This window comes from Motacilla alba, chromosome 5 (genome assembly GCF_015832195.1).
Source record: "Motacilla alba alba isolate MOTALB_02 chromosome 5, Motacilla_alba_V1.0_pri, whole genome shotgun sequence".
NCBI classification, from domain to species: domain Eukaryota; kingdom Metazoa; phylum Chordata; class Aves; order Passeriformes; family Motacillidae; genus Motacilla; species Motacilla alba.
Window position 1 is genome coordinate 21,262,429 of NC_052020.1, and position 121,896 is coordinate 21,384,324.

A 121,896-nucleotide genomic window follows, 5' to 3' on the forward strand; every position below is an offset into this window, starting at 1 on the left:
ATTTACTAGTTTTTGGTTAGGGGAATTCACAGTCTTAATGTTATTCCTGTTTTGTGTGAAGATTTTCTCAAAAGATACCCAAGAGTGTGAGCTGAAAAGCAAGTTCTCACTGATTTCTGTGGAGGCAAGGCCAGATCTCCTGTGAGAATAATGATCCCTCAAGCATGTTAATCTGCTCCATAGTACCTAGACCCAATCCATAAAATCATTACTGTCTTGTCCTGCTTGAAGAGGTGCCTCTTCAAGCACAGGATAATGTTGATAAAACTTTGTTTGACTGAAATTTAGCTTGGAGTGTACACACTCTGAATGATGCTGCTGGGTAGGATTAGAGCTTTCTGTTCCTCCTGTCCTCCATTCCCTAGGTTTTCCTTTGTACCATCTCTGTGGTGTGCCATTGTGTTCATAGAGCAGTGAGCTGAAAATGGCCTGGCGTCTTCGGAGTCTGCAAATTCTTACCACAGAAATAACAGGTAATAGTTATGCCTCTGCATGTCCTGGGGCAACTGAATCCAGGGGATTTATTCATAGAGGAAAAAAGGTAGTACATTGCCTAGCCGTGTAAAGAGTTTTGTGTTGTACTGACAGCACATTAAAATAATAAGAGGTTGTCTGTTCAAAATTGGAATTCATTATAAGCATCTTCTTTCCATCCAGTAGTGTGGGCCTAGATGTTGAGCTGCCTCTCAGCCTGCTGCAGGTAAGAGACAGCAATCCTCATGCCCTTGGCCTCATGCTTAGAACCATCATTTTATGGCCAGCTCTTCTGACCAGGCTCTGCCAGATTCTAGCAGCGTCTTAACTCTGCTACTGCATATTATTTTCTCACTGGGTGAGTGCAAGAGTGCTGTAGTTCCCCAATCCTAGGCTACTAGCGTCCAAGGTTAGGCTGAGAACAAATGATCGGCTGTAGGCTCAGCATTTGCAAAAGCACAACCTGGGCTTCTTAGGTAGCAAGTAATTTTGGCTGTGAGTGGCTCATCTTGGCAGAAGGAATGGCAGTCATTGGAGGCTGGTGACATTTTGCCTGCCACTATCTACAGATGCTCACTTGTTACGAGTACATGTAGCACTTGTCTCATGCTTTGTAGCAATCAGCCCTTTTCTTGGATTTAGGAGAAATGGTCTGAAAAGGGACAAAGGTTCATGGTGTGGGAGCAGCAGTTTAAGAAGTAGTTTTGATGCCTGCCCAAACAGCCGTTAAAGACAATAGAAGTGCCAATTCAGAGCTGGCAGAATATTTCAAGTGCTTTGAGTGCACAAAACTGTGATGAAATTGACAATCAGATGATGCCCCAATCATCTTTTCTCATTTGAAAAAACTTAAATCCACAATCATTTTCAAGAAGATAAAGCTGGCCTAAGGAAAAAAAGGTTTTGTTTGAGGGCTTGAGTGGTGTACTGAACAAGTCAAAACATATTTTAAAGCAATGGTTCATAGCCAGTGCTTGTATTAGAAATTTCCAGGGGAAAATGAAGCATATCAGGAAGGTGGAAAGCATTAAAATCATAGACAGGACTTTAAACCTCTGTCAAGAAAATAAAGCAAATTTCTAAAGAGTGTCATACCTGACATAATTCCATCCTTTCATGAAAACTAGCCCCTAAATAATTTTGGTTACCACAGTCTCCAGAAATGCATGAGAAAAAAAGAAAGAAAGAATTTTAATTATCAAAATAAAATTATGCTTTCTAATCAGTCTACAAAGATTTCAGACCCAAATATTTTTATACTATCACTTTAGTGTTTCTAAAACACCTCATAATTTGACTTGATTATCCTGAAAGACTATTTCTTCAGACAGCCTCCTCACACAAAGGCCTTCTAAAACTATTCCTATTCTTCTGTTGACTGTGGCAAGGTATTGCTGAAACTGCTGCCTTCTCCATTGAGCTTGTCCGGTTGTCACTGTAGGGCCCTGTCCAGTGAATGGCAAAGGAATAGATGCCCCTACACATCCTTTGTCTACGTTCCTACAGGCACAGCTGTGGATGGAGCACACAGCAGGGATAGGCAGGCTCTCACTTGATTTAATACAGTATTTTTATGGGCAGAAAAATATTCTCATGTAAAAATGCCTTTGGCAGAACCTCACCCTGCAATGCCAGTCCTCTTTTCCATCCCCTCTCAAACAGCTGTGGTGCTTGCTTAGTGTTACCATAATGCCAAAAATGTTTGTTCATATCAGAGAGATTTTAGGGATATAAGCAAGTGTGCATGTGTTCATGTAATGATTTTGAAATATCTTCCCACTGCCTGTGGAAAGGGACCCAGAAGAAAAGATCCAGAATGTCTGCAACAAGTGGTGAATTACTCAACTTTAGGGAAAACTAAGTGCCAGAAATTCTCTTCTTCAACGCTCCACAGACCTCTCTTTCCCACCCTGTGTCATAAAAATATGCTTAAAGGATCACACTGAAATTTTGCAGGATAGTAGGTGCTCATTTTACAGATTTAATAAATTAAAAGGAAGATCCAATGGACTGTGGGTCTGCTAATGTCAGATGTGAATTGCTGCAAATACACATGATAGATTTGGGCTGGTCTGTGATCATTGTTTTCCCAGAACACAGGCCAAGAACTCAAGTTAAATGGCCAACCATGGCAGTAGTGAAATAAGAGTTTGTAAAAATCAGTAGAGATTGAGCTGAACTCAATAAAATACATTTTATGGCTTCAAGCAATAGCCCAGGTTAGAAAAAAAGAAAGGTCTGCATTTATTCAACAAAGGACTTGTAGTTGTATTATTGCTAGTGGATTTGGAGAAAATAAGCAGCACAGAACTTCCTGAGTCTCTGGTTGTCCACTGTTAAACTGGGTTCTTAGTCATATAAGTCAAGGTGAAGTATTAATGACCTTGATCCAAGGAAGTACTCAATCACATTCCTAACTTTGGTTTTAGAACTAGTCACATTGGAATCTATTGTACCGATCCAATACTTAAAGGTACACGTAAGTCTAAGTATTTTCCTGCCTAAATCTTTCAAATGAGGAGCTAATATTTATAAACAGGAGACAAGATTAATTAAAGCATAAAGTGATTCAGACCAGGCAAAAATGGAGACCAATAAGTGCAATTGCAAAATGTTTTTAATTATGAGAGGAAGTACAGAGGCACTAAAGTAATGCAACTCAAAAGTCTAGATACAAACACTAGACATTGCACATGAACTGTGATACTGACTAACAATGAAGCCAAAGGACAGCTTTCCCCAAAAGCTTGGACACAGTGTTGCCACTGAGGAAATTAATTTAATTAGATTAATAAGAGTCCCCTTGAAAACATGACTACTCACATATACACAAATGCAATTATTTTGTGTTTTACTGACAGGGGAAATTTGTGTGTGAAATTAGCAAGGAGAAGAACCATTGCAAAACAAACAAATAACATGGGAAAGAGCTAACTGCACAGTCAATGCAGCAAAGATCCTGTGTTCTGTCTATGACTCCAGGAATGAAATAGAAAAGTTAAGAGCTCACACCGTGAGCTCCCAGCAGTGTGACTGTTTATGTGCAACAAAAGGACTAAATAAATACAAGGAAATGGGAAGAAAAAAGTTCCATCAGCAGTTTTTAACCATACATTTTTTAAAGAAATAACGTCTCATGGAGCTTTAGCTCCACTTACTGGCTGCAAAGTCCTCATATATACTCAAAGGACAGCTCCCAAATAATTTTTACTGCCTTCAGTCAGATCTCCATTTTCTTCCATCTGAGCTCCCCTGACTGACCTTGGTGCAGCTTAAATCTGAGACGCAGCAGTCTGAAGAAGTCGGTAAACTCTGCATTCATCACATTCCTGGTGCTCTGAACTCCCCTAGGCTGCCCAGCTGCTTCCGAGTGGGTCCGCTCCTGGCAAGGCTAAAAGGGATACCGGGATCTGGAACACGGCAGAGGCATGGCAGAGTGAATGTAATTGTGATTCTTGAAGGAGAGAGATCATGTACAAGCCTTTGTAGAGTTGCAAGATATGAGTATTTATCTGCATGAAGCTGTGGTCCTACCACCTCACTGCCAATATCTTTTTAAACCTACTACAAAGGGCGTCTGCTTCATATCACAGAGCCATGGAGACTGCTATGCTTATCTGGTTTGGCTCTTCCTCGGCATCACAACTGGATTTGCAGATTGAGTTACTTTAATCCTCCTCAGTCTTATCACAGAGTGCCTGTGGAGCGTGTGAGCACATACACTTAGGAAGAACAAGAAATGCCAAACATAAGATGAGCTGCAGCGTCCAAATGAGGGTATGGAAATAGCTGGAATTCACTGAGTTACCCATGCACTAAGGCAAATGGTGGACGCTGCAGGAACAGGTACAACAGCACCTATAGATAGCTGATCAGAGAAGCGCAGGGCACCCTGAACTTATACCAGCAATATTCAGGGGATCTCAGCAGTTACTCATTCAGGCATGGGGAAGCACACATGATCCATATAGTTATAGAGGACCTCACTAGCAGAAGGAAGAAAAATTCCTTCCAGACTAGGGAGAACAAGACATGCTGTGAGTGGTCCATTTAAGGGCATTGCATTACCCTAATTAAATCCAAACAGCAAATGTCAAAAATTCATTACAGAGACAGAAAGCAATCAAAGGTGGACTCAGAAAGCCATGAGACAACTGTCTGCCAAAAATACATTAATGCTACCCTTAATATCAAATCATCATCAAGAAGGGAAACAATGTTCTCAGCCAATTCCCTGTTCTTCAGTACTGTAGATTTTGGACATATGAATAGCTTCACAACTGCCAATGTTCACAAACTTTTTGACCATCAGCAGGGTGAAGCAACTGGGGGTTTCCTTACATATTTCCTAGCCATGCCCCAATTCTTCTGGGAAGAATCTCAGGAGTGTGAATTAACCACCTGCTGTTCTTGCTCACAATCATGTACTTCACGCAAGTGCCTAATGCCTTGTCACAATGGACAGATTGCAGTGGTATGTGCAGGCAGTGGGTAAGGCAGAAGCACAGGCGGTAGAAAACACTGTTTATGTGATCACTCTGAGTCTGCAGGGAGTCAAGGCTACCCCTTGACCTGCTCATTTGAGACATAAAACATTGCAGCACAACTATACTAGCAAAGCAGTCATCTTTAGGTCAGAGTTAACTGAACCCAACATGACCCTACTTCAGCTTATTTTTCTAGTGTGGAAAAGCCCAAAGGCATAATGCAAAGTAACACACATTAAGAGGGACTACCTTGGAAAGGTTACCTCTTCATTTAATCATACATTTCATTTACTGCTCAATTAACATACCTCACGCATTTTCATCCCTCTATTACAGCTGCAGTATCTTTAGACCCAGACCTGTACAGCTCAGCTCTCTGCGAGGCATTTACTCTTATCTACTCAGATAGGTAAATAATTTTCTTTAGTACAGGCTGTCAGCATCTATCCTTTCAAAGGAGATGATAATTTATGTGGTATTTTATGTATGCCAGGTATGTACCACAGCAAAAGCACCCTTTTTTGTCTCTTAGCTCCCTACCTGCACTAGGGTTGAAGATCTGCCGGGCTGTGTGCAGGTTCAGGACCCAAGATGACAGCACAGATCCTCATCTCTACAGTCTCCTGCTCATCAGGGTCTTTGGTTTCTATACACCAGGCAGCACCTAACTTATCATGTCCATGAGTAAGAACGGCAATATAGCAGTTTAGAAATTCAGAAGAAATGATCAGGAACATCATAAGCAGACTGTGTCTCTAATAGATCATATTTTCTCTGAGCACAGGGTGAAAGATTTTGTTCATTCCTACAACAGCTTTCCATCATGACTGTATTACACCATAAATCAGAGACACTCAGAGTCAAAGAGCTCCCTAGGCACTTCAGTCTAGCCCAGATACAGAGTCAATTGCCTACATCTTGTACAGTGCTTATTCCTAAGCTGATCACACTGCTTTCAGGACAAAACCCAGCATCTCCAGGCAGAGTTACTGCCCTACCTATGTGTAGAAACCTCTTAGTGGGCATGCAGAGACCTCAGTCCCATGCGCCAGTGTCATGTAGATGAGATTTCTGTTGCTAAAGATCTCCATGAAAAGCATTTGTAAGGCAAGTGAGTCACAGCTTTTGTGCAAAGTGAACTCTGTAAACATAGACTGGCTTTAGTGAGGCTCTCTTTTGCCTCTCCAGATGATGCCCACCCAACACTTCACATTCTTTACTAGTTCATACACAGAACAACTGGTGCCTTCACTGTTTGTCACTGTAAGTGCCTGAATCTTAAAAGCAGTGCTGCAGAAAAGATGAACTGGTTTTGAAACACAAATTCTGTGTGTCCGTCCTTTTGGGACTCGACTTTCCATATCTACATATCTTCCACATCTGTCTACTGTTGTAACTAGGCATCCCCAAAGGGGTAATAATTAGCATTGACTTTATGCTTTTCAGAAGGCTGAATCAATCACTTTATTATACTATATTTACTAGAAACTTATCGCTCTAACAGGTAGTCACTATACAGTTGGACTTAATTGGTCCTTGAATCTAAACACTATCACCACTGGCTAATTAAGAAACTACCCTTTGGTAAACAAATCTCTATAACACATTCCACATGTTCACAACAACAGATGTAGCAAGTGAATATAAGAATTGTTTATCATTCTTCTCGCTGATCTTCCCGCAGCCTTCCCCAGGATGATGCCTGGGAAAGTTGTGCATTCTCTCTGTGGCCAGAGATCTGCTGCCAGTCTTCCACATCTAAGAAACCACATATTAGGCAATGAATGTACACTGGTGTAAAGCTACTTTGCACAAGCAACTCCAATGTTCAGTTGACTCAGCTGATAAAGTTGAGATGTTCCTGGTTTTGTGAATGGGAGAGCAAGTTTAAGATCCCCTGCCTCCATACATGGAGTTCAAGGTCTTATGTCCTTTTCCAGTATGGGGCAGAGAGGATTTGTGCTGCTACCTCCATGGGGAAAATCAATCACAACAAAAGCCAGGAGAAAAAAAAAGAGTAATAAGAGCTCTTTTAATTGAAATACATTCTGATAAAAAACAAGGAGAAAAACCTTTGGAACTGGAGAAGAGATTGCTTGCCCAGAAATGTTTACCCATTTAATATAAAGCCTGAAGAAGGAAATACAATAATCTACAATATTATCACAAACTGCTGAATTATCTAAAATATACATTAAAAAGCCACCCTGCCACATGAAAAAAATATCATTAGTTTTCTGATCTTTAGACCAGCCAATTCCTTCCAGGCATATCTAATATTAAAGCATACCATACCTTCTTTCAGCTAAAATGCCTCTGTACAAAATTTTAAAAATGGAAAAAAAAAAAAAAAAAAACCAAAACCAACCCACAAAAAAAACATACCCAGGTCTTTTATTAATCATGAAAGCTGAATACTACAACTGAAATTTTTTATATTCCCATACTTCTGAAATGGAATACTTACACAGAAAAAGAACAACTTCAATAAATTGTCTGTCAGTTTTAAGGTAGAATGGGATTTTTGGTTTTGCTTTTTTCCTCTTCCTTCTTTATACATCCATTCTGGTGTTTCAGATAAAGTTAACAGTCATGAAAGAGAACTAGACAGAGAACCCTCAGGAGTAAATGGATACCTATATCCATTTATCACTAGGTGAAAATGAGTGAAATAGATTTAAGGATACACAGTTCACAACTTCTGTGTAATTATTTAGAGTGGGTTTCTTCTTGTTTGGAAATTGAACTCAATGTCTCTTTGCTTAAGTCCTACAAAGAGTATCCAAAGGGAGGAGCTGTATTAAAAGAGTATTAAAAGAAACCTTGAGCTGACCAAGTGTACAGTTGTTCATTCCAAGTAGTGAGCCTTGTCTAAGACCAAATGATCCATTCAATTTTTGGCAAATTCAGATGAGATTGGTAAAGACTAGAGGATTAAAAATCAATTTAATACTTAATTGTAGATTTGAAAATAATTCTTACTAGGTCCTGAGTCTGACATGTTTGAAAGACAGTGGGGGCATAGGAGATTGACTGTCAAAGATCAAAATCCATTTCTACTTGCTGAGCATGGAAAATAGTGGCAGCAGTATTGGAATATCTCCTCAAGAACAGGTAAAGATCAAAAGATCTTGGAAAAAGACCTACATTTCATCTTTTGTCCAAAAGATGCATTCTCCTGCAGTGAAGGGGATAGATTTTTGATTCTACCTTCTTTCCATGGGATTAATTGCCTGTTCCCCTACTCCAGCATCATAGACAGCACCACTGCTTTCCCAGCACACCCACTTCTTCAATGAAACAAGGTTCCTTACACAAATACAAGGGTGGAAAAATACCTTAGTATAAATTTGGGGTCACTGTTCCATGAAGATTGATCAAAGACGTAATGATTCGAAAGGATGCTGGATTTGTTTTTATTATTGCTACTGTAGAAAAGAAAGTGGGACGTAGAGAAAATAACCAAGAATAGGGAAAGAAATCTGGGCATGTATCTTCACTATTCCTTTAAAAAAGGTCTTTAAAAACTCTAAGTGTATAGATAATTTAAACTTCTGAAAAATTAAATGCCAGGATAAGTGCTGTTATACACTGGCCCATTTTAAGCTCTAAGCACCTGTAAATATCTCTTTGTCTAGGATGTTTAACTAACACAATATTTAGGCACCTAAGAAGTCTATAAATCACAAGTGCATAAAATAATCCCAGAACATGGATGCCAGATGGCCCATGTTATGAACTGACTGAAACTTTAGATCAAATTTGCAAACATACTGTATCCTTGGAGTTGTCCTCCGCAGCATGACATCAGGTGGTATTCATTAAAACTGGTGATGCAGTCAAAGTAAAGGGAATAATGCAGAGGTGATTCAAAAGGAGGTTTCAAATAGCTCAGAAGTTGGCAGCAAGCACGAAGGGACCATCCTCATATCCCGCCTGACAATGCACTTTGCAGCAATCTTGTCACAGCCATGCCGCAGCACCAGGAGTGCTGTCAACTACATGTGAAAGCTCTTTTCTTTCTCACTTCTTAGTCATACCTAGGAGTTACTGTAGCTCTCCCTCCTCCAGGCTGAGATCTGACAGCCAAAGTAGGGCTATTGAATGAATCTCACTTTTCTCTCTGCATAAGTCTCAGGAGTTCTTCTGCCATCACAATGGGACTTGAGTGGTACCTAAAGCTAGAGGTGGCTCTCTGCAAGAGAATAAATTTCACTCTTTGATACTGTATACTTTTAAAGTGACTGATTTTGCCATTCATTCAAGAAACCTGTTACAGAATTATTAACATTGGAAATATTCATGTTGGTATAAATGACATGTGAATGGAAATGTGGGTATATAAAAGCACCAGAAAAAGAATGTCAGAGCAAGTGCCAAAGTACAGATGAGCATTAATTGCCCCAGAATGCTGTATCTGTGATTTCATGCAAATGACCAAAGAAAGGAAGAAAAAACTTGAACATAAGGAGAAGGTGGAACAGTGCTGGAGCCATAAATTACTCAGATAAGGAAAAAGTGAAATTCACAAATTTTATCTAAAACATATATGGGGACAAGAAAAATATAAGGAAATGGGTACAAATACCTGGAACTCTACATAGAGGCATGTGCATTTCTCACATTCCTTATTTTTAACTACAATAAGTTACTACTGCAGAGAGATTCCAGAATGAGTCTGTATATCTTTCCTCCCTTTTTCATAATGAGTCATTTTCTTCATCTCTTTATTATCTGATCTCATTCTAGCTTACTGGCATAGTTTCTTTCTGGGATGTCAAACAGAAAGAGTAATATTTCCAGAGATCCTTCTGTGCACACCCTCTTCAAAAACGACCTTTTGATCCACTTGCATAATTGCTTTTTTTTTGTGTGTCTTATAACAAGTACATAAGCAGTTTGCAGCATACAGAGCAGACTTTGCTGGTTGTAGCAGGACACTCTGCCCTGGAATGGGGTCAAACAACTCAGACAATACCCTATTTGCAAGGCTATCAGTGGTGGACTGACAGGGAGTGTCATGCTGGGTTTAGTGTGGAATTCTACTAAAACCAATCTAATGCATCAACTCCCAGTAAACCAATAGTTTGTTGTTTATTGTATAGTGAAACAAAGATTTGGCAGATAAACTGCCCGGCTGACTTGGAGACAAACTGTCACCAAAACTGCAGGATAAACAAAATCCCTATGACTGGCAGTCATATCACTTTACACCATAAAAGTCCAATGCTCTTTTATATTATAGTTTCTTCTGACATACTCCTTCCTGAAGAGTGTGTATGAAGTTTTCTCCTTTAAAGTGAGATCAGCCCTTCAAGGATACTCCTCAAGCTAAGTGAAAAAGATCTGCACACGAGCATTGGTATAGTGAGGTACATCAATCTCTGCTTAATAATTGTTTCTTTTTGATAGCTTTAATATTATTGCTTTGATATAGTGCATTATACTATACTATACACTACAAGTAGTTCTAGCTTTTATACTGTGCAGTAATTAATTTGGATCATAAAGCATATTGTATGGCCTCCGGAGTGATGGGCATTTCTTCACTAGGAGTACTTCAATGCCTGAGACAGATCTAGGGCCACTACAACTCTTTGCAGCATTGCTGGAACAGCAGTAGCAGGAGACTTTGCCTTCTGTTCTGGGAGCATTTATGGATCCATCCCCAGCCCTGCCACAACTCATTGTGAGCTTTTAGGTGAGATGTTGACACAATCATAGCATGGAGTAGACACCCGTCCTGAGAATTGACTCTGATAACCAGACTGCACTGCCTGCAATAACCTTGCCAGAGTAAAATGTACAATGTACAACTTCTACCTGAGGCAAGTTTGGAATAACTACTGCTGGTCCAAGAAGAGCGAGTCTTTCTTCCATACACACAGCAGAACATATGGCCCAAATTCAAGTTACAGCTGAGTGAAAGACAAAGAACTACACACAATAGGTGGGCGATGCAGAATAGCTAGCAGGGACAGTTTGTTATCATGACTCTTGTGACACTAGTAGCAACAAACAGGTCATCCTCACTTCAGCCTCATCTTGCTGGAGATGACACAAAGTTTAAAATTTTTTATATAGGCTTTAGTCAGGGGTTCTGTCCGCCTTTGCCCAGGGCTAAAGGAATTGAAGTTTCTTTGTTTCACCACTCGAGGCCTGATGAGCTTAACATCTCATCAGGCTGAGAGTAGCACAGAAGATGCACAAAAGATAACAACCATTAACAAACATCCACTCCAAACATCACCCCAGCATGGAGACACCTGGGAAATATAAATAAGAGAATGAAGAATGAGAACCTAATCAATATTGAAGGTGAAAGAGTCAACAATTAATAGGAAACCAAGTACTATGACCTGAGTAACGTGTTCAATGAACATTGAACCAATTAATTTCTCTGGTTTTGACTGAATAGGATTGTGAAAAATCTAGTAAAGACCATGTGTGATGGAATTACTTTCTCTGCACAACCCCAGCAATGCATAAGATGAAGTGATTTCTATTGCACATCCTGGCCAAAACATCCTAGCCAGAATAAAGTAATATCTTGATTCTCTACCACTAAAAAATGTTGTCGGAGAGTTTTTGTTTTTCGGCAGTTTTGGTGACAATGTTGTCAACAGACAAAACTGCCAGCAGCCAAGAATGTGGAGGCATGAAAAACACTCTGTCCCCTACTTTGTGTGGCAAGTGGCTGAGCTGCAGGAGGCAGTGAGAGAGCTGCTTAGCATCTCAGGAAGGCTGAGAAGGAACTGGACAGCTGGTTCCAAGCACAGACTGCAGTGGACTCACAGTCCACCTCCAAAAACTCCTTCACGGGCATACACAGAAGGGAGGGTAGCCAGTAATGCCCAAGAATGGAAGCTTGCAACAGCAAGGACCTGCAGGAGGGAAAGACTTCCCCTGAAGCCCAAGGTACCTTTGCAGAATCGTTTGATGGCTGTGCAGATGGAGGAGGAAAGACCCATCACATCAGAAGAGACTGGAGCTGAGTAAGGCAGCATGATCTTCTCTCCATGTAACAACCAGCACAACTAAGAAAAGGCAATGGGTGGAAGAAGTAGGCCACGGTCCTCTGAGACCTATGAAGGCACCCATTTGCTAACCTGACACACTCTCTAGAAATGTGTGATGCGGAGGCTCCTGTCACGGTTGTCACTGATAAACTACTGAGCCTTGTACAGTCCAGTCCATTACCCACTGCTTTTGCTTCCTGTGGGTGCCAGTGATACAGCCAGGAACAGTCTGAGGTGTGTCAAGGATTACAGAGCTCTGAGAGTGATGGTAAGGGACTCTGGAGCACAGGCAGTTTTTTCATCAATCCTGCCAATCAAAGGTTTGCAAGGGTCAGTCAGGTCTGGAAATTCAACAAAGGGTTACAGGACTGATGCAACAGCCTACTGAGATGTTTGCCTACTGAGACCATGGGAATTGCTCTGGGAAACCTGGTCTACTGAGGGGACTGATGGGGTCCACCTGTCACACAAAGGGAAAAGCATCTTGCCAAGATGGTGTAGAGGGCTTTTAAAGAGTTGATGTGAGACAGGAATCTCAATTAATCTCTCTCCTACCAGCCTGAAGAGGGTAAACACATCAGTGGTAGAGCACCTGAAGAGCAGCACTGGGCCATTTCACTACGTGCATCTACTGCAGTTTATCATGCTTGAACACCATGGTGTTTTCTCCTTTTTGTTCTGCCCCAGACTAAGCCAATACAGAGACAGGATGTTCCTGGATAGCAGCAGGGGCCACAGAAGCAGATGGGAACAGGCCTGTTCCCTGCTAATCCTGGTACACTCTTCTCAACTATATTTCCTGTGCTTTGCCTTGTGCTATGAAAGTTCCTGCAGAAAAGGGAGAGAGGATTGCTTGTAACATAAGCATAGCATGTGAGTTGTGACTTCTGTCTTTATTTCTAGTCCAGGTCTTTGAGTTATAGAATATATGTTGATTCCCAAGGCAAGAAGATATTCCTCAACTGCTTCAACAGTCATACTTTTAAAAAATTAATCTTCTCTTTCCTCTGCCAGCTCACAAAACCATTCTTTATTTTGATTATTGTATATTATTCTTATTATTGTTCAAATCAAGCCAGCAGATTTACTGGCACCATAAATTGGAAGACTGACAGAGAGACTCACACAGTGTATTTTCTTATGTCCTGCCACGCCTGGGCTAGACTGCATCCTCCCAGAAGTAAGAGCTGTCTTCCTTGCTTTTGTCAGGACTTTTTCAATACAAGATTATACAGAGTTATACACACCACCCCAGTGAAGCAGCTCTCATGAGAGAAGTCCATACTGAGTACCATGGTATGCTTTCTGCAGAATTGTCCAGCCAGTGCTGTTTCCACATTTCTGCAGATTTTTGTTGACCATAACAGAATGGTAAATCTATCAGAACTCTTCTCATTTCTTATGCACTAGGAACACGGTCATTGTGCAGCCTAAGCTCCCTCTTTTTCATACACTTGAAGACAGCCCCTTCAACTTTATTCCAAGAAATGCAGCAGAAGGGAGAACACCAGATGAATTGCCAAATGGAGAGGAATTCAACTATGCCAAGTGCTAATTGGAGTTTACTCACAGACACATACACCCATATCACAAACTGTCTTGCTGCAATATTTTTCTACAAGACCTAAAAGTGGTGCAAGGTGCATTATTGTGTATCTCTTCATGGATCACAAGTTTCCTATATACTACAACGTGCCCAGCTGTTCCTGAAGCACCTTGGCACATCCCAGCCTGTCTGCTGTGTCAGCAGTGCAAGTGTTAATTCATCAGACACAATAAAGCTTCATAAAAATAGTATCCCACCAACTAAGATTTATTCCTTGGGAGACAGATAACACTTTTCTTATTGTTTTGACTAAACTTCTCTGAGTTCTCTGGAAGTGCTGACGATTTTGTACACCACACCCTAGCACCAGCCATTCACATGTAGTGAACATCCCTGTGTCCTGCAAATGAAGAGCATTTGCAGGTCTGTAAGTGTATTAGAAATAGCTGGGCTTTCAAAGCTGGCCTTGTTCGAATACATAGTCCATCTTGTAATTGACTGTCAGCTTGATTTACAATGGCAGTTGTGATGTGCTTGGAGATTTCAATCCAAAAGGCTCTCTGAAATAAATGAGGACAAAAGTCAATCCAGTGAGGCAGCTCGATCTGTTAATATCATCAAAGAACAAGGAGTGGTTTAGGCAACACAGCAAGCCAAAACAAAATGCACTCAAGACAGAAGCAGCCCAGACAAAGGCAGTTCATAAAACAAATCACAACTCCTGTAAAAATTATAGAAGCAGATAGAAGAACTGAGGTCAGCAAGGGGAAATTTTAAAAAATCATTCTATTCAGAAGAAAAGCAAGGGACAAGCAAGAATATTTAGGTTCTGAAGGTTTTGACGCATCAGATGCTTTATATGATTTGTTGAAAAAAGCTTCATAAGAATCTAAATTATATGTTGTGGGCCAGAATTTGTGGCATTATGAATCTTCCAGTCACTTTGCTTCAGAAATATCATACTTGATTATTATATTTTTTTTAATCCTGAAACTCTGGTTAAGCATTAGGAAGACAAGTAAAGGGAAGAAAATAATGATAGAGACCTCCATGTTCCTGGGTTGCTCTCTGGAACAACAGACCTTAGCTTCAAACCCCAGGCTCTGAACACCTTGGATTTTGCAGATATTGCCTCTCTGTTTTTAAAGTGAATAGAGACACTCCAGATAAACTGAGGTTAATCAGAATTGAGGGGACTGAGGGAAAATCTATTTTTCACCTGTGGCAAGAGCTTTTCAACAGGTGGACAATGTTAACACCTTGTTTTCCAGCCACAATTTTATTAAGTTTTATTCCTGTGTTTTGGCTAAATTTCTTTGTTTAGGCTGACACACCTGTGATTTTCACTGAACTAGAATCAGAAATAAATTGTTCAGATAGAATAAACAACAATGAAAAGCAAAGCAAAGCTGACTTCAAAATGTATCATGTATTTCATACAGAAACTTATATATTAAAATAGAGCAGTTTTTGAAGGAGACACAACAAATTAAAATATGATTTATGATCTTGATTCTTCACGTAGACCCAACTGACTGATTTGGATAAATTATTACTTTGCCACTGGGATCCTTCCATCTCTTACTTCTGATTTCTGTGCTTTGCTGTTAGCAAACAATTTGTTAGTCAGACAATTAGCCACATCAGCAAGCAGCTGCCTGGTAACAATACTTTATGCATGCCAGTATTGAACTTGACATTGCAAACCACAAGTGCTGTGGTCTGTCCTTAGGTGTATCAATCCACTGGTCAGGCAGATTAACCCCTTTGTAATTGAAGACTGCTCAGACAGGCTTTTGGTTCAAAACCAAAAGCTTCTCCCAAGTGAACTACAGATAAGTCTCAAGTTATTAGCAATGTAACAAAGTCACCTCTGTCCTATTACTGCAGAAGAACAAGGACTTTTGAATGTTTGGTTGCAGTCAGCAAGAGGACCATGTACCTATGGCAAACATCCAGACCAAGGTCCTACTCCTAGTGCTCCAATTTCTTTCTTCCCTTTTATAGCACTCTTCTTCACTCCTTGAGAAGGTTTAATTATTTCTGGATTTCACACCATTTTTTTTCTCTCGGGAAATTATATCCATACTGTTTTCAGTGATAATATTTACAGAAACTTTCTCCTTTTTTCAGCTAAAAAGGAGTATATTTTTTTAAAATATAATTCTGTTCCAAATTCTGTTGAAAAATATTTTACATTGGAAAAGCTGAGGAAAACACAAACCAATATGTAAGTGAAAATATGTGTTTCAAATAAACCAACAAAAGGACAGATGGTGCTTTTCATCAACCTTAATCCTCCTTCCAATACTTCATCTTCTTGATCTCACCATTGGAAACTCTCTTACCTTTCCATTCACACGCATCTTCTAAATTCAACTTGATACCTCTTCCCTGTTTCCCTACTACTGTCAGAGTGGCTTTCAATCCTGTACAAAGCATGTTCTATCTTTAAGTCTCTTTTACAGTTACTTCACATATAACATATAGCTTCCCTTTCACACAAAATCAGATCGATTAAGCAGACATTTTCTTATGATTCCCTTGACTTAATCTGGTGAATTTTGTCTCTGGATATTATCACTAACCTGGAAAATAACCTACAGGAGCTCACTAAAATTGTGCTTTTTTGCCTTTCTCTCAGAAGAGAATGTAGGACAACAATATTAATTAAAATACAGATATATCCCAAAATCTCAATTCCCTACAAGTATTGTGTTCACAAAATTCCATCCATTCACATTCCCCAGAATGTGGATTTATATTTTGGCTGTCAGAGGGCTGTAGCCCTCTTGGGATTGTTGGCTTAAGACTCTGTCTGGAGAAAAAGAGAAGTGCTGCAGCTGTATAATTCCCCTGAAATAAATCACTTAGCACATTTTAATATGTGGATGGCTTTATTAAAGTCATTTAATTAGGGCCAGAAATGTTGAAGTTCAAGATCTCCAGAGAGTTTAAAAATAAACTGAAAATTGATATGGGATTTGACAAGGGCAGTTGTCAGGGCACTATTAAAGAAAGGGACAATGCAAAAAAGATTTAAATATGGCATTTTGGTATTATAGAGAACCAATGGAAATAAGGTATGAAGAAAAAGAATAAGAAAGAAGATGTGGCTGAAACAGAAGATTCACAAAATATTGGAAGTCTTTGAAAACAACCTGCAATGAGCATACAGTAAATATTGTATCATTGGTGTGTTGTGATCAAGGAATTGACTTAAACTAGATTAAAACATAAAGAAGCAAGTGCTTCCTCCAAAGTAGCTGTTCATTGAAATGACAAAAAAATCAATTGAGAAAGGATAAAACATTGAACAGTTGGGAGTTCCCTGGAAGATGAGATGCAGCAAGAGAAAGTCTCTCTGGGAAAGCTTTCTTTCCAGATTTCTGAAGAGTCACTGCTTTTCAACACATAACTCTGCTCCACAGGAAACTTCACTCCTCAGGACTGTCAGACCCACAGTCTGGGTAGCAAATGCAGTTGCTTGGAAAGTAAGTTTCACTCTGGTACCAAAAGAAGAAGCAGCAGTTGTTTCTACTTTGTCTGTGCTCTGTTCGAAGATGCAAAGACAATTTCTTAGACTGAGAAAAGATCCTGTGAAACAGTGAAGTATTTCAAAGGATACCAATTGAATACAATGTAGGAAGGAAGGGATGACCAAAGCCAGCTTTCCTTAGAGTACTGGAAGTCTTTGAAATAAACTTGGAAAAGATATTCACCAAGTTCAATAACATTTGTATGCTGAGATCTGTATAGACAAAATAATCCTTTGAGTTCTACATCTTCTTTGGATCCATCTGTTTCTTGACTACTACTTCCAAATTCTACTTTGAGTCTGGGATTTTACATGCTGAAAGAAAGATGAAAAGAGAGGTACAAACTAATGCATACTCTCAGTACAAAGTTCCTGTGAACATAAAGGAGGGAAGACTGAGGGCTGGAGATTTCCTAAGTATTCAGGAAAAAATCCAAAATTATGTCACTGGCATCAGAACTCCTATTCAGTTTTTGCTGCTGTAACTGAGAGCCGAATACAACTTCATTTAGCTCTGGCCAAAATTCTTTCATTATAAATGTGTGTGCCTGTTTTTTGTGGCCTAACAACTTCAGAGAGAGACTCTACCTGCTCTATGGGATTCCTGTCCTTGAGATGGAAAACTAAAAATAATCTGAGGCTTCTGAAGCATCAACATTCATATGCTATCCTGCTACAGGAGTCATTGTTCTCTAGCTGAGGTCAGACTCCTTCTTTTCACAAATAAATGTGAGCCAGCATCCTGTTTTCTCACCTTCTGCTCAATCTTCCCTCTGTTAATCTGTGTAAAGTACAGTAGAAAATCCAAAATGAGAGCGCAATGCTAGAAACATACTGAAAAAGCAAAGTTCTCCTGTGGAGGCTTGGAAAGTGAGCACCAGGAAACTGAGCAAGTAATAAATGTTACAATGTTCTGTCTCTAACATCTGAAGAAACACAGCCACAATGCACTGGATTCCTCACTGCAGAGCCTAATTGTCTCTTAAATGCCTGTGAGAATTTGCAGTTGCACAGCGGTTGAATGTCCTGTAGCACAGCCCTTCCTTGGTCAGTGTGTGCATGCTGTTCTGGCACCCCATTGCCTACCAGGAGAGCATTCCTGTAATATTTGGGAGCTGCACACCTTGAGCATCCTCGGGATGAAGCTGTTGGAGAGAGCAGGGGAAAGACACTTGTATCTGCCACTCAGAAACAATATACCTCGTGTGAGCTTGATTTCAGACCTATCATATAATTTCTTTTTTTCCTAGCTGAAAACATTCTTATTCTTCTTACAAAAGAGAGTGGAATTTATTCAGCTCTTGTGAAAATCCATTTACTCATGTTAGAGATAAATTTGCCCCTCAGGACTCTAAAGAAAGCAGTCAAAGTATTCTGGAATGCAAAGAATCACTCCTGCTCCTAAAATCCATCCTGAGGCATAATGTATTCTCACCCACGTAATGAGCAAGCTCTACTGGCTGGTACTGAGTAGGAAGCAGAACAATATCTCTGCAGCTTCTCCCTTTCACTTTTTTCCAGTCACCATCCCACCTGACTGTATGGGAGCTGCCTGTCAAGTGCTGCTCAGCCCTTATCAGACATGGAATGGAGGAAGACACTCTCCTGTTTTTTTCCTCCCCATGCTTCTCTTGCCTGAACAACACCAGACTCAAGCTTACCACCAGACTGTAAAACTGCAAAGGTTCTCTTGGCTGGCAGAGTCTGTGGAAACATAACATCAATCGTAATGGCCTCCTATTGGCAGTGTCTGGGATCATCCCTACTTGCCTGCAAGCATTTATTGAGCTCAGTAAAACCACTCTGACATTTATGTGTTGTTTGCAAAAGGAAAGGAGTGGCTAAAGACTTACGTTGGAGGTTGAGTCTTCATTTTATCAGGAACTATTTGAAGAATGCTATTTGAAGAGTCAAACTAGATTTAGTGAGACAGTTCAGGAGGGATCAATGGAGCTTTATTTCATATATTCCTAACATGAGAGCCAGGACTCCTTTGCCTGAAATTGCTGTCAAGCTGCTTTTCAGTAGAAATGTGGGGTTTATGCAGCTTGCCACCCTCTTCTCTCCTTAAAATCCCTTATCTGACATATCAAAATTTCAGCCTTTGAGGATGCATTATTTGATTTTTACATAGCAACCTCTTTGATTCATCAGGATGCTCAGGCAAGCCTGATAGTTACACAAAAGCCCAAAGCAACAGTATGAAGTGAACTCAAAAGCCAGGGTTTTCTTTGACATATCAATAAAATCTACAAAATTTCCAGGGAGAAATTCCCATCTTTATCTACCTCCCAAACATCCCAGGCAATGGCAGCCTTTATCAAGTTGTCAATACCAAGAACAGCACCCTGTCATTTTGGACCATCACTGCAGAGTAGCGCAATCAGGTCAGCAGACAAGAGCATCTGGTTCCACCACAGCAGGAACAGCTCAGGTTTAGTAGCTTTTCTTTGCCCAAAACAAGGAATAGGAGACAAACTGGGTCATCACAGATAAATAAAATTTTCTTTATCCTTCCTCCCCAAAGTCTCAGAGTGCAGAAACTGAGATCTAAGAGCCTCTCCTCTGGCTCACTATCTCTGAAAATAACAGCTGGGTTTTTATCAAGGAGCTGTAAAAATCCTTTAACTAACATGAGGCTTAAAATATTAACTCATTGCTGAGACCAGACTGGGAGTCTCCTGATTCAGCAGTACTCACTCAATGTGTCTGAAAATGCTTATAAATTTAATCACTAAGAGCCTGTGTGGATGACAGATGGAGATAGACAAAGTGGTGATGACAGGGGTGGAGGGTTGAGTATTTCCTTTCTTTATTTGTTGCTTAGTCAAAAAAATGGCAGCCAAATAACACTCTCCAAACTCCCCTATCTCTGCAAGTTAAGGGCAGCTACAGGATGTAACAACGGTATGTAACTCAAGGCTCAGCTGGTATTTTTCATGTGGAATGAGGAATGCAAATATAATTGGAAAGCTTGGTGGCTGCACAATGCTTATTTCTTATTTCTCTGATTGCACCTGAGTGTTAATTGTGAAATTTTGCACTTAAAAAAACATGTATATATGTTATATTTAAAAAAAAAAAAAACATCACCTGGCTACAGAACTTTTGAATAGAAAGCAATGAATCTTTAGTACCCACCTGTAGGAGTATTTCAAGTAGTCCTTTTAACTAGCGATTATTTTTAGCCATTTTTTCCAATAATTTTATTTTTGTACCAGAACAAGAATCTTGGAATCCAAAGTCCCTTAAACAAAGAATAACTGTAGCACATGAAGCAGCAACACAATCTCTCTATGTTTCATTAATATTGCCAGCCTCTTTCTCTTGTAGCCAAAGAAGAAGCAAAGCAGCCTACATCTTTTTTTGGGCTATATATATATATATCTTCATCCAGGCCTTTTGGTGTGGAACTAGAAATGCCAAGTTTGTTCCTAGGTTACCATTCTTTAAAGCACCAGTTTTAATCCATGGTCCAGCTTTGCTGGTCTGTTGTCTATATCCTCTTTATTCTCTGTATCCAAAACACTTGCAGTAGGGGCCCAAAATAGCTCCATAAGCTTCTTCCTATTCTTCTTTGTTGTTACATTCTTCCAGCTTCTCCCTCTGTATCTACACATTTATTATTATTGACCCTGTCATGATCTACATTTCATTCACCATGAACACATCCATCACACAGTTATGGCGATTGTGTCTCTTCATAACCAACAGCTGCATCTCACCCCAGCAATGTCTGCATTTTGCAATCTGTGCCTATGAAAATTCAGTAGTAATGGACCATAGTAAAAATTCTGTGGCTGCCCATAGTGGTCCTCATTTTCTGTCTTTCAACTGGTTTTCTGCTCCTGAAGAAATTCTTTTCTTTGCCAAGTTGAAAGCTAAAACTTTGCTGGTTTTTACAGTGTTTTTTTGCTTAGCTCAGAAATGGCTTGTTGTTATTGTCCAGACGGGAGCCCCAGGTGGGATCCAGGCCTGAGACATCAGCTGTTTAAACAAGCTGAACGGCTGTCATTAATCTCTGCTTCTGAAGCTCATAACAGGAAAATGGAGCAAGCAGGGAATTGGTTCTCAATAAAAGAAGCGTCCTTCAGCCTTGCACAGTTTCATGTCCAGCCACCAGTCAATATATATTGTTCCCATAGATCACAGCAGCGGCAGGTGAGAAATTGCTTGGACTAGAGGCTTGTGTAGAGTGGACATGTGAGGATTTCCCATGCACACTACAGACAAATCAATCTTCTAGAATGACTTGAAAGAAGGATCAAGAAAAGGCAAGAAATGATACCAAGGATGTTTGGGAACAGATCCTTTGTGGGGAATATTTAAGACAGGAAAAAAGACTGGTTCTTGTCAAAAGGGTTTTCTTGTACTTCAAAGATCAATACAAACATGTTAGAGGTATGTCTTTGCAAAAATACTGATAGCTGAGAGCTAAATGCAGTATCACCTGCCTGCACACCAGGTTTTAACTTGCTTTAAGTACCAAAAGAAAGCCTAAAAAAAGCCAGAGGCACTTTTTGAGTGCCCCTACAAGGTCATGTAGTGATAGGGCAAGGGGGGGATGGCTTTAAACTAAAAGAGAGCAGGTTTAGATTGGTTCTAAGGAAGAAATTGTTTACTGTGAGGCTGATGAGACATTGGAACAGGTTGCCCAGAGCAGCTGCAAATGCCCTATCCCTCAAAGTGTTAAAAGGCAGGCTGGATAGGGCCCTGATAAACTTGGTCTAGTAGAAGGTGTCCCTTACTATGTCCAGGAGGTTGGAACTAGGTAATCTTTAAGATCCCATTCCAATTCAAACCTTTCTGTAGTTCTATGTTTCTAATGCCTCATTCTCAGTATCTACATCAAAAATCTGCAGCTTCACAATGGTGTTTCCTATTAAAGGCTTTAGCTACAAGAAAATCAGGTTTTTTTCAGAAACAGTAAAACATCAGAAATATTTAAGTGCTGTGGTGTTCAAACCCTGTGTAAAGGCTACATGGTCTATCATAATCTTCTCTTTTCCCTGCTGGACAGTAGGGCATGCACTTGACTGGGCATCTCTGAAGGAATGCTTTATTGAGCCCAGCAGCTGCCTCTTCTGTTCAGAACAGAGGGTACCTGAAAGTGGGCCACAATGGAGAATAGAAGGGTTTTAATGGCTTGGACTTTGCTCAGTATGTAATAGAGCCCAAATGTTTTCAGATGCCAGGCAGGTTAGAGCAAGAGGCATTTCAATTCCCAAAAGGCAGAAAACACTTCTGGTTATATTACCAAGACAAATAGGGCAGTGAAATCAGTTTTGAGAGACAAAAATGGGTCCCAAAAGATTGACTGAGTAAATTTTCAGTACAATTCAATTCATATGCTTCTCTGATACTTTCTATTTTTTCCTCATAAGCAGGTGGTAGGCAGTGCAGAATGTGGCAAGCTCTTTTATATGATTGATGGTTTAAACTTTTCAATTAAAAGCATGTTTGCAGGTTTGAGGAAATCTTTGGGATGAAGGAGAAGGAAGAGCTCTGTGTGAAGAAGAAAGCCTTATTTTCTCTGCCTATTAGCATCTCCATTCCTGTTTAAATTAACTCATTTTTTGACCAAGGGGACAAGACCCCACAGCACATTGTTTTAGGTGGAGGTGTGACATTCAGCTCCTCTCCAGAACAGTGTCCACAGCACCATGCCAAGGACATGGGGAAATGGAGCGTAAACTGGAAGTTTTGCCATTGTTGAGTTGTTCTTGGTCCTTTCTGTCACCCCTCTCATCATTCTCTAAGGGTCTGCCTAGGGAGGAAGAAACTCAGGGAAGCTGTGTGTCACTACAGGTCTGAGCATTTTTAAAAAGTGTAAAAAAATTTCTGCTCTGGAACATTATCATCCAATTCCCCTTTCCTCTTTGAGAACACTGGAAATGCCACCACTGGTATACCTCCTCTTTCAAGCTGAGGAATGCCTTGCTTTGGTTTGGCAGTTTGGGAATCACAATCCCCCCCACTGTGTCCCTGCTGACTCCAGGGCTGTGCACGGACTGAGTAGATGCTGATGGGCTGCTTCTGTGTGCTCCTACACACTGGCTTATTTTACAGACTTTCTAATAAACACGGAGACCAGACACCTTGGATTGCTCTGCTGCCTGGCTCCTGACAGATGTTCTGAAAAAGACATTTCACCTTTTTTTTTTTGCTGAATTAAAATTATACAGTGAGGATGATATGCAATGACTATTCAGATTCCCCATGATTCTTGAGATAATTAAACTTTCTTATTCTTAAAAGTGGTAGTCTGTAACGTACCCTTAGCACATGTTTTTTTGTGGGATTTAGTGTCCTTGATACTCAGACATTTATTTTGCCGTCTAAGAAATAAGATTTTGATTGATTCATCTTATAAAAGACATTTTATTATGGTCACAATTGCTGAGAGTCATAACAAACAAGTTTTTTTCTTTTGTTTTCACTAATTTATTGCAAATTACATGACGGAGCACCCTATCAAATGGTTGATACCTTCACTGCCTAAACAGTTATAGGATAAAAAATGCCTCTTGTCTGCTAGCAGAGAGAAAAGCAGATTTTTGTAGCCATGTTGCCATTAGCTGTATTTTGAGCTGGGAGTTCACTGACAGTTATTTGTAAGGTACTGAAACAACATTGTAAACTGGCTTGGCTCCAGCTGTACTTGGAAGAAGTACATGAGCAGTATACATCATTCAAACCCACCACATTTCAGAGATGTGCTTTTGTTGTAGATTTGGGATACAGAGTGACTATAAGGCTTCCAGACTACAGGTGTTACTTCAGTTAGTTGTCATGTTCTGTTAATCTAAGGGATGTTGCTACAAAACAACCTCTCACTAGCTATACCTGAGTAATCATCTGGAGGTGCATCACTTTCCCTTGATTACAGATATCTTTATACCTTATCCCCAGTGAAGTGCTTGACTTAAACATCTCAGACTAGTTGGAATGAAGCCAGTCTGTGTGTCCCCCCTGAAAGCCATAGAAATTTATGTAACCATGATGTCAGAAATATAAGGACGGTGAGATTTTTAGCACAATTGCTAAAAGCAGGCAGTGTGCATCAGGCTGGATCCACAATTTGTGGATGCTGAAAATATTCCCATTGGAATAAGCATTGTAGCCAGGTGGCATGGCCTGCCTGTGTCAACTGTAAATATCTATAAAGAGCAAACTGGGTGAGAAATCCTTTGCATGGGCTTCTGTGGTACTTGGAGCAGGAAGGTGTTTTAATCAATAGAAGCTAACAGGGAGTATAAGACACATTATTCTACCATGTCCACTAACTCCCAGCCCCTTGCAGCCCCTTCTCAGACAGGTTTCTTTTTACCACAGACTGTGTTGTGGGATAACAAGCCTGGCCTTTCCCCCTTCTACTGTCTACACTGACTTAGGTCTGTAATGTATATGCCCAAGCCTTACCTGAGTTTCCCTCTATGGCAGCAAAGATTAACCCCAAGATGTGCAGCAAGGATGTTACATTAAATTATTTTGACAGAGCTAGGATTATGTTCCCAGAGAGAGTCAGAAGAAAGCAAGAAGACAGCATGAGAAGTACATTGATAAGGCAGCCAAGACTGGAGTCCAGAGAAGAGTCTTTTGAGGTGAAAAGTCAGTGGGCTTAGAGCATTATAGAAGAGGCAGACCTGGTACCAGCTGCAACACTATGCCTTGCATCCTGCAAGACTCGGAAAGCCCCTGTCATTTGAATGTCTATGGCTGTTGAAGATAAGCCAGGCATAAGCGATGGTAATTAGCATCTGCCTATCTTTTGTGTGCAGTAACTCAGTTCCAGTGCCATGGTACAAACACCTGAAAACATTGCTGTTTAAGAATGACTAAATCAACTTTTATCTGAATTTCCATATGTTTCTCATAAATATTCATGTATTTATTTTTATAACCCACTTATTGCTCCTTCAAAGCAGGGATTTAAGCACCTGAGCAACATAAACTGCCAACAAAAAGGGGACAGGCTCTGACCCTCTGAAGGTATAGGCTAATGCCTCAAAAACTCACTCTACATGAAGGTCTACATCAACTCAGAAATGTGCTGTATGGAACAGGGGGCTTTCATGATCTTCACTTTTTGTAATGGTTTTTAGCCAGAAAACCATTCTTTCTGTGTATTGTCCTAGTGTAAACTATGAAACTGTATCTTACTTTGTTTAAATATAAGCAAGTCTTAGAGGAGTGTAGTAAAGCAGCAAGTGTAAAAGTTCTACCTATGCATGGCTTGAGCTCTACCTGCATAAATTCATTAAATCTTCTCCAGAAAAGGGGATGTGGGACAGATATTTGGGGTTTTGTTCAAATAACCTCACTAAGGAGACAATCTTTACTGCAGCCTGTGAAATTATTAGCTGCTTACAAAACTCATCATAACTTCAAGCACAGCATTTTAGCCATGACTTTGACTGTTCACTTGTAAAATCTATGTTAAGCCTTCAGTGCCTTGATAATCCAGTTTCTTTGTCCTTCTCTGGATGGATGAGGGTGTGAAACTAAGGGACTATAAATATTTTTCATCTATTCCTAAAGTTAGAATTCCAGTTCATAGCATTGCTACTAAAATAATTACTTATTAGATTTGTCATTAGTTGTAGTTATTTTTAATGCATTAGCATAGAGGCTGTAAGAACTAAGGAAACAGAAACATTGGAAGCTACTTCTCACACATCAGTGAAATAATAAAACACTAAGAACTCGAAGTGGAACATGATCTTAAAAGAACAAAATTGCATTTGGAAAATTTATTTATGTATCAAAACTAATTATTGCAAGTTCCACCTCAGTAGTACTTGAGGATTTCATTACAAAATCTAATTGGACTTATATGTGCTGTATATTTTTTTTTATCTTTTAATAGGTAGCAGAGATCAAAGTAAAGAGAATGAAAGACAAACTTGGTATTTGTTTCATAAACTCATCTTCTGACTTCATTTGTATTTGCATGGTTCCTTGGAGCTGCTCATAGCAGAGGCTTGTATTAGCATGCCAAAAGAGAATCTGCTCCTGTTTTTTCAGTTCAGTGCTTCAGAGATTCGTCAAAGTCATTCAGCCAGTCAGATCTTAATTACCAAAGGATGCTACTTCAAGTCAGTCCTGTGTATCCAGCCTCTCCTTATGCCTTTCTAGAAGAGGTTTGGAAGAAAAGGCAATGGCTGTTGTGCCATTTTAGTCCACTTTCCACGGTGTAGCCTCAAGCCTTATTTTCCCAAGGACGAGTGATTCCTTGTAATAGCTCATCTGAATTAAATTTGTGGGGCTGGACGATAGCCCTTTTAAACTTCACCCAACCTGGTAACATGAACATTTTTGGTTGATTCTGTCTAAAATACAGCAAAACTGAATCAACTCCTTCAGAGCTCATGGATGTAAGGATGAGAATAACTGAATTCGGTCTGCACTGCCCAATGTTGTCTTGTGCATTGACCCCCACTAATGCCAACCTGGCTGGCACCAAATCCAGAAGCAGTATAGCTGTTCTGTCATAATGGCGTAAGTTAAAAATGAAACATATACAAAAATTAAATGCCACTTTTTAGAGTACCAGCCAACAGTTACTGGAGCTGAAATACTGTAAATGATGGTAAGCAAAATATCTCTTGAACCGAGGGGGAGACCTTCTGGAGTCAGAGATGAAGAAAGGACCTTAACACACTTGAGAGGTGGGCTGAGGCAAATGTCATAAAGTTGAACAAAGCAAAGTGCAAGGAACTACACCTGGATAGCAGTAATCCCAGAAACATCTACAGGCTGAGTGGAGAAGTGCTTGAGAGCAGCCCTGCAAAGCACTGTGGGGCAATGGTTGATGAAAAATCCACCATGAGCCACACTCATAGCCCGGAAAGCCAAACCAATCCTGGGCTGCATCCAAAGGAGCATGATCAGCAGGTTGAAGGAGGGGATTGTCCCCCTACCACGCTCTTGTGAGACTCCATGTGGAGTGCTGCATCCAGTTCTAATGTCCCCAGCATAACAAGGAAATGGAACTTTTGGAGCAATTCCAGAGGACACCATGAAGTTGGTAAGAGGGCTGGAGCACCTCCCCTATGAAGACAGCCTGAGAAAGTTGGAGCTACTCAGCCTGGAAAAGGTTGTGTGGAAACCTCATAGCAACCTTGCAGTATCTGAAGGGAGCCTACAGGAAAGCTAAGGAGGGACTATTCATCAGGAAGTCTAGTGCTAGGACAAAGAGTAATGGGTACAAATTGAAAGAGGGGAAATTAGGCTAGATGTTAGGATGAAATTCTTACTGTGAGACTGATTAGACACTGAAACTAGTTACCCAAGTAGGTTGTGGATGCCTCAATCCTGGCAGAGTTCAAAGCCAGGTTGGATAAGGCCTTGAGCAACCTGGTCTGGCAGGAGATGTCCCTGCTCATGGTGGCAGGGGTGAATATAGATGATCATTAAGGTCCCTTCCAACCCTTAACATTCTATGATTCTAAGTGGATTCTTCCAGTCCAGTGAAAAAATGGGTCTCTTAAATGTTAAATATTTAAGCTAGCAAGTTTAAGCTAGTAAGTTAGGAGGCAGAATGAGCAAGAGCTGCCAAAGAGACTGTAGAGTTCATTTTGTACTTACCACTCACATGTTCTTGACATTCTTTCAAGAATACAACATGATTTGTTATATTTTGCCAAAGACTAGCTTTGTTCTTTCTTTTGTTACATTTTTATTTTACATGCAAATTCAATATTTATGAGAGATGTATTGCCTATCAAAGTTTCCATTGGGAGGTATTTAATCTTCCCAATTTTTTGTGTGTTTGAGCTGTGTGGGTTATGTCTGTAATACATTCCAGTCCTGGCCACCCATCCTGGGAGAACAGTTTTGTGTGTCAGAAGTGTACTCCCTCCCAGTGTCTTCACTTGAAACTGTGAAAGTTGCCAGTCCAACCTTCTGGTTCTCCAGCAAGAAAAAGGAAGATTTTTTCCTAAATTTGAAAATACAAATAACTGACAAAACTGAACGCACACCACAGACAAAAGAGGAGAGGGTAGAGGAACGCTGCTTTCAAAGGCTCTTGACCTCCTTGCTGTGTACCTTGCCCTGTCATTTTCCAGTGCTGCACTTTGCCAGGTAGAAAACGGGAACCACAACCTTCACACAGAGATTTCCGCAGGGCAGAACGCCAAACTGTCATTGCTCAGTTGTTTTTGGAACCTTCAGAGAAAGTGACTCAGGAAAGATAAAATGTGATGCTGACCCAAATGACACCATGATTTGCTCTCTGTGATGGTCCTGGAATGTCTCCTCCACTAAAAAAACATCCTGTTTCCCATGGTATTCGGACATAAAGTGAGTATCAAGGAGGATTCTTTTCAGAAAGCTGCTTTATTTCTTTTTCTTCAGATAATTCTAACTCTCACCCTCTCCTTGAGCTGGCCCAAGGGCTTCAGTAGTAGATCCTTCCCTTTCTTTTCCAGATATTAATTAAATAGCTCAATCCTCAATGCATTTATTATAATAAAAGAGCTATGCAGCACAAAGCAATCTAATTTTCCCTACCTCACAGAGGCCAAAAAATGCCCACTTTGGGGCCTTAATAAAGTAAAAGAGCTGCAGTTATTTAGAGCCAAGCTGAAGATTCACGTGTTGGAGTGGGTCATGGGTGCTTTATTATATGCTTGTCATTACAAAACAAAATGCTTATTCTGTAATGAGTTCCAGGGTGACAGAAAGCAGAAAGAGGCTCTTGTAGGAGCAGCCAACATCTCACAGAAAGTATGTGCAGCCCTGCCTCTGAATTATTATCTTCTCACAGCTAAACAGCTGCAAAACTGGGTGTGGCCCATGACACAGATGGGCTGCAGAGCAGCACATTTCTTCCTGAATCTACCAGTAGTGCACTCTACCAGGTCATATAAATAGACAGATGGGAGGAAAGGCTCCAGCTTCTTTGGCTAGTGTGCCCTAGTGACAATGCTGGGAAGTAAGTCTTGCTCTTCTTACCTGATATTTTTTATGTCTGAAAAAATGAAGATTTTTGAGATATGATCATCTTCACTCAGCATTAGAGTTCTGATGAAGAAGCTTGTCTGAAATGCCTCACCTGCAGTGTACATTACAGGATACTGGGAAATCCAACCACAATATACAAACCCATAGGAAATCAGAGTTCATTAATTCATTTGGTCTCAGAACTACATGTTTATATATGATGGTAATTCTCTTGCAAAGAAGCCTTTCATTGCATGAAAGTTCTCCTGCATTCATAATCCTCTGCCTGGAACATCCTAATCCTTTGTTTGCACAGGCATGTCTATACTTCGAAGTGTTAAATAATTGAAAAAAGTTCACACACCAACAGTACAAGAATGGCTTTGGAGTTTTGGTATATCAGAATATACGTGGGAGGGGGTGATCTCCCCCTACTTAGGTAATCATTTTACATCTGTGTAAAATGAACTTCAAGCGTTTCCAGTCTGGTTCAGATGAGTTCTGACATCCTTTATGGGTTAGTTTAAATGACAGCATAAGCAGCAAGACAAGAGAAAACCAAGCACTGTGATTTGGACATGCTAACTCAAAATGGATAAAGCAATAATAAAAAAGATTAGCATTGTGGCTTTCATGCCAGCAACCCTAATATCATTTACGTCGTCTACAGGAAAATAGGGACATAGGATTGGCAGAGTCTTCCTGGGTCATTGAGTCTGGTCCTCTGCTATCACAGGCAACAATATCATCTAATCCCTTTCATAACTCCTGTGACTTGCCAATAAAACACAGGAAACACATGGGAGAACACTGCTGGTGTTCAGAAGAGCACAGAAAAACCCACAGCCTGTTTACAATTAAAAATGTGATTGAAGTTATATAGGCTTTTAATAGGGATGAATCAAAAAGTTTGGGTTAGTTCAGCTCTACTCCAACATTTTCTGGTGTGCATGTGGGAAAGGGTCATATATGAATATCTCATTCAAGAGATTCACATACCTCTTTCATATATAAAGAGGTACTTTGAGATCTGAGTTTTGATTTGAGCACCAGCATCATCAAGAAGTGTCCATGGATCTCGAATAATCATGAATGGTTCAAAATTCCCCTTTATCTATCACTTAACATATATTCAAGATGACATTTGAGTGGGTTGCCTGTTGACTCCAGGAACAGCTAAATAAATCCAGAAGAGAGAACAGCCCAACCTAATTCCTCTTTTGCATGGGATATCAGAGTCACTCATCTATGACATAGAGAGTTCTGAGAAAACAACTAGTGTTTCCAAGAAACTTGTCTCTGTTCCATTTGTGATTCAGACATTTAATTTTGTCTTGCTCCTTGGTAAGTTTCATATAAACAATCAATTGCTAGTTGAGTTGGCTGCCCAAAGAGACAAATTCAATGGCAAGAGAAAGGGAGTAGTTGGAATGCCTCACTGGGACCAATAAGGCTAATGAGGAAACAGTTCATATTGTAAACTTCTAAAGAGTGCATGTCCACAAGGTTAACCTTTTGCTGTTTCCATGACAGTGGCTGATATTTCTGTCTGTATCTTAATAGGGGAATCATAGGTCTGTCTTTCAGAGCTCTTCATGCTGCTGACTGTATTATTAGCCAAACTATAAGCAGTAAATAATCAAGGAATTTAAACCCGTGCCAGAAGAAAAAGTCCAGACCGTCTCTTCAGCTAAAGAGAAACAGGCTGTTCCCTGCTTGTCCCCTACAGGAGACAGTTCTCAGTGCTGCATCAAACAAAGCAGGAAGGAATATATGGCTGCAGAGGATCTTCTTACCAAGTTTGTTCAGTTTGGACTAAAAAATAGATGGTTTGGACAATACTAGGTCAAACTGAGAAGGTGTTTCAGTGGTCTCCTGTTGTCACAAATTCAGAATGGAAAGAGGAGTGAGTTCGTAAGGGAGAAAGTTTAGCCAGTCCACAAACTGCCACAAACTCTGCTGACCCTAATTATCTTCACTAGTCACTGTTTCACACCATTTTAGAAAATACAAATTGAGGCCAAGCCTATGCCTCTTCCAAACTGTCGTGAGATTATATGATGTCTGCAACATCATCCTAGAGTGAATTTGTTTTTCACTCTTACTATATATTATACTCAGCATAGTTTATGTAAGACTGTATAGTATTCCGTAGTATGTGTAAGATTGTATTGCAACTGCAGATTTCCATCATGAAAGGATATAGTTATACTAGATAACCCTTAGCTTGGGATTGTCTAAATTATGCAGAGATGAAAGAGGCACTGAATCAAGGCGTTGGTCCTCATTCTAAATATATCCCAGATGAGATGTTGGGAGAGAGGAAAATGGCTATTTTATAGAGTTGAGGGACAATTTGTCAGAGAATATGTACAAGAAGATGTACATAATAAACACCTCTGGCTTCAGAGCCTGGGAAAAGAGAGAACCACAGAGAGAATTTCTGTGGTTTAACCACAGTGAGAATTCAGTGGTTTAACCACAGCTAGCAACCAAGCCCCACACACCTGCTCACTCACTGCCCACCATGAGATGGGGGACAGAATCAGAAGGGTAAAAGTGAGAAAACCCATGGATTGAGATAAAGACAGTTTAAAAGGTAAAGCAAGAGCCATGCACGTAAGCAGAAAACAGCAAGGAATTCATTCACTGCTTCCCATGGGCAGGCAGGTGTTCAGCCATCCCTAGGAGAGCAGGGTGCCATCATACCCTGGTTACTTGGGTAAAAAAACACCATCAGTCTGAACATCCCTCTCCTTCCTTCATCTTCTTTCCCCAGGTTTGTAAGCTGAGTATGTTGCCATAAGGTATGGAATGTCCCTTTGGTCACTAGGGGTCAGGTGTGCTGTCTGTTCCCAGCCAACTCCTTGTGCACTCCCAGCTTCCCCACTGGTAGGGAGGAGCAAAGGCCTTGAGCACTGCTCAGAAGAGCACTGTTGATAACTCCCCCTTATCAACAGTCTTCCCAACACAATCCCAAAACACAACCACATGCTAGCTTTAGTTCTAAAACGTTAAAAGTACTTTCTTAGAAGTTTTTTTTTTATTGCAAGGTTCTTTTGTTCTCACTGCTACTATTAGAAATTAAGACATCCCCTTGTCTTCACTGAAGTGTATTCAGCACATACCCCAAAAAAAGTACTTTCACTCCCTGACAAACATGATATGCATATTCTCTTGCTTAGGTGCATATTTTAATTAGTTCTTTCTCTTTGAAAAAGCAGGAAAACTCAGCTAGGTACAGTATTCATAACAGTGTGACAAAATCTTCACACTTTCAGCACAGCTTATGCAACTAGTATGAGTGTCCTAGAACTTCCATGTCTTGACAGAAAACCCCTGAAAATACCAGATGCTGCTGGCCTTCACTTTGATAAAGGAATTTTTAGACTCCTCTTTCCAGTAGGTGCTGTGCTGAATTCTCCTGACCATTACAAATACCATCAGTCTCTGCTGCCAAAACAGAAAATGAAGGTGAGGAAATAAGTGCTGTGGACCTGAGGCAGCACTGCTCATCCCAGGGTCTGTTCTGAGCAGGTGATGAGCTGAGAGGCACTGGTCTGAGGAGTTCCTGTGGTCCCAGGGATATACAGGCAGATGTGAAAGAGCATCTCTAGCATAGGGCTTGAAATGCTAGAGAGAGGCAGGTAACCTACCCAGCACATACAAAGGAACACAGGGATGGGCCACTCTATATACTGGGAAAAATAACATGGATGGCAGGGCTGGTATTTCCTGAGATCAGAGGAAGAAAATGATAATTTCTAACAAGAGCAAAAACAAGAAACAAAAGAAAGGGAGAATGGACAGAAAAAATTAGATAAGGCGAGGAGGGGATCTAAAGAAGGTCCAGGCCAATGTAAGCAAACCAAAGCAGAAAGAAAAAGACCAGGGACACTCACCCTTATGCAAAAAACAAGGAAAAATGGTTGATGCTATCACATGTTGGAGGGTAGGGAGAATAAATTAATCAAGAGCAAAAGAAACAGTAGATAATTATTGGGTATTTCATGCCTCTCTTCCAGTAGTTAGCAACTGCAGCAGCAAATAACTTTCTGTTCTTCCTCTGTTAGGAAAGAGAAACACTGCCAAAATGCACTCAGGTAGTGAAGGGTCCCCAGTGCATTTCCTGCAAACTAGCACTCTCTATCCATGTAAAAACACCTCCCACATCAGTGCTACCAAAGATACATTGAGTTGCTCCTGAGGGAATGAGAGGTCACTTTGGTCTCTGGCCATTCAGTTATCCACTTCCCTGCTCAGTGCTCTCCTATATGAACTGGGGGATAGTAATAGGTAGGAACTGAGGAGAGAAAATACCTGTTCTTTCCCCAGCTTTGAGCCTGTGCAGCAACACTCAGCTCTCCACATGATGCATAAACACAGCAGGCTGGTGGTTGTCTCAAGTCTACCTCCTGCTGGGCAGAGTTCATTTCTATCTGAAGTACAAGAGCAGAGAGACTATGGAAATGTCACCAAATTACAGCAAGGTATTCACAAGGGAAAAGAAGACATGCTAGCCAGCAAGTGTTTTCAAGGCATGTTAACACATCCAGTTTATCTCACATGCCAGCTCTCCCCCACCTCATTCCCATTCCCACTGAATAGATATTAATTGAAAATTATGTTTTCAATGTGAAGGCTTTTTCTAATTTGGTCTTGTTTAAAAGCATTTAGGGATCTTATTGTTTGTTGCATTTCAAAGTGATTTGCATGAACTCCCCAGGGAAGCCAACAAAGGGCACTACCAACATTTTGCTGGCAGACAGCAAGGGTTTCTACTCAGCATAGAATATTCATGTGCTCCAAGAAACACAGATTCGTGAGGTAGAGGAGACAGCTGAAGAGCTCCAGTGCAAAATATCTAGGAAACTGTTGTAATATCTATTCCTGTTCAGCATTTTTAGCAATCATGGTAGACGCAGAGCTCAATTGAAAATATAAATAATTTTAAAATATTTTTCATGGGAAAGGTAGAATTGCCTATGCAATATAAACATGCTCAAAAAGATACTTTCCAGGCTTTAAGTCTCATGTATACATCACACTGTGCACTCTAAAATCTCATCATTGAATTCTGTAGACTCCCGCACATTTATGCCAAATGAGTATACAAAGTGTAAAACATTTTGTATTTACCCAACAAAATATGTAATCATTCACTCAGGCATGCACTACACACATGCCTATGTATCTGACACATGCATGATGCCAGACATTGTGCATATGCACATATTTATGCATATCAGTGTCTTTGCAGATCATTCAAAGCACAGGAACTGCACCTTACAACACATCTGCAGGACCTGCACCTTACAACACAACCTGCAGGACCTGCACACAGCCAGACTTGCCAGTAAAGTTAAGATTACTTATATCTGTGTGCATTAACAAAACGTGTGTTTACGACAAATTCCAATTTGTATGTATGCAATACATGTCTGTCCATCCATTTATTTAACGAAGTATGGTATCGAGGAGAAAAAAAATTCACATTAACAGTGAAGTCTTCTAAAGAGACTTTGTTATACAGAAAGCCCAGTTCCTACTATTACAAGTTTTCAGATCAGTGTAAGACCTGGTCTGCATGTGAAAGCTTAGTTGGCACAGCTAGGTTAAGAACATAAAAAACAACCCCATTAATTGACATCCCCATGACAACAGTCTTAGAGTCTTTGAGCTATGCCAGAAAAAAACCTTTTTGGCAGTCTAATTTCTCTAGTTCAAGAAATAGGAGAAGGAAAAAGAATATTTTGCTTCTTGTTTCAGAGTAATTAGAGATTCAACTTGCCATCAATTTCTTTCCATTACAACAAAGACCTGCATCGACTTAGGATGATTTTTCACATTAGAGTGGCTCAAAGTGCCAGAGGAGTACTATTTCATTCTAATCTAGTCAAGTTCCAAGTCAAAAAGAATCGTCTGTTTAGAGATCCTATTTCAACTATGACTTGGACCACAGTAAGTGCTGCAGACTGTGGTTTCCATAGCCATGTTTACACAGCTTGCTAAAGCCCACAGTGTGTCATCCAGGTGGCACAGACCATTATTAAGTGCTACTTGAGCACATATTCCAAGTATTCCAGGTATTTAATCCACACTGCTGGGATTTTTCTGAAGAATGTCTGGATAACATTGCCAGAACCAACTGAAAACAAATCTCAGTCCTCAAAATTCTTCTGTCTCTTTTGTCACCATCTAGCTCCTTCTGTGTAGCCACTGTCATTTTCATACTCTTATCAGCCAGCACAGTGCTCCATGCCATTGCAAATGCCACTGCAAATACACAGAAGCTGTAGGAAAATTTTCACAGCTTGCTGCCATGTGGCTTTAGCACTTCCAATCTGTCACTGTGCTGCAGAGCAGCTCTCACGTGTTTTCAGAAACACTGGCAACAGCTGTCTCACCAGCAGCAGCCTCAGGAGCAGAGGAAGGTACAGGATGTCAAGCTGCTCAGTGTGGGAGCTGGGTCAGCATCCATGGCTGAATTCATCAAGCAAGAGGCAAGCGGTGGGGAATTTCATAGAGTCATAGAATGGGTTGGGTGACCTTGAAGATCATCCAGTTCCAACCCCCCTGCCATGGGCAGGGACACCTTTAAGCAGATCAGGTTGCTCAGAGCCCCATCCAACTTGGCCTTGAACACCTCCATGGATGGGAGATCAACATCCCTGAGCAACCTGTTCCAGTACCTGACCACCCTCACAGTTATGGATTTTTTCCTAATATCTAATCTAAACTTACATTCTTTCAATTTGAACTCTGTTCACACTTGTCCTGTCATTACACACTCTTGTAAACTCTTGTCCCACCTTTCCTGTAAGTTCCCTTCCAGTACTCTAAGGCTGCAATTTTATCACCCCAAAGCCTTTTCCTTTCCATGCTGAACAATCACAGCTCTCTTAGTCTTCCCTCACAAGAGACAAAATTCTGACCAACTTGGTCACTCTCCTCTGGACTCACTCCAATGGGTCAATGTTGTTCCTGTGTTGAGGACCCCAGAGTTCCAGGTAAGGTCTCACCAGAGCAGAGCAGAGGAGCAGAATCCCCTCCCTCTCCCTGTTGACCACACTGCTTTGGATGCAGCCCAGCATACATTTGACTTTCTGGGCTGCAGGTGCGTAAGGGTGGGTCATGTCCACCTTCCAATCCCCTAGCACCCCCAAGGCCTTCTCAGCAGGGCTGCTCTCGATCTGGTCATCCTCCAGCCTGTATTGATACTGTGGATTGTCCCAGTCTCGGTGCAGCACCTTGCACTTGGTCTTATTAAACCTCATGATATTCCCTTGAGCCCGCATCTCAAGTTTGTCCAGCTCCCTTTGGATGGCATCCTGCCCTTCATGTGTGTCAACTGCACCACTCGGCTTGATGTCATCTGCTGAGGGTGCTCTTGATCCCATCTTCTATGTTGTGAATTAAGATAATAAATAACACTCATCCTAACACAGACCCCTGAGGAACACCACCCATCACTGATGCCCATTGGGACTCTGAGCCATTGACCACTATCCTCTGGAGGCAATCATCCGTCCAACAGTCCACCCATCAAATCCATCACTCTCCAGTTTAAAGAGAAGGATGTTGTGGGGGATCGTGAACTGGCAGCATGAAAATGCAAAAGCTTAGAGGCAAAATTCAGAGATAAAACCTGTTCTGAGTGAGCCCAGAGAAGCAATAGACACATTGAAATGTCCCAGGAGGCAGGAATCATGGTATGGCAAGTCAATGATGACCATCATAGCAGAGAGGCACAATGCATCCAAACTTCAGCCCGTATAAAAGCAACATCCCAATCGCTTTATGTCTTTTCAATGAAGGATCGAGTACTCGTTCTCTCTTCTATTAATTTGTCCTAGCCAGCATTGTACACATTGTAGAACTTTTCAACAAAAGTAGCATAAACTCAGTATAAACCAGTTATGTGTCTCTCTTTCACAGATGCTCTTTGAGCTAAACAATTTGTGGATGCTATGTCTGCTTTTAAGTCTTCTTGCCAAATAACATATTTCACAGTCCCATTTTCTTACTCTTTAAGATGTTTTGTCTCTAATATTGGTGTATGAATGTTCCACACAAACAAGACAATCAAAGATTCTGAAGAGGGCTGGGTTTTCAATCTTTAGCCAGCCTTGCCCATGTGGAAAGACATGCATTTTGGTCTGCAAACGAGAGCGCCGATTGAGCGCAGTTAATGTGCACGGCACACACTTTGTGGGGGTTGTGGGAGCTTCTGGATTGTAGAAGAGAGGAGCATTACTAACACATTCACAAACTATTTCAAAGGATGTTCTACATTTCCTACACACTGTGGCAGGGTAAGCAGTAAGAGGGGTTACAAGCAGCCTGTGTACAAAGGCAGCAACCTGGGGAAAAAAATACAGGGAGAAAGAAAAAACCGGCTCTGTCTCCCTAATCCCTTTTTCGGCTGAATTTGGAGATGTGACTTGGAACAGACTAGGCGTTTTTCCAGACGGCCATGCGGCGCAGCTCCGGGCGCTGCAGGGAAACCGCGCCGCGAGAGCCGGCGCCTCCCTGCGGCCGGGAGCGGCTCCCGCCGGGACGCGCTCGGCTGCTCCGCGGGGGCCGAGCGCCGCCTGCTGGCACCGCCTGGGAGCGCGTCCGGGCAGCAGCCGCAGGGACTGCCGCTCCTACGGGAAAAACTTCTCGCCTTGCCAGGGAGAAATTTTGCAAGAAAACCCTATCGCACTAGAAGGAATTCGTGGGAAATCTGCGCTTGTCTGAAGACAGCACCTAGGTGCTTATAGCCACGCAGGATACCTTTAGTGTGTGCCAATAAAAGGCTTTACATCTGCAAACATAGTCATGCAATCATTGTATTCCCCTGTGATATCTGGACAGCTCTCTTTTCTGGAAAGCTGTCCACAGATTTTTAAGATGGATGGAGGGTAATTGCTGTACTTCTTCACATGTAAAACCTCTGTTAGTGACTCAAGCCCATTTCTAAAAAGTGAGATTAGAAGAATTCAGGAGCAATTGCTCATCCAGCATAAGCCAACAAATGGACTCTATTTCAGTCACTTTATAATTCACAAAAACCTTCCAGGTTTGGTTCATAGGATTAGACCACTGTTCCAGTGTGAAGTTTTCATTAAGCATGTCTTCTCCTTCTGTCAGAAGTCCTTTTTGCCCCATCTATGGTTTTGTCTGAGGCTGGTCCTCCACCAAAACCCAGAGAACCTGTGGGATAGGAATAATAATTTTTTTCCTCCAAGGAAAACAGAAAACTTCAATAATTTCACAAGTAAATTATTTTTCCTCTGGAGAACCTGCAGTGATTTCAGAGTATTTGATTTATGGGCAGTGCACAGGAATGGGAGTCAAATGTATAATGACAGCACTTTATTACCAAATTTACCACAGGGTTATCACCACATGCTTGGGTTTGCAGAGATTGAGAAGAAAAAAAGAGAGAAAAGTCCTGACTGATGGCCAGATTAACCCTGTTTCGTGAAACTATGAGACTTACACTGCAAAGTCTAAAAAGCTGTGTTGTTCTCAAATGTGCATTTCAAGCTTCTGAGTTCCTAAAAATGCCTTTTCAAAAATATCACAACTTTAATAAAGAGATCCATTACTAACTTTGAAAAATAATTTCAAACAATTTCTTTAAAATGTGTAACACTGTCAGCTCTTCATTTATTTTCCTTTCATATAAAAGCTAAAGACTAACGGTGATTAATTTTACAGAGGTTCATTACAAAAAATGTTATATATATTTCATAAATAGGTAAAAAAACTAAAGACTAGGAAATGGAAATTGTTGTCAGGAGAGAAAAAAATGAAACGAATGATGTAAAGAAACAAGGAAGCAATTGAGGAAATAAAATTCCAGGATCAAAGGATGGAAATAGAACAAACCTCAGAGAAAAGAATTTTTAATGTGGCTCTGAACACCCCTTCTTATTTTGTGTGTTCTCTGTTAGAAAGACAATGAGAACAGCTGAATGTATCACCTCTACAGAAGATAGAAAAGTGCAATTTCAAGGCCTATAATAGATGTTATAAAAATGTGATTAAAATAGTTACTTGCAACAAAATACATAATGCTATCATAGTATTTTGAAGTTGCTTACCATCCCACCCTACTAGCTAATCTCCCTGCCATGCAGCCAAAGTCCCTTGGAGTTCACGTCCCATCACTCTCCAGTGTCTGAAGCACCCCTTCTGCTCGGCTGTAGAATGCAAAACCAGTCTTTTCCAGAAGGTACACTGTCCCTCTCACAACCAGTTTCATTCATGCTTACTTCTTTTTTTCTCCACAGCTGTCACACATACAACAATCCATAAATGCAACATATTTATCCATGCTTGCTATGGAATGTAATCACAGTTTGATAGAGCGTTCTTGACCCCAAAAAAAGCAAGAAAATGAGATAACAAGGCAGCTCCATCTATATAAACACTTCAGCAGGGGAGAGTAAAAGGCAGTTTAATGAGATGTTCATCTTGCCTCCTTTGTGGCCTAGTTGTAAGTTTGCCATGGTAGTGCTGATAAAGATGATTATACTGAATTTTAAAATCTGCATTCAGACGCAATGCTGCCTGGAAACTGCTGGAGGACAAGAGATTGACGTCTCTTAATATCCGCCAGGCTGCCTGAGGAAGCTCTTCCTTCCTAGAAGATGAGAGGTTCTCTTAAGCATGCAGCTCTTTTGTTACATTAAAAATATTTCTTCTCTCATGTTACATTTTGTTCCCACTACTAAGATTACCCAGCATATTCTTTTTAGATTACTTTGGGTAAATGTGATGGCCACAAGCACACAGAGGGGCAGGATGTGGTTAGAGCTCCCTGGGATCTGGCAGCAGCCACAAGCTTCCACACTCTCAGACCCCATCAGAGTGCGCAGGAATGACATGAATCCACTGGTGGAGGAATGCCCAGGTAAAGGCTCTGCGTCTCAATTCAAGGAAGGGGAGAAAGGTGACTGATGCCTCCAACAGCATCCTTCATGCTGCTGAGGATATTCAAGAAAGGTCCAGTGCTTTATGTAGCTCAGCCTCAGATTCACATAAGGGGAATCCTCTTTCATTTTAAGTGCCTGTGAAATTTGCAGGAGGCTAAATCACATTGATATACTGATATATATCAATATATCATATTGATATATTGATATATAAGAGAAGACACTGCTACAGTCTTAAAACCTTTGCCACAATTTCTATTTGGCGACTGGAGCCTAATGAACACATGCTGCCTTCATTGGCATGAGTTGCAGATACTTCAGTTTCTGGAATTAGGGAGCATCTTCCTCTGCAGGAAGAGATGCAAGTCTCCAAATGACAGGAAAGTGGTCTCCTTCTCGTACTGGGAGCTCAGCGTGCAACAGGCACTTCCCGAGCATCTTCCAATGTACTTGTGTAGGACAGACAAAAAGGGATACGGAAACGAGGCGCTGGGGAAAAGCATCAATCAAGGGAAGGAGAAGGAGTGCGGACAAAGCCCAAGGGGGAGGTAGGGGGGAACAAAAAAACTGCAAGAGGTGAAGGCCATGGCGCATCTGTGAGCAGAAGGCCCTGCTACGAGCCTGCGGCGGGGCGGATAACGCAGGGCTCGGTGAGCAGCCGCTTAGGCCGGGCCTCCGGGAACGCGGCCCGACGGGCGCTCCCTTGTCCCGCTCCCGGTCCCGGTCCCGATTCCGCCCCGCTCCGCCTTTGGCGCCCGCGCGTCCCGGCCCTGCAGTGCCACCGCCCACCGCCAGGGGGCGGCGCGCAGGCGGCGGCGCGCGGCCGCTCCGGGACTGCCGCCTCGCTGGTGCTGACGACGCGGCCCGAGCGGGAGCGGCGGCCGGAGCGGCGGCGGCGGCGTCAGTGGCGGCGTTCGGTGTTTCGGCGGCTCTGCCCCTTCCTCGCCGCGCCATGCCCACCGTGGAGGAGCTCTACCGCAACTACGGCATCCTGGCGGACGCCACGGAGACGGCGGGCCAGGTGCGGTGTGGCTGCGGCCTGCAAGGCCTCGCTAGGCCTCGGGCTTGCGTAGCGCCACGGCCGGGAGTTCCGGGCCGAGGGGGGGCGGGCGGGGCAGGGTGCCGTCAGAGGGGCTCCTCGCCTCGCCGCACAGCCGGCCAGCCCCCGGGGCTGTGCTCGGGGTGGGTTTCCTGAGGCCGGCGGCGGCGCAGGGCGAGTAGGAATGAGCAGCGCGCCCGCGGATCTGCAAGGACCGCAGTTGCTTCCGTCGCTTTCGCAGCATCCGCGTCGTGTCGGCAGCTCTCCTTTAAATGCGGCGTCTCCGATATTAACCGGTTCTTGGCTAGAGTCAGACTGTTTTTTGCAAGGGGGCGGAGAGTTTCGCCTGGCGAATTCGGGCCTTGACGTCTTTGACGCCGCAGTTGCAGATCCAGCGCACTGGCGGGTCTGGAGGGCGTCTGGCAGGCTGTGTTGCTAAAAGGCTTGCTGAGGGAAGGTGAAGTCTCTTACGGTTTGAAAGCTGCCCGTGGCCCTTTTTTTTCTTCTCTGAGACAAGAAAGTAAGGTCGACCCTCAAGACTGAAAAGTAGTTTTTCTGCGAAATTTTGGCAAGATCTGTTAACACCATTACTGAATTACTCAAGAAAGGAGGATGACTTAGAATATTACCAATAGAAAATATTATGATTAGTTACAACTAGTTTTGGAATTGCATTAGTCCCTCGTTTTCCCAAATGGCCCCCTGAAAAAGCAGAAGATACTTTTTTTTTCCCTTTTGGGGGTAATATTAATAAGTAGGAAAGTAGTTTTGCCATATCTGTATCTAACTGTGGATTTAAAACTAAATGAGAACACTGCTATACAATTTCATTTAAAAAGTTCTTTAAGAGAACAAATATTTTGGTGATGGATTGGGGACAGGAGAGTGTTGAAGGTTATTTTTTGTTTTAATTCAGGTCCGTTCACTTTGCTTGTGTGGTTATGCCCTAGTGAAACAAAGCATCCTTGCATACAGTCCAACAAAACCATCACCTCAGAGCCAAAATCAAAGTGCAAATAAAATGTAGGGAACTGCAGGGAGAGGTGCAGTAAAACATGCTGTTACCTTGCCACTTCAGAAATGCACAGTTCATCTCACTTTGATTCTTGTGAGTAGCTTTTGTGAGGAAGGAATGGCCGTCTTAGGTAGAGCAAATTCCAGCATGGTTATGAAATGCAGCCTGTGACAGGGTAGGTGTGTAAGAACCTCTGAGGGTAAGTATAGAATGGGGATTCCTAAAACACTCTCCCAGCTTTGCCCCTCTCCAGCTTTTGGGTTCTCAGAGCCAGAGGAAGTGTCTCTGTGACAAGCATAACTTGTGAGGTTATTCTTCAGTGAACTTTTCTGATGCTCTGTTGAACTGAGTGTGCTTCTGGCATATAAAGTTTCTGTGCTAAAACATTTCATTGTTTTGTTAACCTTTGTGGTGGAGTTACCTCTGTGAATTTGTCCTTTCGTAATCTTGCCTGGTGGCTCCAATTTCTGCGTTCTGAGAAGCCTTGAGTAATTGTTCCTTGTTCATCAGTTTTATCCCGCTTAGTGCTGTATTATCTCTTAACAACATCATGAACGTGATCTCTTACTGCAAAACGTCACGGTCACCCTGTTTCAAACAAAGAAACACTGAGCATGGGCATGGGGACTGCCAGAAGTTGTGGCATCAGGAGAAGTACTGAGCTTGTAAAAGTGTTTCAGTTGAGAAAGGGGCTCAGGTATGAGGTGTCCACAAGTGGAATGAAGGTGAGAAGTTGAAAAAACTATTAGGAAGCTGGCTGAAAATAAAGAGGAAGACAAACATTTCTTCATAATGCATTGTGAAACTTGGCACAGGGCACTGCAGGGCATGAATTGATTCAAGAACTAACCTAGAGAAGTTAATGGATGATTGGTCGATTAACAGTAATTGAAAACAAAGGTCTGGACACTATCTCCAGCTTAGGACATTCCTCTGTTACAGATGGGAAGGGAATGCACGAGACAGAGGGATCACACTGCTTCTGTAGTTGCCTGTGGTTTTTCTAGAGCACTCCATGCTGCCACGTACAGATGAAACAAACTCCTGCCTGAAGTGTATTTTGCCTACATGGTCGGAGTAATTAGCATACAGGAACACAAATGCAGGGAGCACAGGCTGCTCTGTCCCATTGCTGCACGAATGCTTTTTCATATGTATTAAGTTTTATGTTATGTGTTCTACAACAATACTTGTTCTTAACATGCAGCTTGATATCCCGTGTCTGTACTGATGTGTGTTCTCATTGCTACTTTGTGCTGGCTCATTCCTGCCTTTGCTGCTGAGTGCACTGCACTGGCCCAACTACAGAGGGAGCTGGGTGGTGATGCGGTTCAGCTGAAAGGCAACTGATTCTTTCACTTCTTTATGTTTCATGCAGATCTGTATCCCACTCAAGATTCTGGCAACACAGCTATCAACAAGCTGTAGGGAGTGCTTCAGGAGCATGGGCACTAAATTTTAAAATGCAGCTTGCTTTAGAGGGCATTAATGCAGTGTACTGCTTTGTAAATTAGTATCTGTATTTGCTATGGGACAACTTTCACGTGGAGTAATGGTGATGAAATATGTGGCTCTGGGAAATTTAATGTAAATAAAGCAAAGAAAGTGTCCTGTGCTGTCAGGATTGCTGTTCAAAAGTAGAATAAGCTGTTTTAAGCATTCTTTTTCCCAACCGCAAGGAAAATTAACCTTAGAAGGTCCTGATTTCTACTCGTCTCCTAATAATGCTGACTTCTCTTTCACAAACACACAGCTAACCACAACAAAGACTTCAATTAATTTAAAGTTTCAGTCCTGCAGGCACAGAATCAGAAGGACCTGTGTGATTCTAGTTAGAGCAGCTAGAGAAAATTTTACTGTTGTTGAAGTGTTTATTCCTGTATTTGGAATATATATTTCTGTATTTAAAACTGGAGATTTCTGGGATTTTTTTAAAATCTAGTTTCCCTTAACAGTTTTTCCAATTATTGTATTTCATCCCAGATTAGCTACCTGAATAGATAAGAGATTCCAGGTGGAGTTAACTACCTGAATAGATGCCAAAGATACTTTAGCACCATATATGCTAATAAGAACTTGTGATCCACTACAGTGGCACAATTACTGGGAAAGGTAATCTCTACTTCGAAGACACAAAGTGGAGAATCCATGAGCATACAAAAGACAGAAACTCCTTGAAAAATTCGCCAAGTTCAGTGGCAGGGATCATAAAATTTCTTGCACTAGTCTAATCACAGTGTGCAAGAGGTGTTACCCTTAGGCCCGGCAGCTGGAGCGGTACACGCTTGAACAGACAGGAGCCAGAGCAGTAAAAGCCAGGCAACAGAGGCAAATATTATCAAATTGGCATGGTTATATCAGTCTGAGAGAAAAATATATTCCTTTGCAAGAAGCTTGTATAATATGGTTTACTTAAATAGTTTCAGTGAATGGGAGAAAAAAGCCCTTCCCTGTCTTGAGAATAAGCCAGAATTTTTCCATTTATGTATTCTGATTTTGTTTTTTAGCATAAGGATGCTTACCAGGTGATCTTGGATGGTGTGAAAGGAGGTGCCAAGGAGAAGAGACTTGCAGCCCAGTTCATTCCGAAGTTCTTCAAGCATTTTCCTGAGCTAGCTGACTCAGCTATCAATGCCCAGTTGGACCTCTGCGAGGATGAAGATGTTTCTGTAAGAATGAGAACCTTGTAGCAAGTTGATACTTGGAATTTATATTTTGCTATTTTTTTCTCTTTTTGTTTAATGGGCTGTGTCTTTTGGAAGGGCAGGCTTGGTCTTTTGGAAAACATAAATTTAATTGTATTCTTGCATTTAATTCATTGTGTGATGGTTTGGGAAGATGCATTAGTTTTCATTTATCTTTTTTAGCTCCCACCACTGATCAAAGGAAGCTCTGTAGAAAGAAACTTACAGTTTATTTGAATAGCATTTACATGGCTTCCTATCAAAAGGCACTTTGTGGTAATTGATTCTGATAAATACTGCTGGGAGACAGAATCTTGTTTGCAACTGAGAACGATGGGGATGTGATTCTGACTGTTGTGCCTCTTGAGAGGCTTCATGCTGCTTCTGTGGTGCTGGTAGAAGCTGTACCTTTGAAGCATCTCTGTTTATCAGGTCTTAAGGGATTTGGTCAGATCATTCAAGGATTTTTTTCAGTGCTGGGAACAAACCCTAGAGTTTATCCCTTCCATATGCACAAATGTAGAACTGTCCTTCTGTCAGCAAATAAAACTCCTTAATAACACACATTCCAGCCTTTATTTTGTTGATCATATGAATGATTTTGTGAACAAAAGTGCTGTTTAAATTTGATTTTTCTCCAGTGCTGCCTAGCTCTAAGAAAAGTATATTATTTTCTTCATGAATATGTCACAATAGGGGGATTTGGGGTGTTATGAAATTCCTGAAATTTTAATTTTTTTTTTAATTTCCATGTTATTGACAATTTCAATAGATCCGGCGACAAGCAATCAAGGAATTGCCTCAGTTTGCCACTGGAGATAATCTTCCTCGAGTAGCAGACATACTGACCCAGCTTCTGCAGTCAGGTAGGATTCACATGCTGGCTGATCTTGTGGCACACCTAAGAGTACATACAATTTTGCTCCTGTAGAACATTTTTCATTGATTCATAATTTATCCCAGTGCTGTTCATGTCTTTCTTGTGTTTTCTCCTGCTTTATATTTGCTGTATAGTTAGGCTGAAAGGGCATTAATTATTCTAATCAAAAGCAAAAATCTTTCTTTTAGATAGAACAATTTTTTTTCATTCAAGTTCTCTGAAAGCATCTGTAGAAAAGGTCATGATGGGGGAAACCTTCCAGTTATAGCTGCAGTAAATTGCTTTCTGAAAAAGAGTTACTGAATTTCTGACCCCGTTTCTAGAACCTGAAAAGGCCTGATGGCATTTTGTTCCATACAGTTGCATTTTGGGTGCAAAATAAATATTTTGAGGGTAAATTCAGAATTTAATATACATTTAATCTCAGTAAGTTATAAAGTACTAAATATTAGGTGTTCAAACTTCTGTTAAAACTGCATGGTTAAGACTCTGGGCTTCTCAAGAAGATAGGTTTTGGTTTGGGTTTTTTGATGTTTCTTCATTTAGTTTAAGAGATAAATAGTTCCTGCAACACAGAAATACTGTAGATTAATAAAGAGTTTAAAAATAAATAACTATGTATTTTACATTAATTAAGTGAAAGTTAGCTTCTTTATTAAAATAACTAAATATAGAGATTAATAAGTTCCCTTCAAGTTTTCAGTCCTATCAAGTTTTAAGGTTTAGTTTTGGCAGGGAGACTAAAGTGACAAATAGCTTTTTATTTTTGCTTCCAGCTTCCTTAATCATGACTTTGAACTTCCTCAGTCTAATAGTTTTTAAAAATACAGGTTATGTTGTTTATAGGTAAATGCTGAGGACAGAATACTTCTTGTGCAGGATTAGCCATTTTGGTTTTCTGCTCTTACCTTTGCATTTCGAGTGTATGTATGTGAATATTTTTTCTCTCTCCAGATGATTCTGCAGAATTCAATTTGGTGAACAACGCCTTGCTCAGTATATTTAAGATGGATGCTAAAGGTAAAGGGCACGTTTTCCTATACATGGCTTTTATTAATACTTTCCAGTCTGTAGAGGGATGAGAACAGGACTCAATTTTGTATCATCTTAGTACAGTGCAAAAGTGAGACACACACTAATTGTTTGTGTCTGCAAACAGTACTGAACTTATTAACTGTGGATCTGAATTATGCAGATTAATAAAAGAGTGTGAATTTTTATGTCAAGGTATATGAAAATTGTAATTTTTTTTAAAAAGTTAGTATAGCAGTTATTTTTAAATGTATCATGGAATACTAAAAGAGGGAACTTCTTCCTTCTATGTAAATGGTCCAGGTCATAAATTCTAAAATAATTTGCATTACCCAATTTATTCTCCATTCAGGGACTTTGGGAGGTTTATTCAGTCAGATTCTTCAGGGAGAGGATATTGTGAGAGAGAGAGCCATTAAGTTCCTTTCTACAAAACTGAAAACCTTACCAGAGGAAGTGATGACGAAGGAGGTGGAGGAGTTCATATTGACTGAATCAAAGAAGGTGAGCGTCTGATTTCAGTTCAAACTCAAGTATTGTTCAACCATCCCTTGTCATTGGTGTTGCTTTGGAGGTCTTTTTGAGCATTTTACAAATGTGATCTTGTACTTACCTATTCTGATACACTCCAAAGTTTGCAGCATTTTTTGGTGGCAATGTTAAAATCATGGCTCTTCTAATTTTGTAAGAGTGACTTTGATTAGAATTGGACCCAATCATTTACATTGGAAAGAGTCTTTGAGAGATTGTTCAGCTCAGTGAATCATGCTCAGCTGAATTCTGATCAGACTTCCTGGTGCTTTTTCCAGTTGGGTTTTGAAAACCTTCTATGAAGGAGAGTTCCTATACTCTCTGGGCAACCAGCTTCAAGATTCAGTTGTCCTCAAGAGGTGTTTTTTTTTTCCCTCTATCCATTTGAAACCTCCAATTTTAGTTCTGTGATGTTGTTTCATTCTGATCATGTCCACCTCATCAAAGAACCTGGCTGTTATGGGCACTGTCTTGCTCTGAAGTGTTGGAAGATAAGTTAGTTTGCTCCACCCACATACAGCTCTCTTCCTTTAGGCTGGAAAAGCCTGATTGCTTTAGGTTCTCCTCGTAGCTCATGTGCTCTAGACACAAATCACTTTGTTGATTTACCTTCCTAAAGCTTATCAAGCACTTCCTCATACAGGAGAGCCCAACACTAGGTGCAGTATTCCAGATTTGGTCAGATGAGGGCCCAGCCAAGGAACTGTCAGTCCTCTGTCCCTTTGTTTCCCTTAGTCTGTGCTGTTGTCCTTAGCCCAGAACACTGCTTGTCAGCCAGGGCATGTTGCTGTCACTTGTGTTTAGCCTCCTGTCACCCAGAACCCTCAGTCTTCTCAGCAGAGCAGTTCCCCAGCCAGTCCCCTACATCTACTGATGCAGGGAAGTTGCTTCATCCCAGGTGCAGGATTTGGCATTTGTCTTTGTAGAATCTTTGGAGATTTCCATGCATTCCCTAAGCTGAGAAAGATGCAAAAAGTTTTAAAACAACTAGTAATGAGTAGATACTTGTTTAATATTTATTCTGCCTGAAGCATTTATTTTTGTTAGATAGGAGTTTGTTCTCAACAAAAGTTTGTTTTAGAGTTAAAAAAACTGTTTCTTATGCACAACTTGATGACAGTTGCTTTGATTTGTAGGTGCATTCAATTATACTGAATGTTTTCATGTGTTCCTTCAAACTTGTGTTTTTAGATAACTAAATGCTAAATTTAAATGATAAATATTTGCATACTTTACCTTTTCAAATCCAGTAGGTTTGACTTGGAGGCTTGCAAATTGCCACCACAAAAATATGTTTTCTGGTTTTCTGTTAAGGTTCTGGAAGATGTGACCGGCGAGGAATTTGTTCTGTTCATGAAAATATTGTCTGGATTAAAAAGCTTACAGACAGTCAGTGGGAGGCAACAACTGGTGGAGCTGGTAGCTGAACAGGCTGACCTGGAACAAACGTTCAATCCATCAGATACGGACTGCGTGGACAGACTTCTGCAGTGCACTCGGCAGGCAGTGCCATTGTTCTCAGTATGTATTTGTTTGCTTTGCATGAGGACTGTTGAGGAAACTTAATGATGAGCTTGGCTTTAGTGTTCCCAATGATTATGTTTGAAAGACCACAAATCAGTACTTCACCTCTAGACTCTAATGTATCCAAATGTTGGAAAACATCCTTAAAGCCTCCAAACACAAAGATACCTTGTGTTTTTCTCTTCTCTTTTCAAATTTAAGCTGTTACAGTGAATTATGACAAGATTCTCACATCATTTTGTATTAATTTGATTATTTCAAGTCTAGTGCCAGGCAGTCGTGGAGCTTTAAGGCCTGTTCTTGGGTTGCAAGCAATCTTTTCAGCTGCTGTTGTGGTCATCCTCTGAATTTAGGCTACCTGCAAAGGAGTTCTGTGTCTTAGGAATAAGAGGGAAGTTTCATAAAGCTTTAAGGTACAGCTGTGAGACAGGCATTTATAAGGGTGGAGGGATGATGGGAGAAAAACATTTAGCCCCTTCAGACTGCAGACTAACATGAATAAAGTGTGATGGTTTTTTTGTGGGATTGTTTTGTTTTGTTTTGTTTTTTTCAGAAAAATGTTCATTCCACAAAATTTGTTACTTATTTCTGTGAGCATGTTCTGCCAAACCTCAGCTCTTTGACTACTCTAGTGGAGGGTCTTGATATCCAATTAGAGGTAAGCCAAAGCTAAAATGTTTCCAAATAGTGAAAAATAACCATCCTAGATAAAGACAGCTATTTGAAAAATAACAAGCTCTTTCCTCAAGTAGTTTTCATTTCTTGGCTTGTAGGAAAAGTAGCTGCACTAGAAAAAACATTTGCTCTATTGAGGCATGACTGAGCATTGCCTTTTAAAGCGTGTGTCATCTGTCCCAAGCTTTTGAAGCAAGGTAGAATAAGTAGATCAGTGTAATCATTTTTATATTACTCTCAACTTTTTTTTTAAGCACATAGCATTTACTGAAATGATGGTTGCATAGTTTGGGCTAATTTAGCCTCCTAAGGGAGTGGCTTAATGTCTGTAATTTTGTTTACATTAATCAGTGCTACAGCTTCAGTTAGATCTCTGTGGCTCTCACTTGAAGGTGAGCTGTGCTGCAGATGTGGGAGATTAAGTTTTGTTTACTTGTTGACTAATGCTTGTTGGGATTAGACACGCAAACCTGTGTTTCTCTTTACAGACAGGAAAAACAAATTAGGCATGTTCTTCCTTGAACTGCTTCCTACTGTTTTGGGAGGGGTTTAGTTGTAATAGCTGGCCTCTACTGTGACAGCCATCACTGTGATGTGGTAATTGATTTTAGGTTGAATGTTAAGCTTGTGTACTTTCAGTTAACACACAAACTACTTTATGTGTAGGTTTTGAAGCTTCTTGCTGAAATGAGTTCATTTTGTGGTGATATGGAAAAGCTTGAATCAAATTTGAAGAAGCTGTTTGATAAATTGCTGGTAAGACTAATTCAGTTTTTATTCATGTAAAACACTAAGAAATTAAGTTTTCATCAAAACAAGTTATTTTTATGTATTCATCTCTTAATCCTTTTTCTGAAGTGGCTATTTCAGAGATAGTCCTGTCCACTGGTAGAAGGTTGAACATAATTTAAAGCCTTTGTAGATAGAGAGCTGTTACCTGAATAATGTTTTTATTTCAGTAAACTCGTGTGTGTTTTTTCTTTTTAAATTTCATAGTCATGAGAGACTCGTGTTGATGTCATTAAACACTGTATCTGCACTGACAATTCTAGGCAAATTCAGCACTATTTCAGAAGCATTGGTGCAGTACATTATTGCTTCCTGTGGTAGTTGTGCCACCATAGTATTTCTTCTGAGTCAAGTCACAGAAGTGTAGGTAAACCAACTGCACCAGGACTTTATTCAGTATTTCATCCATTAGTATAGAGATAGCGGATACTTCTGAAATTGTCAGCACAGATGAACCATCCAATTCAAACACTGTGAAAGAGCAGTCACTCAGCATAAATGTGTCTCATGCATTTGTTTTCCTTTCTGTTCTTCAGGAGTATATGCCCCTCCCACCAGAGGAAGCAGAAAATGGAGAAAATGCTGGCAATGAAGAGCCCAAGTTGCAGTTCAGTTATGTGGAGTGTTTATTGTATAGCTTCCATCAGCTAGGTCGCAAACTTCCAGACTTCCTCACAGCCAAGCTGAATGCAGAGAAATTGAAAGACTTCAAAATCAGGTAATGATTTAGAGGCAAGTGTTAATGTTCTGTTACAAGGTGTTTGTTAAAAAATGTGAGTGGAGTTCTGCGGGGCTCAGTACTGGGGCCCGTGCTATTCAACATCTTTATCAGTTACCTGAATGAGGAGATTGGCTGCATCCTGAGTAAGTTTGTGGGCAACACCAAGTTGAGTGGGAGTGTTGATCAGCTGAAAGGTAGGAAGGCTCTGCAGAGGGTTTTGGACAGGCTGAATCAATGGGCTGAGGACAACTGCATGAGATTTAATAAAGTGGAGTGCTGGGTCCTGCAGCTGGGTCACAACAGCCCCATGTAGCACTGCAGCCTTGGCCTGGAGTGGCTTGAGAGCTGATCAGCAGAAAGGAGCTTGCAGGTGCTGGTTGAAAGCCAGCTGGGTATGAGCCAGCAGTGTTCCCAGGTGGCTGAGAAGGCCAATGACACCCAGACCTGTATTAAGAGTAACGTAGCCAGCAGGAGCAGGACAGTGATTGTCCCCCTGTACTTGACACTAGTGATGCCTCACCTTGGATGCAATATCCAGTTTCGGGACCATCGCTTCAAAAAGGACATTGAGGTGCTGGAGTGTGTCCAGAGAAGGGCAGTGGAGCTGGGGAAGGGTCTGGAGCACAAGTCTCATGAGGAGTGGCTGAGGGAGTAGGGGCTGTTTAGTCTGGAGAAAAGGAGGCTCATGGGGGACCTCATTGCCCTCTACAGCTGCCTGACTGGAGGTTGTAGTGAGGTAGGAGTCAGTCTCTTCTGCCATGTCTCAACTGAAAGGATGAGGAAATGGCCTTATGTTGCACCAGGAAAGGGTCAGATTAGATACTAGAGAAAAAAAAATTACTGGAAGAGTGGTTGGGCACTGGAATAAGTTGCCCTGGGAGGTAGTGGAATCACTGTCTCAGGAAGTGTTCAAGAGGCATCTGGATGTGGCACTTGGGGGTATGGTTTAGGTGTGACAGTTGAGTTAGCTGATCCTGTAGGTCTCTTCTAACCTTTATAATTCTCTGACTCTACAAAAGTGTGAATTATTGTCTGGATACTAAAGAAGCACAAATCAGATTGATGGAAAACTTACTTTGAACATTTTTTGTAAAGGGGAAGAAACAAGATTACAACTTCCCTTTGCTTATGCTTTTATTTCTATAGGACTATGTAAATTTTACTAAAGGATTGCTTTTAAATGTTTTAGGCTACAGTATTTTGCTCGAGGGTTGCAGGTGTATATTCGACAGCTTCGTCTGGCACTTCAAGGAAAAACAGGAGAAGCTTTGAAAACAGAGGAGGTAAGAATTGTTCAGGAATTCTGATTTTTCTAATTGAGCTTATTGGAAGAACCATTGGCACATACTAATTGGCTGCAGTAAGTTTTAAGTATGCAAATAGATTAAGGGAATGCTAGTGCTAACATTATTGCAAGTGCATGTTACCTTGTGCTGTATTTTGCAAGCGAAGATGATCTAGTTTCGACTTTTAGCTGCTTGCTGCAGCCACGTGTGTTTGTTTTAATTGTGCTCTGTGCTTTGTTTTGAAGGGGAGATTTTCATATGTTGAGCAAAAAAAAAAACCACAGTGGGAACTACACTGGAATATTAAAAGCAACTAGTTAGTGTGAAACTACAAGAATCTTAAAAGCAGCTGTGATAAAAACTTAGAAGTGTACACACCTTTCACTATCACTGTTATTATAGCAATTCACTAGGAAGAGCAGTGAGTTTAATGTTAAGGCTTTGTGTAATGAGGTTGGCATAAAGCTACTAGATGCTCATTGGTGTCTGTTTTTTTTTAACAGAACAAGATTAAAGTGGTTGCTTTGAAAATAACCAATAACATTAATGTTTTAATCAAGGTAAGTCCTCCCATTATGAAGGACTAAATTCCCAGTGCAGAGTAACCTATGCAGAAGAAAGGAACAGATTTGAGCCAAGTTGTTTTATGTTATTGTGTGTTGTGTTAGTTGGTGGCAGCAACTCAGAGTTGGTGCTGCTTTACTTTTTCTGAAGAGAAGGGGATCAGTCTTGCTGATCGTGCTAGCAGCTTAGCTTTTGCTGCTAATTTTCTTGGGATAGGGTGTGGACACACTTTCTTACAGCACTAGTTGTCCCTAGGAAAAGACCACCTTGCTTCTTTAGAGGTCTCTGGATTTTCTTGTCATTTCCCTTTCCTGCAATGTCAGTGAGGAATACGGAATAGTTCAAAGAGGTGCAAGGAGATATAAAGGAGGGAGGAGGCAAAGCAAGCTTCTGTACAGAACCTGTGTCTCCAAAACGCCTGGAAGAGATGGGCTGCTAGAAAGAGACTTTCATCTGGGCCCATGAAACCATTCTGATTTCTTCTAACAGCTTTTCCTCTCTTTCTTCACTCTCACTTCCCACAATAAACCAAAAACTTGGCCCACCATATTGAGAAGCCTGTCTTGTACCATGAGGAGGATATCAGATGTCTTCCAGCAGGAGCCACTGTAGTTCATTGTAAGATGCTTGATGTGCACAGGGAAGGAGAGAAAGCCTGGGCTTTCTTGGTAGATGCCCCATTCCTTGGAACATTCAAGGCTGGTTTAGATGGGGGTCTGAGCAGCCTGATCTAGTGGAATAAGTCCCTGCTTATTGCAGGTCATTGAAGTAGATGGTATTTAAACATCCCTTCCAACCCAAACTAGTCTATGATTCTGTATTTAGAATACAGAATCAGTGTAAGACACTATTCTGCTAAGAAATCCTACTTGAATTTCCTAGTAAAGGCAGCCAGATAAGGCAATGTTCTACTGCCTTCTCTCTCTGCCATGGTATTAAAGGGTTCAAAATTATTGGAAAGTAATGGTTATTCTGGAGTCTAGTAAGTAAGTAGCTACAATTCTGAAGTGCAATCAACATAAATTTAACTGTAGAATAAATGTCCAATTCTGCATCCATAGGATCTGTTCCACATTCCTCCTTCTTACAAAAGTACAGTTACATTGTCCTGGAAACCAGTACAGAAGGCAGATGCAAGGTAAGAGTTCTTCACACAGTAAAACAGTGGGGTTTATTTTGTAAACAGTAAAAACTAATCTTCCAAGCTGTGTCTGTACAATGCAGACAGCATGTGAGCTAAAAGTTTCACATCAAAAATAACACCCATCCTGTGGCTGTGGAGAGATGCCTTTAAGTCTTGCTTTAGGGATACCAAAGACAATCACTGGAAGCTCTTCTGAGATACTATTATTCAGAGCATTGTCATTGAGTGCTGCTGGCTTCCAGTGGTTAATCTTTGTGGCTGTGCTACTTTACTGTACTTGTCACCATAGGGGTGTAATGATATGTTTTTGTTTTCTTCTGTCAGTCAAAAAAGAGCAAGTGAAGATACAACCTCAAGTTCACCCCCAAAGAAAGCTTCAGCAGGACCAAAAAGGGATGCCAGGCAAATATACAATCCTCCCAGTGGGAAATACAGCAGTAACCTGGGTAGTTTTTCTTACGGTAAGTTAGGCAGCTTGGAAAAACTTTGTCTAGTGACAGTTGTGTTTTGGGGTGGAGTAAATAATCACATTCATGGAAGATCAAATTGTACTTCTCACAAAATTTTGTTTGTGCTGGTCTCTTCCTAGCTGTTGATGTATTGCAGCTTTTGAATGTTACGAGCCTATGACTTACGTCATTTGCAAGTTAGTTTTAGTAGTGTTTTAATACCTAGAGTTAGTAATTGAACGGTTGTGTTCTCTGTTATGACACACAGGGCACCAGTTTCCCATTGAACAGGCCAGTAGCAGCAAATGGCAGAGCTGGGTCACCTGACATATAACTGGACCTGTGCTGCATTCCTATTACAGCCACTGCTGATGTTGCAGACCTGATCCAGAAGTTCTGGGAATTGCCAGGTTCACTGTACATGCACACAGTTATATCCTCGTGCTCCCGGTCACACTGAATCTGCCTTTCTGCGAGTCATATTTTTGGGTGAAGCACAAGAGCAGTTGCAGACTGAATGAGTAGGACCAGCAATGGCAGCAGCCCATTCCTTTCGTTCCTGTAGGCCCATTGGTGCTATCTCTGCCAAATAAATAGTCTGCTATGACAAATTGTCACCCACACCCACGGGCTGAAAAACTGTTATAAAGCTTTGGCAGATGTATAAAGCAAAGAGAAGAGATAACACCATGTGAAAATTTCTTATTCTAGACTTCAGGTGACACACCTGTGTCTTTTAAGATAAGCTTGTAATCTGGCAGGTCTAAAGATTGGGAAGCATTCAACCAGAAATGTTTTATTGCTTGCTACTGTTTATTGTTAGTGAGATGCTTTAGCCTCATCAGTGAGCTCCTGATTTCTATAGCCTTTAAAACCAACATGCAGTTCTCTCCGTAGATTAATATAAACTGTATTTTAAGACTATACTTGAAGAGAAATCATGAAAGGGGAATGAGGGTTTGGTACACCTTCAAATAATCCAAAGAAACTATATAAACTTATTAAGGTTTGTGTTATTGGGGATTTTTTTGCTGTGATCAGATATGTTCTTAACAAAGAGAAAGGAAAACCTTTCTACAGTATTCAAATAGTTTGTGTGGTATCCATCTCTAGCTAGGATTTATAACTGAATGACGATACCAGTCCCAGAAAAAAGAATTAATATGCTGGTGATAATGTTAAGGATAAGAAAGGACAGATGGAAAGACAAAGTTCTGGTTTTCCATAGTTTTATAAAATCACTAGTAGCAAGTCAGACTGACACCTCAAGGTTAATATTGTGTTATTGAACAGGAGGAAGAGCTAGGCAGCCAGTTTTCAATTCTGTGGTGATGGATTGGCCCAAATACAGTCCTAAATTACAGGGACAGTTATGTATCACAGTATTAGTATGCAGAAAGGCTGCACTTAATTTGGATAGGCTCGTTCTCCTGACCTCCTTTTAAAATTAGTGGGGTGCATTTTCCATCAGAAAATAACTCAGCAATCTCATGGTCCCTAAGGAGGCATAGCCTCAGAGACTGAAGTTACCCTTCAATACCTCCATATCCTGCTATTCACTTTGGATCTGTTTACAGCATAAAACCTTCCTGAAAAGTTTTCACTCTTATTTCAGAGCAAAGAGGTGGTTTCCGAGGTGGACGAGGAAGAGGCTGGGGAGGACGTGGCAATCGCAGCCGAGGAAGAATCTACTGAGAAGATTGCTAAATCTTCCATGGCCCTGAAGGGCTAAAGTGAAAGTGCTACTCAGCAAGTTTGCTTGGAGCATTGTTTTCTTCAAGGACTGCCTTCCATTGAGACTGACTTAAATGTTCTTTATACCTTTGTATGTATGATCTACTTTTCTAACGGACTACAACTTGTCCATAGTGAAACTACAACTGTATTTTTGGATGCTTACAGTCAGCAGTTTTGGGTTCTTACTTTTGAAGTGTCTTCAAGATTCAAAATTGGAAAAGAGCATAGATGTTTCATCAAAAGCTGCATCTTGACAGTTTGTATATTAACCTAAAAGCTACTGCATAACTGAAATATATAATTGAGTTTATGTATTAAGTAATGGACAGGAAAGGCATGACAACAGAGATATGTGTTAGATAAGCTTAGCAGCTGAAGTAATCCTTTCCTCATCTGTAACCATATTTTGCAATATGTGGAGAAGAGTACCATTGTTAAATTTGCTTTGATTTACTTTCTTTAATTGAATTGAATTAAATACTTGCTTGTTTTTTAAAGTTTGCAACATGGCTGGAAATCTGTTCTGCTTGTAGCATGAAGCAGTCTTCTTACTTAGAGATGTGGAGAATGTGACTTTTTTGGTTTGCACATCTTACTCTTCTCTGTGCATTGTAATACAAAAGTGATGTTTTGAAAATTAATTTGTAATGTTTAATATGAATATGTGCATATAGTCATGCCGTGAAATCTCAGTAAATGAATAGCATAAAAAGCCAAAACAATAAATGATTAATTATTTCAGGAATGGGTAAAGACTGATGCAGTGATTAAGCTTCATAGACTGGAGCTAGACCATAGGTGTTTCTGGCTCTTTTCTGTTTTATGCAGATTTCTGGATTAGTTGGCACTTGAGGGTGGGCTGGTTGGTTGGTTTTTCTTGTTTTGTGATTTTTGTGTGTGTGTGTTTTGGTTCTTTTTTTTAACCAATAGTTGCATTTAAAAATATATAAATAAAATTGTATTTTGGGTAACATTGAAAAATTCCAGCTACGTAGTTCAATTGAGGTGGAAAAGTTAACAATTCCATGCTATTTTTTTCCATTCCAACTTGAGATTTTTATTTACTGATGTGCACCCAGAAAATACAATGTAAGAGCACAATGCTTTTTTTTTTATTCTCACCACTCAAAATTTTAACTTCTCAGGTCATTCAACATTGTAAAGGAATTAGTATATAGTAAAAAGAAGTCAAAACAGGAAAAGAATTCTAATTAAGTGTTCCAGAGCATGTTGATGTAAAATACCTTAGGCTTTAGAAGAGTGAATAATACTTCTTATTCTCCTTTTTTTTGCCCAGCGATATCCACAGAAGGTGATGTCTCCCCACCCTATTTCCATTTGTATTTGCTTGTGAATCTCATTCAGGTGTTTTCATTAACACTCTTTGATATTTATCACTACAATCAGAAGGCCAGAATACCATAATTATGTCAAAGTTAGAAACATTGTTGAGGATTCTAAATTCAAAGTCTGTTTTTGCTTAACTCTGGAACAGTAGGTAGGAAACTTTGGACATTCCAGGACACGGGAGCTGACTTTGTATTTCTCATTACATGCCAGCTGCTAAACTCTGATTTGGCATTAAAACTATGAAACTTGGCTAAAAGCTTTGAAGTAATTTGTGAGGTCAAAATGTCACTCTGAAAATAGGCACTAGATATGTAATAAGCTTCTATTAGGAGGGAAAAAAAGGAAAAAGAAAGGACATTTTGCACTTGCGGCTATAATTGGTATTTTGAGGGGTGTTAATAATGTAATCCCAAAGCCTAAACATAGCTTGTATTTCGACTAGTAACTAGGTACTAGCAGCTTCTTTTCTCACTGAATTTTGGGTGAGTTTTCTTTGTGTGACTCCTGTATTTCAGAGGTGATGTGCAAAGCTCTTGTGGCCTCAGAAGTAGTTAGATTATTTTCCCCAGTTTCCTATCTAATTTTAACATAGCGAGTTCTTGTGGAAACACCTATTTACCATCTTGTTGAATTGTAAATGTTCCCTTACAGCTTTGGAATAAATTCATTTTGTAATTTTGTTTGGCTCATTGTTTCACAGTTACTCTGCAGTATTGTGTCACCTTAGTAAAAGAAGTTCTGTGGTACCTTTTTGTTGTAGTTCAGTTACTCCTTAAGTTGCTGTAGATGCAGAAAGCTGTTTGCCACTAAGGAATGGATAATAAGATTGCATTAACTGTTTCAAGTTAATGCAATTCACTTAATTCAAGTTTTAAGTAATTCAACTTTCAGATGCAGAATTTTGAGGTGGAATTTAAACATTTGGCAAAAGCTGCATGTTTTCACCAAATTTCCAAATAAGATGTAAAGGAGTCAGTCATTGTCTTACTCAAACTCCTCGATGTTGACAGTGTGATACAGTTTTTAGTACTTATGAGAGGAAAGCTAATGTCTACAAACAGTTTGATGGATGAAGGTGTGGGTGTTAAGGTCTTTGAAATGGGTCCCAATGTCTCTCCTAACTTTGGGCAGCAGGTTTGTTGCAGAGCCTGGACAGCTTGGCTCTGAAACAGACAAGGGTCTGTACAGGCCTGAGTTTCTGAACTTTGGTGTAAAATGGTAGGTTCAAGGGAGGAATATGTGGAAGGCGGTTCAGGAAGGCTGTACCTTCCTGATACCTCAGCCAGTGGGGAAAGGAAGAGGGCAACATGCAGCCAGTTTAGGATAAAAGGAGGCTGTGCCCTCCAAAACCCCTCAAGAGAAAACTCCACTGCTGTGTGCCTCAGTGGACTCTCCTTTTACTGGAATAAAGTTGCAGGATTCCTGTTTCCTTTATGGACATACACCTCAGGCATTTGTGGATTTTCCTGACATTTATAATAGAGCAAGAGCCACTTGGAAGGACAGCCTAGGGTTTTTTTGTGGCATCTAATACACCTGATTTGAAAATTCTGGCAGCAGCAAGGAACTATTATTATACTTGCGTGGTATTTTCTCTGGGCTGATGGAAATCAAATCTGTTGAACCACTGACACACCATTTTGTAACCTTGTTCTTGTTTCTACTTAATGAGTTTGAGTTGCAAACAAATGTTGCTGTTTAATAGGGAAGTTTGATGTTCCTAAGAAGCTGGACTGCAGAAAGATCTAACAGAAGAAAATTTGAACGTGGGAGCTTTTAGATTTCTCTCGGTATTGGGGAAACGGCTCCCACTGCTGGGTTGGTATTTACTGTCAACTAGAACAGGAAAAGAGAAGTTCAGGTTTTGCTGTGTAACTGAAAAGCATGAGAAGGGATGTGGCCCTCAGAGCTCCCTTCACCCAGCTCCTGGGAAGGCTGGCATTAACTCTGAGTGCATGGCTGCAGGTACGGCTTGGTTTGCGCTGGGCACAAAGTCGTTCCCTCGACCCGTCGTGACAAATGTTCCAGTGCCCCGGCAAAAATCACCTCTTTTAAACTGAAACTCAGCGTGTCGCCGCACGGCGCTTGTTGGCATTTAACGCCGGCCTTGTGCTCGGGACGGCAGCTCGGCCGTCACCGGCGGCTGCCAGGGCTGCGGGAAGGCGCCGTTGGCCGGACCCGGCTCCCCGCGCGGGGCAGTCGGTGCGCGGTGCTGTAACGGTGCTCCAGGGCCGCGGCCCCGCTGCTATGCCGCCTCTCAGCCCGGGGCTGCTGCAAGATTGGGGCCGCTGCAGGCTTGAGAGCGCTCCGGCCTGGGGCTCCCGGCAGCGCCTCGGGCACCGAGCCGGACCCGCCCCGCCCCCTGGCGCGGCCGCACCGGGCCGAGCGCGCGGCACCGCCCGCTCCCAAAATGGCGGCGGCGGCCGTTCCGCTTCCGGGGGGTGCGAGCAGGCCGGGATTGGGGAAGATGGCGGCGACTGGAGCGTCCGGGCGGGGCGGGCTGGGGCGGGTGTGGGTCTTCTCCGGCTGGGCCCTGGGCCTGTGCTCGCTGCTGGCCTCGGGGACGCGGCCCGCCGCTGCCACCACCCACTGGGTGGTCACCGAGGACGGGAAGATCCAGCAGCAGGTGAGCGGCCCGAGGGACGCGGGGCGCTGCTCACCCGGCTGCGGAGGCACGGAGAGCCCCTGTCCGCGCCGTCACTCGCCCGTAGCCCTGGGCTGCCCCGAGCTGTGCGGCGCGGGGCACGGGGCTGCTCGGCCCGCTGCGAAGCGCTGCCTGTTCCCGCAGCCGCTGCAGCAGCCGGGCGCCGGTGCCGGTCGCTCCCGCGGCCCCGACTCGGGGGTCTCCCGCAGCGAGCTGGCGTCGCTTATGAAACGTGGCTTGAATCCGCCGGAGCCCCGGGGCGAGGCAGCGCGGAGGGGCGGTCGGTGGGTTGGGGTGAGCCGAGGATGGATTTCGGCTGGAACTCCGGGGCAGCGGCGGTTCCTGCCTAGGGGCCGCTCCCGGGGAGCCTCCGGCACGAGGCCGGGTCCCGCTCTGGCAGCGAAAGCAGCGGGACCGCGGCCCCGGCTCGCAACCGGGACCCGAGCGGGCCGGCCCCGGGCACCCCCGGGCTCCTGGCCGGGGGAGGAGATGTCCGTGAGTTCGCGATTTTTCACATCCAGCCGCACCCGACCCGGCCGCTTTTCCTTCCTGCTGGAAGTAAGAAAGAGAAGAGGTGGCGTGTGTGCTCGGTGCAGGAGCACACGCACGCCCTGTGGGTTAAGTCAAAATGAATTATTTTAGTGGGCTGTGCCTCATGTTCACTAAGCGGCTTGAAAGAGTCGATCTGTATCTCATATTTAGGCTTTTTCTTAGTTGCTTGCCCTCCTCTTTGTTGTAAAGGGAGCAGTACTAGAAATTTACTTTTGTGTCAGATCTGGCTGTTTTCCTCTGGAGTGGAAGAGTTGGTCGCTGTAGCAAGCAATGTGGCCTTCCCCCTGTACAAAAGAGTGGAGACATGAGTGTTCATTATCAGCTTTCATTTCTGAGGATTTTTAGTCGTGTTTTCCTGTCAAAATGCATTGAGGTCCTCAGACAGCTGGAGCAGATTTTACTCTGCAGAAAACCCCTGCTGTCTTTATGGTTCTCGGGCGCTTTGGCTGTCTGGGTGGATCCAGGCACTCTAACACCCTCATTAATAATAAAATAATGAATGACACCACTTCCAGTGCTATCTCATCTCTTTTCCCCACTTAATATGGTGGGGAAGTGGTGCAACTATATGATAATGGTCTGGAAGCATCTGTGCGTGTATAATGAGTGTATATTATAAAATTTGGGCCAAGTGTTGATTTTGATTATTGCAAGAAAAGCAGCTGTGACTTGGAAAAAATCCAATTAGATAAAAAGGCTTGAAAATCTTATTAGCTAAGTTAATTACTTATTTTAAGGAATGGCTTTTCATGATGTCAACTAACTGATGGTATAGGTAGAAGCTTCCACTGTACCATTGCTATGCATTAGTATTTTCTATTACAGTTCCAAATGCTTTGTAAGCAAGGGTATTTGCATGTTCCCTCTGTCATGTCCTCAAAGCCTGTAGGTGAGGTGAGAAAACAGTATCTGTGGAATAACTTCTCTTACTTGTACGGTCAAAATTAATTCACCCTTTTCCAGCAAGGAAATTCCAATTATACGTTCTTACTTGGACTATGAGAAGCCGGATTCTTCGGTACATGGAACGTAGTGCTGCGAATTGTCCCGTAAGCCTTTTGTAATTAGGTGCATTTTGGCATCTGTTACTGTCATGTCCCTGGCTCTCCTGAAAATTGTATTTAAATTTGTGGTTATTGCTATTGCGAGCTCTGCATAACACCTCTGAATTTGATTTTTTCCACTTACTTGTGTTTTGGGGAATCACTGGACAAGTTTTTAGTGAACTTCAATGCTGTTTTAAGTGCCAAAATGTAGCAGTAGTTCGGTAGTTAGCAGCAAAAGTGACAGTCTCCACCTGTCCAGCAACAGGCAGGAATTGTTGTTGTCCCACTCTTGATTGCACAGGTGCAGTCACACCTTGAGTGCTGCATGCAGTTTTGGGTGCCTCAGGATGAGGACATAGCGCTGTTAGACTGGGTGCCCTGCCAGAGGAGAGCAGGCAGGTGGATGGAAGCTCTCAAGGGTAAGAGTTACCAGAAGCAGCTGAGGTCTCTCAGCTCATTCAGCCTAGTTCAGAGGAGACCTCATCCAAGCCTGCAGCTTCCTCAAGCAAGGCAGTGGAGGGGCAGGTGCTGATCTCCTCTCTCTGGTGACTGGTGAGAGGATATGAGGAAATGGAATGAAGCTGTGCCAGAGCAAGTTCAGTCTGGACATTAGGAAAAGGTTCTTCCCAGAGAGGGTGGTCAGTCACTGGAACAGGCTCCCCAGGGAAGTGGTTACAGCACCAAATGTGTCCGAGTTCAAGCAGCATCTCAGCAGCACTTGAAGGACTCATAAGGGATTTATCAGTTAATTGGTACCACAATATTCCAAAACATTTAACCTCTCCTCCTAATACCAACAACTTATTAACAAGACAAAAGCCTCCAACTTAACTGCAGAGCATTCTTTAGCTTTATTTTTTCAGAATATTCTTCACTGAGTTGTTAGGCATCATGAGAACTCCTAGGTCCATTCCAACCTGAGATACTCTGTGATTCATTGGCAGTGCAAACCTCTGCATGTGATGTGCTCCAGGGCCCTCACCACCCCAGCTGGGCTTTGCTGGCCCTCAAAGTGAGGGCAGAGAGCTGAAGCAGGCACCTTCACGTGGGTGCCTGGTGGAGGGGCGTGACACACCCCTTGCCCAGTGGGCTCCAGCCTTGCTGCTGCAGCCCAGGGTGCAGTTGGCTGCCCTGGGGCTCACAGCTGCCTCACCACCAGCTTTCTCCCCACCAGAGCCCAAATGCCATTTCTGGAAAGTTGTTTTTCGTTCAGCCCCAGCCTTTCCTGCTGCATGTGGCTATTTCATCCCATGGGCTTGTGGCTGAGGTTGATGACTTCATGAGATAGGTCCCTGTCAGCCCATTCTCCACCAGCTTGTCTTGCTGCAGCCCTGCAGTGGCCATGCTTCCCCACATTTGCAGAGGACACCAAGCTTGTGGTTCTTTTTTATCGCTGTCAGTAGTAAAGAGTTGTGTTAGTAACGATTGGTATTGATCCCTGAGGGACGTTGCTGGTGGTCAGCCGTTGTTGGACCTTGGACTGCTCATTGCAATGCTTCCAACACAGCAGTCTCTGACTGGAAGTGCCTGCTGGTAGCAATGATATTAATCAGCGTTTGTATGATTTAATTTTGGAAATATTAGCATTCTTGAAGTCTGAAACACATCTTCAAAGATTACCAGCTTTTTAGAGAGGCACTGGCGTGATCTTCACTTGGACTACTTCAGTTTATCTGAATGAAGCCTGTATAATTAACAGATAGGCAAAACATAATTGATACTAAGACCCAGACATCGCCACTGCTAAATGAGCCACTATCAGTGGAAATGCAGATGAGCACCAGTGACAAGTGACTTCCTTGTAGCTTTGAGTTTGCCTCTGTGAGCTTTGTTTTCCTGGTTACCGAAGTGTAGAACCTGTGGATGAGGAGCTGACAGCAGGAGTCACGGATCCTGACCTAAATACAAAATATAGTTGCTGGAATGTGTTTGAGGGAAGAAAGGTGAGATTATTGTACATTATTGACCTAAAATCTCTCTTAGCTGTTTCTCCTTACAGTGCAGCAAGGGTGCAAGCATTTAATACGAGACTATATTCAAGCATTCAAGTGAGATTGACTTTTCTGTGACCACAGGTGTACCCTGACTCAGCCTTGATTTTCTAGCGGTATGAAAACCTGGCAGCAGTGGCAAAATTAACACAGACTGAGCAATTTTCCATATATCATCAAGATCTCCTCTAGTAAACAGGAGTACTTGCTAAGTAGGCACTGTTCAACTTTCTAGTGAGCATTTCTAAATGATAAAACAAATTACCAGCAGTGCATATTATATTTCAGAGTCTCAGCTGTCAAGAAAAAAGCCATCAAGCTATATCTGTTGCTATAGTAGCTGGTTTTCAGATCAAAGACATCATTCTCTGGATCAGTGCATGTTCTTCTTTTAGTCTGAGTCTACCTTCAAATGTGTGCTCTTGCAAAGCCAGAGACTGACTGATCGTCTCTCTTTAATGAGATTATATCTGCTCAGTGCACATGTTTATAAGCCATTTCACAACTCACAGTATAAAGTTCAGGCTAATGTATAACTGATTTTTGACAGTGCTTGTCTGCCAGTAGGGAAGCTAGTTACTCTACAGAAATACTAGTGTACTTCCAGAGAAGAGAGAAGCTCAGTGGAAAGAGAGGATAGACAATTGTCAGGTTAAATGCAATGCAGTGTACAGTCATTCATGGCTTTAATGGTGGGGACCAGCTGCTGCCTTGGCTCAGAGACCTGACATACAAGAGCAGAGGTAGGGTTTTTCTAGAGATGCCTTGATGGAGGTGGTTAAAACTGAGCGAGCTAGTGGGACTCAAAGGGCTGCCTTTGAGTGTGCGCTGCTGTAAGCTCTGAAGAAGTTAGAATAATTAAACAAAGCACAGAAACTTCCCAGGCAGATGATCCAAAGCAGGATTGGGAAAGTGCTGTCAGGAGTAAAGAGCCCCTGGCAAGAAATCTGAGTTGGCAAAAAGTTGTTTTAGTTTTAATGTGTTGTCATGTGTTTTGAATTTCGTGAGAGATGATCTGGAGAGTCAAAGAGCAATGCTGGCTAAATTATTTGGAACTAAGACAACCAGCTGCTCAGTGAATGTGACATCTGAATTTCCTGCAGTGCTGTAGTGTGCGTCACTCTGGCTTAGTCCAGTGGAGAGGAGAGACAGTACTTACCAGTTGTTCATTTGGTTGCAGATTTGAGTGCAAGTGCACCTCAAGCAGCAGCAAGGCAAGTTGATTCATGGATGGCTTTAGAGTTAGTTAATGCATTACTCTGTCTGGCATCTGAGTGCATGTGTATGCTAACAGGCTGAGATGAGAGCAGTGGTCCATATGGTCAAGAATACAGGAAAAGCAGCCATCCAAACCCAAGGAAAGCTGAGATTCTAGTGCAGCCAAATAGAAAGCTATTTGCTGCTTACAAAAGCATCTTCTGAGATGCATTAAGTAGTCGCTCAGTCCTATCTTGAAAAAGACAGGTGAATGTTTGCTTTGCTCTTATTCTAGTTTGCTTGGTTGTATGAACTCCTACTTGACTGAATTTCTTATCCTTCCAAGTCTATTGTGTGCTAAACAACAACAAACAAACAAAAAATAACAACCAAAAACAACAACAAAAGCAAGGAAACAAAATACCTACACATGCATACATGAAAAAGTTATTCATTTTTACTGAAGTGTGTCAGGTGGAGCTATGCCGTCCCTAAAACAGTTATCAGTTCCTCCTTACGAGGGTGTGCCAAGACACCTGGGGTGCTTGGTTTGAATGTTCTGTAGTTTATTAGATGTTATCCTATCCCTAGGATGAGCTGTAGCAGAATTGTTCTGAGGCATAGGTAAGGTTTTCTTTAGGAAAAGGAAAACTTGTTCTGGTTTAGAACTTCTCTCTTGATCACCAGAGGACCACAGGCCTTCATGGGCTATGAAAAAAATAGTAATTTTAAAAAAATCTTTAATTTTTTCTGCCTTTACATAAAGTGTATAAGAAGTTTTTTAACCTGAATGTTTTGTGAATGGCTAAGTTGCTTAATGTCCTTGTCCCAGGCAGGCATTTAGAACTGCGCTTCACCAGCACTGCCTGCTCCCAGGGGAGCACAGCCTATGTATGTCTGTGTCACTCAGGACTAGATCCGAATTTATAAAAATTTATAAAAATAGTCTTTGTGGTAGCCTGTATGTAGCATCAGAAATGCAAATGTTTCATTCAGTGGAGCCATGGTAGAGAAGTAGCTTCCACTGCTCTCAACTCAGTGACTGAGATTTGCATCTGAGATGGACAAGCTAAGAGGCAGATCCCAAGGGCTGCTGAGCTGCAGCTGTGGGTGGCTGTGCCCCTCACAGCTGCCACAGTCCAGCAGGTAATCTTATGCCAGGTTTTGACTGCTGACAGAAAAGCTTTAGTGCAGAAATATCTGGACATGATAATACACTCCTAGGCAGTTCAGGCTGTAAGTCCAGCATGCTGTAGCAGTGGCTCTGACCATGTGTAGGCATGTCCTGCTCATTCCTCAGCTCCTGGTTTTCATATAGCCTTTGTCCTCTGGACTCAGTGTTCCCAGGTCCTGTTTTTTTCTCTTAGGATCCTCACACTTTGATTTCCTGTTTTCTGTCCCCTTCAAAATAAGGGTTGGACAATCTGAAAAGATGATACGAGTCAACTGTTTCAAACTGGCTGTTCTGTGGTGAGAGTTATTCTTGGTGCCTGGAATGCCTTCCCTGTATTGTGAGCTTCAGAGCTGAAGAGTAGCCTTGGAATTGGCTCAGGCATATGTTTGCTTGAAGATCCCATCAATGCCCAAAAGAGCAAAGTCAGCAAGACTCTGAAATCCACTGTTATTACATGTACCTGTCTGCTTTAAAAATACGCTGCTGGATGAAGTAATTTCCTTCAAAGTTTAACAGAAAAAATTAATGGGTTTTCTGTTGTTCATTTGCTGAAGAAGTTACTGCTCAAGGTTAATCTTTTTTAGATATCTTGTAAGTCTAATAATTAGTCTTCCTGTCTGTATTTTCAATATTAGAACACTTGAAATTTTTAGGATTTGGCAGTGAGCAGACATCAAGAACCGTTCTGCTTTTATAAAGAAAAGTACTTGCTCATTACAGATGTAATCTGAATGATCTCTCCATCTCTTGTTTTGATTCAGCTGAGCATATGGCTACTGAAGACTATAAGCCTTACCTAGAATATGCAGGTTGGAAATTTGTACCCTTAAATATGACTAGCAACACATTGGACACGTGGTGTTCCAAGTCTTGTTTCCCTTGGATGTATTTAGATCTGTTACCTAGGATATTCATAGCTTGTGTGATCTCATTGGGTTTTGTTTCTGAAGTGCTACAAGTGTTTAAAATTTGTGGTTTCCCTGTAACACAGCTAGTATTAATAACATCAAAATATCTAGTGCTGTTTGCTAACAGGTTCTGCAGCAGTAATCTTTTAAATGGCTCAATGCTTACAAAAACTCATTTCAACATCATTTTTTGTGTGAATTTTTCATGATAATCTTGGAACAAGTATCTTCTGACACTGCCTACTCATCATTTGGATGAGTCAAAGAATTTATTTTCCAGTTTTGTAATTTGTCTGGCACTGAAACCTGTACAGATTTTTTCGTAGCTTCCTCAGAAATGCCATGTAGCATTATGTTGGAGTGTAAAGTATCTCAAGACAGCAAGAATATACCAAAAGACAAGCACCAGTTTTCAAACCCTTGGCTCCCCCTCAAGACTGCAAGAAGTTCCAGCCTGTTGGAGGGGGAGCTGCCTTTATTTTGTACAGTGACAAAACATCCTCTGCCTATAAAACAAATGTGGGGAGCCCATTTTTGTTCGTGCCATCATTTGATACAGTATGTTTTCAGCTTCTTTCTCCAATAATCTGCCTTCTGCATATAGTATAATGCTTTAAGGATGTGCAGAGGCACTAACAGCACTTCTGATTTTGACGTGCCTGTGCCTCAGTTAAAAGTGGGGTTTCCACAGTAATTTAAAAAAACGCCTCACTTAAAGAGAGTTGACTGAGGCATTCATCGACCCTCATTTAAAAAAAAAAATTAGATCTTCCTGGTGCAATGTAACTGGATTGTTGGGAAAAATATGCTGGAAGGTTTGGCAAAACTTGGAAGTCGAGTTGCTGAGAGACTTTGATGTATGGAGGTAACATAGGAGACTCCAAAACTTCAGGGTTTGATTCAACTCGATATCTTTTTTCATTACACAAATCCTGTGTGTTTCTTGCTGAATCAGGTTTTTGGTGTACTTTGTGACAGTGAATAAATTTGAACTGTGCTTTATAAAGAAACTTTCACCTTTGGGCAAAGTTGAACAGAGAACACTTATTCTAAAAGTGTTTTACTGGCAGGCTTTCTGCAGTGTAACTACAGTAGCTGTCAAAGGTTCAAAGAAAACTTTTCAGCACAACTTTTTTTCCCTGTTTACTGTGTTGGAATTGAAGTCAAATTCTTGCATTTTAAGCACTTCATCTTGCATGTCACAGTTTCAGCACTTTGGAGGAAGAGTAAATGAATGTGGCGCTTTGCTGTCAGCCAAACACTTGGAGTTAAAAATGAGTACATTGGACAAAGCATCTGTTCTGGTGTAGTAGTCTCCACTCTCCACACCACGAGGCTGTGTTTGCTGTGTAGGTTGACGTCTGTTCTGTTTCATCGCAGAGGAGCCTTATGGAGAGTTGCTTACATTTTGAAAAAAATGATCCAAGTCACAGTATCTGAGTATTTTTCACTCGTCTGACTCCCAAATCAGGTGACAAGGCACAACAGATTTTGCATGAGGGGGTGAAGGTTGAAAGTGTTTGTAAGAGCAAAGCATGACATGAGTCTGAGTGAAACTAGTATCCTCTGAAATCTACCTAGAGTCTTGTTGTGAGAAGGAAGGGCCATAATCCAGAACAGTCTCTAGGTATCCCTCAAATATCTTTTATTTGGACTATTGTATTTCTGACTAAAGAACTGTTTGACAGGTGAGTGAAGCTCTGAGGGCTTTTCCAAATCTTTCGAGTATGTTGCTTTCTCTTTGGATTTTAATAAGCAGCAGCTCACAAGAAAGTTCTGATTATTTTGTGGTTTTGTTCAGGGTATAATTTTCCTGGTTTGGGGATGTGGCTGCACAGGAAAGCAGGAAGATGCGAGGTGGAACTTGAGCACAAGCAGCATGAGGGAAATGTGAGTGAGCATCCATGTAACAAGCCCTGCAGGGCTTCAAGTGTGTCTTCCTGATTTCAGCACACCCTGCTTCCCACTTATCTTTATCACTGGTGCTACTCGTATCTGTGCTGTGCAAGTTGTGCAGATGCAAACCTTTGTTTGCAGCAAATGTCTTCCCCCAACCCATCTTTTTCTTTCTGAACTTAATTCCTGATTCCCTACCTCCTCCACCCGGGGTGGTACAGGATCTTGAAGAATGGGGATTGTGGTCAGTTCATCACAGAGCGATTTTACCACAGCTTCCTCTAAGAACTCCTTCTCCTCCATGGAAGAACTCTTTCCTGTGCTCCAATGTCATGTCCCTTCCACAGGATAAAGTCCTGCATGAACACCTCCAGTGTGGTTCCTTCTCATGGGCTGTCACAAACTGTTTCAACTCAGGGTCCCTCCCACAAGATGCCATCTTTCAGGGACAGGCTGCTCCACTGTGGGTCCCCTGGAGGGCCACAGGTCTTGCCAAAAATCCTGCTCTAGTGTGGGCTTCCCACAGGTTCACAACCTTATTTGGGTATCCACCTGCTGTGGTGTAAGGTCCCCCCTAGGCTGCACATGGATCTCTGCTCCCTGATGGGCTGCAGGGAGCAGCCTGACTTACCATGGTCTTCACAACAGGCTGCTGGGAATTTCTGCTCTGGTGCCTGGAGCACCTTCTCCACTTCTTCTCTACTGACCTTGGTATCTACAGAGCTGTTTCTCTTGCATATTCTTACTTTTTTCTGGCCACAGTAGCTTCTTTTCCCTTCTTAAATGTGTTACCACAGCCGCGCTGCCACAGTCACTGCTGCGCTCGGCCTTGGCCAGCAGCGAATCTATCTCGGAGCCAGCTGAAGTCTTCCCTGTCAGACTTAGGGGAAGCTTCTGGCAGCTTCTCACAGAAGGCACCCCTTGCCATGCAATCCCAATGCAACTACTAAAATTCTGTGGTCGGAGCTTTGTGTTTACACACCGGTAAGGTTGGCTTTCTACTAGGCTGAAGGATTCTTCTGTTATTAAAAAGTACTTGCTGGTGACCAACTGAGTCAGGTGTGGAAGGGAAAATCTGAAGGCTAAAGAAAAATGTCCTTAACTGGGATGGTTTCCTGGTGGATTACAGTAACTTTATGAATTAATTCAGTGATATTGCTGTTTGGTTGTTGAAGCTTTGGTTTCTGCTGCCAGATAATAGTTGATGAGAGTGTAGTACTTACTGCATTGCTTTCCTGTCAACCCACGCACACTCAGTTGGTAACGTACCCTTCCAAATTCTCCGATACTAAATTCAGACTTCTCATGAGACTGTCTTACCAAAAGTTAAAAACAGAAGGTGACCCTGAATATCATTCTGTTTCTACATGAATGATAAGCCAAGATCCTTCATCTTTCAGAATAAGGTTTTTTAATTGACGCCTTCATAACTTTCTCTAAAAATGCCTAGATGATGTTTGTCACTGAAAGTAGAGCTGCTAGTTGACTTTTCCCTCAGTGTAGAAAGTGTAGAATCATGCAAGCAGCCTTCAAATATCAGATGAGCAGTGCTATTTTGGAATGGATAATGAAATGCTTTAAACACAGTGAAACTTATTTTCTTTGCAAATTAATCTCTCATTCATTTGCACATACCATGGTAGTTTCTTTAGCAAGTGAGGCATAAAGCAGTGCTACATTCAGTGCATAACTCTGTCTTTTTGTGCATCCAGTTAAGAATGAGGTGGGGCCCATAGGAGGAAATAGGAAATATGACCATGAATACAATGCTGTAGACTTTAATACTTCAACTAACAAAATCATTAGATTTTTTTTTAACTGGTATTTTCTGTGCTTTTCTGCATCATGGTGAATACTTGGTCATTCTTTATTTGCAACATTTGAATCCAGAATCTCCAAATTCACAGTGTAAAAATGGATTAGTGTCAGTAGTGATTATTTTCTGTTTGTCTGGTGATATAAGAGCATTAATTTGCTAAGGAAGAAACTGAGTTTTTTATATAACTGTTTGGACTGTATAGGTAGCCACCCATCAAATGGCTCCATACTAAAAGCACTGCAGCTTTTACTTTGGAAAGGAATATTTAGCCAAATTTAGCTAAAACCACACTTAGGGGTTAGTAAAAGGAACAGGTGTTTATATCTCAGAGGACATGGTCCTTACTCAGTCAAGAACCATGCAACAAATGTAGACTTCACAGTCAGTAGTCCAGAGAAAGTATATTTGAGCTTCTTCTCTGGCTTACAACCAAGAGAGTACAGCCTAAGGTGTAACCTGTTGACAGGACACTTTAAGATGATCAGAAAATATGCTGGAGATGCAGTTCTCTGCAGTAAGAGAGTGTAACAGAAATTTGTCCATGCTGTTTGGAAGGGTGACAAAAAAGGAAGCACTGTAGCTCAGGAGGTTCTCCTGCATCTGTATATATGGCAAACTTTTCCATTAAATGGTAATGTCATCAAGTTTGCACAAATGTCATGGGGGTGGACAGCCCATTTAGAGGTTTCTGTACTAACAAACAGGTAACAAACATCTTCATGCAGCAGCTGGTTCTGTATCCTGAAAACTTGAATGGAAACTGAGCAGATCCAGGAAAAACATCTTGATGTAGACCATCTCACAGTCATGTTAAAAGTGTGAGATGTTGCTGTCCTTGTCACCTTTTCATCCTGTCATCACATATTCCTATTTCCTTGTTTCTGCTCTCATGCTCATTGAATCCTTCATGAACTAATTTAGTTTACTAGTTCAGACAAAACAACCAGGAGGGAGTTACGTTCTTCAGATCCTGAGTTTGGGTTAGCTGCCAAGAGATCCTGGTGGCTACCACAGCTGGTGTGCAGCTAAGTGTACTGCTCTCACGCTGACACATGGGAGGAAACAGGGCTGCAAGCCTGGAAGTGAGCCATTACATCAGCTCAGCTGCTGCTACAGCACCTTCTCCACTGCAGGGACTTTCCCCCACCCAGTGAGACAGCAGAGCTTGGCATGAGGACAAGGCTGGGCTGTTTCAGCCATGGCGTGAAGTGCTGCAGTTAACTGAGCCCAGCTAGGGGCTGATGTGTAACTGCTCTGTCTGTGACTTGCCTCTCATGGCCCTCTTCATGGAGCTGTGAACTCCTGTGCATCGCTGTGGAAGCTGTAGCATGGTCTTCTGTAACAGTTTTCAGTCTTCCCTTGCTTCCCTCTTGATTTTGTTTCTTTACTTATTAATCCTGAAGGCAGTAGATCCTAGTGGTAGGCCAGTGTGTTAAATTAGTGGCAGAGAGGAGTTGAAGCTGAACTACTTTATGCCTTTTGAAGGACGTGGTGGAGGAATTTTAAAGTTGCAGAACAAAATAAGTTTCTGTGATTGCAGTTTAAATTATCTAGTATTTCAGCAGTAAGTACTCTTAGTAATTTTTGTTGTGGAAATTTATTTGCCTCTTATGCTTAGAACTTGTGTGCTTGATTTAATTAAAATAGGTTTAAAGTTAAAGCATGGGTTGAATTGGGTTCTCAAATGACAATGTTGTTTGAAGTATGGATTTTCATAATGGACATATTATAAATGTTGACTGGACAGAAAACCTCTGAACAGACAATCTGCGATTGAATGAACAAAATTGCCTTCTTTTAAAATCACTGTTATTAGGTGAATGTCTTACATTGTGGACTGTTAAAATGTCTTGCAGGTGGATTCACCAATGAACTTGAGAAACCCACATGATTTGGTAATACTAATGAGACAAGAAACAACAGTTAACTACCTCAAAGAACTGGAGGTAAAGCATAACATTTAAGTACTAACTAATTCTGAAAATACAGAATTTTTTTTCACAGACTTTATAGTGATAGCTTTAGATGATGAAAATAATTTATTATTGGCAAAGTTCTCCTTCAGTGAAAGGATGAAAAACTTTTCAGATCTAAAGAATTTTTTGCCTGAAGTTTGCCTAACTGGTCTCCAGTTGTATCATTCCCTGTTGTTAGCCATAAATCTTAACATTTTTAGATAAAGTCACTAGATTCTGTTGTTCTGTATTTTGGAAGAACACAGAGCAAATCATCTCTGTTTTTCTTCCAGCCCATTTGTTATTGAAAAGGGGTCTGAGACCACCCTTTTGAAAAGGGTTTTAATGAACTTCGAACTGATAAACTGGAGTTTAAATATAATAGGGGTTAGGTAAGCAAACAGCTCACAGCCCTTCCGGCCATGCACCCCTTTCTTGTGCCAGCTTTGGTTTTATCAGATTGGGATAACTAAGTGGAAAGCTAGATGAACCCAGAGGTAGCTTTAGGTGAATGGGCGAAGTAGGAGAAAGGAAAATAAGCAGGACTGCTCCTGGTGTGACTGTATTCAGCCAGTCTTTCTCATCAGACTACAATCTTTTTTGTGGTGGTGGACATTTTAGCTATGGATAGAATAATACTTGCAAGCTTTTTGGGGCATGGGTTGTGGGTGTGGAAATCGCTGATGTCTAACTTCCAGTACACAAATGACTTTGAGCAGCAGTTACCTGTTGCAAATTGTAAAATTCTTGTTCCAGTTGCTACTAGTATATGTATCTCTGTTGTTTCACAGTAGCATGTAATCAAATGTGTATGGCTTTAATTAAAAATGCAGGTTTTCTCATTTCACAGGTATTCCTGTACAGTACTATTCACATGTACTCATGTTCAGTTGTACTTAGCACACTGACTGGTTAAGATAATGATGATGATTTGTTGCAATGTCTTGTATTATTTCCACTAGGTCTTACAGTGGAAAAAAGGGGGCCAAATATGAAAAAATTTGATGTACTTGTAGCAACCATTTCTTTTTTTCCTAAATGGTCTACCGTGGATTTGGAATGCTACTAGCCAACTTTTTAGGCAAACGAGAAATAAGGGCTCATTCAAGTTGTATTATCTCTAAAGAAAGCATTTATATGTCATCCAAATCCAAAGAAGTCCTACAGATGTTATAAAAGATAGGGAAGTATTCCCAAAATTTAATGAGAATTTTTTAGATTTTTTTCAGATGAACTTTGCTTTAAGAAAAATGTTGGACTGTTGAATTGTAACAACTATAGCGTTTACTTTCACTGGTCTTATATGCTTCTGTTTCCTTTTTTTTTTCCTACAGAAACAGTTAGTTGCTCAAAAGATTCATATAGAGGAAAATGAGGACAGAGACACAGGGCTGGAACAAAGGCATAATAAAGAAGATCCAGACTGCATTAAAGCAAAGGTGCCCCTGGGGGACCTAGATTTGTATGATGGCACATACATCACCTTAGAGAGCAAAGATATTCGGTAATAAGATGCTTTAATAACATACTTTATATTCTGAGATTTTAATGAATAAAAAAAAAAATCAACAGTACCTCTAAACACAAGTGAAAAATGACCAGCAGTGACTTTCTTTATATGGCAGTTTTTGTTTTGTGTTATTGTGGAATAAAATTGAGACAACATCTGCCAGTAGTTGTTGTGAGCAGGTACAACATACGAAAGCTGTTTCCCCCAAACTATGTTACTTTGTACTGATATGACCAGTCATGTGAATTGAAGTGATATATGTCATGTAGCAGGGGGGTGAATTTCCTTGAGTGTGCTTTCAGTGTTTTAAACTAGATATTTATTTTAATGGAAACTGTCTTGACTCAGATTTGAATGAAGTTCCATTGATTACCAGGCTGTTGAACTTTCTGGTCATATTTTGTCCTGAGTTTACAAAGTGAAGGATGAGCAGCCAGTGTACTTGACATTCAGCTTCATTGGTAATTCATCTTCAGGAATGACTGTTTTGTTTTAGTTGGTTTTTTTATCATAATCACATGAGTGCTTGAAGTGGGAAAAGATCAATTTTATTGTCATACACCTTCATTTGGACTTCTCATCACCCGTGTTTGGGATTAGTTTGTTTGTTTCAGCTGAAGAGCCTGCATGCGTTGCCATTTGCCTGGCAGATACATCATTAATCATAGCAGTGATACACTAGGTTGACCCTGATGCATTTTGGAGGCTATCCAAATGTTGATATTTTCTGTAAAGCAGACAAATTTATTCACTTTATCCTATAGTCATGACATCCCAGTACAACTGAAATCTGGGAATACAACAGAAATGGGCTAGTGAGCCTGAACAGGGGATTTCTGTAATGATTAAATCAGAGTACTCTCCCTATCAGCTACCATACTGTCTCTTAGGAGCTTCAGCAGTATTTTAATCTGCAGCCTGCTGTGTTATGTTATTATGTCCTCAGCCCTGAAGACTATATAGACACAAAGTCCCCAGTGCCTCCAGACCTGCAGCAGCCAGACTGTACAAAAGTTCTAGATCTTCCATACAGTATTCATGCTTTTCAGCACTTACGGGTGAGTGAGCAAATTCAAGTAAGTATATTTCCCCATTAGGAGGAGGAATAGAAAACTGCTACTGGCAGTTCTTACTCAAGGTTGAAAGGTATTGTAATCTTCTAAAGACTGCTTCACACTTCTTTAAAACTACAGTTGGGCCTTGATTAAAGTACCTGCGTATCGAAAGTTATACCTGCGTATCGAAAGTTGCATCAGGTATACAGTCTCTCTTTTGTTATTTTTTGCCTTATTTTAGAGGACATTTTTAGGAAAATTGAGTCTTTTGTTTTCATAACACATTCCATTAGCAAATTGGTGGCTTTCATTGGGACTACTACTAGCTTGTGAATTGTTTCAGTGGAAATTTGGAGAGTGCTGAACAGGGCTGTTAAAAACAGATCCAGAATCAAAAAATTGTTTGCAGTTTTGTTGGTAGCTCCTAACAAACCTGAATGTCTGTTTGGTATCTGAATGCCAAGCCCTAACCCAGAGGATGAGATAATTGTTCCCTACTAGTACGAAGTTCAGCTGCTTTAGAAAAGTTGGAAGAGTGGTAGGAAAATTGGTTTTGTCAACAGCATTATATGAGCAGATTTTCTAATGCGGATGCAGCTTTAGTGCTTTTATCTTGATATTTATTTTATTGCAAGTATTTTCATCTACAAATAAGGATTTTCTTACAGCTAAACACTAAATGGAGGTTTTTTTAGCTCTGTTCCTGGATCTGGATGTATTTTTGAAAGAAGTATGTTTGTGCTTGGGGAAGGAAAAAGGAGAAGAGGTGTAGGGGTACTTCCACTGTGTGACTGTAACCTTACAACCCTGACTTTAGTGCTCCAGTGGTCATTAGTGAAATCAGTAGCTGCCAGATACATGGTGCTGCCAGAACTGAATATTTCCCCAGTAGAGCTCACCAGCAGAGGCTTCTTTTGGCTGCTTCTACTGTTTTCCCATCTGCAATAATATATATTATTATCTGTCAGAGGTGAAATTGTTCTATCAATTCCCAGAGATCTTGAAAGGAAGATAAGATTGTAAAATAACCAAGCCACACATTTTCACGGAGTCATGCTTTTGTTTATATTTCTCTACTCTTAAGTGTCAGCAAATACCTGTATTCAATTTTTATTTCAGGGTGTCCAAGAAAGGGTTAATCTTTCTGCACCCCTGTTACCTAAAGAAGATCCAATTTTCACATACTTATCACGGAGACTGGGAAGAAGTATAGAGGAAATAGGTCACCGTATTTATGACGGGCTTATGAAGGTATGAAACTGTAATCTTGCTGGGTGCACAAAAAAGATTGCTGGAAATGTCTCACAATTTTAGATGCACCTCGTACAAGCAGTCAGATGCAATTTTGCACATGTGTTTTTGGCTTACAGTTCAGTTTCAAAAGGCAAACTGAGACCATTTTCTGATAGGCATGTAAAAGCAGGAGAAGGCATGAGCAAAGCCAGTAAATAGTTTCTGTCATCTTTAAGAATTTATGTAGTTATGTTGTCTAGCAAGGCACATTCATTACTTTGTCAATGTAATTAGAGTTTTAAAACAAAAAATACAGGTACTTGAAGAGCAAAGAAGAAAAAACAGTACTGAAGTGTGTATGTTTTTGTTAAATGTCTTCCTGCAAAATCTAGGAACTCTCATTGAGCTCCAGCTAAGATGCTGATGCTTAAACTACTGTCACCTCTCATTTCACCTCATTTTGTATTTTTACCTGTCTGAAATGCAGAAATTCAATTTCTTTAATAAATTAGTATGCTAGTTCAGTGTTCCTAAACATAGACAGCTGTTGCCAAATGGCGGCTTTCCAGTGGAGGAGGATAGCTTAGAGCAGCTGAGCACCAACTTTGGTGCTCAGCTTTTCATCCTGTAGTAATTTTAAAGCCCTGATTAACCTTTTAGTTCATGTGTTAGTAGTTAGTACAGTTCGTGTGTTTCTCTTTACTGCAGAACTCTTCTTCCTGGGTACTCTATAACATGGCTTCTTTTTACTGGCGAATAAAGAACAAGCCATACCAAGTTGTAGAATGTGCCATGCGTGCCCTTCATTTTTCTTCAAGGTAAGAATTGCTAATAAGCATTTCTTCTCAGATTGCTTTTCTGGTTATCCTGGTTAGTAAACAAGTTTTGGTTTCTAAGACAGTATGCTAAGGAATAGTCTGTGTTACGTGTTCTTGGTCCCTTTGTGGTACACTAGACATATAAATAGTTAAGACATTTTTCTTGCAAGTGTTATGTTTTAATGTGTGACTGGCAAAGTAATGTATCCTTGTGCATGATTCTTACACAATCTTACTTTCCTTTAATTTTTCTTTTCCTTTTTATTTTCTTTTATTCTTTTAGGCAAAATAAAGACATTGCACTGGTAAATTTGGCAAATATTTTGCACCGGGCCCACTTCTCTGCAGATGCAGCTATTGTGGTTCATGCAGCTCTGGATTACAGTGACTTCTTTACCAGCTATTACACTTTAGGAAATATATACGCAGTAAGTACAATCATTGTTTTCCAGGACTTGAAGAAAATTAAATATTACTTTTTAAATATTAATCTTTTGGGGTTGACTTGTAATGGTTTACTCTTTTACAGTGTGTCTTGTGCTCCACGTGCATCTCATGCTTAACGCTTAAGATTCTGTCAAGATACTTTTATTCAGCAGTCTATGTATTAGCAAAGGCTTTATCTGCATCTGGAAATAAATTCCAGTAAAATTATTCTGCACCCTTTCTTTAATAGATGTAGTGGCTTGAGTGTCAGAAATGACAGGTTACTTGTTACCATAAATTAAAATTTCAGTTAATGGCTTCTTTAAAAACTGACTATTGTTTATTAAATATTACTGCGCAAAGGCTAATTCTCTTTCTTGGTCATTCTTCAGATGCTTGGAGAGTACAACCACTCAGTCCTGTGTTATGATCATGCTCTACAGGCCAAACCAGGGTTTGAGCAAGCTGTAAAAAGGAAGCATGCTGTCCTGTGTCAGCAAAAACTTGAGCAAAAATTGGAAGCCCAGCATAGGTAACTAAAATATCCCAGTGGCAATGCATACAGTCTAACTTCTATAGTTCTGTTGCAGCAGTTATTTACACTTCAAGAAGAATTGTTTTTAAATTTCTGTATTTCTCTGATTATGCAGTAGAATTAAGCATAAGGATACTTTAAGAAACCTAGAGTTAAAAATGTGCTAGAGTGTAGGAAAAGGTGATATTCTAGAAAGCATTCAAAGTAAATCTTCTCTGTTTAATTTCCAAGATCACTTCAGCGAACATTAAATGAATTAAAGGAATATCAAAAGCAGCATGACCATTACCTTAGGCAACAAGATGTTTTAGACAAGTACAAGCTCATCCAGGAGGAACAAATCTTGAGGAACATCATTCATGAGACACAGATGGCAAAAGAAGCTCAATTAGGTACAACTTTTTAGTGTTCATGCTCATTAAAGCAATGAAATATGGCACATATTCAGATAAGTGTCAGGATATAACTTCTTCATATATTAAGATGGCCCTGAGTGGCTCTTGTGTTTTGCTTATTAAAGCAAGAGATTGCAATATATTCTTGAACAGGGAATTTTGAGTCATTTGAGGTTGGAGTTTCCTCTGGGCTGATGAGTAAATAAAAAGGATTGACTAAACTGGGGGCAGAGAGGTTGATTGTGTGCTGTCTTTTGTCTTCTCAGAAACCACACTTCTCTAGTGTAAAAAAATATTTTGTGCTCTGCAGGGAACCATCAGATTTGCAGGTTGGGCAACCAGCAGCATAGCTTGCACTGTCAGTGGGATCAGCCTGTTCGTTATCACCGCGGAGACATTTTTGAAAATGTGGAATATGTTCAGGTTTGTCTATGAATTGATACCACTGCTTCAAGTTGGTTCCCATTTGCTTTATTAGCAAAACAGTTTCATTTTTTTCAGAGTTGACAAAAGGGTTACATTTTGGGTGTGGTAATTATAGTGAGAAATCTTAGTCTTTCTTTTCCAGAGTGCAAAGTATTTTAATGCGTATTTCTTTTGATACTAGTACAGGCTGAGAGACTGTAAACTATAGAAATAGACAGAGTTTCTTGTAAAAGTCTTTGTTTACCTTGAAAAAAGAATTACTTGAAATCAAAAACTTAATTTTAGTCCAAAGCCTTAGTTCCTTGTGATTGCACCAAGAAAATTTTGTACAAGAGTACTATGAAGTTTTGGAAGCAAGGTGTGTACTAATACTGAAAATCCAGAATGACAGGCACCTGGGCAACACCTCTGCTGTGTTAGACCTGCAGATAAGGATTATGATTTCAGTTATTTTGCAATGTGGAGTATGTTCTGAAGTTTCCCCTTAACTAGTTTAAGAAATAGGAATAATTATTTTTTAATTTTGCTGTTGTCTTCTTGTTGTTTTTGATTGTTTTCCTATTATAGTAATTATAAATTCAGATTATTGAGATAATTCTGGAAGCCACGAGTCTTAGCAATTCAGACTTGATTTCAAGCTGTGTAATCTAGATAAATAGATCTTATTTGTGGCCTATTACAAGTATCTGCTTGGTACCTTTTAGCATTTTTTCCTTGATTTGCACTTGTGTTTTCATTGTCGGCTTATTTACAGTATGAATATTACTCTTTCATGGTCTGAGTGGATCAAGGGGCTTAAATTCCCTTTTTTTTTTCCTTCTACCCACAGCTCAGCTTTTCAGTGAAGCTTAACTACATAAGTGGGAAGGGGAGGGGAAATAACATGGAGAAATTCAACAAGGAATGTACCATCTCCTTTATTAAAATTTGTCTTTCTGTTGTTTCTAGTTTGGTGAAGACTCTTCAACTTCTAGTATGACATCCATGAATTTGGATCTTCATGCAAACCAAAGTGTTCACAGCCAGTCCTTGCAGTCTTCCCCTGTGGCTCGTTCTGTTGTTTCAGTGTGGAGTGTGGAACCCAGCAGAGTGAGTGAAGAAGATGAGCTTTGCCCTTTCACAGAGGAGGGGTGAAAGTGAATCCTCTCCTTGTTTGTGTGAAACTTCTTAGCGTTTGGGCCGCAGTTTTGATGTGTGACAGCAGTGGAGAATGTAGCATTCCAAATTTCTTCAACATACAAGCATCTATCTAGTTTCTCTGTACTGGTTTCCCATCCTTGGAAACTACTGGAGCACAGAGGGAGTTGTTCTGTAAACATCTGCTGCAAGTAAAGTGGTACAGATAAAGACAAATTTCAACTGCTGATGTTAAAAAAAAGATGGAAAAATAATAGCTATAAAGATCTCCGTTTTGTTTTTCTTCAGACTGTCTTTTAATATCCCTTTTATTACCTTGTTCATTAGAATATTAAAAATGTTGGGAAAATATTAAAAAATAATTCCTTTCCCCCTTAGGACAAACAGCATATTCTTTGGCCTCAGCGGTCAGAATGCATGAAATCTTTCCCCAGAATTCCAGACCCAGAAGAACTGCCAACATATTTCTTGCCTCCAGAAAACAGGGGATTCAGGCAAGTGTTTATTTTTAAAAGCTGGATTTGTAAATCTTTATTTTATGAGTGAAGAGTGTTTTCTTTCTGGAGAGAATGAATACAATTAGTAATCAACTGCACAGAGGTGTTCAAACCTCTTTCTCCGGCCTTTCCACAGAAGGAAGGCATTTTCCTTGGTGGTTGTCTTTGCTGTAAGTATTACAGCCAGAGCCAGTTTCATGGTGATTATTCCCTGACTGTTGGTCCAGGGTGAGCACATTAAACACAGACTGCAGTTAACTCTTGTACATTACATACATCCTATTAGCTTTAGTTATGATGACAGACAACAATGAAGACCAGAAAACAGTAAAAAAGGATTAGGAGTGGAAAACTCCAGCTCGTTCCTTTGGGACAGAGATAGAAAATCAGCTTCGTCATGGAAGAGTCAGTATTATTTGTTATTATATAGGATAAAATAAATGTGTCTGCACTGCAATAGCTAACTTACATAGATCAATGCAGTGTTGTAATACCCTAGTCACTTAAATTATGACAGTGGTAGTAAAAAAGCTGTTTTGTTCTCCCTAGTCACTGTAATACTAGTATTGAGATTGTGTTAAAGGTTCCCATCTAAAAATATCCAGCAACTTCCTTTGGAAAAAAACAGTTCTCATCTTAGAATGTTCTCTATACATAATTTGGCTACCTCTTGATATTTTTGAAATCAGGTTCTAGTGTAAAAAATTCATTTTTTTTAATCACGTATCTGTTTAGTCCTAAACTTCATAGAATCCTCCCTAGCATAATATGAGAACCTTCTGTTATCTCTACTGCACTGTTCATTGTTCTTGTTACTCTGCGCTTAAAAATGGAAAGTAAAGATCTTGTAAATTACTTTTCAAGGGAAGGGTGGTCCTTGAGTTCTTCACGTTTGCAGTTCGTGTCTCATAGGAGTCTGCAGTATGAGGCTTAGCAGATGCTTGTATTTCTACATGATGACATGCAGCACATGCTGTTAATTTGTCTTGGTTCTCCTTATTGCTAGAATCCAGCCATTACTGAGTATTCCAGGAGATACTGTTGAGCATGGAGAAGCACATGCACCAGATTGTTCTTCCATTACTGGTGCTCGTAATAATGAATCTCTAAACATCCTGGTCAAGGAACTAGACACTAATCTAGATTTGAAATTCAGGATGCCAGACAATCAAGCAAGACAGGTAAGAGATGTTTTCTTGTTGATTCTCTCCTGGTTTAAAATCCTCCTTTTTATTGCCTTAAAAATGTTATTCAGATCGTGAAAGATTTTTATATTTCAAGGTAATCAGTACTTCTGAAAAATGTGGACAAATTCTTTCTAATACTATTGGAGAAAGGGTTAACTTTTCTGACTTCTTTCGGATGCTGACCAAAAGCACACAAAATGGGAAATTTAATTTACTCTTTAAAATCACGTCTTTCTTTTAAATCTGACAGTCACTTAATACGATTCATTTCCAAGAGCTACTGCATTCTACTAACCTGGTAACTTTTCAGTGCATTCTGGAGATTGGTTGCTTTAAGTGTTATGTGTTCACATCCTCTTCTTAGCACAATATATTTATCTTTCCTTTGCCAAAGAGAAGATTTGAGGAAGCAAGTGTTGAATGGCCCTTGTAGATCTTGACTGTAAAATTTATTCAGTAGTTTGGGGAAAAACAAATCTTTGTCTTCCAGGTTTTGCATTCTCGTATCAACAATGAAACTATTACACTGGCGAAGATAGGAGTGTTTCTAGATCATGCCATGAAGAAGGTATGTCCATCTGTCACATGAGATTAATTCAGAATTCTTACTTGAGATTTGTTTTTATACTTGTAAAGTAGTCAGTGACACACTAGAAAGGAGTTTATTTGCTGCCTGTAACTGAGATGAAACTAACTTTAAAAGCCGTGTTTACAAGTAAAGCAGAAATACATAGAGAAGTATCTAATTTAGCTTAATGTGGACCAAACAGCCCTGTAGTTGCTTGTTCTTGTTGTAAGGATATGGAGCAGCAATATATTAGCTAATTCTGGCAGCCATTTGCTTAACTGGGAGAAGTAGCTTGAAACTACTCCTCCATCTACCACCCCTTCCTGCATGCCTGCCTTGTGCTCTTCCTCCTCCTTCCCACTACCCTGCTTTTCCCCCCACTCTCCCTCCAAGGAAACCAACCCTCTGTCAATCTTCTGTCAGGATAATTAGCACTCTGGGGCAAAGAATGTACCTCTGTATAGAACCCTGTGGAATGCCACCTCCATCTTGCGTGGGGCCTTTGAGAGTCAAATGACAGGAAGCATTGAGAGAGACATTGGCTCTTTTTGACATGTCAAGCTGATATTTCTCAGTTTAACTTTCTTGTAGAAGTTGTGTCAAAGTATTATATGTAGATAATTTTTTAATCTACAATCAGTACCATTTACTAGGTGCATCTGTCTTAACCAGGAGTAGAAATGAGCAGTAGGAGTTGATTCCTATTATTGTGTTGCTCAGAACAGTCATATACATATCTAGTGTCTTACTGTGCAGTGCAGGAGTATTTTGGTTTTAACTGTAATATTCTGTTGCTGTCATGCTAAAAGCCTGAACTTTTCTGCCTGCTGATGTAACAGTCTAGTGTTTTACCTGTTCTGCTAATGATAAACTACTTAGAGCAGGAATGCCACGGTTGGCATCTTTGTATTGGGAAAGACAAAATGCTAATAACTTGCTGAGGATTTAGTTGGGGAGGTCATTGAGATCTGTGAATGGAGAGTAATTCAGTGAGGAGTTTGGAATGAAGAACATACAAGTAATGTTATGTATGTGCATTGCAAAACAGGAGTCATTAATAATCTTGAAATCACAGACTATGTAAGGTACTCCAAATGAAGAATATTGTATCATATTGATATCTTTCAGTTCATCTAGAACCGTAGTTAAAACCCTTCTGTGGGAGGGGTATTTTAAAACCTGGAACAAAAATGTTCTTACTAACTCAACATAGCATCACTGTTTTGCTTCCTTAATCCTAGCTGTATGTTTCCTACTCAGGCATGCATTTGGGCTTCAACATGTAGGTAGGACTGAACATCCATTTCAGGTGTTGGTTTTATGCTGTAAATGTTTTGTAGAAATGGGTAATACAGAATGATGAGAATATTAAAAACTAGAACATGCTTCTAAATGATTTCAAAGTGCATCTGAAAGTGGATGTTCTGCCTACCTCTGTCATCCTGTCAGTATTTTTAAATTCTGCTATTTCTCCTCTAGGTTGTGTGCTTCTTTTTGCTGTTACAGGTTAAAGAGGAGGAAGGAACATTCAAGGTGTATTTGACACATCCTCCATTCTTTCACCTGCTCTCACTTATTGCTTACTATTCTATAATCTTTAAACTGGATCTAATGCATGCCAGTTGTCAACTTTCATAAGACAAATAGACAACTAAGTCTAAGAAAAAACAACTCTGAAAACTTAAATTGACAGGGAAAGGTAATGTTAGACAGAGGACCTGGAAGCACATCTAACTGTAATTTAATAGCTGCCTGACTTTCAAATTCTAGTATTTTACACTGATCTGTGTTTGTATAATTTCAAGGCTCTGAAGTGTCCCTTAAGCATTGCTTCCTGTAGTGAACTTTTATCGCTTGTACATTTTAAGGGATTTTTTGGTCACAATACAAAGCATTCATATGAGTAGAGTATGAGCAACAGCTGCTACTAAATTGCAGTTCAGCTTGTAAATCATGTCCATTTGAGTAGAATGGAGCACATTGAATAATCTGCTAGTAGTTACAGCAAAGTCTAATTTGTATCCATTTAACAGTGTAGTATGCAAGAGTGAGTTCTGTTTGCTTCATATTAAAGAGCAGGCATTTCTGTCTTCCTGAGACACCTCTTTGTGGGTGTTTTTATCCTTTTCCCTGACTCTCCTATAGCCAGAAGATCCTCTGTGGCTTGTGCTTAATGAAGCTGGATTGTACTGGCGTGCAGTTGGAAATGGCACCTTTGCTATCACCTGTTTGCAAAAAGCATATAATTTGGCTCCACATGAGTATCAGGACATCCCTCTGGTCAACCTTGCTAACCTCTTGTTCCATTATGGTCTTCATTTGGATGCCAGCAGGCTCCTGCTGAAGGCTTTGGCCATCAATGCCTCTGAGGTAAGATGATGGGGTTTTGTGTTTGCCCAGCAGTGAGTGTGTTTTCCCTCCTTATTTTCTAAGTACATGTTACTTGTGTTTACCTGCACCTTCCAGCTTGTGATTTGCAGTGGATGTCAATTTCCATATAAATTCTTGCCTGCACCAGGGTTGATGCTGATTGTTGAGAGTATAAACGTCTGGAGAAGTTCTTGTAAATCAGTAACCGACTTCCAGCCTCCCAAAACCTGCATTATCAGCAGTGCCTCCAAAGAATTTAATCCTGGTGTTTGGCAAGATTTTAACCTAAAACAGAGATCTGTAGCATTGTATCTTGATTCTTAAAACCTTTAAAGTAGTGTGTATGCCACCAAGATCTTTATAGACATCTTTCTATGACACTTGATTTTTATCTGTACAGTTTTATTTGTCCCTAGCTTTTGTCTGTCTACATAAAGGACAATCTGTTCCAGTTGTTTGGCTTCAAACCATAGATTCAAACCAGGTTTTTGTATTTCTTAACAGTAACATGATAAACATTCTGTAGGTTGTCACCTATGTCATATAGGCAGTTTCTGTATAAGCTCTTTGAAGTACTGGACTGACCAGAACATTTGTGAAAAGAAAGGAGGAGGGAATGGCATAGCAGGGACCACCTTTTCTCTGGCAGATAATTTTGGTCTCGCATTACAGAGACTTTAGTAAGAAGTGTGCTTCTAGCTCTCTAGTTAGATTAACAGTGTTTAAACCTGCCAGGTCATCAGTCACCTAGCACATAAAAAAGCTAAAAACAGAGTAAGTTTATTCAGTGTAGAATTCAGAGACAAATTTTCAAGTGTTGGAAAGGAATGTAGTCCATTTGGGTGGCAGGTAAGAGTGCGACAAGGAACTACAGAAAGAGCTGTGCTTGAATGATGTGCCTTAAGAAGAACATATGAAAACACAGCCTTGGAGGGAAGGAACCTAGGAATCCTTAGGGCCATGCTGTGTGAGGAGGGCTTTTCTCAAAAAATACTTTTAAGTGCTGCCTCGTTACAGTAAAGCTTGCTCGTGTTTTTTTCAGATGTACTAAGTCCTGTAATACCTATTGCACCAGAAAAACTAGCAGGAGGCATTGCACTTGAATGGTATTTTCTGGAATATAATGGAAAGTAAATACAAGTTAAAATTAATTACAGCTACTGGGAATAAAATACGTGCTCCATCGAAAAAAGCTGTTAAAAAGAAAAAAAGTCCTATTGCTCAGTCTTCACATTTTTAGATAATTAATGTAAAAAACTGCTTCAGTGGGAAAAACGCCTGCTTAAATTAAAATACTATAGTCTTTATTCTAGCAGCATATTGTTAATTGCAGCAAATTACTTTGTCCAAGTGAAAGACTTTTCAGTCAACCAATAAATGTTACACTTTACTGTATTAAAGTGCTGAGTTCTACCAGTGAAAAAGGTGTTTATAATATTTACTTTTCAAAAAAAAATCTTATTTTAGGGATAGTAGCCAAAAGCAGTAGACAAAAATACTGTTTTACAAAGAATTGAAAGGCATAAATGTGTACCCGCAGGCTAGTGTGACATTGGTGTTTTCAGTAGCCTACCTACCTCTAAGGTAAATCTGAACACTCTTGGCAAATGCAGTACATCTGTCCTGCTAGAACACTAGTGATATTTTAATTTTTTGTGGACTTTTAATGTTTCTAAATTGCCTTTGCACATTTCAGTTTAGGCCTGCGGCATTCTCTGCTGTAAGCATTATGTTTCTGATGGTTATAAGGAAGTACTTCATGTTTCATTTCATCTGAGTGTATTTAACAGCTGTTTTTTTCTTGTAGAAAGATGGAACTCCTAACACAACCCTACGGCAAAACAGCTTTTGGTTCCCACAATGCATCAAGCTGTTAGTTTTCCATTGTAAGAATAGGCAGTGCCTGTTTAGGAAGTTTTCTAAATTCTTTCCCACCAAATTTATGAGGGTGTGGCTTGACAAGGGTATCTCCTAGTTGGCTTCAATCTTAAAACAGTGAACGTACTTATGCTACAGTGTGTTGCTTTTGTGTTCACAGCCCCTGACTTTTCTGAGCCTAGGAAATGCATACCTGGCTCAGAACAACATTAGTGGAGCACTGCAGGCCTTCAGACATGCGCTGGATTTGACAGCCAAGTGCTTGGAGTGTGAAAGCAGCCTGAAGATGATCCGCTGTTTGCAGTTTTATCCTTTCCTCTACAACATCACCTCTTCTGTGTGCAGTGGTAAGCAACTGCTGAAAGGTGGACCACAAGTGAAATAATGTCTGTTTGCCTTGGGTGTTGGAGATTTTTTTTTCCCCAAGTTTCCACCCTTCTGCTTTGCAGCGCTTTCTACCTTTAAGGATCAAGGTGGAGATGTTGCTTTTAATGGAAAAGTTACAGTCCATTAATTAATTGCTTGAGGATCAGTTCTTGAATATCTGGAGGGCTTCCACTGAGTATAAATTACTTCCTGACTGTCAGTAATACCTTAACAGCACCACCAATATCTTCTACTGGTTAACAAGGAATGCTGGATTCAGTATTTATGAGAGAGCACATCTACTGCTGAGCTGCTCAACAGCCCCTTTGTACATCCCTTCAGGCTTTACAGTCAGCTGGATTTGTTTCCTTAAAGCTGAAGAATTTGATGGAGGGGAGTTTAGTTTTAATTCATATCCTTTCAGCGTGTTCAGAACTTTGGTTGTAATTTCCTAGAGTTCACTCATCAAGGAATAGACTGTCTTGTGTCAGCATTATATTATTTGTATGAGGCCAAGATCATTGCTCTTAACACTCCAAAAATCTGTAAGAATGAATTAGAATCCAACCTCTCCCCCAAAAAAATTTGAATTATTTATTGTCATTAATGGCTACTTATATTTTAAAAAAATAATAGTTTTTGGAGATGGATTCTTTCATTTTATTCAATCCTACTGAATATTTCCAGTACTTTGTCTGTACTTGAATATGGCCAATATGATACTCATGAGCAACCTTGAAAATGATTTATTAATATATTTTCTAATCCCTTTTGTCTCAAATTGTTACTAAGATAACTCTCCATCTAATATTTTCTTTATTTTCAGTGTAAACCTCACCAGAGAAATGCTTGTGATTTTTAGCATTGCTAGGACTTCCTCTGAGGGTTTTTTAAAATTCCCTCTCCAATGTAGAGACATGGAGAAACCTCCTCTAATTTAGCATCTAGAATTGTGCTGTCTAAACACAGACTAGAGGCCATCCTATCTCCTGGAACAGTATGGATGATGCCATTGTAGGTGAAATTCCAGGACTGTGCTATTAAAATAATAGTACTTTTTATGGCCCTGTGCATTTTGCTGTGATTGAGAGCCCATCAGCTGTGCAGTGAAATGAATGCTGTTTGGCTGAGTGGGCTCTGGTGAATGTTGTAGCAGCCCAGCTGATGGATCTCCTGCTGATGTCCATAATGTCAACTCCTATGAGGGTACCTGACAATGAATCTCTTAACTTCAGATTGCCCTTAAAAAAATCCTAGGAGATACTGCAAGCAGTAATGGAACTTACACATTTCATCACACAAGGCACATTCTTCTAAAAAGAAAAACAAAACAGTGTTTGTTTACTGTTAATTAAGGTCTTTTATAAGTCTGTAATTCATAAGGTTAAAGTTAATCCAATCAAACTTTAGTCATAGCTACTCTGTTTTGAAGTTGAGCAGAAAGCAATTTAAAAGTACATTCACAGAACTTGAACAGTAACAAGCACTGGCTGTATCTGAACTCCAAAGTTATCTTTGACATCTTTTGTTTTATATACTTTTCTTCCTTCATCTTGTCATAATGCAGTTTGGTTGATTCTTGGCTTCTGCTTGCATAGGTTCCTGATCCAGGGTGTTCATTCTGAGGTCAGCTGTTACAGCATATACTGTTTAGGAAGTTTGTGCTTCTTGAATGTGAGGGAAAACCCATCTCAAAAGTGCTTAACAGAAGAGTGTTATCTTGCCTTTTTTTTGCCAGCTTGGCCACTGGTTAGCAAAGTGAGCATGAATGTATTTATCTGGTACATTGGAGTTGGGATTTGGTCAGTAAGGAATTTGTGAAGCTGCTAAATCAAGAAGGAGCAGAATATGCCTCAGCGTGTTAATGTGCTCCTTAAATTTCAGTATTCCATTATTTAAGTATTTTACTCTGTATTTATATTATTTGCCTTTTTCTAGGACTTTTCTTAATATTTATTTTTTATTTTTATTTATTATATCCTTTAGGTCATCTTTTGGTTTAGTGCCAGAAACCTGAAAATATAAAGCTGACAAATAGCGTAAATATTCTTTGTGCACTCTTGAGCAGAGTGTAAGATAAACATATTGGTTAATTCAGCCTCGATGATGATTTGTCTTTTAAGTCCAAACTCAAAATTTAAAAATTGCAAAGTAGATTTACCTATCTTACTTGCATACAGTTTGGGTAAATATTTTTCCCCCACTGTAAACTTCAACTGACTCAAGAGGAACCTTGACAGGCTATATGAAAGTGAGGTAAAGTCTCCAAAACCAGAATGATTTCAAGAATGTGTACTCAGAAATCATATTTTTCCCTTAAAAGTATCCTGAAACTTTGGGAGTCTTCTGTTGCTTTTTCAGTCCAAGGAAAACAGTTGAAAAGAGATTGTTATTATTCACTTGATGGCCTGTCATAAAGTATTTGTGTATTATTAAGTATTAAATAATAAATAAAGTATTAAAAAGCGATATGCTGAAAAATTTACCGAGAATTTGGAATGTCAGATGTTTCTCTGGTTTAATATCTTGTTTTGATGAGCATTCCTTCAGTATTTCTGAAAGTAACACCAGTAGGCTTCCTGTGCTTTGGGTTGTAGGCCCATGTGATAGCTGTGTTTTTGCTTCGCCTGTCAAAAGCCTCTGTTCATGAAAACTGAACTGAGTAGCGAGACATGGAATTCCTTGCTCTGCTGCCGTGAGCCATCGGCAGAATCCAGCAAATGGTCAGTGGGAATTATATGCTGGCATGAGATGGAATATGGGATCAAAAATCTGAATTCATGGCCTGATTTTTGATTACAGTATGTGCTTGGTGTTTATTTCAAATAAGTTAAATAGGCATTTTCTCAAGCATGTTGGGATGTTTGCTATTAGCACAGGACTTTGGAAGTGTGACGGACTAACGCTGACTCTCTGGATGCTTGCCTATGTTTTCCTGTCTGTACTGCTGCCTGGTAGCGTTTTTTTAGTAACTTACTTCTGGTATAGATAATTTATGTTTCAAACCCAAGTCTCTTCATGCACATGAGAATGAGAATTAAAAATCTCAGACCAACGCTTTTCTATTTAACTTTTGCCTCCTCAATTCAAGTTTTATATAAATGTTTGTTTTCATTGTAAAAGAATTTCTAAATCTGCAGAGATTTTTGGTGGGTTTTTTTTCTTGTGGAGGATGTGTGTGAAGTGTCCAAAGTTATTCCAACCCCATCACCTGTGACATGTATTTTAGACAGCTGCAGGAGTTCAGGCAGTTGCATCTAATATAGATTATATATACAGCAAGAACCCACACAGTGCCTTATTCCCAAATACCTGAGAAAACAGTTGGAAGATTTCATTTTTCCAGCATTATCCTGTGGTGATCCTTCTAGAGATGATTTGGCAGTGATTAGGGTGCTGCTACATCAGCTGTTAGGTTACTGGTAAGTCAGTTCCTGAAACAGGTTAAGAAACTTTGTGTTGCTTGACAGGTAACTTCAGCACTCATGTCTCACACACATGTAACAGGACCAAGAGATGCGCGTTAACAAGTGTAAAAAGCTTAATGTGAAAAACAGACACTCTCAAAGGTACAGAAATGAAATATTTAGGCTGCTTATTAAGCTAACAGAGCAAGCCAGCATCATTTTTGTCTGATACTAAATGGTGCATTGCTGAGATTTGTCTTGCACACTTTATGGCTTAAAATATTTCAAGTAGCTTTTACCAGATATTAAGGTCTGTAGAGGACTATCCAACTGTGGGATTGTTTCTGTGGCAGTTCACTGGCTGATGTAAACATTCAGATGTTGCCAAGCCTTATTACAAAGGTTACAGAATATGAGAACCTTATTTTTAGTGTGATGATCAGCTGGCCATTGAAACATACTGATTTGTTAGTTGCTGTTGGATAAGGCTTTACTTTCTATGTGTAAACAGAACTGTTGCCTGGGCAAACAGAAGTCATTTGTACTCGAAATATTTTTATCAGACTAAGCATCTATCTCTGACTCACACTTCCATTTGGTTGTGAGCTCATGCACTTCACATTCTTTCAGACAAGACCAAAATTCAAAATCTTATTGATAGACTGATGCTATTCAAAACATGAAGCATGCCTTGTTTCAGGCTTCAAGTTCAAGCCTCACTTCTTTCATCCTTGGCAGGATAGTGTTTTTACAAAAGGCTTTGTGCTGCTCTGTGCAAAGTCGAAGGAGTGTGAGTTCATTATGAATGTTCGTGCACGCCGCCGAGAAACCTGAATCCTTGTGTGTAGAGGGAGTGTTTGTGAGAGCATCCTTCTTCCTCGCAGTGAGTTCTGTAATGGGGATCCCCTTCAGGCGTGGTTTTAGTGCCCTCTTGTGGTACCAATCCTCCGTGCCACATGAAGTCAAACTCCTGGTTTATTCTATTTCCCCTTAAAACGTGGAAAAGGTGCTTCAGCATATATGAATGTGGATTTCCCTTTAACTTACTTTAACTTGTAAGAATCTAAGTGCTGTGGGATAAAGTTAATAAGCTTATACCTTTAAGCAAATTGACCCAAAGGGGAGTGGTTGACCTGAAAGAAGAATGTCTGCTTGAAACCCTAATAGTAAGCTTTTGACAGATTAAAGAAGTTCCTTAAATCAACATCCCCGTTTAAGCAAGCCTCTGACACTAGTTTGACAGCTGCAATCACCTAAAGTCCCTTTAGTGATTTGAGATACACAAGCATTAAGCAAAAGCATAACATAATTTTCTTTTCAATAATATGTTAAGACACAGGGATGTGAAATACTTTGCATTTTTAAATGCACCTTACACTTAACTCAGTTATTCCTACTAGTTATGGCTGACTTGATAGTGCCAGCAACAGACAGCTACATTTTTGTTCCATTTCCTATAGAATGAGGTCCCCTTAGACATTTTCATTGTAAAAGTAGTTTCCTCCTTCTCCAGCTGCTGTATCTTGCTTGTCCAATGAATGCTTATCACTTACAGTGTTAATGGTGTTACATTAATGTTAACAGAATAAACATCCCCTAAGATGTTTAGTCCTGGAACAAAGAGTATTGAGCTTAGCTCAGAATTTAATTGTATTTTAGTTGAAGCAAAAGGCCAGAATTTATACCAATTATATGGGATTCTGAACTGAGCATTTCTGTATGTTGAAAATTCAGCTTTTTCTCACCTTGATTTGCTTATTAGAAGGTAAAATTCATGAGTGCTCCTGAACCTTATTGAGAATACTGCATGTATGAGTACTCTTACTTATCTTAGAGTTTGCAAAAGGGGTGGGATCTGTGACCATTTGTTTCTCTGTTGTTTTACTCTCTCTTGCCTTATGGTAAAGTTCATCTGTGAACAGAAGAGTCAACACCAAGCAGAGTTGGTGTTGAACACCAGCTTGTTGTTTTTAAACAGCAAGCAGAATTATATGAAGCACATGTACGGCTTATCAGAGCTCTCAGAAATACATCAGGGCAATAATTTGCCTTGGTCATTTAGTAGTAGCATGGAGAAAGTGGGTTCTGTGTGAAACAGTGGCAGTTCTAAGATCATTGTTATCCTTTGAAGTTAAATACTCAGTTATTGATGCCCCATACCTGCACAGGAGTACACCCATGTGCCTTTTGTTCACCCTGCAAGTTCCACCTGGCATCTGAAAATCAAGCTGGATTCTTGTTCCCTCTGGCAGCCAAGCATCTCTGTCATTGAAGATCGTACAGTGGCCTGATCTGAAAGCTCTGGTGGGTGCCACACAAGTGGACTCTAGGTCACCATATTTGGGCTCTCTAGTGCTAAAGGAGTAAGAGGACTATAAGTTGTACTTGTGTAGAGTGAAAACATCTTACCGAACCCAGGCAGGTGGGTGACATGGAGAATGACGTCTGCTTTTTGTCCTGGTGGAATCCAACATCCTTGGGGAGTGAGGGTGTTGGGAAATGTCAGCTGTGCTTCTGAGTGGAAGATCTTGGAGAAATCCACGTGAGAATGTGCTCTGTAATGTGACCCAGTTATTTTGGGTTTGTGCTCCTGTTTCTGCACCACTAGCCCAGTAAGGGAAGAAGAAGTTCCCACAGTCCACTTCTGCTGCAGTAATCTTAGAATATTAAGAATATTGATGTGATCTTGAAGATAGTTGACCAGATGCAGGCTTCTTGGTACTTTTCACTCCTTGGAGCCTGATTTATAAATCATACTTTTCCCTGAAAAGTCTTCATTTAGTGTCTCTTGAGTGACTGAAGGAAGTTGAAGGTGAATGACCTTGCCCTAATACTGCTGTGCCAAGCTCATTGAAATCTGTCTTTCGTTTCCATGTATTTTTCTTGTCAAAACTAAATAAAGGATGTATAGATAGAGATTCTTAAATTGAAAAATGAAAGAATGTGCTTCTACGTTAAACGTGGCATTTTTAGCTACACCAGTATCCAAAGGCTGTGCACCCACTGCTTATGCACATTGCTTCCAAGCGGCTGCTTGCTGGAAAGCCACTGAGAATCTTAAAGGTTTTTGTAAACAATGCATGATTCCTTAAGTATATCTGTGTTGCTCAAATGTCATTCTCTTTTGCATGTGTTAAATATGCTAATGATTGAGTTTGTTCTGCAGCTTCTTTCATCATGCAGGTTGTGTCTTGCCATCCTACACACATGGCCTTTTATTTCCTGCATGGCAGTGTACCTGACAGCTTCTCCCAACAGTCATCAGTCTCACTTTGCATCATGCTCTGTTAAGAATGGTATACCTGCAATATTTAGTGTTCTGTATCCATTCTGTCTTTTCCCAAGATCAGAAGGCCATTGGCTAGCAGAGGAGAGAGGAGAAAATCATGGCCTCAGCTGCTGTAATAACTGAGGAAATGAGAATTGCACTGTGGAAGGGAATTTAGAACTGTAGGAGAATTCAGTGAGAGTTTACTGATGCAAAACCATTCAGTATGAAGAAAAAGCAGTACAGTATTAAACCAAATATCATATGACATTTCCCATTTTTATCTGCCTTTACAGTGCAAAAGACTATCGTATGTTACCTGGATCTTTCCTTTACTTGAGCAATAGCTACATGTTCATGTAGGAGGAGGAGAAACATCAGACATTGCTCAAAGGGAAAAGATTCCCTCTCCAACTAAGTTTTCAAAAGTTGATACTTTCAGTTATCAGATGCATTACCATCTCTCTGCATTGTGTGGGGTGCTTTTCTGTGACAAGAATGTAGAGAAAATGAGAAATTTGTGACTGTCTTCCTCTCTATTTGAGATGCTTTCTTTGACAGTGGCAGTTACTTATGTGTAGCTGCTAGAATTCCTTACTGAAGCTTGACTGGATGCGCCACCTAGAGCTGGACCTATTTAAAGAGTTCCAACAACTGCATATGTTCAACATCCTTTTTAGGAGGAATAGTAATTCCCCAGCTACATCTGCAGGGAGATGTGGTTTCACAAACATGTTTATAGTTGAGCTATATGCACTGAATTAGTGAGTTGGTTAAAGCATGTTTGGCAGAGACAAGAACCACATATGGGAAAGTGACAACGTGTAGTTTAGTGTCATTAGCAGCTGGCCGAGACCTTGGAAGTCTGTATTCACTTGGCCTAAATCTGAGAACTTCTAAAGTGGTGATGTGTGGCCTCAGCCTGTAATGAGTCATGTGGAGGTTGTCTGGAAGCAGCATGCAATGCCATGTGCTCAGATTAAAATGAGCACTGCATGCTGAGCCACGGAGTGCCAGGCAGTTAACTACCCCTGATCTGTCTGCTTTATTGATTTGTTTTTTCCTTTTAAGGTTGGTTGCCTGGTTCATGTGAGTTTGTGTTGTGCTCTGACTGTCCTCAAAGCTTTAAATCTATCATCTGTTCTGGCTACTAGAGACTGAAACTAGGACAGTTCAGCATTTCCCTAGAGGGATTGAAACTTCTTGAATGTAACCATTCTGGGGAGAAGGGACTTTCTTGCAAAAATTTTTAGTCTTTCTGCAGTAACTATTCTATGGCTTTATACTGTTCTGACAGTGTAAGGAGTGTTTTCTTGTTGAATTCTAATCTAGAGTATTCTTGTCAAACATAACCTTTTTTTTTTTTATCCTATTTACAGCAACAGTTCTGCTTTTTGATGGATTTGTGTAGAATGTGCCCTGTCAGGCAAACTGCCAAGCACTTAAAAGCTCTCTTAGATTAGTAAGGAACAGGCCTGTTAACCACTGGTATCTGTTTGGGTGTGTACAGTATCTCTGCTTGGGTGTCCAGTTAGGAGGAGAAGTTGCATGGATGTCTATTCCAAACAAATCTGTAAATTGTCATTGATCACGTCTGACTGTGAATCTACTCTTGCTGAGCAGTAAAACCTAGTGAAGAGATACACAGATGAACATAAATACAGCCTATCAAAATAGTTTCTCAAAACAAAAAACAGTCGTTTCTCAGGTCCCTGTAGTATATTGTTTAAATTCCAGTATATGGTGCAAATCTTACAGACAAAGTGGCTATCAAGACATATGCATTCAGAGAAGTGGGAAGCTAACAGTAACCCATGGTGGAGTTACTAATTCTCATAGAGTTCAAGTATCTGATGCCATTTTTCTGTAGAAGGTTACTGTTGTACCTAAAGTCATTTTTAGACTTGAGTTCATAGATACTTAGGATCTACAAAATACATGATGCCTAGCTTAACAGATATGTGGAAAAGAGGAAAGATTAGAAAGCTTAAAAAAAAGCAGGCCACTGTAGGTTTTGCTTATGCTAGTGATACTGAAACTAAGAATTGTCTTTTGCTTAATCATAAACTGATTTCAGAATTGTGTTGTGTTCAGGGATGTAAATATTAGTCATTTAATATTCACAGCAAGCCTTATATTGGGATCTACTGCGATTGAGTATTTATTGTTAAGAAATTGTTAAGTAACTATTTTCTTATCTACAGTTAAAAAATCTGGCCCAGGGAGAAGTCACTGAGGACAAGCCTTTGTCTTAAGAACTTTTATGTGCTTATTTCTCTTGGGTTTTTTTCTCTCTTTCCCCTAAACAAACAAGCAGAAAAAATCATTACCCTTGAGGCACAGACTGAAATTCAGACTGGAGTGCTACTTGCCTTTCTGCTGTATACACAGAAACAGGGTCTTCTGGAAGAGACATTTTCCAGTCTTCTTTTACTCACTGACAGGATTCGGGAGGGGGAGGGTCTACATATAGATGTTTCTATGTTTTATGCCCTATTCCTGGCATCATAGAGGAAGTTTCTGCTTCTAGATGTGCATCATGAAAAAAAAAAAAGTTCCTATTTTAGTGTGTGGAAAGTGAAGGCTTTAGGTAATCAGTCTCTTTGATTTTCCCCTCTGTGATGCTGGGAGGAAGCTTGATATTCTCTACTATGTTATAGAGTAGCCTACTGAATTCTTCAGGATGTTTTGAATCCATGCCCCTTATTAAACTGCATTATATTCTATTTTAAATAAGTTTGTCTTTCTCTTTAATTTTCCCATGTTTTATTTATCACTTCTTTATATTTCATGAGGAAAATTTTTGTATCTGTTCATCAGGGATTGGTCTGTTACGCAGTGGTGAGATATTTCTCTCAATATGATCAAGAAATCTGGTTATGTATTGTTGGCATTTGTATGTTTTGAAAGGTTTAATCAGAACTGCCGTGATGAGACAAATAGATAACCAATTTAGAAGCAGCTGTTTTGCTACAAATCAGATTTTAAAACTTATGCAAGTGAGAACAGTTTTCCCATATAAACCTCTTAACTGGAAAACTGTTGTTGGAATAAATAATAAAAAAGAAAGAACTTTTCTATGCTTCATTGTGTGTGCTTTGGTCTAAGTTTTGATGGCATAAATAATCCTCCTGGTTTTTGCTGTACATCAAATGAAAGCTTTTTCTGTAGTGTTTTCTTTGACTATTCCTTTATGGGCACACCTCTCATCATCTTTGAAGAAGGGCCACTGGCTGTCAAAGGGTGGAATTTATGAAAGTCAACTTTTAAAATACTTAATTTTGCTTTTCATTATTTGTTTTTGATACTTCACTTTTTCCATCAGCAGTTTGTCCTGTCCTTTGAAAATGTTCATTTTTGTCCTGTAAATTCTGGCTTTTCAAAGGAGGATTTATATTAAAGGAAAAAGGTAAAAATTAACAAATAATGTTTGTGTGTAGGGAGAAAACACATTAAAAGCTTAGTTCAGAATTTGGGCATTACACTCCTCATTCTTTTCCAGTACCCATATGGATTCTTAACTTCATCAGAGTGGGAACTTACTGCCATCTGTCTTTTGTTACCCAGAATAGAATCTATGATGATATGTGAGTAGTAGATACGTCTTTTTAGTGGTTTATCCAGTGTGTTACAACTGTAAAAGGCACTGGAGGTCCTCTGGTGTTACTGTTCCGGAGCTGAGTCGTGCGTGGCTGAAATCACAGTGATTGTGGGGTAGACCTGGTGTATTTCTCTTGAACTAAATACAGACCTAGCAAACATTCACGGATCAGTATTGCACAGCCAGCTAATTCTAATTGAAACTTACCTGCTCTTATCATTTGGTGATCATTTCTCACTAAAAATTGAGTGGATATTCTTTTGGTTGTATTTTTTATGCTTTTGTGTGTGGAAATCAACAAATTCCTTTGTTGCTTCTGGAGTTTTATTGCAGCATTGTTGTGCATTCAGCAGTTATGGCCTGTGACCTTTGTGTAACATTTTTAATGGCAATCCTGTCTAGTCCTAAATCTTCTGCGGTTTCTGCTTTCAGAGCTCAATCATGACATTCATTTTGAAGTACGAACGTGTATTTTTTTCATTAAAACAGTAAGAAAACGACTGCATTAATTTTAGAACAAAATCTAAATAAAACCATGTTAATTTATTATTGAGGTGAGCAGAGCAGCAAGAGCTCCTAAAGATAGATCTCTTCTGTAGTTACTGCTCATCCTAGTGCTTTTAAAACTCAAAATAAGTGGCTTGGATTTTTTCTCTTAGCAAACGCTTTGCAATCAAATACATGTTTATATGTGATTGGAATAACATGGTTGTTGTTAATGTCTCAGAAGATCTTTAGGAAATTACCACATTCACCTTGAAAGATCAGGGTAATTAGAGTATGCAGTGTGTTAATCACCAGTGTTAACGTTGCCATGAAAGTCAAAGTTCATGTTTTTATGTTGACTAGAGGATGGTCGCCCAAACAGCACTTCCCTGTGGCACTGCCGGGTTTGTTGATGTCAGATTGCAACAAAGTCACTGTGGTGCAGAAAGTAAGACAGTTCTTAAGGTGCTCATTTTAGCCCAAATGTTGATGAATGGATCCCCATAGTTCTAGATCCACAAAAGGTTCTGGTAGGTGAATTCTCTTATTCTAGATTATTTTTGTAAACTCTGGGAAATTATATTGCCTGTGACACAAAGCACTGAACAAGACTGGTTCTATAAAAGTGATAGGTGACGATGTGCTGGGTTTCAGTTTAATTTCTGTAATGAATATATTTTAGCCTAATTGTAAATATGTGTCACTCAGGTAGTGAGCACACCCAGATTTTTCACACGACCTCGAAGCAGCATCATTGCCCATTCTCTTATGTGAATGGTAATGCACCACCCCCTTTTACTTATGTGTCTCTGCATCTGCGTAAGCAATGCAAAAGCAAAGAGAAGACTCCTTATTGATGCACTGCTGCTGAGATGTCTGTGGATGAGTCTGTTCATCTGCATGTAGGGATTGAAATTCCATTGAGCTCAGTGATATGTCATTCCTGCTGTAGAAAGAAAAGATGTATCTTTACTGAATTTCACTGTGTGGAATACTAGTTTTAAGCATTCATAAAAAAGAAGTATGGAGTTACTAACGTTAGCAGCTTGGTTTCAGTTTGTTCTCTACTCTGACAACTCAGGTATTAGGCTGACTTACATCTGTATTAGGTGCAGTTCTCTCTTGGCTGTGTTTACCCATAAAGAGGCAAATTATTTAAGTGACACATATCTCCAGATAACATGTGTTTTGCTTAACCTAATGCAAGTCACTGACTACAGCAACAGTCCTTGACTCTTGTAATAATTCAGGAGATAATGCAGCTCTGTTTATTCTAAACAATAGGGGGGGGAAAAATCAGTACCTAAATTTAAAATTACTTTACTTTTAGTTCTGAGGCATTATTCTGCCACTGTAATTTCTAAGTATGTACCAAAAAAAATTTAAGGGAACTAGTCTGTATAAAATCACAAGTTAGGACCCAATAATTTTCATAAACTTAGGACATGGGAATATAGGTGGTGGAGTTAGGAATGCCATATTTTTTTTGCAGGTTCTGCCCTGACAAAGAGCTAAATGTCAGTAAAAATGTTGTGCTGAACCAAAGACACTTTGAGATAATTTTACTTTTTATTTCTAATGCTATTGATGACACCAAATCATATATCTTTAGTTGGTATATAGGAATCAAACAGTGAAAATATTTAATGAGGCCTCATTCTCTCTGCCAGATGTATCACAAGAAACAAACAGAGCTGCAGTGGCAGTTAATTTACATTTTTAGAAGAATCAGTGCCTAATTTAGTGGTGAGGTTTGATTACTTTGAAGACCTTACTCAAGGTGCACCACTTCCGTGTGATATTCTAGGGGTGTTGTTTGTTCATCTTTCCTCTTTTCTGTACTTCCCATGTTTCTTTCCTTGCTTTAGGTGAGTGGCTTTCAGTCTGAGCATCTGGGGTCACCTAAATGGACAGAAATTTGCTCTTAGACAAAAAAAAAGCCCCAACACATTGCACCTGAAAAGTTCATATGTAATGAGGAAAGTTCATAATGGTTTCCAGGTGTGACTTTCCTGAGAAATGTTAACATTAAATATGGATCAGAATACATATTTGTTATCCATTCATAGATGGAGCAACTCTTAAACTTCAGTTACTGCATCACTTCTCCCTCCTAATATTTCTCCTTCCCTGAGACAGATGTCAACACTCTGGGTGCTTCCCTCCTTATGCTAAGTGGATTTCAGCTTAAGAGTTCATTCCTAAAGAACTTGAGTCTGCCTTTTTGCCTAGGGTTTATTCCACCCTACCAACTGCAGTAGTTACCATGGCTTCAGTGGACATTTGAGAGGGGTCCTGAAAATCATGAAGGTGGTTGATATTAAATGGGATGGATAATCTAGCAAATCTTTCTTATATTTAAAGTTTGGTTTGTGCTAATGCTGCACAAGTGTGTTTACATTGGCCACAAAAATTACAAGTTATAACAATATGGGAATAGAGTCCTTTAATAAACAATACTGTGTTCTGTTTTTAATCCCCAAGGTCTCAAGGCTTCAGTGTCAAATACAGAGTTTGTTTTTGCTTTTTCTCCAGAGGATTTCCTTTGTAAATTAGGAACTACTGTGTGGGTTTTTTCTGCCAATTTCTACATTAACCTGGTACAGACTGTTTGTGTTTTTGCATCACTTAAACAGAGGCCCAGACACTTGTTTGTATCATCAGTATGATTTTTGTTTCACTGTCTGGAATTTAGTAACCAGGTCTCATAATACATAAGGTAAGGCAGACTCTGATCCTCTTTCCTCTGAGCTTTCTTAGCTCTACAGAATCAATGGGAAGAGTGACAGCAGCTGCTCTCAGAAAATAAATGAGCAAGAAAGTGATCCTTCTCTAGTAAATTTTCAAGGTGGAGTAAGCTGAACTTACCAAGTACAATGTAGAAATTTTAGACTTCCAAGTTTTGTAATATCACTGTGTCAGGAGTTTACACCTAAAACTCACATGTGCAGATTTAGACAGCCAGAATGTATGTGAAATATTAATAATAAATAGCTGGGCATTTTTAGGTCAGTGGTCACATTTGTCCTTCACATAAGGTGCTGTAAGTATTGCAGTGATACAGTCAAAGTTGTTCTACAGACAGAGAACGTGCCTGGAGTTTGGGGCTGTGTTGTTCCCTTGCTGGTCTCACACACTTCCCCACTGGACTTCCTGGTGGGTTTCAGGCATCTGGCTGACAGAAGCTGTGAAGTTCTGACTTGCAGTGTTTCAGTACCACCAACGTCATGGTTCACTCACTAGCGATCTTCAACTTCCATTGGTTTTTCAACTAGCATTTTTGTCTCCAGCAATATCAGACAACTGAAAGCAGCAATTTGAAAAAAAATAGGTCACTCGGGTTTCTATATATAGCAGCTCTCAGATCCCAAGAAAGCCAGCACAGTCATCTAGCCTGTTTTTAGCTGTCAGTGTTTGTAAATTAATATTAACAGAGTTGGTGTTAAGTAGAATTTTAAGTGCCATCATTTTTTTCCTTCTGCTGGTACTTTACAGCTTTTTTAATTCTTTCTGGCATTTTTATTTCAATTAAAAATAGTTATCTGGGTTTGAGTCCCTCTGCTTCTTTATTTATACTAATGATGAGTGGATCTTCAGCAAAGGGTATTGTGGCCATCACATTTCTGAGAAGCACCTAACTTGCACTGAAATCAGGCTGGGTTGATGTCAAGTGGGGGCAGCTTGAGTGTTCCATGTGCACCATTTCTCATAACTAAACATGAAGCTCTCCATATATTGAAGTGATTATCTTTTTCTCTTTTTTTCTCTTTTTTTCTCTTTTTTTTAATGAAACCAATTAGTTTTTTATTGGTAGAATGGGAGAGGTGGGCAGGGGATTGAAGAAAGAATTAATGACTGATAGAGTAGGAAAGGCTGAGTATAACTGAATGGATATTAGAAGAGTTTATGAAGTTAACTACTTCTGGTTTATGTATTTACTCACAGCATTGTTTGTCTTCTTATATACAGCAGAAAAGGTACAAGAAATAGTTTTCCCAAAAGATTTATAAATCTAGTTTCATTTATTTGATTTTGGTCACTCACGCACACAGAGAAAATACTGGTCTGTTCCTCCTCCGAAGATGACACCTGAGTGTTCCCAGGTGGAGAAGTAGAGAGCTAAAAGCTGTAGTTTCACTTTGCAGAGAAGCAGTGGAATAGGTTACCCTTACATGAGAGTTCAAACCATCCTCTCATCCCACTGGCCTGATAAAGGCATAAAACCTACAATTATCCTTTGTACCACAGGATCATTGTGTGAAGTAGAAAGGGGTCACTGATCTACTTTATTCACGTTCTTGTTATTTTATGCTTCTGGTTGAAAAAATTATGCTTTCCATATGCATGGAGAAAAACAATTTTCACTCAGAAAAGGTAGAATGGGGAATGTACTTGAGAATCTAATGCATTTAATCTTTCTTTTATTCAGCTGTGGGCTTCTTAATTCATTTGTTCGTGTATACTATTTTCACTCACAAGTGATTGAAATAAAGGAAGGAAGGGTTTTAGGGCAGTAGCTGTTTACGTGTCCATGTCTCAGCCCCATAGCTGCACCTTGGGGTTCAGGGCAGTTCCCAGCCTCTCACGCATGTGGAGAATGGTGTCATTAGCTGTATTCCCTAAGTGCCTCTGGCCATGGAAAGTAATTAGTATTAGAAAATCAGAGATCTGTAGGTAAAATGTTCTTATTATCAAAAGTATTGTTACAAAGATGCAGGTGGCCACCCTTTAAAGTGTCTAAATGCTTATGTGGCACTAAAGGATGCTCAAAGGCTACTGTTGCAAGTGTGCGCTTTTTTTATTTCTGCTTATTACTGACTCTGCATTTGGATTCTTTTTGATGTAATTCCTGGGTCTGTGCATTTGGTGGAATGTGAACTTGTAACCTGAGCACAAAATTATAGGTGTTAAATTTTCAGCTGTATAAACTTCTGATTTTTTGCACAGATGAATGCTTTTAGCTTTTATCTTTCTGTTTCATGAGCTAGTCGTACCAACATGCTGTCTGATGCTGGCATAGGTGATCAGTCTGGTATTCCCAGATCAGTCTGCCTTGGCCCTTTTCTCAAGCATGGTGACCACTGTGGTGTCTTAAGTGAAAATTCACGTGGCAGGCAAACACCTCATATGGTGTATTGTCACTAAAACATGTCTTGGGAGTGTTCATTGGAGTGGGTACCAGCACACAGTAATTTCTCATCTGCTGTGCAGCCTTCCCTTGAAAGGTAGCTGATTTTTCTTGCATTAGTAGTTCACAGTATATACTTAATAGCAAAGTTTCCTGTAACTGTTTTACATTATCTCCCTTGTCACTGGGCAGATCAGTTTTTAATCACTGAATGAAGTCTTTCATACTTCGTAGAATTATTCTTTTAATCCATAGGTTAAAAACATAGAAAATCCACAGAAAGCTAGAAGATGGTAGCTTCCACAATACAGCTTCTGCACTTGTATCCAGGAGGAGCTTTCTCTCATAATATATAATTAAATATCTCTCTTTCAGGTCACTGTCATGAGAAAAATCCAGATGGCAGTTACGGCAAGGAGAAGTACTTTGATGACCACTACAAGCCAGCTACAGCAGTGACAGAAGGACGCTCTGAGGGAGGTACAGAAGATCCAGAAGTCCTTACTCAGAGTTCAGCAAGGGATCCCTCCTTCTTGAGACTGGAAAGTAAGTCAGCCTTACAAAACCAGTTCTGGCAAATAAAATTGTTTCTAGATTTTTCAGAAGAGCTGTCTGTTTTCCACTGAGAAGCTGTGTTTTCCCCTCTCTGTCCATAAAGTAACAAGTAACCATAAACTAGTTTCATTCTCTTCACCATTCTTCTTCAAGCACAATAGGGATGCTTATTTGTGATGAGGAGGTGTGCATTGACTAGTTCTCTTTGTGCAGTGAGTAGTCAGTAATACTTGGGTTGTGCAAGTGGAAAAGTCAGGTAACAGAAAAATGATTCTTTTTGTACAGCTTGTGAAAGCACACAGAAGATAATTTTTGAAGTTTTTTATGGTATTCCCTCTTAGACACAGTCACTGCAGAAAGCAATGGTTCAGAAGGAGTGGAGGGTTTAGAAGATGATCAGATGTCTGAAGAGATGCTGGCTTTGGTGGATGAGTTTGAAAATTCTTGGCCTCAGGAAGCTTTTGAAGGGGCACTGGAAGTAAAAGGTCGTCGAATGGACTTGCAGGGAATCCGGGTCCTGAAGAAGGGATCTCAGGATGGACTAGCTAGCTCCTGTTTTGGGGACTGTGGTGATGATGACGAAGCTGAATGGGTAAGTTTGAGTTAGTTTACTTAAGTCTTATACTAAGTGTTGTGGATAAGGGAAAGATGAGAACAGTTCAAGGGGTTTAGCATTGGGAGATACAGGTCTATTAACTTCTCCTATGAGCCTAAAAGATGTAGTTGTTGATGGCTGATGTGAAATGAGCAAGTAGTTTCAATCCATCACCAACTTTTTGCTCACAGTTAAAAATAAAAAAAGATTTTAACCAAAAGTTCTAGTTAGCATGAAAACATGGGAATCCCTCTTGTCATCATGTTACCAGTAAAAGATATTACAAAAAATGCCTTTCAGTTCTTCAGCAGTTAAATTGATTTTCTCTTGTGTTAGAGGTCAGAAGTTGTATACTTGGTTTGCATGGTGTGATGCAGTGAAAGGGAGCAGGCTTTGAGAATGAGTTGAGATGGGGAGGAAAAGAGAGAGACAAAGAGCTCATCTGTATCATCTTTGGGCTAAAAAGTAGTGCATGGGGCTATAACAAGTAGTGCAAAACAGTCATAGTGTTTCTTACTGTTAACTTTGCTAATACTGTTCTTCTGGTAGATCACTTTTCAGGTCAAACGTTTAAAGAAACCAAAAGTTGAAAGTTTGGATCTTCAGGAGCCAGTTGGGAGAAATGTGGAAGAAGGGACTAATGCAGAAAATGAAAACTTTTACCAAACTGCTCTAGAGATCAGTGGACCAAAGATACCTTCTCCTGGACCAATAGGTAACCTACAACTTGTAGAGAAAACAAATCATTTGCAGCTTTTGTATTACTGTGGTTTATTTCCTTTGCAGCCTTTATGTTACACTGGTTTATTACTGAAAATAAGCATCACAAAAACTACATAGTGAAATGTCCTTTCTAGATGAGTACATGGAAAACCAAGAAATCTCTTCCATCAGCACCTTCTTGATGAAGTGCAGCCTAACTTTGTGTTGAATGAAAACTTTCTGATTAATTTCCCAAACTTCTAGGGGATGAGGTGGTAAGAGTGGAGAATGAAAGAGGTAGATATTGTGAGTAGAAACTGTAAAAGAGAGAGAGGACTTTGGTGATCTCTTTTGATAAACTTAACGGGTGGAGGAATTAATCAGGATGCAGAATAAGACTTCTGGCTAAGCAGAAGACATACAACTCAAAGAGAAAGCTGAAAGCTTGGTCTAATAAAAATGAAGTAAATAAATAAAAATCAAGTGTTCTGCTATAATTGTTCAGTGATATTATAAGAGAAAACTTAGAGACTGTCTTCCAAAACAGTGTAGCTACAGAAGAGTAGAGTTCTGCACCAGCACAGATGAGATTTTGAGGGGCAGATGGAGTTTTTGCTAGTTGAATAAGAGGAATTGGAGGGTAATCTGTTAATAGAGTGCCAAAGAATAAAACCCAAGTAATTGACCCCTATACTTCTTGTCTTACCTTTCAATGGAGCTAAAATCTTAATGTTGTGGGGCTGATGTGTAAGCAAAGTTCTACAGTGCATCTTAGTTCTTGACGATTTGATGCCCTGGAAAGTGACTTCACATTTTGAAGGCTTTTACATTAAATCTTTAACAACCTCCTTTTTTAGCAACTGACAAATGTAGGTTATTGAATTAAATATTTAAATGGAGGGGGAAGGAATACATGAAAACAGACTGTCATTTGTGAGCACACACCTGTCTTTTCCTCAATGTATATCTTATTTCCCTCTGAGTTACTTTTGTGGCATTATTATATAGCATCCCTCAATTGTAAAGTAATCTTCCCAACATTCCTGTGAGGCAGGGTCTGCTGGCATCCTCTTTGCAAGAGCTAAATCATCAAAATTTAAGTAACAAATGAAGATCATCTGGGGAGTTCTTTGTAGAACAGAGGAATGATGGTATCTGTCTTGTGTTTCACTCCTTCCCAGATTACTGAACTGTGGCTGTAGCATTTCCGTACCTCTTTATGTCCATTGCTGTTCTTGCCAGTAGGAACTTGCAGTCAGATAGTTCACAGCGGTGGTGATGAGAACTGATCATTTCCCTTTGAAATTTCCCTTTGTATCTCAAAATTAATTTCCTTTTTATTACAAGATTTTACGAAATTCATGGTATTGCACACTTCTTCATTATTGGCAAAATACGATGGAGTGGTTTACTGTAACTTGGATGAGAAATGGGCATTGCATCCAAATGGGCAAAATTTCATGTAGCTAGAAATAAATACTGAAATATTATCTATGTAGCTGGTTTGATAGACTGGCATATTGTTAAACTTGGCTTCCTACTGCGCAAATCTACTGCTATAGTGAATTTTTCTTATGTTCCAATTAGTTTGGATGTTTCTGATTCCAGAGGAAAATGTTTCCTAACATTTAACACAGGCCAGTTTCCTAGGACTTGGTACTGTATCGACCAAATTTGAGGGAAAGATTTCAGTAGGCTTTAGTTCAGATGTGAAGATGAGGTTCATGTTTCTCTCAGTAATCTGTTAGTTGACATAAAGCAAGTTATTTAACCTTTCCCTGCCTTGCTTTGCTCTTCTGCAAAGTGGGAGAGTTAAAGTGTAATTGTTAAATAGTTTCAGGCAGGTTTCTATCTTGAGTGTAAGAACACAGTAAAAGCCACTGACTGTCTTAGACAATACTCATGGAACAATATTGGCAGTATTTGTTGCCTGGAATTGTCAGCAGATAGACCAGAGAACTTTTACTAGTTCTTTAACTGTATCTGTAGAACATTAATGATGACTCACAAATTTGGTTTAAGGACATTTAAGTAGCGGCATCACCTGTAAACATGATTGGCAATTGTTCTTAATCGGTAGTTTTGGAAAAAGTGTAATGAAACAGGTTTGAAACTTCATCTCCTAATCTGTCTTGTGCACAATCTGGTTCTGTCTGTGCATGCTACCAGTCCCATTCAGTCCATTTAGATTCAGGAACGTTCTTAAAGAAATGTCTCTGCAAGACAGTGACTTTTATAATGTAGAGGATGTATCCACTGGCATAGAGTATTTTAAGAGTCATTGTACTGAAGTAGAATGTCTTCCTCCTTCCAGAAAGTTTCTTCCATTTTTGTTTTATTTTCTCAAGGAAAAAGGCGTGACTACCGTAGCCTTGGCTGGCCAAGTCCTGATGAATGCCTGAAACTCCGCAGGGTAGAGCTTACAACTGTAGCCAGCACGTGGCTTGCTGTTTCTGCTAAAAACATTGAGTGAGTATCTTGGATATGAGCCCTACGTTACTTACACAAAGCAGGACAGTTAACGTGGTCTTCAGTGTATGTAAACTGATGATTTTATGTTAGTAAGAAAGAACTTCCAGGATTTCTAAGAAGCTTGAAAGCATCATGTGGAATTTCATCAATTAGACTTGATAAGTGCAAGTGCAGATGCAAGATCCAGTTTCTCTTGTGTCTTGAGCTACTCAGATGAGGTTCTGCCAGGTTCTGGGCAGTTTACGTTCACTAGAGAGCTTTCTAATGACTATTCTGTTCTCTTAACTAATTTGACTTGTTTTATGACATTTGTAGCATTACAGAACACATTGATTTTGCCACACAGCTGCAGGAACCAGCCATGGAGCCCCTTTGTAACCCAAACCTCCCAGCCAGTATGCATACTTTGGACCACCTGCAAGGTGTCTCTAGTCGGGCCAGCTTGCATTACACTGGAGAAAGTCAGCTGAAAGAGGTATGCCAGAGCTGAAGGCCATCACACAAAAGTGGCCATACCATGGCAGATTCAAGGTGCATTTAGCTCAATGCCTTGTCTCCAGAGGTGACTTTCAGTGAGTGAATGCCTGGATAAAACTGTAATAACAGTGCAGCATGAAATTTTACCAGAATGCTTTCCCGGCCATCTACAGTCTGCCCTGAGGGAAATCCTAAAACACCATTAGTGTCTCTGTATTTATAGCTCTTGGTGGATGAATTAGTGAAGGTAAAGTCCAATTCAGCATACTCAGAATTTCTAGTGTTCTTAGTATTCAATGCCATGGAGTTAAAGCACTGTGTTACACAGATAGTATCAACTCAAGATAGACAGTTATGTTTAGGTTGAAGCAGGTTACAGCATTTGTAAAATGCCAGGCAAAAAAACAACCAACAAACAAGAGGACATCTTTTACCAGGTTCCAGCATCTAAGCACTTTTACTTCCTCTTCCACAGGTCCTGCAGAATCTTGGCAAAGACCACTACTCACCACAGTCACTAGAACAAGTTGGCACTCGAATAGCCAAAGCTTTGGAAAAGGTATGTGTAAAGGAGAAGATGAGAAGTCTGGGCTTACTGCTCATGACTGGTGTAGTGGTCAATCCGGTCTCCAATCGTTTGTCTGAAATCCTGCTCAAGAAACGTATTAGTACTTGGACTAGGGATTTGTGTCTATTTAGCATCTGTAATGCCCTCACAGGTATTTTGTGGAGGCATATCCTATGCTTATTCCATCAAGTGTCTTCTGTATCTCTCTGCTGAAACCTAAGCTTGTCAGATGTCCCAGTGTTTCCTGCCCTGTAGTGAGCAGTATTGCTGATTTTTGATTTATTAAACTATTTCAACAGTTCTCAGCCCTCTTCTTTCTCTTTATGCTGCATTGACTCAGAGCTTATGGAAAGTGGAGTTAAGCCATGGCTCCCCTCTCCAGTAACACTCCTGGCATGCTGCTGTCAGACAGCTCAAAGGGACTTCCTGTTTCAGCCTGCTGCTTCTACCTGGTGCAGTGTTGGCCTGAAGTGTCAGATGTGTTCAGGCAGAGGTGTGGTACCATGTGCAAGCCTGTGCTTCCTGTTCTCCCCAGAGAAATCCAAGCTTCCTAGCTAAAGGACCTCAGCTGGGAGCCCTAGGATGACAGGATTAGGGACATAATTTTCACAGGATCCACAAAGCAGACAGGAATGTCAGGGATTGCTATTCTGTATTTACAACTAGTAGGGACAATATCCCAAACTACTATGGAAAAGAGGGCTCAATGAAAACAGTTTGGTGCCCCTAGCCTGTTGGACCGAAAGGTGTCTGAGGCACTTGCTGTGCTTTGAAATTATTACCAATATAGCTTTGTCCATCCCCTGAAAGTAAAGACATTACTCTTATCCTCTTGTTACAAGAGTTAGTTTCTTTTCGCTTTACAGGTATACTAGATTTTTTGCTTACGTGCTAGTTTCCCCTGCTGACACCAAGATTTATCCAAATAATCGGAATATTTAGTGCAGAGATTGGAAACATAATTCTCAGTGTTTTCCTTTGTAACACAGGGCTTGGGAATCAGCCAGATAGAGGCTGGGCTTTGACAGGCTTCTGGACTGGGCTGCATCCCAGGGCATCCTTTCTCTTTCTAGTGACTGGAGCCTACAGGCCCAATCAGCTAACTTAGCTAAGTTTTTTCCTTCATGTTGGGTAATGTGTGTGCACATATAGATGCTCAGCATCAGAGAGCTGGTTAGAAGCTGTTGTGGCTGCTGAAACTTGTTGCTGTTGAAAGCTATTTAACTGCTCTTCTGTTCCTAAGGAAATGATGTTGCACTTGGAATTTGTTTCATTTGGCAGTCTCATTTACCTTGCTATTGCATATATGTTGTCAGAAAGTTTCTGCTGCTTTGAAATAGTTTAATACTCTTTTAAAGTGTAACATCCTCTACCTCAATATATCAAATAGATGGAAGAGTGGAAGGTAGGAAGAGTATTCACTACCAGTGTTTACATGACAGTTTTTTGTGTTCTTCTTTTGCCAGAATCAGACTTCATGGGTCCTCTCTAGCATGGCAGCTCTTTACTGGAGGGTGAAAGGCCAAGGAAAGAAGGCAATTGACTGTTTACGGCAAGCATTGCACTATGCGCCCCATCACATGAAGGTGTGTACACGGGTGTGTGCCCACTACTCAGGTGAAAGAATGTTTTGCTTGTCACAGCAGAGCTTTCACAGACTATTGTTAAGGCAAACACTGTATATCAGGTGTCTGTAATGTATTAGATATTAGCTAGTTGAGGTGAAACCAAGATTTTCACCATTTGTTTAGTATGGACTGTCTCTTAAAAAAAAGGTAGCTGCAGAAAAGGTTCTGTGGAATTTCCTGCAGCTCAGTGGGTGTGACATCGCCTCTGGGCATCCCAGACTTGAACTTCCTCCTGTTAGTTAGGACTTTGAGTCTTCATCAGCCATTGTCTGGACAAGTCTTCTAACCTAAGATGTGGGTGTATGTTTTCTGGTTATGCTTTTAGAGAAGGGAGTATGTCTTCTAGACATGTATGTGCTTTTAGACAGGGTGGGAGGTGATTATCTAAAGGAATTACTTAAGTGTTTGAATCTTAAGCATTTGGGCTGTGAATCTCAGTTGTACACTAGTCCTTGATTTTGTGCAGCAGTTCCTTGCTCCAAAAAAAAGGCAGTGCTTTGGACACAGTCTTCTCTTCAGTGTTGCAGGTGGCTGAAGTGCTCTGTACCCTTCACCTTGCCAGGTGTTGTGCTGAGCATTGTAATGTCTGCTCTTAAACACCAAGCTCCCCCTCGCAAACTGATAAGTGCAATATAGGCTCCTTACTCAACATAGAAGATTTTTCTTTTTGACCTGGGCAACAAATTGTACAGCCTGGAAAAATGGAAATTCCACTGAAATCTTGGTCTTCAACCTTTCTCTGAAAATTGCGAGACAAAGTAATTCACACTTTCAGGATATTATTAGGAAGATTTAGCCATTAATGGCAGAAATGCCTCAACTAAGAAATGCACATCCCCACTGCACATCCTTTGTATGTTTCCTATAATTCTATTTACTTGCATGATCCATTTAAAACAAGGTTGGAACCAAGACCTAACACATCCAGCTTTTGCTTATTCTCCTGTCTTTCCATGTAATTGGTTCCTCAGGAAAGGAGTCCTTAGCTGTGTGATTTGTAAGAGTCAGACTGTGGATTGGAAACTACAGTTTGTCAAGATTATGGTGAAGTAGTGCTTTTGTCTAGAAGTATGGTATAATGTTGCTTGAGATGGTATGACTGTCTGAATTTGTGCCTTGTTTTTGTCCTCCATACTGAAGCTGCCTTCAGAGAAAACTCTGGATCTTGTTTGTAAGATAGAGCTGCAACTTTTACTCAGAGTTAGCCCTGAATTAAAAGCTATTTTGTGTATTTTAGTTTATCCTCCTCTTTGCTTTTATGCACTTTTGCTACTTTCTCTTGACTTCTCTCATGCAAATAAAAAGTAATTAATTTTCCTGTGAACTTCTCTTGTGATTCTGGCTTCCATAATATCTGCTTTGCAAACATGAATAACTTGTCCACCACGGGTATTCCTTGACATGTGAAGGTCAAGGAATTGGGGATCACATACAACCAGAACTTGTTATTGTCCTGTTGAAGGCACTTAAGCCTTGATACTAAGAGGTATTTTGTGCTTTGAAGGTTTGAGGCCCAGCTCCCAGAGAGTCTGTTCTGGCTGCCAGGGCTCTACAGTTTTTTCAGTCAGACAAGGTCACAGTCTGGAAATCCAGGAAATAAAGAACATACTATCAGTGTCTAGCTGAGAAAATTTTATTTATAGCTATTACTCAGCATCAGAATAACAATTCTGTGGCAGAGGCAGGACAAAAAAATGTTGCATCTGTTGCACTAATGGTTAGACCATGTTTTCTTCCCTGCTGTCCCCTTTGCTCATATTCCCTTTCCTTTTATGCAAGAGCTGAAGGAGGGTATGCAAACAAAACAGCTTCTCTTGTCTCTAAAGAGTGCACTTCATCTTTGGGGAGAAAAATAGTCTAAGAGCTTCTAAAAACTAAATGTACATCCACTTAAGTGAGTTAATGGTTGAGTTCTTTTTTCTGTCAAAGAGTAATGTTTGTCACCATTGTGAGTGGATGTGGATGTAGGTTTTTTTGTCTGTAACTCAGGCTCAAATCCAGTTTTGTATTAAAATAGGTCTGGATCATTATTCTCAACATCAAGAGAGGGAAGTGGGTAGGAACCAGATGAGTGTGGTTTGGTGGTAGATTCTTCTGTTTGTCTTCCTAATCCTGAGACAATTCCAATGGAAAGAAACTGTTTATTGCTTGCTCTTCTCCTCCAGGATGTACCACTAATAAGCCTAGCAAACATCTTCCACAACGCCAGGCTCTGGAATGATGCCATCATTGTGGCTACCATGGCAGTGGAAATAGCGCCGCACTTCGTGGTGAATCATTTCACGCTGGCAAATGTCTATGTAGCAATGGTGAGTGTGCTGTCGCCCAGGTATGGCTGTCTTTGGGGCACTGTTTACATGTATGCAAAAGTCCTATTCTCACAAATAATTTTGAAGGAGAAATGTTCAAGAAATTAGGTTTGATCATCAAGAAGTAGTATCTTTAGAAAGACAAAACTTTTATTATTTATTTTACTCCTATTTGTCATTCAGTACTTTAAGGCTGGTATTTTTATAAGCTGGTTTAAGAATGCCGTGTGCAAAGCTTTGTAAAGACAGTAGCAAACAATTGGTAATTTGGTTGTCCACCCATCTAAATATGGGTTATTTTTGTAATACTGGAAAATTAATGATTAATTTGGTCTCTATCTTGAAGAGCTAAGCTTGGAATAAGTAAAACACAACTCTCAGTTGTGGTGAACAAGCACCAGGGAAGTTCATTTTCAATGTCTGGATTATTAATGCCCAATATAATTTGCAGATTGAACTCAACTTTCTTTATACTATTGAAAGTATTATATATACTATATATATATATACACTATACTATATACTATATAGTATACTCTATATACTATTAAAATACACCTTTTTAAAAAATCAGGATTTAAAACTCACCTTGATCTAGTTAGTCTTTATGACATGGCCAGAAATTCATATTACCTCTACTTCTTAACTAAAGAAAAGGAACTTAAAGAGAAAAAAATAAGTTATAAAACTGACTGAAAGCCCCAGAATGTTTTGGGTCTTTTCTTCTCTCATTTCAGCTCTTATACACTATTGGATGGTGGCATGCTTTCCTAGTTAATAGAAAAGCAGGGTGGCATAGGTAATGAGATTTCAGCTATACAAAAATAGATGCTATTTCCACATGAATGCTTCTAACTACCAGCCTGGAGTCCAGCTTATCAATTGAAATTGTCTAGCTATTGTATGCTCTTTAAGTTTTGGGGGGTTTTTGTTCAGGTTTACTCTTCTTATTGAGTAATCTTTAAAAAATAATTTCAGGTTGTTTCTAAAAATGTTAGCTTTTCAGAAAATTTGATGGGTTTGCATTGTCCATGATTTTAAAGCTTTGGTCTACTCAAATTTTGACTGAAATCTGTTTTTAGAAGTTACTTTCACAGCAAGAATACAGAGGTGTACTATTAAAAAGAAAATGCGAGAACATTGGTCAATAATTCTCAGCAATAACTCAACTCCTTTCCATGGATTATGCAGAACTGAATCATTAGCCCAAAAAAATATCAGTTATTTGTGGGAGAAGGAAAAAAATCCTAAATCACAAGGATTGTGTTTTGTTACTTCAGTGCATATCATGCTGCACAACTGGTTGGGATGGGAAAGGCATAGAAAATGTGTTCACTGTTTTTAGAATCTGACTCTTTGCCCTCTGGTTTCTTTCTTTACAGGAGGAGTTTGAAAAGGCCATGAAATGGTATGAGTCAACACTAAAGCTTCAGCCGGAGTTTGCCCCAGCAAAGAACCGAATCCGCACCATTCAGTGTCATTTACTTCTGAAAAAAGAGCGACGGTCTCCTTAGTGATCTGCATCTTTCTCTTTTTTAAAAATGTCATTATTCTCTATTCTGCTCTTAAGTGTGCTAAGATAAATTGATGAATTGAAATTTTTAACAAGACTGTTAAAAAGAGATGGGATTTGGATCAAGGGTTCTTTTTTTTTTTTTTTTGTCAAATAGAGGAGCATCTTTGGAAAATATATTTCACAGACCATAATTTTAAAACATCCCTGTAAATATTAAACCAAGAAACTTCCATGAGTCCATGACCACCTGTAACAGGACCTAGGCACTGTTAGTTTTTCCATAATGCTCAGATTGGCATCAGCATCCAAAATAACTTGCTTCATGTCTTATAATCTAAGCCACTGGAAATGCAAAGCATACAACTGTACCAAATACTAAGAAGAGATAATCAGCAATTCATCCATGTGAAACTCATGCTTTGTCCAGTCTTGTTCACTCCATACCACATTACCTGCTTTTTTGGAAGGAGAAGAACAGACTTTTAAATATTTATTAAAAAACATGAGAAACATGAAGCATTTTTGGAATTCTTCATTTCTGTTGGGGAATGAGGAGAAGGTAACAGCAGGAACCTAAAGTCAAAGTGGTTTTTAATCATACTTGCAGGAAAAAAAAATGGTAAAAATCCCAATAAGATGTTTTATATTTGTCTGTATATTCATAGCCCTCTGCCTCCCTGAGTGGTTCATTTACTAATTCTTTGTTCACTGTATTTCTAGCCGTTTTGGAATAAGGTGCAAGTTTATGCTCACCCTGAGCCATACTTTCAGCTGCCAAGGAGGAGGAGGGACATGGTGTCAAGGTATCAACAGCAAAAACAGTCAGGTGGAAGATTTCCAAATCAGTTCTGTCTTTGGTTGGTGGAGGACGTGATTCTCCAGAATCAAAAAGGGCACATACTTGAAATAAAATAAATTGTTTATGAACAACTCACAGCTTCTCCTGTACTGTGTATGTCATGCGCCACTCACAAGAGTCCAGGTTAGTCTGGAGGAGCTACAGCCTTTCCTGGGAAGCAGACTGAGCTGGGAGCCAGGAAAGCCTTGGACAATCCTGATCAGCCAATGATTTCATGTGTACCCTTGGAAAATTCCTTGCGCTGCTGTGTCTGACTCTGTTTGGGGCAGAAAGAAGTAAGGAAGAGTGAACTAACTCAGCTGTCATGTAAGCCACTCTGCATCTTCTAGTGTTAAACATGCTTCTTCATGATTGTTTTTAAAGAACTAACAATGCTTATGAACTTACTGGGTGTTTTTTCTCCCCCAATATGTTTCCTGTCTTGTTGATGCAAATTAAGAGTAAGTATGGCAGTGGTTGAAACTGTGACATCAGTATAATTTTTATAATACTGGAACTTACTACTTCATAAAAGAATCCTTGAATATTTTTATATATGACTGAAGATGAGCAGTTCTAATGCAAATTTTACCTGTTTTATTGCAAGTAATTTCCGTTTATCTAGGAATCCTGACAGAGGTATGAGCAAATGCTACTGTTGGGTAGATTTTTATTAAAAGTGTGTGAACCTGTCAAATTTTTGTCAACAGAGTCAGATTTTATGCTCTTCCCAAGGGTACTGGAAGGCTGAATGTTGTTGGCTGGACACAGGCATAGCTGTAGCTCTGTATAAACTCCAAGAGGAAGATCACTTCATGAAAGGTCTAATACCACCACCAGGATCATGGACTGGGATAATGAATTACAGAGATTTCTGACATAGAGCTGTGGGAGGGGAAAATAGCAAGGCAGGTGCAAGTAATGGAAAGACTTTCCATTTGATGTAGGAAAAAAGAGCAAAGGCTTTTCCTTGCATTAATGTGCAGAGCAGCTGCTTTTATTCAGTTTTGTTAACTGGTTTGCTTCACTTTTATAGTGGTTGATAAGTATTGGGAGTCACTTAAATACATTTGGTAAATCTTCCATTTCATATACTAGTTTTAAAATGTGGTATGCAAAATCTTAGCTTGGTACAGAGCATGTACCTTACAACTTGGTTTCCTAATGTATCACATGGTTAAATCAAGTGGTTGCCATGTGCTGAGCTCTTTTTTACTGCATCTGTCTTACTGCTGCTGGGAGATGCTGAGATTTAAGTGTAGAGTAAAGCTGGTCCTTAAGAACCTAAAGCACCAATATGTGGAGCACTGGTGGTCATCCATGGCTTTGACAAAAGATGGAATTAAAATGATGTTTTCTGGATCAGCAAGGACTATGCTCATAAAGAATATTGCTGGGCACTTGAAATTGGTAATTAATACTCACGCCAGCTTGCATCTTGCTTACTGCAGTGTTTCCTAATTTATTTAAGAAATCCAGCAAGATGCACTGTACACCGACAACAGGCAAAATGTAGGAAGACTTAAGTTTGTGTGTGGCTGTAGTGTAAATTGGCAGCAAGGAGGTAGCAGGACATTGCTGTTCTTGCTATCTTTGCATTTTTAGAGAATTTGCCCATTAGAAATGGTTCTTGAAAACTGCAGTAGTCTTATGATGGAGTTTTTCTTCTGAATCTTGGGTAAGTACTTAAATGTGTACTGCCTTAGTCCCGTGAAATTTGTATGTACAGATGCTCATTTGCTACTTGGCTACTGTGTGCTCTCTCTGCCATGCAGCCAATTTTAAAATAGCCTAGGCTTCTCTCATAAACTGTATTTCCTGAAATTTTAGCTAATTCCTGGATGTGTACTGCACAAGCAGTACATCCAGCTGAAGCATGGAAGTAAAAAGATCTACTTGGGTGCATAAACTTGGCCTAATGCTAGCAATAGTGTGTGTCTTAAAGATTTCACCCACTGGTGATCTGCTGGGGAGTGCTTCTGCCCTTGGAGAAGGCTAATGGAACACTCTGATCTCCGTGCCTTCAACCCTTCTGTATAAATGCCAAGAAGTGGTGGGTTTCAGTGGTTTGACTGTGTTCAAATGTTACTTAAATAAAATTAATTATGCTGATCCTATGAATAGAAAACAAGTTGGGCAGCAAGCTGAAATGGAGGCCACTGAATTTTTAGGAGCAAAGGTGTGATTCTCTGCAGGGTAAGTTACCTATTCAGAGAGTACCTGCATCTCCTGCCATTCAACTTATTTCTAAATAAGCTAAGGTGGTTGTCTAGGCTCTGTCTTTCATAAATGGAAAAGAGGATTACCTTGGGAGAGTGATCTGCCCTCCCTGTTGTAGAGTGTGACAAAATTTCCTGTTCCTTTCCACTCACTGTTTGGATACCTTTGACAAACTGAACTTCAGTATGGTTTCTAATAATGAGGCTTGGTAACTCGTTTCACATTGACTCCTCTGCTTGACATATCACCAAAGTAGTCTGATTTAGGGATGACATAACCATAGGTAAATGGCAAAATCCTCTCTTCCCCAAAAAGTGGGGTTTTCTCAGTTGTTTTCAGAGCATATCCAGGAATGAAGCACAAATGGGAAAAAAAGTCTCCATTTGTTCACAGATCGCATCCTTAAAATCCTCAGCATCCTCACAGATAGCCTCTAAAGCTCCTGACATTCAGGGTTTTTGAGGGAAAATGGTACAGGAAAAGAATTAGACACTTCTATCTATAAAGTGGTTGGATTTGATTCACTGTTGATGCCTTAGTTGTACTGATCAGGACTGCACTGATGCCGTGCAAAAAAAGGAAACACTGAAATACTGTACTGACATCCCTTGTGACCACAGGATCGTATTCAAACAAGAGGTTTTAAAATGCAGCTGACACTGAGATCACCTGTGGACACCTTGCATCACCTCTGATAGAAAATGGCCATCAGAAAAGTTTTCGAATGCAGCTCACAACCTTCTTTCCCCACTCTATAACCATCGCTCTTTCCCTCACACAGGAAAAAGGTCAAAAACAAACAAAAAACCCACAACCTCTCCCTAAGAATAGTATGGTATACCTGAAGATGCTAATTAGTTCTGTTGCTGTATTGTGATGCTTTTGCTTCCTACAATTCGCAGTAGCTGCCATTAACTCTTCTGGGTACCAATTTAGGAACCCCCAGATTTGGACCCAGGCCAGTAATGTTCCTACCCATGTTGCTGTCCTCCTGTATGACTTTAGGCAACGTTTTCCCTCGTTGCTGTACCTCTCTCTCCCACACATCGTCTGATGTCTTTTTAGAACATATTGGGCGGGGGGTTGGGGTGTTGGGACTGAAATTATTGGGACTGTTTATGAATTCGGGTGAGAAACCGTTGTAATGTCAGAGGTTACGAATAATAGCAACCCAAGTTAAAAACAATCTATGAAACAGGGAATAGGCCAAGTTAAGTCTGTATCAGCTCTGAAAGAATGAAAATGCTTTAGAAGGACTTGCCTGGGTATTCAGAAAAACACAAGCTCCTCTTCTCCAGAGCTACTGGATGTTGTATGGCAGGTTCAGCTGATCCTTCCATCTCAGGCATGACTTATATGTGTCCTTCTGGAGTGCTGCAGGTTGTCTTGATTCTTAGAGGACCAGCTGGCCATGTTTGAGTCAATGAGACTCTCTTAAAAGAAACATCCCCTAAGAGAAAACTTTGTCACATGTGGGATTGGTTTTGTTGATTTTATTTTTACTCTTAATTTGCTGAATGTACTCAAGTGTGCCAGTATTTATTCAAACTACACAATTTGATTCTGTGAACACTGAGGCTTATGAAGCTTTCCAATCAATTTGTGGTCCTCTTGCTGCAGTTCAATGGCTGGTGATCTTTGAGAGCCAACAGAAAGTTGTGCAAATGACTACTACAAAGGAACAGGCAGTAAGTTTAAAGGCAATTTGTTTTCACTACCATTTTTAGGGAATCTGCACAAGATGGTACAACCTGTATTCCACAGAAAGGAAGTTTAAGAAGTGACAATCTGAATTAAGGGAGAGGGTTCTTGTACTTTTTCATTTTTAAGTATTGAAAAGCTCAGGATTGATTAGGAGCGGTGTTTTTATAAGGCTGACTGCTTAAAAAAGCATTCCCTCAAACTTTCGTAAGTAGCTGGGTTTTAAACTTTTAAACCTAATTATCTTCTTCTGGATTCCAGAGCAAAAACAATAGTATTCAAGTTCAGTAGTCCCAGAGGAGATGTAATGACAGTGCCACAGAAGGAATGGTTTCAAATACAGGTGAGCAGGAGTTAGCTTTGTGACATCTATAATCTAGGGGTATTTTCTTAATGCAGGTGTTTTGATTTGTTGAGGGTTTTTTTTAATCTGGTTTCAGGGTTCTCCTTCCATTTCCAGTCCTTCAGAATCGGGTTATTACTGGTCTAACAGTGTATTGCTGTGCATATTTATATGTGCCTATGGCATGCCAGGTACTTCACAGAAGAGCCAGAATCTGCTCTGAAGTGTGTACAGCCCCAGACACTGGCCCACAGAAGAATTTCAGTGGTTATTGGTGCCTTAGATAGGGATCAGACAGTTGTTGAGTCAAATCTTCTGGCCACAGTCCCTCTGTGGTGACACCACTGGTGGTTTTGAAATCCAACCCATTCCTGTGTCTCTTGAGAATAATACTCTGACAAATCAATGATCATCACTCTACTACAATTCAATGGAAATTTTTTGTCTATTTTGCTTCTTGATCTAAATCCAATCATGTCCTCTCTAATAGTCTAATTCTACTGTTGGTTTGTTTTTTCTTTTTTTTTAAGAAATTATTTCTCAGAGCTGCAGCTGTTACAGATTACAGAATGATAGCATGAGTTACCACTATCTCTTAGGAGTGTGTTCTGCTGTGCCCTGTCTTGTGATTCATATGCTGAGGAGCAAAGAATTGGTATATAAAAGTTGTTAAGGGACACCAACTTGTGGGCAGATGCAATTCAAACAAATGGAGAAACCAGTCTTATCCCACTACTATTAGAAGTTAATGTAGGAAAAAGTTTTCTCTGTGAAAACAGAAAACAATCCAGGCTTTAGTGGTGAGAGGGTTAGGGTTAGGAGAAGAAGAGAGAGGAAGCTCCAAGTAGAAGAAGCAAGGAAGACAAGGGTCCTGCTTTTTGTAGCATCAGAGACTTTCTGGTGGCAGAACTAGACAAGGTAAAAAGGACAAAGCAGTGGCCTAAGCGGATGGTTCCTTCTGGTTGTCTGGAGGCATCAGAAAACAAGGAGAAGGACATCTAAGAAGCCATGAGTCAATGTTGCAAAGCCACTGCAGACAATGGGGCACCAGCACTGACATGCATCCCTGCACGGTCAGTATGTCCGTGGAGTTTGGAGGGCCACAGCTGCTCAGCCTCCCTGGCCCAGGGACAGAAACACCCTGTGAGCACAGAACGAAGCTCCCCTGGTCACATACAGCTGGGAGTTCCAGAGGTCAGCTTCCAGTGAAGAAGTATCTGTTCTTTCTGAGCCTGCTACTTCTGTGTTAAAAAATATCATTAACAGCTTTTACCCCTCATCTTTTCTGTGACATGCTTATCTAAGGCATGCCTTCCTGACTAAACTGAGGCCTGAGCAGACTCAGCTTGGCTTTTAGCCTATTGACTTCTTTAGGAAGGTAGAATACTTGCTTAAAAGCAATTTTAAGATTTTTTTTTAGAATAAGACTGTAAAGCATCCGTAATCTGCTTTTTATTGCCTTCTCAGCCTAGATTGAAGTTACCTCTGGAAAAGAAAGGTCAGGATGTGATTCCAGTAACTGAGGTGTTAACACCAGGGAAACCAATCTACACCTCACACACAGGGAGGCATCTTCTGGCTCACTCACTCTTGCCCTCTTTCTTGGGGACCTGCAAATAGTGAGTTCTGTGTCTTGTGTGACATGGGGACCTGTCTGCCTGTGGGCAGTTTGCTGTGTAAGTGGGTGGCACGATGGCAGGGTGTGTATGTCCCTAAGCATGGCTGGATGCACACATTTGCACAACAAAAAGTACAATATGTACCCTACCTCAGTCACTGAACCAGTTCTATTAACTATTAGACTGCCATAATGAGAATGGGGTCTAAAATCTATTTAATCTGTGTGTTATCTCTTGAATACAGTAGTGCCTTACTGTCTTTTTCAGTGATCTGAGAGAGGTGAATTGAATGATCTTCCAAACCCTACTTAATTCCTGACTGTCATCATAGGGCAATTTTAATTATTTGGAGCAGCTTAGTCAGCATATCAGGTTGCAAGAGCTCTACAAGAGTTCTTATCCTTGTCACTGTGGGTTTACATGGGCCTTCCTTTGAATATCTATAGTAACACCCCCTACACCTGCATGCAATAACCAACCTTAGCAGGAGCGTCACTAAAAGCTCTTAGAAAATTGGGTGGCTGCAACCCAAGTGACAGCATTTCCTCAGGAGCAGATCAGATCAGTGCAGCACTGCTTCTGGTACCCTGACAAAGAACCCTCCGTCCCTTTTCATAAACAGGATATTTTGTGCCTTTAGATGCCTAGAGTGTTTCTTATGAAACACTCTCTCCTAAAATGTTTCAAAGACATTTTGACCAGAAGAACAAACAATTTGGTGTATTTTAGTGTAGGCAAGGCTTGCTTTCTTCAGTTGGAGGACCTGCAAGAGACAAAAATAACTAAAAAAACCCCAAATGGGTAGAAGTTTCTTTAGAAACTCTTCAGAAGAGAAGCCAAGACAAACCCCTTCTCCTTGCCTGTAGTTTCAACCCTCCTCAGTGCTGGGCAGAGGTGTAGAACCTGCCCATTCCATTACCTGTGTGAATCCAGGGACAGGGCTTTTATTTTCTTTCCATCTTTTTATGTATTGGCTTACCCCTGAGCTTTTTTTCTTGTTTTTAATCTTTTTGACTGACTGCATGGCAGTTGTAGTTCTTTCAGTCTGGATAGCATGTCCTAGCATATCAGGTTACTGTGATTTCTTTGTTCAGCACACAACCCTTCAAGTGGGTGAAAAAGAAGAACAAGACCTTCTAGTATTGTCAGCATGACTCTAGGAAGTTTGAGAGGGGAATGCGAAGTGTGAATGAATTCACAATATTCATTTAAAAGTTGGTATTACTAGAACAAACAGCAAGGTCACAGCAGATAAAATGTAAATTAATTCATCCCTGTGACTCTTTCAATTCAAAGTGTCACCAGCAAGCCTTGATTACCACCTCAGAGCCTTGCTTGCACACTACTCACGAGATCTCCAGCAAAATGGATCCTGGATGGCATGGCTTGGTTTCTGGGAGGACAACCCATGAGCTTTACTCTTTTGTGTTTACATTAATCCTCCCTTACTTGCAGCAAAGTGACTTCTTCCCAGGGCATCAATAACCAGCTTTAATTCCCAGGCACCCACATTTCTCTG

The 121,896-nt window shown here is 40.3% G+C and overlaps 2 protein-coding genes across 3 annotated transcripts; both read left to right on the forward strand.

Annotated features, from left to right (window-relative positions):
- Positions 1-40,745: 40,745 nt before the first annotated feature.
- On the forward strand, positions 40,746-58,040 carry API5 (apoptosis inhibitor 5). The gene is made up of 14 exons (XM_038137166.1): positions 40,746-40,962; positions 44,503-44,664; positions 45,452-45,545; positions 46,514-46,579; positions 46,944-47,095; positions 48,437-48,643; positions 49,200-49,304; positions 49,988-50,077; positions 50,647-50,828; positions 52,021-52,114; positions 52,621-52,677; positions 53,743-53,819; positions 54,150-54,286; positions 55,890-58,040. Exons 1-14 carry the CDS (start codon positions 40,894-40,896, stop codon positions 55,967-55,969), a joined length of 1,572 nt encoding a protein of 523 aa, XP_037993094.1. The 5' UTR covers positions 40,746-40,893; the 3' UTR covers positions 55,970-58,040.
- A 1,716-nt stretch (positions 58,041-59,756) lies between these two features.
- Positions 59,757-115,191, forward strand: TTC17 (tetratricopeptide repeat domain 17). Of its 2 annotated transcripts, none has more exons than XM_038137164.1 (25): positions 59,757-59,987; positions 72,445-72,534; positions 73,878-74,047; positions 75,000-75,111; positions 76,228-76,359; positions 77,050-77,159; positions 77,443-77,587; positions 77,978-78,117; positions 78,352-78,512; positions 78,826-78,938; positions 79,890-80,030; positions 80,457-80,572; positions 81,582-81,756; positions 82,253-82,330; positions 84,476-84,700; positions 86,739-86,925; positions 103,210-103,380; positions 103,731-103,981; positions 104,534-104,699; positions 107,035-107,155; positions 107,474-107,633; positions 108,111-108,194; positions 109,670-109,789; positions 111,997-112,140; positions 113,523-115,191. In XM_038137164.1, exons 1-25 carry the CDS (start codon positions 59,772-59,774, stop codon positions 113,652-113,654), a joined length of 3,660 nt encoding a protein of 1,219 aa, XP_037993092.1. In that variant the 5' UTR covers positions 59,757-59,771; the 3' UTR covers positions 113,655-115,191. The 2 variants fall into 2 exon arrangements, with proteins under 2 accessions (XP_037993092.1, XP_037993093.1); XM_038137165.1 differs by lacking the exon at positions 59,757-59,987 and adding an exon at positions 60,003-64,337.
- The last annotated feature ends 6,705 nt before the right edge of the window (positions 115,192-121,896 follow it).

What these genes read in the sequence shown, in the direction of transcription:
- API5 (XM_038137166.1), top strand. Translation starts at nt 40,894, where the DNA reads ATGCCCACCGTGGAGGAGCTCTACCGCAACTACGGCATCCTGGCGGAC. An exon ending in GCGAGGATGAAGATGTTTCT is followed by an intron (nt 44,665 to 45,451) that starts GTAAGAATGAGA and finishes CAATTTCAATAG; the next exon opens with ATCCGGCGACAAGCAATCAA. An exon ending in AGGCAGTGCCATTGTTCTCA is followed by an intron (nt 48,644 to 49,199) that starts GTATGTATTTGT and finishes TGTTTTTTTCAG; the next exon opens with AAAAATGTTCATTCCACAAA.
- TTC17 (XM_038137164.1), top strand. Translation starts at nt 59,772, where the DNA reads ATGGCGGCGGCGGCCGTTCCGCTTCCGGGGGGTGCGAGCAGGCCGGGA. An exon ending in CCAGAAAACAGGGGATTCAG is followed by an intron (nt 80,573 to 81,581) that starts GCAAGTGTTTAT and finishes CCTTATTGCTAG; the next exon opens with AATCCAGCCATTACTGAGTA. An exon ending in CTCCTTCTTGAGACTGGAAA is followed by an intron (nt 103,381 to 103,730) that starts GTAAGTCAGCCT and finishes ATTCCCTCTTAG; the next exon opens with ACACAGTCACTGCAGAAAGC.